Source organism: Tursiops truncatus, chromosome 15 (genome assembly GCF_011762595.2).
Source record: "Tursiops truncatus isolate mTurTru1 chromosome 15, mTurTru1.mat.Y, whole genome shotgun sequence".
Classification (NCBI taxonomy): Eukaryota; Metazoa; Chordata; class Mammalia; order Artiodactyla; family Delphinidae; genus Tursiops; species Tursiops truncatus.
In genome coordinates this window covers 59,752,875-59,897,053 of record NC_047048.1, presented here as the reverse complement: position 1 = coordinate 59,897,053, position 144,179 = coordinate 59,752,875, and the positions used below count along the sequence as shown (strand labels likewise).

Here is a 144,179-nt window from a genome sequence, read left to right as displayed (position 1 = left end):
AAATCTACCTAGGGAGACAAAAGACCTGTATGCAGAAACTATAAGACACTGATGTAAAGATGATACAAACAGATGGAGAGATACACCATGTTCTTGGATTGGAAGAATCAACATTGTGAAAATGACCATACTACCCAAAGCAATCTACAGATTCAATGCAATCTCTATCAAATTACCAATGGCATTTTGTACAGAACTAGAACAAAAAATCTTAAAATTTGTATGGAGACACAAAAGACACCGAACAGCCAAAGCATTCTTGAGGGAAAAAAACAGAGCTGGAGGGCTTCCCTGGTGGCGCAGTGGTTGAGAGTCCGCCTGCCAATGCAGGGGACGTGGGTTCATGCCCCGGTCTGGGAAGATCCCACATGCCGCGGAGCGGCTGGGCCCATGAGCCATGGCCGCTGAGCCTGCGTGTCCGGAGCCTGTGCTCCACAACGGGAGAAGCCACAACAGTGAGAGGCTTGTGTACTGCACAAAAAAAAAAAAAAAAAAAAAAAAAACAGAGCTGGAGGAATCAGACTCCCTGACTTCACACTATACTACAAAGCTACAGTAATCAAGACAATGTGGGGCTTCCCTGGTAGCGCAGTGGTTGAGAGTCCGCCTGCCGATGCAGGGGATGCGGGTTCGTGCCCTGGTCCGGGAAGATCCCACATGCCGCAGAGCGAATGGGCCCATGAGCCATGGCCACTGAGCCTGTGTGTCCGGAGCCTGTGCTCCGCAATGGGAGAGGCCAAAACAGTGAGAGGCCCGCGTACCGCAAAAAAAAAAAAAAAAAAGACAATATGGTACTGGCACCAAAACAGAAATATAGATCAATGGAACAGGATAGAAAGCCCAGAGATAAACCCACGTACCTATGGTCAACTAATCTATGACAAAGGAGGCAAGGATATACAATGGAGAAAAGACAGTCTCTTCAATAAGTGGTGCCAGGACAACTGGAAAGCTACATGTAAAAGAATGGAATTAGAACACTCCCTAATACCATACACAAAAATAAACTCATAATGGATTAGGGACCTAACTGTAAGACCGGACACTATAAAACTCTTAGAGGAAAACATAGGAAGAACACTCTTTGACATAAATCACAGCAAGATCTTTTTTGATCCACCTCCTAGAATAATGGAAATAAAAACAAAAATAAACAAATGGGATCTGATGAAACTTAAAAGCTTTTGCAAAGCAAAGGAAACTACAAACAAGACGAAAAGACAACCCTCAGAATGGGAGAAAATATTTGCAAATGGAGAAAGGATTAATCTCCAAAATATATAAACAGCTCATGCAGCTCAATATTAAAAAAACAAACAACCCAATCCAAAAATGGCCAGAAGACCTAAATAGACATTTCTCCAAAGAAGACATACAGGTGGCCAAGAAGCACATGAAAAGCTGCCCAACATTACTAATTATTAGAGAAATGCAAATCAAAACTACAATGAGGTATCACCTCACACCAGTTAGAATGGACATCAAAAGAAAATCTACAAACAACAAATGCTGGAGAGGGTGTGGAGAAAAGGGAACCCTCTTTTTTTTTTTTTTTTTTTTGAAGAGGGAACCCTCTTGCACTGCTGGTGGGGATGTAAATTGATACAGCCACTATGGAGAACAGTATGGAGGTTCCTTAAAAAACTAAAAATAGAATTACCATATGACCCAGCAATCCCACTCCTGGGCATATACCCAGAGAAAACCACAATTCAAAAAGACACATGCACCCCAATGTTCACTGCAGCCCTGTTTACAATAGCCAGGTCAAGGAAGCAACCTAAATGCCCATCAACAGACGAATGGATAAAGAAGATGTGGTACATGTTTATGATGGAATATTACTCAGCCATAAAAAGGAACAAAACTGGGTCATTTGTAGAGACATGGATGGATCTAGAGACTGCCATACAGAGTGAACTAAGTCAGAAAGAGAAAAACAAATATCGTATATTAACACATATATGTGCAACCTAGAAAAATGGTACAGATGAACCGGTTTGCAGGGCAGAAAGAGAGACACAGATATAGAAAACAAACGTATGGACACCAAGGGGGGAAAGTGGTGGCAGGGGGTGGTGGTGGTGGTGGTGTGATGCACTGGGAGATTGAGACTGACATGTATACACTAATATGTATAAAATGTATAACTAATAAGCACCTGCTGTATAAAAAAATAAAATTCAAAAAAAAATGGATGAAAATTAAAAATGAAATTCTATAAGGTCACCTATAACCCCACCATAAATAACTATTATTAACATTTTAGTGTATAACCCCTTTCATATCATATACATGTAAACACATATACTTTTAAAATAAATGGTCATATTATTCATATAAAAAAACCTATAGGAAAATCAAACCAGTTTATTCAACATATAAAATGCAAGTAGAGCAGCCTTTAGATTAAAAGGGATTTAGAGATTTATCAAACAAATATAAAATGTGGACCTTTTCTGGATCCTGATTTGAACAATTTAACTGTTTAAAAAATGAGAGATTAGGGGATATATGAATGCTGACTATTTGTCACTATTAAGGAATTATTGTTAATCTTTTTAAGTGTGATAATAGTATTGTGGTTATGAAATTCTTTTAATCCTTATATTTTAAAGTTACACATTGAAGTAGTTTTGGATGAAATGAGATGACACCTAGGATTTGCTTCAAAGTAATCTTGTATAGGCAGAAGTATCCAGTATAGAGATGAGTAGGTAGAAGTGAGATGAAATAAGATTTTCCATATTTTGATCCCTAGAAAACCAGGTGACAGTTCATGGAAGTTCATTATACTATTCTACTTTTATGTATGACTGAAAAACTTTAAAAAATCTTTTTGTGATGGAAAATATACAGACATTCTATGTCATGGTCCTTGAACGAGAGATTCACTACTGCTTCCAAAGCAACTGTCCTAAGTTCTCCTAGAGAACAGTACCAACAGGGAGCCTACATTTAGTTACTTAAGCAATCATATCTCTTGGGCTTCAAGAGGGATGACTTTCTACAAACAAAGATTAGGCCAGAGCCCCTTTTGGACAGAGTCCAGAATAAGAGACAATATCAATACTGACAAATTTAGGGATTCAGGAGATTATTTTCCAGACAGGGCAGAATTAGATCCAATTAAACCAGCCAACAACCAATTGACTGTTTTAAATCACCTGTCATCTATAAAGAGCAAATAGCACACTATGTTGCAAAAACAACATACCATATTAAGAATCTATTCTCACCTCTCAGTTTCTTATCAAAGCACCAACAGAAAGGAGTGAACATTTAATGAACAAGTCTAATAAATGGAATAGATGAGATCTTTAAGAATCTCCTGACACAAAAAAAGCCTAACAGTTCTCACATTCCCCAGGTGATCACTTACAGCAGAGATCAGCAAACTTACGCCGCAAGCCAAATCCAGTTTGCAACCTCGTTTTGTATAGCCCTTGAGCTAAAAATGGTTTTTATATTTTTAAAGGGTTGAAACACACATACACAGAGAACATGTGACAGAGACCACCTGCACAGCCTAAAATAACACATAGCAAACTTTTTTATAGAAAAAGTTTGCTGACCCCTGATTACAGTGACAGCCCCTAAAATAATCCAGTATGTTAGTTCCCAGAAGTTCAGTGTAGTGGGTCTACCTATTGTAACAAATCAACAATCAAACAATTCACATTTTAGCTGCTCTCCCCAGCCCCACCTGGTGCTTCCAAGTCTGTGCCTTCAGAGCACCTCTTCTGTCAGTCTCAAAGCAGAAAGGCTCAACCTGGGTTGTATTCTTCACCTTCTTCTCCGGCAGGTTAATGGTGTCAAAATGAGGCAAAGGAAGCGCCTTGAATTTGGGCACCTAATAGAAAAGAAAATGTAAGATTTAAGATAAGGTCTTTCTAGTCAGAAAGCAACAACTACTCCAGAATATTTGGATGAATCTAAAAAATAGGAAAGGCCAGTTTTCAAAGCAGCTTGGTGTAGCAGAAAGAGTATTGGGTTCAAAAGGAAATCAAGGTTTTCCTCCCAATATTGCCAATGACCAGCAGCATGATCATGGGCAAGTCACTTAAGCTCCCTGTGCCAGAATGGCACTTAAATAGCCTTATGAAGTATAAATAGGGCAAGTAATTTAATGGCACTTTAAATTACTTGCCCTATGTATACTTCATAAGGCTCTTAGAGGGATCAAAGGAAGTCAGTGATTTATAGTTAAAAGTGCAACATAAAAGATTACCTTTGAGGGATCAAAGAATAGTACTATGCTACTTGGAGAAATGGAAACACCTACCTCCCCTTTCTGCAGTTCTTTTATTTTCTTCTCCTTCTGTAACTGACGTTCTTTGTCTCGAGAATCAAAAGAGAAAGGGCATATTTCCACAGTTCTCCCCACTGGGATTTGGGGCTTAAAAGGCATTCCAAAATATGGCACAGGTTGAGCTCTTATCACTACTGGCTCCTCCTCTTCCTAAAGAAAAAAAATGCAGTTTAGAAACAAGATTCCTCGCTCTCTCTCACCTCCTCTGAATGTGGAGTCAGAAGACATTATATGAGAGAAGTCATTAATTAAGGCAAGTTACTCAACCTCTCAGGTGTCTTAGCTTCCTTTTCTATCAAAGAGGAGTATCTACCAACTCTCAGGGGTGAAACCAGTGTGAAAGCATTTGATAAACTAACATAATTACTCTTAAAGGATCTAAAATTTTTCACAGGAAGGTTGTAAAAACTAAATGAGATCAAACAGTTTGAATAAAATGAAGAACAGAAGAAAAGTACTAACCAAGCATATACCTTGGCCTCTTCTTTGACCCAGACTTCAGACTCCACTAAAACATGTGACTGGGAGTATTCCCAGTTGCCAAACCCAGAATAGGACCAAGTAAGTTGATTGGATTCAAGCTGGTAACATAAGATTACTGTGTATTTTAGTTTCAAATGAACCTATAAAAAGGCTTATGCCTGAGATCTGCTGTAAAATTATCCTAACTCTGGATATTTATAGATAAAATGGGGGATGTAACAAGAAACTAGCCTGATCAATGACAGTTTATATATTCCAACTTCATGAACCATCACCACACAGTCACCTTTGCAACCCTTGGATTAATGGAGATAGTTAAGGACAGGGTGGATGTAACTGCTTAGTATGAATTTTAAAAGTCCCTCACTGAATGGTGACAATAGCTGGGGCAAAATAGAGTATAGGTCTTGGGAACTTTTGATCCACATTACAACAGGGTGATTTCCAATGCAACAGAAACAAACATAGCTCCAATAAGTTACAACCAGTTACCACTGAAAGCCAAAAGATTCATACCCTTACTAACTACTTTGTTCTTGGAAGAGCAAAAACAGATGATCAATCATTCATACCCATTGTTAAGACAACTCCAGACAAGAGTGATGGCCTTTGTATTCCACTAAGTTTAAGAAAGAATAATGCTTAGATTGATTATGTAGAAGGAGTAGAAACCCCCATCCCAGGGAATCACCTCATCTTCTCTGGTGGGCATTCTGATTCTGTTCTTCAGAGCAAAGGCCGGTGACTTGGGGACAGTGATTGGAAGTACTTTCTTTTCAGGAACACCCTGGAAGGAGTAAGCAACTCAATTAGATATCCTAGAACAATCTCTACTAGGCTGTGTGATGAGATCAATCCCTTTCTTAGAAGTTCACATATCAGGAATCAAAAAAAGCTAGTTATTTCAGTATGTTGTTAACTTATCCAACTAAGACTGGTATGTATTAATGCTCCAAAGGTGGATTAACATGACAGAAGAACAGCAAATAACAAAAACATAGTTTGAGTTGCATATTCAACAAAAATAGGATTCATCAGAATCTTTTTTGGTATTTATGAAAAACACTACAAAATAAACTGTCAATATTTTATTGTTTCTCTCCCATTTTATACCCCAATCCCTTAAAAACAAAATCAAAAAGGACTTCCAAATGTTATCTAGGAAAAGAATAGATACTGTCCATTCTCTTAAACCTATTCCACATACATCTCTAAAATAAGAACTTATATTTTAAAATATTAACCTCAAAAGGCAAATGGAAAAAAGTACGGGGCAAGGGTTAGCTTAATTTCCTTTTGCCAAATAACTGGACAAAGAACAAGCAGTTTACAAAGATATACAAGAGGCTCAATCTCAATAATTTTTAAAAATATAAAGTAAAATAAAGTGTTTTTCACCTACAAGACTGAGTAATAATTAAAAGACTGGTTAATACCAGTGTTGACAGGTGAAGAGAAATGGGCACTCCTATACAGTTGGGTAAGGTACAGAGCACAAATTGGTACAAACTTTAGGAATTAGCTACTAAATCTTTAAATGGTCATACTCTTTCACCCAATATTACATCTCTAGTATTTGATCTCTAGTTTAGTTTTTAGGTATATTTCAATACAGCATTTTTAAATTTAAATGAATAAAAAAATTGCAAATAACCCTATTACCTATCAAAAAAGAACTGGCTAAATCCTTTCTTAAATTGTGGTACATAACTAATTGTGGTACATGACTAATAAGAATCTACTGTATAGCACAGGGAACTCTACTCAATACTCTGTAATGACCTATATGGGAAAAGAATCTAAAAAAAGAGTGGCTATATGTATAACTGATTCTCTTTGCTGTATAGCAGAAACTAACACAACACTGTAAATCAACTATACTCCAATAAAAAATAATTTTAAAAAATTGTGGTACATCCACACAATAGAATACTATAGTCATCAAAAAGAAGAAAATAAATCTTTATTACTGACAGAACAGTATTCATAATGTTGAGGGGGGAGGGACAAGTTGCTGAAACAAAAAATACTATTATTAAATATTATTTCTGTGTGTTTTTAAGATGTCTTTTAAGAAAAACAAATATATGATATCACTTATATGTGGGATCTAATTTTTTTTAAATGATATAAACGAACTTATTTACAAAACAGACTCACAGATCTTGAAAACAAACTTATGATTATCAAAGGGTGGTGGGGACAGGGATAAATTAGGAGCTGGGGATTAACACACACACACTACTATATATAACATCAATAATCAACAAGGACCTACTGTATAGCACAGAGAACTCTAAATATTCTGTTAATAACCTATATAGGAAAAGAATCTGAAAAAGAATGAATCTATGTATATGTATAACAGAATCACTTTGCTGTACACCTGAAACTAACACAACACTGTAAATCAACTATACTCCAAAAAAATTTATTTAAATAAATTAACTGAATTGAATTAAATTTTTAAAAGATACTTGCGCATATACTAAAAAAATAAAATAAAATGTATATATAATTAATCTAAGCATAGAAAATAAAATATGGAAAGAACACCAAGCTGTTAACTCTCACATATCTTTGAGGGTAGATTAAAAGAGGGATTTAATTTCTATATTCCTTAATTCTAATACATTCAACTTCTCCAAAGATTTTTTCCCCCTTTGTGATTCCAAAACACTGCCAACATCTCAAATCTTTTCAGACTGAATTATGTATACCATACTATGCACATCATTCAAAACTAACATAATTCTAACTCTCATAGAGTTTACACTATCATGAATCTGGCAATTAACCCTAACTGCAAAATGGTATCTCTAGGGCTACCGTCCTGCATGAAGTGTATGACCAGATCAATTTTAAAAAATCGGGCTTCCCTGGTGGCGCAGTAGTTGGGGGTCCGCCTGACGATGCGGGGTACGTGGGTTCGTGCCCCGGTCCGGGAGGATCCCACATGCTGCGGAGCGGCTGGGCCCGTGAGCCATGGCTGCTGAGCCTGCGTGTCTGGAGCCTGTGCTCCGCACAGGGAGAGGCCACAACAGTGAGAGGCCTGCGTACCGCAAAAAAAAAAAAAATCAAAACAACCTTGAGACATCCTCAGTAACTCCTTATTTCTTATACCCACATCCATATGCTGGCCCCATCAGCTCTCTATTCTGCTTCCTCTCTAACTCTTCACTGTCATTACACAGGCCACATCATCTATTGCCTGTACCATTCCACTAGCCTTCTAACAGTCCTTCAGCTTCTCTCATTCCACCAGTCCATCTTCTTATACAGTCAGAAGATTTGATGTTACTTCCTAACTTAAAATTCTTTAATGGCTCCTACTGCCTACCTACAAAAGTATAACATATTCCTTGGCATGAAGTACAAGGTGTTTCATAATTTGGAACCCTGCCTGACTTTCCAGGCATATCTCTTGCCCCTCTTTAGGCATCACCCTCCATCCACAATGAACTACTAACAGCTACCAAAATTTAACACAGGTTCTCATCACAATGCAATACCTTTGCTTATGCTCTCTCAGAAATGCTCTGGCTGCTTGGAAGCATCTAACCCTTCTTCTCAAGCCTCCACTAAAGCATCGCCTCTCTGATAAAACCCTTCAATAGATCACTCCACTCCTCCAGACCTACTGACCCCACTCTCCCCTGTATATAGTCTATCATGGTACATATGAAACTTCATTGCACTTGTTTATTTAGGTATTCATCTCCTCCTGCTAACCTATGAGTGCTTTGAGAGTGGGGACTGTTATTCCATCAACCCCTAATACCTAACACAGACCTTGGCAAGCATAAGGCATTCAGGAAATGTTTGTTGAATGAATACAGTAAGCATGAATAACAGAATTTATACCTTGGACTTGAAGACTCTTGGACTCTAATTTATACCCTGGGAGACTTCTTAATCCCAACAATGCTGCAACTGCTCCAAACATGTTTGGAGTATCTTTCTTGGAGTGGCCTTCAAAGCCAGTTTTAGGGCCATGCAAGGCAATTGCTCAATCTTTACTTTTAATTAAGCAAAACTGTTTCCAGCTCTATTATTTTAGACTACTCAGAAGTTTTAGTTCCCAATGACTTTAGACCAGCCCCTAAGAGCAAATTAATCTTTAAAATATGAAGACTTGCCATCGTTGAAGAGATCCAAAACACTGTGCCACAGGATCCAAGACCAGTGGCTTTTCCAAAATGCTTTCTATAATATCAATCTTTGGAAAGAATTAATAAACTCTCAAGGTGACCACTGTAAAGGGAATGCTCATTCTGCTGTGAAAGTTCTCATATATTTTCTAAAGAAAACCAGAATCACTAGTATAGTAAAATTTAATACAGCAGAACTTGTAATCAGAATGACAAAAGTCTATGAAATGGGTTTCCAAATAATGCTTGCCAGAAAACGACAACAAAAATCTGTTGTTCTACAACATCCTGGACACCTGTGGACACCAGCCTGTAGCTCGAACACAGTCAAGGATACGCGGTAATAGGAAGTACACTGAGCAAGGAGTCAAGAGGTCTGTTTTAGCCCGGCTCTGATTCGAGTCTGTACAACCTGTATAACATGAGATAGCCTTTTAGTCCTTGATTTTTTTCCTTTCATAAAATATAGTAATTGAAATAAATATCTGAGGACTCAGTTTTAAAATAATGCCACTTTTCCTATTTTTCCCCTCTCTCTGCATTCTCCCAACAGAGAGATGTGCATTTTAAAAGAAATCTCTAATAAGTAAGCCATGAAAGAGATATTTACGAGTAGGATCAATCCTCATAATTACTTGGGGGAGAAGGAAAGGTGATTTATGAAAATCAACCTTGCAGCAACTATTTATCCACACCCCATCTCCACTGCAATCAAAGCCAATAGGGGGCTCAATCGGAAATAAAGAAAAAGACACTGGGTTTCTAGAGACAGAGAAGGCTTCTTGTTTTATTATTTTAAGGTTTTTTAGTTATAAGCTCCTTGAGGGCAGCGACATTGCCAATTGCATTCCTTTGCATTCTCCACAGCACCTACAAGAAGTAGTAATTGTTCAATGAACATATGTTGATTAGCATTACTGTCCTTATTTGTTTACATGTCAATCTGTTCTCCCAGACTGTGAAAGCTTTGAGGACAGAGGCTGTGCCTAATTCCATTCGATTTCCCAGTGTCTAACACAGGCTGGTGCACTTCAGCTTGTACTGCTGCTCATGCAGTTATCCAATATAGCAATGCCCATGCTGTGATGCTTAGGTGCTGGGGAAACAGGAGTGAACAGTACAGATATACATGGTCCCTGCTATCAGTGAGTTCACATTCTAGTGGAGGAAAGAGACAATGAAAAAGTAACAAATCAAGTATTTCCTGATTTTCACAAGTGCTCTGAAGAAACCCAACAGAATGTGGAGCTGAAGGATAATGGGGGAAACTCTGAAAGGAAGCTGAGGGAAAGTATCTCTAAAGAGGTGATACATGGTTAGAAGTGGGCATTGTGGGTGGACAGATGACACATTTTGGAAACGCAGCCCAGGATGGGGGATGGGATGTTAGGGGTGAGCACTTCTCCCTAAGGCAGGATATGCCCCCAAGTGCCCTGGGACAAGTTCTCAGGCCTGTCCCAGAGCAATTAGGAGATTACCATGAAGCAATGTTATATCTCAAGGAGTATGAAAAAAAAAAATTTTTTTAAAGCCTGCTGGTCTCCCCAAGTCCCTAAAATGTTGCTGCTAAAATTACTCACTGGAGAGCACAAGAAACACCACAAGGACGCATGGAAAGAGAGCTTCAGCACCAGGGGACACGGATGGGGACAACAGTGTCAGACAGATAGCTGCATTCTGACTCTGGGAGGCAGGCTCTTCTGCTGCCTGAGGGTCCAACACTAGAAGTTAAGACACCTAACCTCAGTTCTGCCACCAACTTTTAAAAACGTTTCTATGGGCAAGCCACATTCTTCTTTCAAAGCCTCCCTTTCTAAAAAATGAAGAAGAGTGGAAGGGAATAAATACATCTTTGCCTCCTTTTCTGGTTTGCTTCTCTAGAATCCAAAAGTTGAAGTGATGTCACTGGAAATTTCAGTAGGGAGAGAGCTGCAAAGAGCCAGCATCAAACTCAGATACTGCCATTTGCCAAAATAAACAATGATAACAGCATTGTGGGGTAGAATAAGTGTTTAAGGAGATGACAGGTTCAAATCCTGGTTCTGCATACTAGACACCTCTCAGCATCTCTTTCCTCATCTGAAAAGTAGGGTTAAAAATAGAACATTGTATAACTGATTCACTTTGTTATAAAGCAGAAACTAACACACCATTGTAAAGCAATTATACTCCAATAAAGATGTTAAAAAAAAGAACATTATCTCTTAAGAGTTGTTATGAGAAATAAATAAGATAATCTGCACAAAACACTCAGTACAACATAAGCATGCAATAGTTATTACTATTAACAACATGACTGCTTACTGTGTGTCAGACACTAAGGTCTTCATCAGGGCTGTCTTTAATCTATGCTGCACCTAACAAAGCAAAACTCCAGGGGTGGAGCCCAGGAATCTGTTTATATAATAAAATCCCAGAGGATTCTGAGAACCAGTTGGATTTGGCAATCACTTCCCTACCATTCAGTAGCATCTAACATACTTACCTAGTGTTTTGCTCATCTGTTTATCCAGAATTCTCAACAAGGCCTTACCTGGTACAATGCTACTCTAAGATCTCACTTAACTCCTAATGAACTCTAGTCACCCTTCCCCACTTACCACTTCACCCCAACATTTCCAAAGTACAACAAACTGCCAAATCAATTTCCTAAATCAGTGTTTCTAAAAATGGAGTTCAGGTAATACCAGTGGTATGGAAAAGGATGTAGACCATGTTTTTTTAAAAAATAATCACATATTTTCCTAAGAACCTTTTAGTTTAAAAGGTACCTTCTATTTTAACACAAGAGCATGGACCCTGGAACCATATTCAGATCCCAGCTCTGCCACTGGCTAGTTTGTGATCTTGGGCAAGTTATCTGACCTCTACAAAACAGACTGATAATAGTATCTACAGTGTTTACTTCATAGGGTTGTTATGAGAATTAAGTAAGTTATCATATAAAGAGCTTAGAATAAAACTTGGCACATAAGCTTTATAGAAGTATTAGCTATTATTGTTGTTATTCATGGCCAAAAGTACTGATTTTCCATTTACATAATGATTTAAATGTTCCCCTTAAAATTACTTTTAAAATGAGCTGATGATTTTAAGAATATATAAAGTCAATTAAAGTCAATATTGGTATAGGAGATACAAAGAATACAGTAAAAATCGAGAGGGTGATAGGTAAATTAAATAAAAAACAAAAAAAACTTGTAGCAGGGGGAAAAGCCAGGAGCTTGGAGAAAAAGATGTTATTAAAAGTAAGGTGCCAAATGCACGTTACAGAAGCCTCATGGAGGTCATTTCTCTTTTCTGGGCCTTGGGTTTCTGATGTGTAAAGTGAAAACTCTGAGCCCTTCTGGGTCTAGGATTCTGAGGTCTGCATACAAACTACAGTTCCCTTGTTGTATTCAGAACAATTTCCTCACCAGGTAATGACAAAGAAGGCACAACTCTTGGAGACTAATCACTTGAGTGGGCAGAGGTTTCTTAAAAGTTTGCATAACAGGGCTTCCCTGGTGGCGCAGTGGTTGGGTGTCCGCCTGCTGATGCAGGGGACGCAGGTTCGTGCCTCGGTCTCGGAGGATCCCACATGTTGCGGAGTGGCTGGGCCCATGAGCCATGGCCTCTGAGCCTGCGCGTCCAGAGCCTGTGCTCCGCAGCGGGAGAGGCCACAGCAGTGACAGGCCCGTGTACCGCCAAAAAAAAAAAAAAAAAAAAAAAAAAAGTTTCTGTAACAGAGTCTGGCCTATCATACGTATGCATCACAGAAAAAAAGAAAAAAGAAAGAAAAAGAGAAAAAGAAAAGCGTTGTGAATAGAAAAGAGGTCTCATGTGCAGAAAGCTCTCAAACTGAAAGAAGATATCGGTGAGGGAAGAGAGGAAGAATCATTTGTAAGCATCACCATGCTTTTTTTAAAGCCTGGAAAATATAACTTCGGATTGCTTCTGACTTAGTGCTAAGAAAATAAACAAAACTAAATAGCCAGTCAAAGGTAATACAGTTGTCCCTCAGTATCCTGAGGGAATTGGTTCCAGGACCCCCAAAGATACCAAAATTCGAAGATGCTCAAGTCCTTTACATTGGTGTAGTATTTACATATAACCTATGCACATCCTCCTGTATACGTTAAGTCATCTCTAGATTACTTATAACACCTAATACAATGTAAATGTTATGTAAATAGCTGCCTGAGTGCAGCAAATTCAAGTTTTGCTTTTTGGAACTTTCTAGTTTTTTTCCTGAATATTTTCAATCCATGGTTAGTTAAATCTGCAGATACATAACCTATGGATAAGGAGGGCCAACTGTATATTGGTGCACACTTTTCACTTAAAACTGTGGGGACCCTAAAGGATAAGCAAAAAGAAAGAGGACGGGAAAACAGTTCTTAGTACCTGGACATAAGGTGATTCAAACTGGAAGGAGGATGATTCCCCATCTGCCTGGAAATATACCTGAAAACCATCTTTGCACTTATGCAGGTGCTGAACTCCATTACTTCTTCTCTGACTGTGGCATCTCTTCTTGATTGTATATTTTCTCTCAAATCATGACTGTGAGCCCATCATCAAACTACAACCCACTTCTCTAATCTAGGTTCCAGGTGCTCCTCTGGATATACTTCTTTTCTCCAGCTTAAATGACCCATTTACAGTTCCCAGTAGCCACCCCATGCTTTCCACCTTTGGACTTTTTTTATGTTACTCCCACTGCCTGGAATGCTTGGCCAGTCCATTTCATTTGCATTTCTACAAGTCCAAATTCCACCATAGAGTGGAGAGGCAATATAATGAAGTGTAAGGTCACAAACTCTGGACCCAGAGTGCCTGAATTCTTATACTTGTTCCACTACTTACCAGCTGAGTACCCTAGGAATGCTACTTAAACTCTCTGTCACTCAAGTGCCTCATCTGAAACTGGTGAGAATTAGAGTACACAACCTGAAGGGGTTCTGATCAAAATGAATGGGTTAATATACAAAAAGGGCTTGGAGCACATAGTGCCTGGCACATAGTGAAAGTGTCAGCTATTATGACAGTAACGACAGGAAGATGACGATGATGAGGACGACTACTATACATTGCCAAGGCTCAGATCAAATGCTTCCTCCTCCACAAAGCATTCCCTGAACCTTCTATCTGGAAGAAATCATTAACTCCTTTGAATACTTATAGCACTTTTAACTGTCACCTCTCTTAGAGCACTTCTGTCACTCTTTATATTATTTATACCTATACTGTATCCCTTACTGGACTTTAAGTTTCCTGAGAGCAAAATCCACCTCTGACATGTCTCTTTATCACCCACAGCTCCTATTATGATGCCCTGATCATGTATCTACTCAAACATTTGTGAATGGGTGGATCTGTGGTCATGAGCAGGGCACTTCTGCCAGCTCGCCGAGCCTCCCCACTCTTACCACAACATCTTCCAAGATCTTAGTAGGGCAGGGCCTAGAATGAAATTCAAAGTGTTCATCCTCCAATTTCTTCTTTGACTCTCGCTCCTGGATCCTCTTCTCAGTTTCCAAATCAAAGCCAATAGGCTGAGTGGATGGCTTCACAGGCGGTTTCTTAGGCAAGATGGGTCCACCTTCAAGAATTCTGTGATCAAGTTCCTGTGCTTTGAATTTGTATCTGTAAGGTGAGAGTTTAAGTGACAACCACAAAAAATATTTTAATAAAATGAAAACTACATAAACAACAAAGTAAGCCAAAACCAGAAAAATAATACTCATTAAGATTACCCATCATGCACAACAAAATTTCAACTCTCTTCATAGCCACTGTCTCTACCTCTAGAGCAAAGAATAAATGAGACAGTCTAATATTCCCACCACTTTAAAGATTGCGGTTTCTCTGCAAGAGGAAACTCCCCCTTCTAAAAAGAAGTAAAAGAAGGGGACTTCCCTGGTGGTCCAGTGGTTAATGCAGGGGGTCCCAATGCAGGGGGTCCAGGTTCGATCCCTGATCATGGAACTAGATCCCGCATGCCACAACTAAAAGAGCCCTCATGCTGCAACTAAGACGTGGCGCAGCCAAATAAATAAATAAATAATTTTTTTAGAAAAAGAAAGTACAAGAAGGAAGAAAGAAGAATACAGGAGACAAACTCTAGCACTAATCACATTAAGTTCCAGTTCCCTTGGGTAGCCATAAAAAGGTGAGATCTACCTAAATTAACCTCAGAGGACACTCCTTATTGGAATCATAAGTAAGTTCTCCCACTGCAACCTCCACAATAGTGTTTTACCAGTTTACACTTCAGGACAGCTCCATATTCCCACTTTCAATCCTTTCATCACAGTGGCAAGGCAGAGCCTGTAGCTCAAATGCCATAATTCCCAAGGCAAGAAAAATAGTTAACTGTCCCCCTTACAGAACTGAAAAGAAAGTAGGCACGTTCTTGGAACTCCTCCTCAAACACTGGCAGTGAAACTTACTGCTGCAGTTTCTCGAGCTCCTCAGCCTCCTGTTCTGCTGCACTTTTGTAGGTCACAGGTCTTGCACGCTGTTTGGTTTGCAGCACAGGAGTCTGTGGGTCTCTGCATATCTTGGCCACAGATTTGGAGGGTAACAGAGCTGTAAACCAAGATCACAGACATTCACTTAGCTCTCCAAGACCCCGTATACCTGTAGGTGCTGACTCAGCTAGGCAGCCCAGAGATGCCAAACCAGAGTGGCTGGCCCTCTACACTCAGCTCAGCTCATGTCAGTCAATCTGATAAACATTCAGTCCTTTCTCCCCTGTCACTCTTTACTGAAGGGTATGATGAAGGCAGCCCTTGGGTAAACTCTGCTATCGTCTTCTGAATCTGAAATCCATTTATGTCTGATGGATTCCTTCTCACTACACAGGCCTGTACTGACTTTCTATTGACAGTGCTAACTATTTTGCTTGTTATTGACAAATAAGATTTTCACTTATTCCAGCTTTAAAATAAGGCCTTTCTAAAGACCAAGTAATAACTCCCAATATTATGTATTCCCTAAAAGTGTCTACATCAAAACATCAAGACCACCTCTCACAGAAAGTCAAATGGAAAAAGTAAGAAAAAACTATGTCAAAGCATCAATATTAAGATCATCATCACCACTCATAGAAAATAATGATTTATCTGGCCAGGAGCAACCTTGTCAATTTTCATAATTACACAGAATGAATCCTCTAATTTAGACCTTATTACCTAACAGTGGGAGATGGAAACCAAATCTACTTATTTTAGAAATAATCCAGCCTTCAAGTATACATATAACTATTTTTGAGCTATAACGGTACAAAGTTTTAAATAAAAATTGCAGAAAATAATTTTTCTATTTGCCAGGACCAAGATTCTAAGAGCAATGTATATAAGACTCTAACAGTCATGTATTATTTGGAAAGTCATGGTTAATATTTACATTTCCATTAGAATAAAGAAAGACATTTCATTATTTTCATAATATAAAATCTGACAAATGGTTACTAGAACATAATAACAATATTAGGAAATGCTGTCCTTAAAGGAATTCATCTGGCTACCTAACATAGCACTAAACAGTGCCTATGCAAAGGCAGAAAAAATTTAGAAACCTTCAAAGTCAAAACAAACGGATTCTGCTTTATCCAGAATACTACCCTACACTCTTGACAACTATTGTATACCACACCTCCTCTCCTGAAACTTCTTTAGCTTCTTTTCGTAGGAATTATTTTCATAAAGATAGATGCTATTAGATTAGATTACTCTTATCTGTTCACCACCAAATCTACAAACTCAACAGCACAAAAATATACAATGGAGAAAAGACAGCCTCTTCATGGTACTGGCACAAAAACAGAAATATAGATCAAACTCAGCAGCACCTGCACCCACTGCTCTCTTCCACCCTCCTTTCAAAGAACAATCACTCCACTTGTGTTAAGTATCCCTCTCCTACCTGCCTGCACAGGGACTTAATCATCGGTTATCTCTTTTCTCTCCTCTATCTTCATCTTCTTTCCCTGCTAAGGACTTCTCAGCATACAGACCTGCTCTCCCTATCTCGCACCTCCCTTGATTCTTACATCTCCCTCCACATGCACAGCACTTACCATAATTTGTAATGACCTATTTGTTTATCTGTCTCACTGAATTAGAAACTTGATATTGAGTAGCACCAAGTCCGTTTTGCTCACTTCTATACTCCCTACACCACACAGAGTGTCTGCTTTGTAGTGGTAAAACATTTATTGAATTGCTGAACAAAAAGCACACAACCTTAAGTGAATGGAATGCTTTCATTTTCTGTAGGTGAGTAAATGCACACTGACACATGGTAAAGATAGCCTTGATGTGTAATGACATCTCAGGTTAACTTAATTCCCCTTGGCCAATTATTGATCAGGAGGATCGAGGTGGTTGATGGGTATAAGTGGACAGATAGCTGGGTGGTTTGAGAAATGCTCAACTATGTATACATTTGTTGTCTGCATACAGGCACATGCCATGCTTTAGTTCAAAAGTGAGGATTTCAACTAAAGGCAAATTTGCACCTAAGATGTAAGGAAAGGGAATTCTAGGGGAGGCTCCAGCCAGGTATGATACTGGAAAGAAACTTACTAATATCATCCTTCTTGCTCCTCAAGTGATATCTGTTAGGGGTTCGTTTATGGAAGGCTTCGACCTGCTGTGCAAGGGGCACATACGTAGAAGCCGTCTCACCAAATGTTCTTTTCTTTCCCTGGGACAGGTTGAAAGGCATAACAATGGTGCATCCCTTAGTCACTCGGGCCTGAAAAGAAAGAAGTTGTTCCCCAAATGAAGTGTTATGGAAGAGCTCAGATCTACCACAAGCCACAGACTCAGTACAGAGGATCAAAAGAAAAAGGGTCGGGGCTTCCCCTGGTGGCGCAGTCGTTGAGAGTCCGCCTGCCGATGCAGGGGACACGGGTTCATGCCCCGGTCTGGGAAGATCCCACATGCCGCGGAGCGGCTAGGTCCGTGAGCCATGGCCGCTGAGCCTGCACGTCCAGAGCCTGTGCTCCACAACGGGAGAGGCCACAACAGTGAGAGGCCCGTGTACCGCAAAAAAAACAAAAAAAGAAAGAAAGAAAAAGGGCCTGTGTAAAGCCAAGATTATTATTCTTCTTAAGTTGTCAGTCCTTGAGCAAGGGTTATAAACAGTCTATTCCCATCTTTTAAAAAGGGGAAGAGGGGAATTCCCTGACGGCCCAGTGGTTAGGACTCTGTGCTTCCACTGCCGGAGGCGCAGGTTCAATACCTGGTTGGGGAACTAAGATCCCACAAGCCACACAGCGTGGCCAAAAAAATTAAAAAATAACAATAAAATGAAAAGGGGGAGAAAGCATCTAGAACTTAACAAATTATCTGTTCTGGAAGAGTACATAAGGTGATTTTTCCCAAGCATGTTAATGTTTTGAAGCAATCAAGAGCAAGTTTTCTTAGAAGTGAAAAAAGCTGCAAAGGTATCCCATCCCCAGTCCCATTTAAAAATTTTTAATTGGGCTTCTGGACCTGAATCAGGTCAGGCAGCTGCCTGAATCAAATTCTCTCCACACATCCTACCAAAAACTGACTGATGAAGAAGCCTACTCTTTGGGTCATTAATTTTGATAAAATTGGTCTCTGATTGGAAACAAAACTCTTCAAGGACTTACGTCCCAAAGGAAGAAGCACAACCCCAGGATTTAAGATTGCAAAGGACTGACTTCAGCAAGTCATGATGGTGACTGCAAATGCAAGGAGAATTTCTTAGTGCTAGGATTTTTATTTAGGATTGTTACTGTTTTTGTTAGCGCTCTGGTAACAAAACTGGATTTGAGTGGTCTGCCCCAATCCCATTTTCCCCATAAACCCTGTTATATTTTGCACACAATTTTGCAGACACAAGATTTTTTCAAAAATTTTGTTATAGCACAAGCTGTAACAAGCCTGTACCTACAATTTGCCACACATAATTCTATGTGTTTTGTGTACATTCTCAATTCAGTTTTCACAGCAACTTGATAAGATGCTTCCCAGAGACATAGAGTGATTTGTCCAAGATTACACAGCTAACAGGGGCAAAGTGAGGATTCAGACCTATCTTAACTCAAAAACATATGCTCCTCTCAATTATATTATTGTAACTAAGTGACCACAAATATTACACCAGAATCCTCACTGAATTATTAACAAGAATATTAATTTAGTCTATCAACTTACAGGAGACGGAGGATGCTTTCGCAGTTCAGATGTAAAGTTCACTTCCTTATACTCCTCCTGGTTCTTAGGATGTTGTTTGATTCGCTCATCTGTGAGGAAGTGGAAGTCAACTGATTTGGTTACCTGGCTCACTGATTTCTTCACAGGGAGCCCTGAGTGAGGAGCAGAGTAAAACACACAGATAACACTAAGAATAGAGAACATAAAGTAAGTCCCCTTTTATCCAGTCCTTTTGGTATTTCTATTACCATGGATCTAACTTTGTTTACTCTCTACATATAAGCCAACACTTGAAACAGTCCTCAGGGACACCAATATATGTGCCTTATTCATTTAGTACTATTGGGTTTGAGGCCTTTCGGTCAGAGGCAAACTGTTATAAGGTAGCACAGGGGAGAAGAATCCCACCTCCCAGTTGTGGTCATAGCTCTGGAGACAGAGAAACTGGAATACTTTTGATAGGAAAAGCTATGAATTGACTTTAAAAGCACTTAACTAAGCATCTCTAAGAGGGATACCCTATAAACTCCAGAGATGCTTTTCAACCCAGTAAGCAGAGCTTCACAGCTTTGACTCCACCAATGATAATTATGCTAAAGCAAAGCAGAACTCTGATCCCTTCAGCTCTCTCAGGTATACTTTCCTCCATAACTACAACTGGATTCACTCAGCTGTCTTTTCCTCTGACTAGGATAAAATGGGAAGACAACAAAAAGCTGGTCTGCCCAATTGCTCTATCTTCTGTCTCAATCCTAGTTCCTTCTTATTCTAATACAAAGAAAAAGAATTAGGAGAAAAAAGGAGGGAGGAATTAACTCCACTTAGAGAAATGAGGTAAGGACTCATGGAAAAAGGCCTCAAAAGATGGGTGTGACTTCTTCAGTTAGAGATGGAGAGGAACAGCATGCTCTAAGAAAGGACCAACATATGTAAAATGTTCTAGGGAATGATCACTGGGATATGAATGGTACCCATGTCCAGGTTTCTAAATAAACACATCTTTTAATGCTGACTACTGACCAAGAAAGACTTTTGTGCTTTAGAGACTTCAAAAACCCTACCAAGATTATGAGAAGCACCCCCTCATAAATCAGACTCAATCAGAACCAAGCTGACCTGCTCCTGCAAGAGCAAATTTTTTGAATTCTTCATTCTTCTTCCGCATCTCTACCACCTCTTGCTGCATTTTCATTCTCTTCTCCAACTCTTGCTCCTCAGTACTTTTTAGAATCTTCTGCCTAAAAGGCAAATCAGTAAAGGAGATGAGAGAGGAGAGGAGAGGAGAAAGTGACTCAGTGGTTAAAAAAATCTAAAGGCATTATATAGATTAGATTTTTAACCTGTGATAAAATAACCATCAAAACCAAAAAGTATTACCTAATAAATTGATATTAACTTAGATAACACTATGAAAAAAAGATACAAAATTTATTCCAAAATATTGAAAAAGTTTCTGAAAAAACAGCTAAAATAGACTATAGAAGATATTATAAAATATCCACAAATTTGACTATATAATGATTAACTTTTATGCCACAAGAAAAACTAAAATACCAGTAGTAATATTTTCAACAAACATGGCAAGAGGTTAATATACATAAAATATATACTGTGATAGAGAGAACAGACTTAGGAGTAAAGCCATCCAGAATGCAAATCCCAACCCTGTTGTTTCATTTTCTGCCTATGTGATCTTGAGAAAACTATTTAACCTCTGTGAGCCTCAGTTTTCTCCAATGTAAAATGGGTAATATGGATACTTGTTCTCACAGGATACTTGTGACTATTAAATCAGATAATGTTTCTGAAATACTGGACACATAGCAAAAGTTCAATTTAAAGTAGCCATTCTTAAAACAACAATAACAATAAAATAAAGTAGCCATTCTTAGTAATGAGAACATCACTAAGACCACTTATAGATAAACAGAAAAGGAAAACAGATGATTCACCCAAGAGGAACTTTGGAAAAGATGCTTACAATAATAGTTATACAATCTTGTCAGCAAACACATAAAAATTAAAATAATCTGATGCCATCAACATATCAGTTAAATTTGAAACAATTTTTAAAGTAAAAAAAATTCAATGCAGATGAGACTACAAGGAAATAAAAATATTCATTCAAAGTTGATAGCACTGTAAATTCACACATTCATTTTGGAAATAAAATTAGCAATAAATATCAATAGCCAGAAAACTGACCATAATCTTAGATCAAGGAATTTCTCTTTCCTTATCCTGAGGAGACTAGTCAAAGAAAAGGATCTGCCTGTAAAGATGTTCATTGATTCCTTAAAATAGTGAAAAATCGGAAACAGCATTTTCAACCGGAAATAGTTAAATATAATCTGATAGAATGCTAACAATCTATCAAAAAAAGGGTAAATGTGAAGATTTTGTAGCAGTACAGAAAATAAAATAGTCTCATAGCAAGTGAATAAAGCAGAGCCCAAAGATTGCTTATACACTGATTGTAAAAATATGTATTTTACTTGAGTAAAGTCTAGAAGGGAGCTTGGCAAAATAAAAACTGTTCAATTTAGGTAGTAAGAACCTTCACTAACTTTTTCCTTCTATATTTCTTTTACGTTTGTTTTAATAGTTAATTTTTTTCAATCTGTAACACTCAAGCACCCACAAGGACATAAAACAATTTACCTTACCATGGTTACGGCTTTCAGAGTTTCCCAAGCTCCATGTGCATCAAACAGACTGTAGATGTACCCATTTGTAATTTTTTTTTTTTTTGTGGTACACAGGCCTCTCACTGTTGTGGCCTCTCCCGTCGCAGAGCACAGGCTCTGGACGCGCAGCCACGGCTCATGGGCCCAGCCGCTCCGCGGTATGTGGGATCTTCCCGGACCGGGGCACGAACCCGTGTCCCCTGCATTGGCAGGCAGACTCTCAACAACTGCGCCACCAGGGAAGCCCCCCCATTTGTAATTTTACTCTACTGACTCTAAAGCTGAAATTCAGGATAGAATCATACCTTACAGGTGGGATACAAGGCACAGTATGTCTGCCCTTGGCTTTCTCTGGGGAAGACTCATTCTTTTCAGAAGTATCTTGATGAGCACTGCCTTCTTCCTCTTCCTCTGGCTTCTTTTTATTGTGAGAACTTGAGTTGAAAAGAACAAAAAATATCCTCTCAATTCCCTACAGCATATCCTGCTCTACCCTCCTCCCCAGATCTACCACACATGACTTAAATTTTCTCATTCTTTAGGACAAAAACCATGTTTCAACAGCAAGATTCTTCCAATAGTATCATCAGATCATATATTCCAATGGCTACAATGGGTAAACTTTGAGAATGCCAATAGAAGTCAGGGTAAGAGCTGTCTGGTGATGGTTCAGGAGGGTAGGAAGAGATTCCAACTGCTCATCATCAAATGAACAAATGCCAGACAGCTAGTTGTCTCCTCAATATTTATTCTACTTTATTTCTTATTAACAGAACCCCAATTTTGCTTGGGGCAGCAATGTATGAAGGCAAAAGTATTGTACTTGCTTCAACGGTCTCTACTGCAACTAGAGGGGATCTAATTTACAGTTCAGTCAACTGAGGCATAACATAAGCGTTTCTGGAAAATACTTCACTTTCCTGATATGGGTGCTGCCCCTCTTTCTTTGCCAGACCCTTCTTCTTCTCTCAAACATGGATATGATACCTAGAGATATAGTAGCTATCTTCAGATAATGAGGCAACAAGCGCTAAGAAGAAGCTAAGAAACACAGAGCAGCCATCTTGAGCAACAAGTATGAAAAAAACCCCTAAGACTCAAAGAGATGTCATTGAACCAAAGCAAACTACTTTCAGACTTCTGTGAAGCAAATAAATCATTATTCTTTAAACCTCTCTAGTTAAATAGAGAGGTCTTATTACCTTCAGCAAAATACATTCCTAACTGATAAAAATAAGAACAAGCACCACGTATTCTGCTTGCCATTACCATAGGAGCAAACGGAGTAAAAATCTATGTCAGCAGACAGAAGCTGTGGCTACTTACACTCTCATTTTTTTGGAGGGTGGAATTTCATTGACGATTACAGGAGTAGCACATCTCTTGGCTTTCATTTGTACATGGTGTTTTTCTTTCTGTTCCAAATTCTTCTGAGCAGAGAGTCTAAGAGATCTTCTATGGTAGAAGAATTGACAAAACTTATTTGTAATGAATACATCTACTATATGTGCAAATACTCCTCAGAAATGTGAAAATATGTCAAACTACAAAGGGCTATAAAAAGTGGTATTATTTCTGCTCTAAAAAAAAAAGTGGCATTATTTCTGCTCTAAAAATCTAATACCTTCTCGTCTTACTGATCGTTTTTGAAAATTCACCATAAAATGTTGGTACTTAAGTGCATTGGTGTTTGTAAATTAGACCTCAATAGAGCTGATTTAATTTTGTAAAAGAGCACTGGCAATCACCTAGTACAACTCCCTCCTTTTGGAAGTATGAGTAAAAGTAAAAGAAGATGAGGTGACTTGACCCTGTTACACAGCTAATTGCTGTCAGACTTAAAATTAGAAATCAGATCTCCTGGAAATTTACTACCAAGTGTTTATTTTCTCCACTTTCTTTTAGCCATGGCCTCCTATTTTTGTTAAAATATATAACACATAACAAAAAGTACACAAAACAAAAATTAAGTTAAGTGATTACAAAGTGAAGACTCATGAAATCACCACATAGACTAAGAAACAAAACACTGGCAGCAGATGCTATCTTGACTTTTACAGTAATGACTACTTTTTCTTTATCATTTTACCATACAAACATGCATTCCATAAACATGGTCTGTTAGTTTGGAAAGGAAACAAAAAACGTTATGTAATAATCAGACTACTGCAAGCATTTTTTCTGTCTTGGTTTATTTTACTCAACATTATGTTTGTGAGGTTCAACCACACTGACTCACGTAGTTCGAATTCACTGACTTTCAGTGCTGTGTAACATTCATTGTAGGAACATACCATTATTTACCCAGCTTACTGTTGATTCTCACATAATGTCTCTTGATGTACACATTGCTGTTGGGTATGTTAAGTTGTAAGATTGCTAGGTCACCGATAGACATTGGTTTATCAACTAAAGTTATTTTCCAAGGTGCTTGTACCAATTTATGCTTACACTGACTAATTTACAAAGTCTACACTGCTCTACATTCTCCAAAACAGTTAGTATTGTCGGATGACTTAATTTTAATCATATAAATTGGTATAGAGTAGAAACTCATTGTGGTTTTAATTTGCTTTTCCCAGTGAGACTGAGCACCTTTTCACATGTTAACTGGCCATTTGGCCATCCTCTTTCATAAAGTGCTAGTTAAGTCTCCTGGTTGTTTTCTACTGCATTGTCAATCCTTTTCTAATTGATTAGTAGGAATTCTTTATATTCTGTGAATATGAGGCCCTTTGTAGGTTTTCAGTGTTACAAACATCTCCTCCCAATCTGAGGCTTGGCTTTTCACTCTCCTTATGGTATCATCTGATTAGACAAATATGCTCAAATACAACAACCTCCTTCCCTAAAAGCATGTCAGTGTTTTCCTGTGTGGATTCTATTTAAGAAATCTTTCCCTATTCCAAGGTCATGAAGATATTCTCCTATATTTCCTTACATGAGCTTCAGCTTTCACATTTAGATCTACAAGCCACCTTGTACTTTCTGTTTTCTATGGAGTGAGGTAGGGGCTAATTCCCATTTTGTTTTATGTGGCTATCCATTGTCCAATCATTGTTTATTGAAAGGGGAAAAATAAAAACAGCCTCTCCCCAAAGGTCTGCAGTACCACATTTGTCATATATTGTGTCCATATATGAGAGAGTAAGCTTTTATTTGATTCCATTGGTCTCATTTATCCTTGGGTAATACCACAAAGTCTTTATAATATTGCTATCTACTAGACACTTCAAAAGTATTTTGACTATTCTTGGACCTTTGCATTTCTGTATAAATTTTAGCATCAATTTATCAATGTCCAAACTGAAAACCTTTGGGATTTTTGTAGAGATTGCGTTGAATCTATACATCAGATAAGGAGATTTGACATATTTACATTACTGAGTCTCTCAAACCATGAACATGGTTATGTCCTGCCATTTATTTAGATCTTGTTTAATTTCTCTCAAGTCTTAAGATGTATTAGTATATATTCAAATTGTTATTAGATTGCATAGAGTAACTAATTTTTAAATCTTTATCATAAAGAATTTAAAACTTAGTAAAAAGTGAAGAGAATAATATAATGAACCACCAGGTACTACTCATCATTCAGCTTTAAAAATTTCAACTTATAGCCAATCACACTGTCAATTTTCCCTCCATCCACGCCTGCCTAGCTTTTGAAGCAAATCCCAAATTTCAGATCTTTCACCTGCAAATATTTTCATATCAATCTCTAAAAGTACTCATAAAAACAATTACATGGAGTAATACAGTGTGCATTTATCATGCAAATCTTCTTGCATATTATTACAAAAGGTACACAATATATAAAAATATGACTACTTGAAGGCACTGAAAAGTGACCAAAAGCAGGCAGAAAAAAGAGAAACATTTATCCATGAAAAGCAACTACAAAGGTTAAGAGTTATGAGTTAGTAGCTTTTTTGCCTGAGGGCACACCCCAAATGCGGCAGCTCCAGCAGCAGAAAACTCTAATCTCATTGGCCGTAGATAACGGAAGATAGAATTCAGGCCAGTACAGCAGCTGGAAATAGGAGGAAAGTCCCGGTAGTGAAAGAGCTACAGAAAAGGTATCACCCAAAGTCTGAGCCAAAACTCTGCACAAATTCCTATGTATTACTATATATGCTAACTATGCATGTTTAGAGGAGACTGGGGGGCCCAGTGAAAAAGCAGAAACTGGTGAGGTGTCCATCCTTAAAAGACATAAATGCACTAGGTAAGACACTGGTGAGTTCACTGGTTTTTATTTGATTCAGTGCACTCCCCAATGTGTATATAGTAGAATGGCACACAGCTAAAGTCTTACTAGCTTTAGGTATCAGAAGACAAACATTAGGGCTGGCAAAACAACTGGAAATTTAGAGGCAAAATGAGAAGCAAGAGAACCAGAGAGGATGAACACTTAAGCCTCAGTATAAACTCTACTCGGTCTTGGCTGACCACTAACATTTTCAGGCACAGGGGAGACTCCAGGGAGCCAGACTAAAAAAACAACTGTATATGCAGATATATGAATGGCCAGTAATCAAATGAAAATGTGATCAACATCATCAGTCATCAGAAAAATAAAAATTAAAAACACAATGAGGGACTTCCCTGGTGGTTCAGTGGTTAAGAATCTGCCTGCCAATGCAGGGGACACGGGTTCCAGCCTTGGTCCAGGAAGATCCCACATGCCGCGGAGCAACTAAGCCCATGTGCCACAACTACTGAGCCTGTGCTCTAGAGCCTACGAGCCACAACTACTGAGCCTGCATTCCACAACTACTGAGCCCACGCGCCTAGAGCCCATGCTCCACAACAAGAGAAGCCACCGCAATGAGAAGCCCGCACACCACAACGGAGAGTAGCCCCTGCTCATTGCAACTACAGAAAGCCTGAGCACAGCAACAAAGACCCAAAAAATAAATAAGTTTATTTTAAAAAAAATACAATGAAATATCATTAAAGAGACTGACAATACCAAGTGTTGGCCAGGATATGGAGCAACTGATACTCTCATATACTGCTAATGGGAATGTAAAATGGTACAGTCACTTTGGAAAAATTCTGTTTCTTATAAACATACACTTAGCAGTACGTCCAGCAATTTCACTCCTAGGTATTCACCCAAGAGAAACACGTCCTCACAAAAATCTATACGCAAACTACTCATAGCACCTTTATTTATAATAACCCCAAACTGGAAACAATTCATATGTCCTCAACTGGTTAATGGATAAACTGTGGTATATCCATCCAACAGAATTTATTATCAGCAATAAAAAGGAACAAAATATTAATATATGCAATGACATGAATGAATCTCAAAAGCACATGCTAAGTGAAAGAACTCAGATATAGAAGAGTACACACTATACAATTCCATTTATAAAAATATCTAGAACAGGCAAAGTTAATCTATGGTGACAGAAATCAGAACAGTGGCTGCCTCTGGGTGGGAGGTGGGAAAGTGAGAAGGCAGAAAGAACAGTAAAAGTTGAATTTAAAGGGAGAGGAATAAGGGAATGTTCTGAGGTGATGGAATTTGTTCTATGTTGGTATCGTGGTTGCATTATAGACTTGTCAAAACTAATCAGACTGTGCCCTCAAGAGCTGTACATTTTACTATATGTAAATTATACCCCAATAAAATTACTTAATTTTTTTAAAATGGACAGAGTTTCATTAAAAATTAGAAGGAAAGAAGGCAACGTACATGAAGACATGGCCATTTTGGACCACTACTTAAATTCAATATACAATGATATTATAAAGTCAAGAGAAGAACTGCTGAATGTCTTTAGGGAGAAGTTGCTAAGGGATGAGACTATAAAAATTAAAACATATATGTGGGGCTTCCCTGGTGGCGCAGTGGTTAAGAATCTGCCTGCCAATGCAGGAGACACGGGTTCAAGCCCTGGTCCGGGAAGATCCCACATGCTGCGGAGCAACTAAGCCCGTGCACCACAACTACTAAGCCTGCACTCTAGAGCCTTCGAGCCACAGCTACTGAAGCCCACATGCCTAGAGCCCGTGCTCCGCAACAAGAGAAGCCACCGCAATGAGAAGCCCATGCACTGCAAAAAAGAGTAGCCCCGCTCGCCACAACTAGAGAAAGCCCATGCACAGCAACAAAGACCCAACACAGCCAAAAATAAATAAATAAATAAATTTATTTTAAAAATATATGTGGTAAAGCAACACCTGCATGGAAAAATTATTATTATAGACTAAGGCCTTATTGACTTTTAACTATTCTGAGTCAAAGGAGTTTTAGCCATCTTTTAGCTTATCCATCAAAATCATGTGAGAAGAAAATAGTAGGAAATTTGTATGATTATCTATACCTTCCTATTCCATCTGCTCTTCTTTTCTAGATTAGGCATCCCTAGACTAAGATAAATCTGAGATCTAAGATAAATGGCACTAATGTTTTACCTCTTTATGCATTTTCATAATGCAGTCTCATTTACAAACTACTACCACATGTTATCCTATTTGGCCAGTTCTTGCAATAAGCCTGAGAGAGACGGTTATTCTCAGTAAACTAAGGTTTTGAGTAGTAGAGATACCTGCCTTTAAAACAAATGAAACAAAAACAATTCAGATCTTCTGATTCTGTGAACAGCTGGCTTTCTGTCATACCATCATTTCCCAAAAGCATTCAAAAATTCATTCAGAATGTGGGGCAATTTTAGTAATATACATATTCAAAATGCAGAAGCCAAGACACTAGCACTATCTTGGACTCTGAAGGAATCTATAGGATACTGGGTCCCTTTTCCATAGGGACTTAACAATCTAAACATGGAACAGAAACCACAGAATCAACCTGTAGCAATCTCTTAAATTTCCTGTGATAGCTGGTTGAATCTCACAGAATTTTTCAATTAAAAGGGGCTTCTTCACCAGAAAAGATTAAAATAAGCATGTATGATACCATCTTCAAAAGGTGATCCCCTTACACCAGCATGAGGGTTTGTAAAGGGTAATTTCATTACTTCTGAGCAATTGTATTATAAATACTCTGCCATTCCTCAATATTGTTGACATCAAAGTATAAAGCATTAAATAGTTCTGGAATTTATTTATTTATTTTTAAATATTTATTTGTTTATTTGGCTGCACCGGGTCTTGGTTGCGGCACTTGGGATCTTCATTGCAGCATACGGTTCTTTTAGTTGTGGTATATGGAATCTTTAGTTGTGGCATACGAACTCTTAGTTGCAGCATGTGGGATCTAGTGCCCTGGCCAGGAAACCAACCCGGGACCCCTGCATAGAGAGCGTGGAATCTTAGCCACTGGACCACCAAGGAAGTCCCCAGTCCTCGAATTTAAACTCTGTGGGTGAGTGGTAATTATTAGATGGTGAAAGTTTTTTTGGCCATGTTGTGCGGCTGGTGGAATCTAAGTTCCCCGACCAGGGATTGAACCCAGGCCATAGCAGTGAAAGTGCTGAGTCCTAACCACTGGACCACCAGGAACTCCCAAGTGAAAGTTTTTAAAAATCTAATTCAAATAATCTTTTGATTAGTGCCATCTGAAGGCAACTAATATTAAGACTAACAGCTTTGTTTTGGTTAAAAAGAGGATACTGATACAACATTCAAAGACATTGGATTTTCAGAGGTTCCTAGTGCCAAGAGTACAGCTTACCCCACCCATCCATCCACCCCTTCACTCAAGACTTTATTCAGCTTTGCTCCTGCAAGACACTGTTAGGTACTAGGGATACATGACACTTGCCCTTATGAAGTTTATTTACAACCTATACACAAGAAAAAAAAAAAAACCTGCCACATATCCATACAAATAAATGTAAATGGCAACCCATGTTGACAGCGCAAATAGCAAGGACTTTGGAACCAAAGTGATCAGTCTGAATCCTGTCTCTGAAATAAATCTGCCTTGGGCAAGCAACTTAGTACATCTGAGCCCTTATCTATAAATTAAGCATGTTACCTACAACTCATAAATGTTATGAAGATTAAATAAGGTAACATGAAGAGTCTAATGTAGTATGGAACACATAGTAGGTGCTCCAGTAACTCTTCGTTGAACGTTATTAATATAACCACCACTTCGAACACCAAAACAGTCTTACCTCTGAGGCTGAGCTAGAATATTTCTTGATGTGGTTCCTTTGACTTTCAGAGAAGAACAAGCATTTGTTGGAATGGACTCTTCCACCAGGTTTTCTTTTTCTGCCTCTTTGTTATAAGTGTTGTCAACTGCAAGAGAGCAAAAACTAGTCAGTACTCAAATCCCAAGGAAATGAGTTGGAGATGAGAGATACATGTGTATATATATGACTTAATACAGAATTCTAGATTGCAAATTGTGTGTGTATGTGTGTGTGTATCCCTCCTAAGCAGTGAAATCTTATGCAGAAGAGCAATTTATAAAAGCTACTTTGGTTGAAGCAGAAATGAAGTATCCAGGGCCCTGCCTATTTGCCAGCCTAAGGCATCACCTCAGAAAAAAGTATCCCAAACACATTCTTATGACATTTTTTTTTAACATCTTCTCATGACATTTTAAAAAGATAAAATTCTGAAAGCTTCTACAGAGAAAAAGAAATCACCTAAGGAAGGAAAATAGGATAAGCTGAATTCCTCATCAGTAACACAGGACGATAAAAGATAACAGAATAATGCCTTCAGAAAAGTCAAGAAAAAATCTTTTAATCTGCAATTCTATATTAAAAGTAGCAAGGAAAAAGCAACAAGTTACATACAAGGAAATTCCCATAAGGCTATCAGCTGACTTTTCAGCAGAAACTGCAGGCCAGAAGGAAGTGGCACGATATATTTAAAGTGATGAAAGGGAAAAACCTACAACCAAGAATACTTTACCCAGCAAGGCTCTCATTCAGATTTGATGGACACATCAAAAGTTTTACAGACAAGCAAAAGCTAAAAGAATTCAGCACTGCCAAAAGCAGCTTTATAAGAAATGTTAAAGGGACTTCACTAATTGAAAAAGAAAAGACCACAACTAGAAACATGAACATTACAAAAGGAAATATCTCATTGGTAAAGGCAAATATACAGTAAAAGTAGTAAATCAACCACATACAAAGCTAATAGGAAGGTTAAAAGACAAAAGTAGTAAAATCATCTGTATCTACAATAAGCAGTTAAGGGATACACAAAACAATTAGATGTAAAATATGATGTCAAAACAGTAATCATACAGGGAGGAGAGTACAAATGCAGGGTTGTTAAAATGCATTTGAAATTATGAGATCAGCAACTTAAAATAGAGACATACAGATTGATAAATATAAACCTCACAGTAATCACAAACCAAAAATCTATAATAGATACACACACACACAAAAAGAGAAGGAATCCAAATATAACACTAAAGACAGTCATCAAACCACAAGGGAAGAGAACAAAAAAAGAACAAAGGAACAAAACCTGACATACAAAAACAACCCCAAAACAATTAACAAAATGGCGATAAGTAGATACATATCAATAATTACTTTACATGCAGATGGACTAAATGTTCCAATCAAAAGACACAAAGTGGCTGAATGGATACAAAAACAAGACCCATATATATGCTGCCTACAAGAGACTCACTTCAGATCTAAAGACACACTCAGACTGAAGGTGAGGGGATGGAAAAGAGTATTCCATGCAAATAGAAATCAAAAGAAAACGGGGTGTCAATAATGATATCAGACAAAATAGACTTTAAAACAAAGAATGTTAAGAGACAAAGAAGTACACTACATAATGATCAAGGAATCAATCCAAGAAGAAGATATAGCAATTATAAATATATATGCACCCAACAGAGAACCACCTAGATACAGAAAGCAAATATTTACAGACAGAAAGGGAGAAATTGACAGTAACACAATAACAGTAGGGGACTTTTAACACCCCACTTATATCAATGAACAGATCATCCAGACAGAAAACCAGTAAGGAAACACTGGCCTTAAATGACATATTAGACCATATATAGAGAGAGAAAACATTCTGTCCAAAAGCAGCAAAATACATATTCTTTCCAAGTGCACATGGAACATTCTCCAGGATAGATTACATGCTAGGCCACAAAACAAGCCTCGGTAACTTTAAGAAAACTGAAATCATATTAAGCATCTTTTCTGACCATAACACTATGAGACTAGAAGTCAACTATAAGAAAAAAACTGCAAGAAACAAAAACACATGGAGTCTAAACAATATGCTACTAAACAACCAATGGATCACTGAGGAAATCAAAGAAGAAATCAAAATATACCTGGAAACAAATGAAGACAAAAACACAATAATCCAAAAATCTATGGGATGCAGGAAAAGCGTTCTAAGAGGGAAGTTTATTGCAATAGAAGCTTACCTCAGGAAACAAGAAAAATCTCAAACAACCTAAGCTTACACCTAAAGAAACTAGAAAAAGAAGAACAAACAAAACACAAAGTTAGTAGAAGGAAAGAAATCATAAAGATCAGAGCAGAAAGAAATGAATAAGCGGAAATAAGTGAAATAGAGACTAAAAAAATAGAAAAGATCAATGAAACTAAGTGTTGGTTCTTTGAGAAGATAAATAAAAGTGATAAACCTTTAGCCAGACTCTTCAAGAAAAAAGAGAGAGGGCCAAAATCAATAAAATCAGAAATGAAAAAGGAGAAGTTACAACTCACACCACAGAAATACAAAGGATCATAGGAGATTACTACAACCATCTATATGCCAATAAAATGGACAACCTAGAAGAAATGGACAAATTCCTAGAAATGTAAAATCTCCTAAGACTGAACAAGGAAGAAATAGAAAATACGAAGAAACCAATTACTAGCAATGAAATTGAATCCATAATTTTAAAAAAACTCCCAACAAACAAAAGTCCAGAACCAGATGGCTTCACAGGTGAATTCTGCCAAACATTTAGAAGAGGTAACACCTATCCTTCTCAAGCTAGTCCAAAAAACTGCAGAGGAAGGAATGCTTCCAAACTCATTCTATGAGGCCAGCATCACCCTGGTACCAAAACCAGACAAAGGTATCATAAAAAAGGCCAATATCACTGATGAACATAGATGCAAAAATCCTCAACAAAATGTTAGCAAACCAAATCCAACAATATATTAAAAGGATCATACACCATGATCAAGTGGGATACCATATCTTCTTTATCCATACCACATACCACTATAAGGAGAAATAAACAAATCCACAATTATAGTCTAAAATTTCAATACCTCTCTCTCTAATTGATAGAACAAGTTGACAGAAAAATCAGTAAGATTATAACAGCCACAAATAATATATAAGCAAATGAGCATGGCTGTATTCCAATAAGACTTCATTTACAAAAATACGTTGTGGTCAAATTATCATGAAGATGTAACAATTACAAACATATACATACCTAACAACAGAGACCCAGATACCCGAAGCAAAAACTGACGAAACTCAAGGGAGAAATAGCCAATTCGGCAATAATAGTTGAAGACTTCAATATCCCTACTTTCAATAATGGACAGAGCCATCAGATAGATAATCAATAAGGAAACAGAAGACTTGAGCAACACTATCAACCAACTTGACCCAACTGACATTTATGTAACTCTCCACCCAATGACGGCAGAATACACATTTTTTTTTTAAGTACACCCAAGTACATTTACCAAGACAGACCATATTCTGGGCCATGAAACAAGTCTCAATACATTTAAAAGAGTTCAAGTCATACAAGTATGTCCTTTCACCACAGTAGAAATCCCCCAAGAAATCAATAACAGATAAGATTTTTGGAGCACCCCCACCCCAAATATTTGGAAATTAAATAACACACAGGTAACTAGCAACTAGTAGATAAATTAAGTCCTGGAGATCTAAATGCATAGCATAAATGTTATAATCAACAATACTGTATTATGAACTTCAAAGTTGATGAGACTAGATCTTAATTGTTCTCATCACAAAAGAAATGATAATTATGTGATATGATAGAGGTATTAATTACATTGCACTATATAAATGCATCAAATCAACACTCTGTACATCTTAAACTTACACGATGTTATAAGTCAATTATATTGCAATTAAAAAAAACACATAGGTCGGGACTTCCCTGGTGGTCCAGTGGTTAAGAATCCGCCTTCCAATGCAGTGGACGTGGGTTTGATCCCTGGTCTGGGAACTAAGATCCCATGTGCCGCTGGGCAACTAAGCCCACACGCCGCAACTACTGAGCCCACGTGCTCTGGTGCCCATGCAGCACAACTAGAGAGCCTGTGCACCACAACTAGAGAAGCCCGTGCAGCCAAAATAAAAAAACAAACAAAAAAACCACACAGGTCAAAGATCTCAAAAGGGAAATTAAAAGTATTTTGAATGGAATGAAAATAAAAACATAGCATTTCAAATTTATGGGATGTGGCTAAAGAGGTACTCAGGGGATATTTACAGCAGTAAACACATTAACAAAGAAGAAAGATTTCAAATCAATGGCTTCAGCTGCCACCTTAAGAAACATTATATATATATTGAACCCCAAAGTAAATAGAAGGGAAATAATAAAGAACAGAATGGAAATCAATGAAATAAAAACCAGAAAAACAATAGGAATAAACAAAAACAAAACCAATGAAGCCAAAAGCTGGTTCTTTGAGAAGATTATTAACACTGATAAATCTTTAGCCAGACTGATTAGGAAAATAGAGAGAGATGACACAAATTACCAATATCAGAAATGAAAGAGGTGATATCACTACAGAATTTATAAGTATCAAAAGGATAATAAGGAAACATTATGAACAACTTTTTGCCTATAAATTCAACAACTTGGATGACACAGACAAATTACTTGAAAAACAAACTACCAAAGCTTATTCAAGAAGAAACAGATAATCGATATCTGTTAAAGAAATTAAATTTTTAGTTAAAAACCTTCCTGCAAAGAAAACTCCAGACCCAGATGGCTTCACTGGTGAATTCTACCAAACATTTAAGAAAGATGTAATATCTATTTTACACAAATTCTTCCAGAGAAATGAAGAGAAGGGAATATTTATAGAGTAAGGCCAACATTACTCTATCAAATCAAACAAAGGCATCATAAGGAAAACTACAGATCATTATTCCTCATGAACATAGATGAAAAATTTTTAACAAAAAAATGTAGCAAACTGAACCTAAAATATATATAAAAAGAAAAATACCATCCTGACCAACTGGGGGTTCATCCCAGAAATGAAAGGTTGGCTTAAAATTGGAAAAACAGCATAACTGAGCATAGTTAAAGAATAAAAGAAAAAAGAAAAAAATTCATGTAAACTTCTTAATAAATGCAGAAAAAGCATATGAGAAAATCTAGCTTCCATTACTATAAAAATTATCAGCAAAATAGGAATAGAAGGGAAATTCCTCAACCTGATAAAGGGCATCTATGAAAAAACTACAGTTAACATCATACTTAATGGTGAAAGCCTGAATGTTTTTGCCGTAAGATCAGGAATAAAACAAGCATGTCTACTTCTCTACTCCTATTCAGCATCCTACTAAAGGTGCAGTATGCAAGAAAGAAAAAAACAAAAGGCAGATAACATAATCACCTTTGTAGAAATCTGATGGAATCTACAAAAAAGATACAAACACTACTGAGTTTAGAAGATTGTAGGATATAACATCGACATGGAAAAGATATTTGAGCTGGAACTTGAATGATAAGTAAGGACTTCTCAGTTAGATTAAAGGTATTCAAGGCAGAGTGAATAGCACGGAGACAGGTAAGAATGTGTGCTAACAAAGAACAAAAAGACTGTGGGGCCCAAGGGGTATACATGCATGGAAGCAGTGTACATGGTCTTTGCCACATGATGGGTCATGCAGAGGTCTCTTGCTCTGGGGCTTACTGCTGATATAACAGTCTTAACCTGAAAGTGGTCCAGACAAACTAGGTACATCACATCCTCTTTCAATTCAAGAAGAGCACAAAGACCATCAAAGCAACAGAAAATCTGCCACACTTCTAAGCACCTCAAGTGAAACGTGCACATAGTTCTAACCTCTTATGCAAGAAAGATGGATGTAAAAGTTCAGGATCCTTGTCCAGATCCCAAATTCAATAGATATCACTTGTACTCATGAATGAACTATTTAAAAGTCGGCCTGGGGGCTTCCCTGGTGGCGCAGTGGTTGAGAATCTGCCTGCTAATGCAGGGGACACGGGTTCGAGCCCTGGTCTGGGAGGATCCCACATGCCATGGAGCAACTAGGCCCGTGAGCCACAACTACTGAGCCTGCGCGTCTGGAGCCTGTGCTCCGCAACAAGAGAGGCCGCAACGGTGAGAGGCCCGCGCACCTGCAATGAAGAGTGGTCCCCGCTTGCCACAACTAGAGAAAGCCCTCACACAGAAACGAAGACCCAACATAGCAAAAATAAATAAATTAATTAATAAACTCCTACCCCCAACAACAACAACAACAAAAAGAGTACATGTGAATTCCAGAGTTTACTTATGAGGAGGTTCTATTAAAAATAAAAAAGTCAGCCTAGCAACTCAGACTCTGCAAACTACACAAGTTCACTGAAAACAGCTATTTCCTGATATGGCCCTCTAGTTATTGGTATGACTGAGGCTAGTTTCAGATTTACCCATAAGATTAATTTTCAAATGTTCTAAATTGATTGTGGTGATGACTGCACAACTATGCTGTGAATATATGAAAAAACATTGAAATGTACATTTTAAGCAGGTGAATTGTATGATATGTGAATTATATCTAAATATAGCTACTATTTCAAAACAAGAATCATTTTTGAGGATTTAAAGAATACTTTTTTGTTTTAATCAAATAGACAGTATCTTGCAGATTTAGTAACTATTAGTTTAAGTGTCAATCATCTTTTAAAATCAGATACATGACTCAAAGAATTCTTGTACAGTTAGCAAGCAGTACATTCTTCCCTCCTGCTGTTTTGTTTCCCAGCCAGACCGAGGTTAGGTTACATTAAATCTAGTCATAAAAACAAAATAGTTATACATCTGGCAATAAAATTCTATGTTAGCTTAATTTCCAAAAGACTGGGAAAAAAAAAAAGAAGAATGCAGCACATCATTAGTTTCACGTTTCACCATGAAATGAATAAATGAATTAACACATTTCACCAATTAAAATCCAAGGGATACATCATTTAGGTAATTTCCCCAGATCCCTCAGGTTCCTAATATACTGTTCGACCATTCTGCCAAGCAGCTTTTTTCTAAGATGTTCTTTCTTACCTGGTCTCAAAGGTGTGACATCTTGCTGAAGATTAGCTGTTCTCAGAGGAGTTTTGCTCTGAAAAAGCCCTCCTGTACCATTCTTCCCAGGAAACTTATTCTCCAAATTGGCCTTCTCTTCTGTGAAAAGGTAAAATCACCATCGTGTAAACAATCAGCAAAGAATGCAAAATAAATTAGTGCCATACACCTAATATGGGGCCTAAATAAAGCCTTCTACCAGTATACTTCTAACTCATTTGCAAGTACCAGCAAAGTCCTAGTGATCAAAAAGGAATAAGTACATATTATATGTCAGAGATAGCGACTGCAAAAACTATCACTAAAACACTGGCAACACTGAACAATGTATTATAGAAAAGAAGTGCAGACTCTGCATTGTGAATAGCTCCTTATCTTTGCTTGATACACATTCAGGACCACACAAGCATAAACTGGTCTTATCTACCACCTAAATACAGCATGTTCCTCTTAAAGAAAACTGTATCCAGCAAGACCTGCAAGGCTTACAAGGGACATCTGATAGTCTAATTGTGTTGAGGTTCTTCCTCAACTAGGAGAGTGTGGGGTGTATGAGTATGGAACAGAGTTAGGCTCTCTTAAGGAATTTTATCTTAGGTTCTGCTGTGCCCAAAAGCCAGTGCAAAACAGTGAAAAGTGTGTTCTACCAACAGCCTACTGATAGAAATTTTAGGAATGTAGCGAGCCTCAGCAATAACTCTGTGAATGTACACTCTGATTGCAAAACTGTGTAAAAAGATTTGATTATTTGGAAGAAAATTAGAAAGTAATATATTAGAACTAAGGTGATTTTGAAAAAAAGAGTGGGATTCATTTTTTCTTCTAAACTGTATCTAATAGTATTGTTATATTAATATTTCCTTTCTTGTTTTCAAGAAAAACTTGGAAAAAGAGATAGACAACTCAGCTATTTCCTCAGGGTTTCTGTGGGCCAAGGGCATGGGGAAGACTTCTGTATGGCAGCTGGCCGTCTTATCCACCCTTCCTCCTACACCACGCCCAAAAGACCCCTCCTCTCAGGATACCCACTGGATTTTATTAGAATCCTTTTCCAAGAGAATGGCATATGCCATCACATTTGGACACTGCATTATAAGTGTTAAGTACAGCTGCAATGGACTAATTTCTATCCCCCATCACATACTGATTTCTCTTAATGAGGAGGATAAGGACATGAGATAGAAGAAAATGAAGGAGCCCCAGCAAATACTAGCCTCACATATCACTGGGCTCAGATATTACTCCAATGTAATATAAAAACAAAACCACATCCTTATTTGTTAACCTGGTGTCAAAGTTTGTGTCATATCACCTGCCCCAACATCAGGCAATCCTATCTCTATTTGGAGATTGGGTTCTGAGTAGCATAATCCCTCCATTTAAAAATGAACTGGGGGGAATTTCCTAGAGGTCCCGTGGTTAGGACTCCCTGCTTCCACTGCAGGGGGCACAGGTTCGATCCCTGGTCGGGGAACTAAGATCCCTCAAGCTGTGTGGTGGGGCCAAAAACTAAAACAAAAAGAACTGGGGAGAAGCAGCAAGAGGGAGATGAGTATAGTTATAAAAGGGCAACACAGGATCCTTGTGATGTTAGAACTGTTTGATATCTTGACTGTGGCAGATCAACAAACCTACACAGGTGATAAAATTGCACAGAATTTAATACACATAAATAAAAATAAATACAAATCAAACTGAGGAAATCTGAGTAAGACTGTCAACATCCCATTTCAGTTGTAATATTATACTCTATGCCCAGTGACAGTGGAGCAAGTTTTTATGTGACTGCCATCACTACAGACATGTCCTAGAACTTCACTCAACTTTGTTTCATCTAGATTTTACCATATGTCCCTAAAGCTTAAATATTTGTCATTCTTAACTGGAAAACATTGATTTCTACTGAGAGTCTATTCCCAAAATACTGGGCATCTCGATTATTTCTATCATATCGTGGATGACAAAGTATCTTGGTGCAGAAAAGAATTTATATTTTTTAAATTTATTTATTTTTATAAATTTATTTATTTTTGGCTGCGTTGGTTCTTCGTTGTTCCGCGCAGGCTTTCTCTAGTTGCGGCGAGCAGGGGCTACTCTTCGTTGCAGTGTGCAGGCTTCTCAATGCAGTGGCTTCTCTTGTTGCGGAGCATGGGCTCTAGGCACACAGGCTTCAGTAACTGTGGCACGCAGGCTCAGTAGTTGTGGCGCACAGGCTTAGTTGCTCCACAGCATGTGGGATCTTCCCGGACCAGGGCTAAAACCCATGTCCCCTGCATTGGCAGGCGGATTCTTAACCACTGCACCACCAGGGAAGCGCAGGAATTTATATTTTGGTTACCTACAAACCCTTCTATTTTTGAAAGGTCTCCAGCACAAAGCAAGTCACTAACCCTTAAAACAGCAGATACTTACCAAACCAGGAATCTATGTTTTGGGTATCTTCCTCATCATTCAAAGATGTAAAATTGATGAAGTCTGTTGGAGCATCATAGGAATAGGAGGTTGTAACTTGTGACATTTTTCCCACCCTTGGTGCAGAACAGCAGGTTTGCCCAGTGTTTGTTTCTCAATAGGTCACCTCCTAAGGAAAGAAATAGTTCAGAAATTTGGTGGCACATTTATCTAAGGTACTGACTGCCTAACAATTACTTTGCTTTTATGATCACATTTTGCAATTCTGAAAATCACCTGGGCAATATGCCTTACTTTTCAAATCACACTAATAGTTAACTTCGCTTTTTCAGTAACTTGAAGACACTCCTTGAGGTAAATATATTGGAATTAGAAAGAGGTCAAATTTGATGAATACCTACAACATGCCATGTACTGCGCTAGGTGTTTTACATTCATTATCTTATTTTCCTCAATCTACCGTTTTCTCATTTCCAGTCTCCTCCACATCCAGTGTGCTTTCTCTCTGCCCTGAATAACCCAATTTCTGAAACACACCATTAAATTTTATACCTACCGACCAAAATCTTACTCATCATTCAAATCCAGTCCAATTCTCTGTAAAATCTTTCCCAGTTTCCACCTATCATACCTAATCGTTGCCTCTCCAAAGCCATAGTGCTTTTATACCATCTAATTTTATATTAGTTAACTATGCAAATGTCTCTCCTAGTAGATGCTAAGTTCCTGTAGATAAGGATGAATTTTACTCACTTGTGTATACCTCATCCATCAAGGTGCTTAGAACAGTGTCTCATACATAGTAAAAACTCAATATAGTTTTGCCAAGTACAGGTTTTTTCTTTAGAAATACTTTCATAAAAATACTATTCCTGGGCATGAAGAGAAAGACTTCAAAAATTACATAAAAGAAAAAAAAAGTATATAAACGGCACAACATGCAGATTAGGTAAAAGAAACATGTCAAAGATATGGGTCCATCCTTACTTCAGCATACTTTGTACAGAAGTACTGTACTGTGTCCTCTGTCTGTGGAAACCTGTGTAGGTTTAAAGTCAGCCCCCACTCCAGCCTTGTATGGTTAAGAAAATAGCTGGAAGTAATCTGAAAAATAGCTGAAAGGCCACACTCACTGGTAAATAATTTCCCTATGAAACCCAATGAGCCATTTGTCTTCATCCATGAAATGACATGTACTTAAAAGTATTCTGTATCTTGGAAGAGAAGTAGATATCAGTAACAACTTGCATACACATTTATTAAACTAAGTACCTTTCTGTAAGCCCTTATTTTAGAAATACATGCTCATTTTAAAAAATTGGATCACAAAAATAGTTTTCATAAAAATCAACAGTGCCACACTGCTCCAGACACACATACGATACCTCTCTCAATCTCTCTCTCTCTCTCCACACACACACACGCACACATTTTGTTTTTTCAAATGGGATCATTGACATTTTGAATCTGCTTCACATATCGTGAGCATATTCCTTGTCAATAAATATAGATATATCAGCAACCACAATTTACTTATCCCTTATTTTAGGATTTTCCCAATATTTTCACTTTAAAGATACTACTAGAAGAATAACCATGTAGCTAAATTTCTGTACATATTCTTAATTCTTCCCTTAAGACAAATTCTTTTTTTTATTTATTTATTTATGTTTTGTGTTTTTGTGGGTTTTTTTGTTTTGTTTTGTTTTGTTTTTGCGGTACGCGGGCCTCTCACCATTGTGGCCTCTCCCGCTGCGGAGCACAGGCTCCGGACGCACAGGCCCAGCGGCCACGGCCCACGGGCCCAGCCACTCAGTGGCATGTGGGACCCTCCTGGACCACAGCATGAACCCGTGTCCCCTGCATTGGCAGGCGGACTCTCAACCACTGCGCCACCAGGGAAGCCCATGTGGGGGTTTTTGGCTGCATTTGGTCTTTGTTGCTGTGGGTGGGTTTTCTCTAGTTGCGGCGAGTGGGGGCTACTCTTCGTTGCGGTGCGCGGGCTTCTCCTTGCGGTGGCTTCTCTAGTTGCAGAGCACGGGCTCTAGGTGCACGGGCTTCAGTAGTTGCAGCACGCAGGCCCCAGAGCGCGCGGGCTTCAGTGGTTGCAGCGCATGGGCTCAGTAGCTGTGGCACACAGGCTCTAGGGCACACGGGCTTCAGTAGTTGTGGCACGCAGGCTCAGTAGTTGTGGTGCACGGGCTTAGTTGCTCCTTGGCATGTGGGATCTTCCCAGACCAGGGATCAAACCCATGTCCCTTGCATTGGTAGGTGGGTTCTTAACCACTGCACCACCAAGGGAAGTCCCAAGACAAATTCTTAAAGATGGAATTGCTGGCTCTTGACACATACTGTGAAAACATTCCTCAGAAGAGTAATACCCACTAGCATTACCAGAGAGGTGTGCCCGTTCTCTTCTGGGCACTAACAGCCCTCAGTGCTCATTTTCTCTATTTTATACCACTATACCTAGGCTGTGAGATAACTCATGAGATTAATTCCACCCAACCTCATTGCTGCTCAGTGGTTTAGCCATCATTTCATTAGCTTCTCTCAGTGGACTTGGGTAATTCAGAAGGAATTTGTTCTGACAGATATTTAGTTTATATAGTGACATCAACCTATACACCAGAGAACCTCATTCTCCCATGGTCTCTCTTATGAACTCACTGAAGCCACAACTCCACAGATACCTTTATAACAATGTGCCGACTGAGGAACTTAATGTAGAAATATGACATTTTGGAATTGGGAGGAATTTTAAATAACACCTAACTTTTTAAGTTTATAGATAAAGATTAATTAAAGCGAAACGGGGTCCTCCAAGATCACACAACACTACTAATGATTATGGTAAAAACAGTTCCCAAAGATGATTATACATGCCAGACACCATGAGGTACTAAACTGTACTATTTTAATAACCCTCAACAATCCTCTAAAGCATCAATTATTATTTCCATCCTAGAAGAGGAAGCTGAAGGTAAGGGAGATTAAAAGACTTCCCAATATCATACAGTTATATAAAAGCAGAATTAGATCTAGAACTGAGGCCCCTGACTTCAGCACAGTGTTTTTCCTATATCGTTCTGCCCTCTCACCCTATGAATTAGAGAAGCAAGTTAATGCAGTTATAGTCTCTGTTTGCATAGAAAATAGTACGGTATTTCTTTCCAAGTAGATCCATTCTTCATAGTCTTTTGCCCTGAATAGAGGATTCTTTATTATCCTCCTTCTAAGTTTTCATTCTCCCCTATTTCTACTTTCATTATTCAGTTTAACTCAATAAGCTATTTATTAGCAGTCCACTCATATTACACACTTGCTGGAGGTCATAAATGTGGGCTTGATAATATCGGAGCTCCTTTCTCACTAATATTCAAGGATGAGACAATATGTCTCATACAAAAGGTAGATCTAGTCTCAGACACAAAGGAATTAAAACCTAGACAGGAGTTCTATTAGACTCAATAAATAAGACAGCATAAATATTTAAATTATATAGTATAAACCATAAGTATAAAGAAAATTAGAGGGACTTCTCTGATGGTGCAGTGGTTAAGAATCTGCCTGCCAATGCAGGGGACATGGGTTCTAGCCCTGGTCTGGGAAGATCCCACTGCCATGGAGCAACTAAGCCCACGCGCCACAACTACTGAGCCTGGGTGCCGCAACTACTGAAGCCTGCGCGCCTAGAGCCTGGGCTCCACAACAAGAGAAGCTACAGCAATGAGAAGCCTGTGCACCGCAACGAAGAGTAGCCCCCTCTCACTGCAACTAGAGAAAACCCACGTGCAGCAATGAAGACCCAACGTAGCCAAAAATAAATAAATTAGTTAAAAAGAAAAAAGGATGAAAATTAGAGATGACGTGGCTTAAGTCAAGTTATGATTAAATACTTTTCATTGAACAGCATCAAAACAGTAAGAAGTGCACTGTAACAGAAGTCACCTCCTTGATTGCCAAGCTTCCAAGCTTGGAGTAGCCATGGGACAGTTCTGGCCAATGAGAACGATGAGAATCTGCTGAGGGATTCATAGGAAAACTCGTACTTACCTGATACAGCTACAGCCCTTGCTCCTGCCCTCTTCCTTCAGCTTTCTTCTTGCCTTGAAGGCAGATGTAATGGCTAGAGCTATAGCAGCCATCATATACACAGGAGTAAATGATCAAGAGAATAACATACAATGGCCCTCATGTCACTGAGCTATTGTTCACTGATGATCAAATATCAGCAACCACCTACCTCTAGACAATAAAACTCTTTTCATATAGGCTGTTAAAGTCACATTTTCTTTCACTTAAAGCCAAAAACAATCCCAACATAGAAATCCAGAATTCTAGCCCTCTCCCTGGCATTACTTGATATATATGATAATGGGCAAGTCACTCCACCTTTCTGCCTACCTACTTCCCGTAAACAAGTGAGAAGGTATTTTGAGTGCTATGAAATACACTACCGTATGATATTATCACTGCCTTTTGACCTACTGATACCTTTCCTCTCCTTGACCACATTTCTATTCAAAGGACATTGTTGAAAGATTCTCCAGCAATTGACAGTGGTTAAAATTCCCCTGCTGCAAGGAGGAAGTTTTCCAGTTCTTGTGAACAAACATGCTGGAACACATGGGAAAATCTTGGATTCCCATGATCTTAATGCCTAACCCAGGTCACTGGGAAGACTTCCCAGGCAGGAATGTAATGAAGACAACCAAAGCTGGGGGAGGGAAGAGGCAGGAATGTAATATGCAGCAACCCCACTTAGCCTCCTAAAAACTATGATTCCACCAAAGCATGCTGCTGAAAACCACCTGGAAAGTATTCAAATTTAAACCCTCACATCCTTTTTTCCTTTTTTTAATTATGGAGCTACACTGCTAGCCCCTGTGGAGGGCAATTTACATTTTTCTTTTTGATACATCTTGCCAAATGTAGAAATTTATCTTACAGATATGTATTCATACATATGTAAATATAAGAAAATTCACATAGCAGTGTTCATAAAAGCCAAAAAACTGAAAACCCCAATTCCACCAATAGATTAGTTGAATAAATTATGGCACAACCATATATTGAAATATTAAGTAACTTTAATATTAGATAACTTTACATATGTGATTTGTACAAAATGAGCTCCAAGAGCTACTAAGTGAGAAAAGCAAAATGCACAAGTGTGTGCTCCCATTCAGGTTATAAAAGAGGGAAAGGGGCAGGGTTTCCCTGGTGGCACAGTGGTTAAGAATCCACCTGCCAATGCAGGGGACAGTGGTTCGATCCCTGGTCCAAGAAGATCCCACATGCCGCGGAGCAACTAAGCCCATGTGCCACAACTACTGAGCCTGCGCATCTGGAGCCTGTGCTCCGCAACAAGAGAGGCCGCAATAGTGAGAGGCCCACGCACCGCGATGAAGAGTGGCCCCTGCTTGCCACAACTGGAGAAAGCCCTCGCACAGAAACAAAGACCCAACACAGCCATAAATAAATAAATAAATATAAATAAATAAAGAAATAAATAAAAATAAAATGTTCCTGTGTATTGACCTAAAAAAATAATAGCTATTAATTACTGAGTCCTTATGACAAGCCAAACAGTGTTTTCATATATTAACTCACTAAATCCTCACAATAATCCTATAAAGTAGGTACTGTTATTATCTTAATTTCACAGATGAGGAAAATGAGGCACAGAAAGATTTACTATTTGTTCATGGTCATGAAGCTAAGAAGTAGCAGAGCCAGGATTCAAACCCAGACAGGCCCTAAAGGGAGTGTCCTTATCCACTGCCTCTCATATTTATTTAAAAACAGATATTTATGTAGATCAATATCAAATGTCAAGGAGCGAGAGACAAAACCATTTACAGATAATAATAACTTCCAAATACTGATTGTCTACCTCAGGCCAAGCACTTTACGAGGCACTTCACATAAATCATCTCATTTAAACTGCATTAACAATGTATAAGGTAGATATAGTCATCACCATCTTACAAATAAGGAACTGGCTCAACTATTCCAGGATCCTGGTGATCCAGGATCACCAACTAGTATGTAGCAATATTGAGTTTTAAGACCAGGTTAACAGGATTCCAAAATCTGGGGTCACTATAATATACAGGGTTTTCCTATAAATATTCCTTCAAAAATGAGGCAAGTAGGGACTTCCCTGGCAGTCCAGTGGTTAAGACTCTGTGCTTCCACTGCAGGTGGCACGGGTTCAATCCCTAGTCGGGGAACTAAGATCCCATATGCTGCACAGTGCAGCCAAAACACAAAAATGAGGTACGTAACCAAATCTTACTAACCTGTTAGACAAATACAGAAATAAACTCTGCTCTATAGAAGAATTAAGTATTCCTGACAAGTTGTGCAAAAAGAACACTTTGGTAAATTAAAAACCCTATTCTAAGTATACCAGGAAAACTCTGAGCTGAATCTTCTCATAAACTAAAATATCACCCCTTAATTTCTCTTTTTCTAAGTTTGTACTCTTGCATATAAATTTTTGCTGTAAACAAGATGGAGGTTAGTTTGAAGCTCTCAGTGGATATTCCAGAGTAGACGATTCACGCATCTGAAGGAGGGACGTCCTCTGAGGTCTAGGACTGCATTTGATCGGTGGGGGTTAAAAGGCGAAGGGGGCTGAAACCTAAATATACCTTTTCTTTATTTAGATGAAATTTTAAAACCAAAATACTATTTTTTAAAACAACCTCTTGCTGGAGAGGGTGTGAGGAAAGGGAACCCTCCTGCACTATTGGTGGGAATGTAAATTGATACAGCCACTATGGAGAACAGTATGGAGGTTCCTTAAAAAACGAAAAATAGAACTACCATATGACCCAGCAATCCCATTGCTGGGCATATACCCTGAGAAAACCATAATTCAAAAAGAGTCATGGGGCTTCCCTGGTGGCGCAGTGTTTGAGAGTCCGCCTGCCGATGCTAGGGGACACGGGTTCGTGCCCCGGTCCGGGAAGATCCCACGTGCCGCGTAGCAGCTGGGCCCATGAGCCATGGCCGCTGAGCCTGCGCGTCCGGAGCCTGTGCTCCGCAACGGGAGAGGCCACAACAGTGAGAGGCCCACGTACCACAAAAAACAAACAACAACAAAAAAAAGAGTCATGTACCACAATGTTCATTGCTGCACTATTTACAATAGCCAGGACATGAAAGTGTCCATCGACAGATGAATGGATAAAGAAGATGGGGCACATATATACAATGGAATATTACTCAGCCATAAAAAGAAATGAAATTGAGTTATTTGTAGTGAGGTGGCTGTACCTAGAGTCTATCATACAGAGTGAAGTAAGTCAGAAAGAGAAAAACAAATACCGTACGCTAGCGCCCTTATATGGAATCTAAAAAAAACACTACGGATGAACCTAGTGGAAGGGCAGGAATAAAGATGCAGATGTAGAGAACGGACTTGAGGACACAGGCTGGGAAGGGGAAGCTGGGACGAAGTGAGAGAGCAGCACTGACATATACACACTACCAAAATGTAAAATGGATAGCTAGTGGGAAGCTGCTCCATAGCAGAGGGAGATCAGCTCGGTGCTTTGTGACGACCTAGAGGGGTGGGATAGGGAGGGTGGGAGGGAGGCTCAAGAGGGAGGCTCAAGAGGGAGGGGATTAGGGAATATATGTATACTGAGAGCTGATTCACTTTGTCGTACAAGAAACTAACATAATATTGTAAAGCAATTACACTCCAATAAAGATATTAAAAAATAAACGACCTCTTTTTCAAAAAGCTTCTTTTGAGCTATCTTTTGGTCTAATACAGCCCCTTGCCCCCACCCCCCGACCAAAAGAGGGGAACAAACAGATAAATACATATCCATTGAGAAGTCTGATTCTCCTCAATAAAGAGTGATGGCTCAAGTACATGAACAAAACCAAAAGTAACTACTGGGTTATGCTAGCGTCACTACGCTGCCTCTCCCACAAATAATAAATATTAGGATGTGAAACCTTCAAAAATTAAAGGACTGGGCTTCCCTGGTGGCACAGTGGTTGAGTCCGCCTGCCGAGGCAGGGTACATGGGTTTGTGCCCCGGTCCGGGAAGATCCCACATGCCGCGGAGCGGCTGGGCCCGCGAGCCATGGCCGCTGAGCCTGCGCGTCCGGAGCCTGTGCTCCGCAACGGGAGAGGCCACAACCGTGAGAGGCCCGCATACCGCCAAAAAAAAAAAAAAATTAAAGGACTAGTGGGAAATGGAACAGGCCAAGGCCAAAGCTAACTGTTTAAATGAGAGCCCCAAGCAAGGTGGAACTGGATGCCTTCCTGCACCGCTTAATCAAGACTGAATTTCTGTCAACAGGTTTCACTGAAAAAAAAAAAAAAAAAAGGGCACATGCGTCAACCACATTCCCCCACACAAATCAAGCTGCCAAGCAAGAGAATCGGCTTCACATTTCAAAATTATCTGAATCCACCACAACTTCAGACTCTTGCAAAACTAGAAACATTCTGAGTGAAGAAATAGCTCTTCCTGACCAATAATCCTATGATAGACAGGTAAAGGTTTCTCCCATATGTTATGAACTAGTTAGGTTCCTTTTAAAACTGCTTATCAAGTGCCATCCATTACATCACATGGCTAATTTTTGTTTCCAAAAAACAAAGATTTAAAAGATATATATAATCCTTTCCCTTAAGGAACTCACAGTAATTTTGACACAGGGTGATCTTTGCTGTGGAAGTGCAGAGAAGGGGAATAGATGAAGGAGGGTCAGAGAAGGCTTCCTGGTGGAAGTGATACATAAAAGATACAGATAGACCTGCAGAGTTCTACAGGCTAAAGATGAATATTGACTTTTTCTAGGGGAAGAAATAAATGGAAAGGGAAAACAAATAGGGGGAAGTATACAATTGAGGAAGATTGCAAAAGAAGCAAAGTAACCTATTTCCACATTCATCTGAAACTTACCTCCAAGGGTCCCTGTCTCTCTTCACTATCAAACCAAAAATAACCAGCCATGACAAGCTCTGTAAATCAAAAGGTGCAGGTTCACAGCGGGTGGAGGAAAGCTGTAAAAGGCTGCATTCTAAGTAAGGTTGAGAGAGACTAGCAGCTCCTGAGCAAAACGAAGACTTTGGTGTGATAAATGATCTCAAGTACCTCACTATACAAGCTTGTGAACTGTGTATTGCCTAATTCTATTGGAGGCAAAATCATGAGTTAAATAAATGGTAATGTAACAGAATAAACAGAGTAAGGCAAGATCTCATTAGAAGTGTAGTTAGTTAAAATGGTCCCATCCCAGGCAGTGCCATTTCCCTAGGGACACCCTCTCCTATTTTCACAAGGGATAAGAGATCCTGTTACACTACCACAAGTTAGAGTTGAGTTATTGTCATCTTAACCAGGGAGAAAACACCTACATTTCTTTTTCTTGTACATAAGGATTAGCAGGAGACAGTAAATGGCAACATAATACAGACAGCAATTTTAAATGTTCATCAAAGTCACAAACTAAGTCTGAAGGAAGTTAATGGACTTTGTGTTTCCACATTTGCTTGCTAACTTCTATGATGAAATCGGATCTATTTACAGAAACAGATCTATGAAGCTTCCAAAATTGGGTCATTTTAAAATCCAGTGACAATCTCTCACTGTCCAAGCACTTAGAAGTCAGCACAGGACACATGGACACTTGTTCTAATTCATCACTGTCCAGAAATCTCAAGCAAATACATTTTTCTACCATTTTCCTCCCAAACTTGTGAGTTTCTTATCGCTGTTTTTGAAGGATTACAAATTCAGTTCCGCTTTTTTTATTCATCCACAGAACTCTATAAACCATAATCCACTCTTACATGACTAACAGGACCTGGATAGAAATCAAAGATGCCATTTACCTCTAGGCCAAATAACAACACAGATCTTTTTAATACCAAAGTTTGCTGATGTTCCAAAAGTAAGAAGCTGAAAGAGTTTGTAAGGGTTGACAGTGGGGCTACAGGAGGTTACAATCCTAGTCAAATCTCAATCATTCAGTCTTGTAGAGATTTATATCCCTCAAAAGGTATCTGATTTGGAAAGCAGACAGACAGAGACACACACACATACACACACACCCTAAAAAAGTGATAATCAATGAGGTGGCAGGGAGTGAGGTAGACAATGAGAAGGTTGGAAGGTTTTTAACTATAAACCTTTTTATATTATTTTGATTTTTGCACCATTTGTGCAAAAAATGTGCCTGTGTGAACATACACTGCTGGTGGATGTGTAAATCAGCACAATTTTCCTATAAAGCAATTTGGTGCTACGTACCAAAGTCTTAAAAATATACATTCTTTGGGACTTCCCTGGCAGCCCAGCGGTTAAGACTCCACGTTTCCAATGCAGGGGGCACAGGTTCAATCCCTGGTTGGGAAACTAAGATCCCACATGTCACACGGCCATAAATAAATAAATAAATTTTAAAAATTAAGAAAATAAAAATATGCATTCTAAAAAAAAATATATATATATATATATATATGCATTCTTTTTGACCAATGGTTCCACTGGGTAAAATACTATGGTAGAACGATATAATGGAATAATATATAGCCATTAAAATTATGTTATACAAAATTTTAATGAAATGAAAAAATTTTCATAACCTAATCATTAAATGAAAAAAAATGAAGGTTATTAGAGTATGGTTTCTTAAAACCAAATACAGATACCCTCCAAAATTTGGAAAGAAATCTATCAAAATGCTAGCCATAGTTTATCTGAGAGGTAGGATATTGGGTGACATTATTTTCTTTTGCTTTTACATATTAAATAAATTTTCTTCCAAAATAAGTGTTACTTTCTAAAGATAAGCTAGTTATTTAAAGAATTTTGAAGCTAATATATTAATGTCCCCCTTATTCCTTTTTAATGTAATACTGTGGATACAGCTTTACCTGTGGTTTAATCCGTCTGTCAGTCCACCTGTCTACAGGCTTGACTCAAAGTTGCAATATACTCTTTCACCTCTCTTCTGAAATCTTGAAGTCTAGAAAGTACTTCTTATCAAGAACCTGGAAGAAGCAGAAAGGTGATGAAACAGGTTCAAGTTCTTTGTAGTAAAAAAGGTTAACAGAGAACAGAAGGAGCTATTAAAACCCCAACCCCCCAACCCGGGGTCCCCAACCCCCGGGCCACGTACCAGTACCAGTCCGCACAGCAGGAGGTAAGCGGCAGGCGAGCAATTGAAACTTCATTTGCCGCTCCCTGTCGCTTGCATTACCAACTGAACCATGCCCCCCACCCCCCACCCCCATCCAAACCCGTCCGTGGAAAAACTGTCTTCCACAAAACCAGGCCCTGGTGCCAAAAAGGTTGGGGACCGCTGCTATAAAATACCAAGGATACCCACTCTTAAAACCAAAGAGTGCTCTGAGAGCTAAGGTCTAAAGAGCATGGATCCCCCCAAATGCCAGACTTCTTAAAAGATTGTTGTTTCATTAGTGTAAAAATGTTCTTCAAGTTTTTTAGTGTACATGTGCTGTTTCCCAGTATCTTTGTGGTTACATACTCCCACTTTAAAGCAATCTTTCTGAAACCTGCAACTTAGGAACACTGACATCAAGGGGTTGCAGTGCGCACTTCTATCCTATTCAAACATCAGGACAAAGAGTAGGCACACTCAAAATATGAAAAAACTTCTACTACCTTTTTAAATTTAATAAAGTAGAAATAGGGACTTCCCTGGTGGTCCAGTGTGTAAGACTCCACGCTCCCAATGCAGGGGGCTGGGGTTTGGAACTAAATCCCGCATGTGTGCCACACCTAAGAAGTCCACATGCCACAACCAAGACCCAGCACAGCCAAAATAAATAAATAATAAATATTAAAAAAAATCTTAGCTTTAAAAAAAATTAATTAAAAAGTAGAAATAGCATTTTATAAATTTTCTAAATTATGCTCCTACATACAATTTTATACCTTTCTCACTAATACAATGACAATAATGTATAATACAATTTATAATACAATAATGATAATACAATTTTATACCTTTCTCACTAATCTTTAATTTCCCCCTATAATCAAGTTTCTCTATGCAAACAAACAAAAACAGAACCCCTCCCAGTTATCTGTACTTTTTTCACAAAGTACCCTAGCTGCTGATCGGTCTCAGACACAGATCTATTCACAGAATTGATTGTCCTGTTCCCTGGTGGCGCAGTCGTTAAGGATCTGCCTGCCAATGCAGGGGACACGGGTTCGAGCCCTGTTCCAGGAAGATCCCACATGCCGTGGAGCCACTAAGCCCGAGCGCCACAACTACTGAGCCTGCACTCTAGAGCCCAGAAGCCACAACTATGGAAGCCCGTGCGCCTAGAGCCCGTGCTCTGCAACAAGAGAAGCCACCGCAATGAGAAGCCAGCGCACCACAACGAAGAGTCATCCCCCGCTCTCCGCAACTAGAGAAAAGCCTGTGCGCAGCAACAAAGACCCAACGCAGACAAAAATAAATAAATAAATTTATAAAAAAAAGAATTGATTGGCCTGTTCAATCTCCCTGTAGTAAATTCTGCTTCCTACCTTTACCCATATGGCAAAGAAAATTCAGTTTGCCAAAGGACATTTAAATCTCTCCTCCTTTCTTCCCAAGCAATTCAAAAAGAATTAGGGGGCTTCCTTGGTGGTGCAGTGGTTGAGAATCTGCCTGCTAATGCAGGGGACACGGGTTCGAGCCCTGGTCTGGGAAGATCCCACATGCCACGGAGCAACTAGGCCCGTGAGCCACAACTACTGAGCCTGCGCGTCTGGAGCCTGTGCTCCACAACAAGAGATGCCGTGACAGTGAGAGGCCCGCGCACCGCGATGAAGAGTGGCCCCCGCTCGCCGCAAGTAGAGGAAGCCCTCGCACAGAAACGAAGACCCAACACACCCAAAAATAAACCCAACCAAATATTAAAAAAAAAAAAAAAAAGAATTAGGGAAGAGACCCAGGAAAGGTTGAGGAAAAAATACATATAGAAAATATAGGTGGATTCTGAACCTCTCCTGATACCTGAACAAGAAATGAAGGATCTTCCCACATAATCCTGTCTCCTGTTGAAGCTTAATTGCAGCTGCAGGATAAACTAACTTTATTAAGGTTGGAATACACAGACTTAAGCGTAAGGTGGGCCAAAATAACTATTTTCTTTAAATGATTTGAAAGTTTAAACAAATTTACCAATCTAATTCAATATATCCAGTTTTTCATACCTGAAATTTTGTAGTCAATTTAGATAATGCCTTCTTGTCTTTCCAATTCAACAGATATTGAATGGGTGATTTCCAGGCACCAAGACTGTTCGGGTTCCTGTCTAACTAAACTCTCCTTATCAAGAACGGTTTCTGTCCCACCTGCTTCACAAAGCCACCCTTGCCTGTTTTAAGCCTCACTGATCTCCCTCACCTCTAAACTGCCAGGGTGCTTACAATACAAAACAATAGAGCACTCAGATGCTTTCTTGTCTTGTTCTAATTGTCACTTGTCAATTTGAATCAGACTTTTGGCCTCAAGCATACCAGAAACCATTCATCTGTATACACACAGTATCTAATACTGAGCACACAGTACAACCTCAAAGGTCAATTAATTAGCTAAGTGAGCTGGGAGCCACAATAATTTTGATCCCAAGAGTGCCAACTTAATACTGAATTGACACACCCACAGTACAACTCCAAAACAACGTAAGTTTGATTTAGAGGTGGCTTGACAGGGGGTGATACACCGAGGCCACAACACAAAAATATCCTCAGTATTGCAGCAAACAGTTTGAATTTTGACATCTGATGAGTGAGACAAATTGAAAGGCCACAGAATGTCAACAAGGTAAGGCTGAACCAGGGAGAACTCCAAGTGATGGTCTTAAAGCAAAATCAGCAGAGCACTCAGATGCTGTCTTGTCCTAAGCAGGACTGATAGGGAGGAAGTCCTTGGTACCTAAGTACTAGGAAACTGTAGGTGAGAAAAAGAAACCATGTATCAAGAAACCAGGGAGAAAAACAATCCTACAATATTACAGCCTGGTTCACTTTTCCTTCCCTCTCCAATCTATAAGTGTTTTAGGACAGGAAATTAGAAAAGCAGTAATACCTACTGATAACACACAAAGGGAGAGGGCTGGGCAGATAGGGATAAAACAGAATGAATTTTAAATCCCCAAATAGAAAGACAACTCCAAGTGGAATTAAACTTGTCCTCAATTATGTTCTCACCTCATTTACCTTTCTATCTTGCACAACAGTTTTGAAATGTAGTTGTTTGTGGCCACATCTTTTTCCTCCACCAAATGCCACACGTCTTGAGGGCGGGTGGGGCTACTGTATCACCCATTTCGAGAAATGTATCTAGATTACGGGCTTCAGTCTCCCTCCTATAAAGGAGGGCTAAGACTAGCACCGACTTCACTGGATTGGGGCGAAAATTAAATGAGAAAACGCAGAGTGCTTGGTCCGGTAAACGCTTATTTCATGTGTGCTGGGTAATAATATAATTGTCGTTACCGTTATCCTTAGCCCACAGCCTCCCCCCACTCCTCCTTCCACTTATTTCCCACGCCGGCCTCCGCCTCTACCTGTAGACACAGCCCGCTAGTCCCGGTCCGGCCGGGGAAATCCTGTCATGAAGGGAAGGGTGGCCGGAAGCCCGGCTCCTGCTCTGCGGGTCAGGTCGGCGCCCCAGCAGCACACCGTCCCAGAAGCTGAGCCCTCGAGGAGGAGGAGACCTCCAGTCACTTGGAAATCAGGGAGAAGGCTGCCCGGCACCCCAGCTGCTCCCCTTTTCTCCCCTCGGCTCACCTCGCCTCAGCGCTGACAACCGACCGCCAGGAAGACCCGCCGCGGGACTCATTCAGTACCGTTGAAAATTTGAACCCAGATTCTCCAGTCAAACGCACCAATCAGAGTGCCGGGAACCAGCTATCCCAGCCTTCCGATTGGCCCTAGAGATCGTAGGGAGGCCGGAAGTCAGGATGAGAGACAAGAAAACAACCGGCCCCGGAGACTCCTGGGAAATGTAGTGCGATTGCGTGAGCCGGCTGCAACAACTCGAAAGAGGAAATTACCACAAGGCCCAGAACGGTCGGCTACACACTGTTTGGGAAAGGTGGTACTACCCACTGAAGAGAGAGGGAGTCTATTTAGGTAACAGGCGCGCGTCCTGAACTTCCCCAAAACTTTCACGGAAGGAAATTCTTCATTAGTTTATAATTCTCCCTGTAGTTGTGCATCGTGCCTTTGATTTTTCTTAGGAATTCACTTCGTTTTAACATCGAGTCCCCTGCAAGCAACATAGTCTCGCCCCCAGATTCTCTGCCAATCGTGAAGGAGTCTCTCAAACTCTTTATCCAGTCCACGCCCCAATATTACTGGCTAAAGCCGGCGGCTTTTTGGAGGTTTGGTCTTTCACTTTTAATGCCGTCTGCATCCTTGGCTCTATTACCCTCGTATTGTAGAAGAGAAAACAAATGCTCACAGAAGTTGAGTAAACTTATCTAAGATCACATTTTTTAAGTAGAGGAGATGGGATTTGAGTTAAGAACGTCTGATCCTATATATCATCAATAGTCAATTAGAAGATAATAGCAACAAAAAGAACAAAAAGATCAACGTTCATAATAACGAAAAAGGCAACAAAGTTTTAAAAAATAAGCCTAAGACCTTTACGGGAAATTTTAAAACTTCGTTGAATAACTATAAAAATAATTAAATAAGCTATAGACCTTATTAATGGATGGGGAGATCTAATATTGTAAATTCTCCATATTAAAAGTTCAAGGCAATTCCGATGAAAATCGCAATAGGTTTTGTCATGGAATTTGCCAAGTTGATTTTAAAATTCACATGGAAGGAAAAAAGCACAAGAAGTGGCATCTGAATTTTGAAAAATAATAGGGGGCAATCGCCATAACAGATCTCACAAATATTAACATACTACGAAATTATAGTAATTTAAAAAGTATCGTCAGTTGAGTCTATGGGGATACAATCAGCAAAATCCAGACAAGAAAACTCTACAGGACAAAAGATCTAGTATCTTCAAAAAATAAATAGAAAAAACAAAAACAAACAAACAAAAAAAACCAGCAAGAGTTGGGTCTTTTTGTTTGTCTTTGTTTTTCAATATTCCTTATTTTTAGAGATACACATGGAAATGATGAGGATGAAATGACTCTAGAATTTGCTTCAAAATAATCTGGAATATGCCAGGAAGGGAAGTAGATGGGAGTATAGATGAAACAAGATTCACCACAAATTGATAATTGCTAAAACTGAGTGACAGGTTCAATATACATATATACATACACATACATATATGCGTTTGAAATTTTCCACAATTTTTTAAAGCAGGGTATTGGCATAGAAAATTTTTTTAACAACAAAAGATCAGTAGAAGAATTTAAGGGTTCAGACACAGGTGCATGTATATCAGAATTTAGTAAATGCTGAGTAGAATTTCAAATCAGATGGAAACAAATAATGGAGTTAGGACATTTGCTTTTCATTTGGGGAAAATATTATGTTAGATTTTTATCCAACACTGTTTACAAATTTCAGATGAATTAAAACCCTAAAGATATTTAAAAATTAAAAATTTTAGGGACTTCCCTGGTGGTCCAGTGGGTAGGACTCCACGCTCCCAATGCAGGGGGCCAGGGTTTCATCCCTGGTCAGGGAACTAGATCCCAAATGCATGCCGCGACTAAGGAACCTGCATGCCACAACTGTGACCCCACATGCCGCAACCGGGAGATCCCACATGCCACAATTGAGGATTCTGCATGCCACAATGAAGTTCCCGCGTGCCGCAACTAAGACCCAGTGCAGCCAAAATAAATAGACTTTTTTAAATTAAAAATTTTAAGTTAAAATATATGTTTATGACATCGTGTAGGAAATTTTTAAGTAAGACATAAGGGGAAAACTAAGACATAAAGAAAAAGACTGACCAAACCAAAATTTTAAAATTCTGTTTGACAAAAGAAAAACAAACAAAACTGAAGGATAAAATATTTCCAACACATGTAACAAAGTATTAGAACCTAAAATGTAAACAACAACAAAAACTCCTAAGAATCAGTGAGAAAAGGACAAAAGCTCAATAGGGGGAAAAATGGGGAAAATAGGCAATTCTTAGAAGAAGAAACAAAACGGGCCATTAAAGACATGAAAAGGTGCTTGGCCTCAGTAGTAATACTGAAATTAAATTTTAAACTTAATTTAAACAAAGAAGTACCATTTTTCACCTATCAAACTGACCAAAATTAAAAGTTTGATGGTATCAAAGATTTACAAGGTAACTCAGAAGGTTGGGGAAAAGGATGGGTTCAGCTGCTTTAAAGGGCAACTTGGCAACACATATTTAAAATGTCAAACATGTGTGCCCTGTAACCTAGCACTTCTATTTCTAGGTTTAGTTCCAAGAGACACACTTATCAACTTTCACACAGAGAAACAGAGGCACAGTCACTGCAGCATTTACTGAGCACCTACAATGTGCCAGTCGCTGTGCTAAATGTGGGGATATAGCAGTGAAAAGACAGACAAAATCTCTGTCTTCAAGGAGCTGACGTTCTAGTGGAGAAGACAGACACTAAACAAGGTGAATAAATAAATAAGTAAATAATATCTCATAATAAGAGATGATAAATGCAAAGCCATGACAAGAAGCGGAGGAAGGGAGGGCTGGACAGGGACAAAGGGAGGGCAGGGTCTGCCTAGGCTGTGGCTGCCCACCGACCTCAAGGTACGTGCAGGGCCACTGGTAGGGGTGGAGGTAAAGGTACTTGCTTTATATTAGGAGGGAAGCGATATCAAAGCTGTGCTGTGTCCAGGGCCTGCTAGGCAGAAAGTGCTCAGTGAGTGAATGAGTGTATGAGGCAATGCCAGGAGCCCAGGATGTGTGCAAGAACTTCCCAAGTCCTTCCAGATTAACAAGAGGTAATAAGCCTGGCCCAAAAGATTCCTCTCTTGTCATTCCTTCTGCATCCATTGTAGTGTAGGCTGGGTCTCAAGTTCCCATTATTTACGAATGGGAGACTTCAAGGTCTGAAATCACCAAAGAAGAATTTTAGACCTGAAGGAAGCGCAGACATATCTGGTAGACCCTATCCACAATTTCAGTCATTACTCTTTTGTTGATTTATTTTATATATTTATTTATTTATTTTCTTTATTGTTTTTTTGGCTGTGTCGGGTCTCAGTTGCAGCATGCGGGATCTTTCGTTGCTGAGTGCGGACTTCTCTCTAGTTGTGGCGTGCGGGTCTTTCTCTCTTTAGTTGTGGCGAGCCAGCTCCAGAGCGCGTGGGCTCTGTAGTTTGTGGCATGCAGGCCCTCTCGTTGAGGAGCGCGAGCTCGGTACTTGTGGCGGATGGGCTTAGTTGCCCCGTGGCATGTGGGATCCTAGTTTCCGGATCAGGGATCGAACCCACGTCCCCTGCATTGGAAGGTGGATTCTTTACCACTGGACCACGAAGGAAGTCCCTCATTACTCTTTTGGCCTTATCCATGTGAAAGGGGTTTGCAATTATAAATAGGGTAGCTCAGGGACGTTTGAACAAAGACCTGAAGGAGGTGAAGGAGTAAGTCATGCAGATATCTGAAGGAAGAATGTTCCAGGCAGAGGGAACAGCAAGTGCAAAGGCAGGAGCAGAGAGGCATGTTTTAGAAATAGCTAGGAAGTCAGGGTGACTGGATCAAATGGACAAGGAGGAGAGTATCAGAAGATGAGGCCAGAGATATTCTGGGGCAGGATGCAGACCAACTGGGCCTTAGTAAGGAAGCTGATTTTTACTCTGAATAAGGTGGGAGTCCTGGGAGGGTTTTGAGCATTGATTTACTCTCTACTTATAACGGGATAACTCTGGCTGCTGTGCTGAAAACAGAGGGAAGGGGAACAAGAGTGGAAATAGGGAAATCAATTAGTAGGCTGCTGCATTGTAGTTGTGAAAAATTGGAAACCACCTAATGGTCCATTAGTAGAGGGGGGTTGTTCAATAAACTGTCTATAGGATGGAATACTAAGCATCAGTTCAAGAAGAGCTTGGGGGCTTCCCTGGTGGCACGGTGGTTAAGAATCCGCCTGCCAATACAGGGGACACGTGTTCGAGCCCTGGTCCGGGAAGATCCCACATGCCATGAGCAGCTAAGCCTGTGCACCACAACTACCAAAGCCTGCGCGCCTAGAGCCCATGATCCACAACAAGAGAAGACACCACAATGAGAAGCCCGCGCACTGCAACGAAGAGTAGCCCCCATTCACCGCAACTAGAGAAAAGCCTGCGCGCAGCAACGAAGACCCAATGCAGCCAAAGATAAATAAATAAATTTTTTTAAAAAAACGAGTTTGATAGATCTGGACTGATATGGAGATAATCTTTGAGACACATTCTGGAGTTAAAACACAAAGTGCTGATTGATTAGGGGTGTTTTTTTTTCATTATGAAACCATTATGGGTTTTTTTTTCTGAACTTTAAGAACTATATTTTCTTACTGAAGTATAGTTGATCATAATGTTTTCTAAAAATATGCAAAACAGTGTACCACGTTTCCCATGGGTGTGATTAAGTATTGACAGCTAGCACTTACCGGGCACTTACCATAGGCCAGGCTCTGTTTGGAGTACTGTGCACAGAGTTAACTCATTTCATCCTGACAATAACCCTGTGAGGTAGGTAATGTTATCTATCCATTTTATAGATTGAGGAAGTTGAGACTCAGAGTGCTTAGAAAACTTCTCCAAGGTCACATAGTTTGTATGCAACAGAGCCAAGATTTGAACCCAAATAGGCCAGCTCTAGAGGCCAAACCCTTAACCACTGCCCTATATTACCTCTCCTAAACATGGATGTGTATATAGAGAGAAAGGTATGGAAGAATTCACAACAACCTGACAAGAGTGGGAATTTCAGAGGGAAGGAGCTAAACAGGACTCGTGGACAGAAAGGATAGATAATTGGATCTTTATCTTTAATTTTTTTAAAAGAATATATCCACGTGTTACTTGTGTGCTTTGAATTTATTATTTCTTATTATAGAAGGGGAGAGGAGTCTGCAAAGGAGAGAGGAGGGGGAGACAAGCTCTATATTTAAAAAGTGAGAGGGAAAGACCCAACATCTACTCCTGCCCTTTCCAAATCTTCTTCACTCCGTGTCTGTCACTCCCTCCACCATCCAACCTGTGGTCACCAGGCCAGAAATCTGGACCTGCCTTCCAGCTCACTGGAGACCTCCTGCTTCATGGAGAACAGACAACAGCTGGTCACTGGCTCTGGGTAGCGACGTAACCCTCAGACACCTCCAGGCAAGGTGGCTGTGATCACCTAAGGACACCCCCTGGAGAAGGTTGCAAGTGTGAGCCATTGGTGACAGTCATCAAAAAGATCTGTCTTCTGCAGTTCCCCTCCAACCAAACACAGGGATCTCTGTGGGTGTCCTGGTCTCTTCCTTCCTAGCTGATGTGTAATCCATTTTGGAGGAAGGATTACAGACACCTTAGCACACAGTGATTAAAAGCGATGAATTATAGAAAACAACCCAAGTATCCACCAACTGATGAGTAGATAAAATGTGGTAAATCCATACAATGGAATAGTATTCTTTAATAAAAGGAATAAAATACCGATACATACAACGTGGGTGAACCTGAAACATTATACTAAGTGAAAGAAGCCAGACTCAAAAGGACAAATGTTGTATGATTCCATTCGTATGAAATTTCCAGAATAGGCAAATCCATAGAGACAGAAATTAGATTAGTGGTTGCCAGGGGCTGGGGGCTGGGGGGATAGAGAGGAACTACTGATGCAGGGGTTTTTTTCAATAAGCTCACGTAAGGTAAGTGGTAGCCAGACTCAAGAGGTGCCTTTGTCTTCTTCTGGGAGTTGGAAGAGGGGAATCACTTGAAATTCCATCCTCTCCATTTGCAGTGGGCCCTGGCCTAGGTCAAACTACTTTAATATGGGATTTAATATGGGAGACTTTTCTATGTTAAAAATTTTTTAAATTACAAATATTATACACGATTATGACAGAGTGAGAATATATGTTAGGTGCTGTATATTTATTACTTTATTTAATCATTGCAACACCCTTACCAGGTAGGTGCTATTATTTTCAATTTCCAGATGAAAAAAGCCGAGGCTCAAAAGAGGTGACATAGGGCTTCCCTGGTGGCGCAGTGGTTGAGAGTCCGCCTGCCGATGCAGGGCACATGGGTTCGTGCCCTGGTCAGGGAGGATCCCACATGCCGCGGAGCGGCTGGGCCCGTGAGCCATGGCCGCTGAGCCTGCGCGTCCGCAGCCTGTGCTCCACAACGGGAGAGGCCACAACAGTGAGAGGCCCGCGTACTGCAAGAAAAAAAAAAAAAAAAAGAGGTGACATAACTTACTCAAGGTCACACAGCAGAGTTAAGACTTGCAGTCAGATCCATATGAGTTTATAAATATTTATGAAGTAAAAAGTGAAAATGCCCTAAGCCTCCCCCCCTACCCCATTGTCAATCCCACTCCTCAGTTTAAAAATTAGTGTTAAAAGATGAGTGTGAATCTTTCAAAGGCTTTTAATGCAAATACAAACCCTCATATATCTATATCTATAAACGCATGCATTTTTGTATTTTACATATGTGTGTGTTTATATATTTAAAAATTTTTCATTTCAAAAGTATTGCCTACTTGTTTGTAATATTTGGCAAATATAGAAAATAATAAAGAACCAAAAAAATAACTATAACCTAGCCTTTAGAAGCAACCTCTCCACTCTTCGCATTTAAGTGTATTTCCTTCTAGTTTTTTAAATCTCATAAACTGATTTTATTAGATATTGAGTAGATACAAATATAAATGTATGTATATGTAAAATGAATGAAAGGCATAAAGAATAGTAAGGCAACACATTCTGTACACATACGTACGATTTAATTTAACAAGAAGAACATTTCTATTCTCTTTCAAGCTCCCAACTTTATCCTGTTCCCTGGTTCATCCTGTACCCTCCCCTGTGAAGGTGCAATGGCTGTCTTGAATGTTGTGTTGATTATTCCCTTATACTTCTTTATAATTTTACCACATAGGTATATTTCCCTGTATGAATTATCTACTTATTGCTGCAGAACAGATTACCTCCAAACTTAGCAGCTTACCATGACAAGCGTTATTATCTCATACAGTTTCTGAGGGTCAGGAATTCAGTTTAAGAGAGTGGTTCTGGCTCAGGGTCTCAAATAAGGTTTGTAGTCAACCGTTGGCTGAGTCATCTGAAGGCTCGGTGGGGCGGGAGGATCTAGTTTCTCATTACACATGGGCCTCTCCATACTGTTACTCTCCATGGCTGTTCACAACATGGCAGCTGGCTACTTCCAGAGTGAGTGATGAGACAGAGAGATAGAAGAGAGAGAGAGAAAGAGAGGCATGCCATCATCTCTGCCATTTGTTATCAATCACACAGAACATTGTGAGAGGGGACTACACAAATGTGTGAATGCCAGGAGGCAGGGATCTTTGGGGGCCTTCTTGGAGGTGGCTGGCTACCACAAGCCCTACACAGTGTGTCAATTAATTTTGCCTGTTTTCAAACTATATATAAATGGAATCATACTGCATTATTCTTTTGCAATGTTTTTCATGCAATGTGTTTCTAAGATTCTTTCAAGCTGTGTATAGCTAAATCTGCTTATTTTTTCACTGTGTCATATTACTATGTAAAAACATACTACTATTTGGTTAATCATTTGCTATAATTAACAGTTGGGTAGTTTCCATATTTTTGCTAAAAGAAGTAGTATTGCTATAAACATCCTTATACCTGCATCTCACACGTGTTAAGAGTTATTTTAGAGCATATATCAAAAAATAGAATTGCTGGGTCATAGGTTGTAGGCATCTTCAATTCTACTTGGTAACAATACAATTTTTTCCAAAGTTATTCCATATTCTTGAATCACACTTGATTTTATCAGATTTTCTTGGCCGAGGTGAGGGAGTTGCTGGCGAGGCAGTAGTGCCGTCAGCAGAGTAGAAGGACTTGAGCTCACCTCCTCTCACGAAAACACCAAAATCACAACTGACTGCTGAATAACCATCTACCAAAAAAAGGCAGATTTTCTCATTTTTGCCAATCTTGTGGGTGTGAAATGATATCTCACTGAGGTTTTAATCTGCATTTTTCCTGATAACTGGTGAGGTTGAGCATCTACCTCAATCTCTGGTTTATTGACCACTCTATTTCCATTCCTCTTTAGCATCTGCACAAGGGCTTTCTCCATTTTTCTTTTGTCTTTATCATATTGATTTCCCAGCCTTTTTTCCTATACATGGTATTTAGAGTTGAGATCATGTCACACATCTAATTTTGTATACTTTTATTTTCACTTCACATTACACCATAAGCATCTCCTCGTCATCTAAATCTCAGCAAATGTGTTTTTAAACAATGCTTTCCAATTTAAAAAAATAGTCATGTTTAGATAATATAGAAATTATAAAAAGGAAAATAAAATCATCCATAATTTGATTATGTAGCAATAACCACCTTTTTGCATCCTGGCATAATTCTTTCTACTATATGTTGCACGTAATGTACATTTTTTAGTAAATTAGAATAATTCTCAGTATAGCTTTGTAACCCTTTTTTTTTTTACAAAGTGTTATGTTTCGAGTATTTTTCCCCATCATTAAATATGTGTGAATTTAACCCATTTAAAGTATCACCCTATTTACTGAATTCTCAGTTTTAATTTTTCTTTCCTGTGTTATAAATAACCTAGTATAAACATCTCTGTGGATAAAATTTGGTTGCATTTCACTTCTTTTCTTAAATTCAATTCCAATCAAAGATTATTTTTCAATGGTCTTTCCAGAGCCATTTTTAAGGCTCTTGATAAATATTGCAAAGTTCCCTTCCCCAAAGGCTCTATCTTCCCCCAATATAAATCTCTTCATGTCCTTTCTGTTCAAAAAGCCTGGTTGGCTCCTCCAGTGCCTATTTAGTGTCCTGCACATGCAGATACATGTTTACATTCAGTCTCCTTTGCTACCATTCCCTCTTAGCCATCCCATCTGGACTCTCCTGTTAACTCTCCATGCCTTTGCTGAGGCAGCACCTTCCACCTTAAATACCCCTCACACCTCTGCTCTCTCCTGGCCTCCCAAAGCACATCAGAGACTTCCATAATAAAAATTTCCAGGGCTTCCCTGGTGGCGCAGTGGTTAAGAATCTGCCTGCCAATGCAAGGGACACAGGTTCGAACCCTGGCCCGGGAAGATCCCACATGCTGCGGAGCAACTAAGCCCGTGTGCCACAACTACTGAGACTGAGCTCTAGAGCCCGCGAGCCACAACTATTGAGGCCACGTGCCACAACAACTGAAGGCTGCACGCCTAGAGCCCGTGCTCCGCAACAAGAGAAGCCACGACAATGAGAAGCCCGTGCACCGCAACGAAGAGTAGCCCTGGCTCACCGCAACTAGAGAAAGCCCATGCACAGCAGCGAAGACCCAACACAGCCATAAATAAATAAATTTATTTTTTTTTAAAATTTCCACATTGAAGTGATTGTGACACCACAGGTTTTAAAAATGGAAATCAGATCATGTCCTGTACCAGTTTAAAACCTTCCCATGGGGACTTCCCTCGTGGCACAGTGGTTAGGAATCCGCCTGCCAGTACAGGGGACACGGGTTCGAGCCCTGGCCTGGGAGGATCCCACATGCCACGAAGCAACTAAGCCCATGAGCCACAACTACTGAGCCTGCACTCTAGAGCCCGCGAGCCACAACAACTGAGCCCGCGCGCCACAACTACTGAAGCCCACACACCTGGAGCCCGTGCTCTGCAACAAGAGAAGCCACCGCAATGAGAAGCCCGCGCACGGCAATGAAGAGTACAGCTCCTGCTCGCCGCAACTAGAGAAAGCCTGCCTGCAGCAATGAAGACCCAACGCAGCCAAAAATAAAAATAATTAAATAGAATAAATTAAAAAAAAACACCTTTCCATGGAACATAAAAAATTCAGAAATTGACACAAATACACTTGGGAATATAGATTATGGTAATGGAGACATTTCAAGTGAGCTGGAAAAGATGATGATATTGGGATAATTGGGTAGTTATTTAGAAAAAATTTATGGATTCCTGCCTCACATCTTACACTGAAGGGAATTTATGATGGAACATAGATTGAAATGTAAAATATGAAACCAAGTAGAAGAAAACAGAATTATTTTTATGATATCAAACAGAGGTCTTCATAAGAATGACATAGAACCTGGAAACCACAAAGGAAAAAGACATACATTAAAATACATAGAAGGGCTTCCCTGGTGGCGCAGTGGTTGGGAGTCTGCCTGCCGATGCAGGGGACACGGGTTCGTGCCCCGGTCCGGGAAGATCCCACATGCCGCAGAGCGGCTGGGCCCGTGAGCCATGGCCGCTGAGCCTGCACGTCCGGAGCCTGTGCTCCGCAACGGGAGAGGCCACGGCAGTGAGAAGCCCACGTACCGCAAAAAAAAAAAAAAAAAAAAAACATAGAAAATAAAAGTTTTTCCATAATAATAAATAATAAGCTGGAAAACTATTTATGACTTATATGTAGGAAAAAAAAGGATAAACATTCTACAAATCAATGAGAAAAAAGTTCAACAGAAAGACCAACTGCAAAAAGGGCAAATGAAATGCATAGAGAATTCATCAGAACAAGACATTCTCCCCCAAAAAGACTCATAAATATGAAAAATTGCTCAACTTCACTCTTAATAAAAAGAAATCAAAATAAGAGTGTCTCTCAGTTTTTATCTGATTGGTGAGGATAAAAAGGTTTGATAACACACTGTGTAGCTCAGGATGTGAGGAAATAGGCAGTCTCATACTTTACTGATGGGAGGACAAACTGGTACAGCTGCTATGTAGAGCACATTGCCAATATGCATTAAAACGAAACAAAAAACAAATTCATGTACTCAGTTACTGGTAATTCCACTTTCAGGAATTTACTTAACAGATAAACTCCCACATATGCAAAATAACAAATGGATAAGTTATAGCTTTATTTATAATAAGATAGGACTGGAAACTACCTAAGTGTTCCCAAATAGGGGATTGGGCAAGTAAATTATGGCATATCTTTATAAAGTTGTGTGTTAATTTAAAAAATGAAGGCCGACTATAAACATAGAGCTCAGCAAAAAAAAAGCAAGATGTAGAAGTGTCTATAGCAAGCGACTGGTTGTGTAAAAACATTTATACACATATAAATTTGCTTGTGAATACAGTGACCGTCTCTGAAAGACTACAGAGGAAAGGACTTAAGAGTGATGACCTCTGTGAGGGGAACTAGGGATTGGAAAGCAGGTGTGGGAAGAGGACTTAATTCTATGCTCTTTGGTGTATTTTTAATATCCTATTTTTAATCAATTAAATTACCACAAAATAAAACACCTTTGAATGTTTAGAATCAAGTCTAACTCACTTCCATGGTCAACTTTTCAACCTCCTCTCAACCCACATTTGCCCTCCCTCAGTCACACTGCTTCTCCTTCAGTTTCTGGGAAATGCCAAGATCTTACTGCCTAGGGACACTTTGCTCAAGCCAGTCCCTCTGCCAAGGTTGATGTTCTCTAAACTCTTCCGATGAGTTGGCATCTTCCTACACTTCAGGTCTTGGGTCCTGTGTCGTCTCTTCAAAGAGGCCGTCTCTGGCACCCTACACAAACAATTGAAACAGTTGAAAAAATGCCTCTTCCTCACTGGGCAGGGAGGACAAGGCTTACGTCTCTCACCACCCACTCTAAAGGAGCACCTCTTCCTTCACCCTCTTTATGACAATACCCTGATTTGCTTTCTTAAGAGCACTAGTCACTATTTGAAATTACCGTGTTCGTTTTCTTAGTTGTTTACTGTCTCTCTCCATCTCAAGGGTTTAAGTCTCTATGAAAGCACGGGCCATGTCTTGTCTTGTTCCTAACTCTAACTTCAGCAATCCAAACAATAAACATTTGCTGAGAGAAATTATGCAGCATATACTAGGGACTTCACAAATAACAACTTTTTTAATCATCACAATAACTCAATGAGGGAGGTTGGTTTTTACTCATTTTACAGTTAAGGATAATTGAGGCACCCAGCAGTTGAGTAACTTGCCCAACCAGCAAAGCTGGAATCCCAGACACAAGGTTCTTAGACACAACGCGATGCTTTTTCGATATATAAACTGACGGGTGGATGAAACTGGCTAAATGAATGAATGAATGGAAATGTGAATGTAAACGTTGATTTTTTTTTTCTTGCGTCTCCGGGTTCCCCAGCTCCACCGCAAGGGGGCGCTCCCGTCCAGTTCTTGACGCCAGTCCTCAAGGCGCGCACTCCCCTTGCGTCTCGGGCTCGCGCGCGCTGCCGCGGCACCGGAAGTGACTGAGCTTGCAAGTTCTCCCGGTCTCTTCAGGGGAAACTGAGGCCGACTCGTTCGGAAGAGACAGCGCGAGCCTTCAGCCAGGTAGGCCGGCCCAGGTCCACGGCGCGGAACTTGGCCGCGAAGAGCGCTCGCGTCCGAAAACGACCTGGCCCATGAAGGGGGTATGTGGCCCCCCACGGTTCGCGGGGCTCGCAGGTGAGAGCGCCGCCTCCCCTGTGCGTGGCAGGCGCTGCGCCCAATGGGAGCCCTCGCCGTCCTGCTTGCGTGCTACCTGGGCTCGCTGATTGGCTACGCCGGGGCGGGCCGCCGGGGGCGAGACCCCTCCTCCCAGAAAGGTCTAGGGGGCGCCCCCGAGGGAGAGTAGTTGCCTAGCAACGGGGCGGTGGCCGGGCGGGTACCCGGCCTAAAGCGCGGAGGAAGCTGCGAGGCCGCAGCCCACCGACCCCGGGCTCCGGAGAGGTGCAGCTCCCGGCCCCCAAGCCCTCCCGGGGGCGCCAGGAAGCCGCCTGTCCCCAGGAAAACGTGGTCTCAGCTGTGGGGGGTCTCGAGCTGGCCTCGACCCCTCTCTCTGACACGAGAAGAGGCCCGGCGCCTCACCCTCGCCCGGTCTTTGTGTAGGGCGCCGGCGGCCATTGTGTCCGTGCGGGGAATGGAGGACCCGGCAATCCCGCACCGCCACCGCCAAGTCCAGGGCCTTTGGGGAATTCAGAGAAAACCAGCGGCGTTTCTGGGGGGTCCCCGGCTTTCAGCCTCCCAGAAAGGCCCGGGGATGGCCTTTCCAAAGTCAGAGCGCAGATCCGAGGCAGTTTTTCCCTCTCTCCGCCCCTCATCGAAACCTTGAGCCCCATTGAGAAGTCCCTTCAGGGTTTCTTCGGAAACCTCACCTTGGGCTGGTACTTAAATAGAAAAAAACAAAAACTAAACCTCACACCAGCCATCTCCGAGAGAGTTCTCCTGGCTCCCAGTAGGAGGCGGAGAGCCAAGGGGCGTGCAAGAGCGAGGGGGCTGGGCTCCCGGGTGGCAGGAGGCCGCGGCTGCTGAGCGGCCGCCCTCGATCTGGGCGATGGAGGAGGAAGCAAGCGAGGGGGCCGGTTCTTGAGCTTCGTAATTCCTGTGTCGCCTTCTGAGCTCTCAGTCCGCCGGGCCGCATGATCCCTCCAGCCGGAGCTGCTTTTTTTGCCAGCCGCCGCGAGGCCGGTTGAGTTACCGGCATCCCGGCTGCCACCTCCTAGCCCGACCTATGATACAAAAGATTTTCCGGGGGCTGCACCTGCCTGCCGTTGCCCGAGACATTTGAATGTAGGTGGTGCGGGGGTGGGGTTGGGGGGCAGACTGCCCATTGGGGTGACTTTCTGAGGAAGACATTTTGGGGAAAATGGGATGGTTGAGGTAAAAAAAAAAAAAAAGCCGGTGTGATGATTCAGAGCCCACTGGTGCTTTCAATTTGACTTCATTCAAGTCCCTTGGAAGCTAGACCCAGACCTTCATAAGAGCCGCAAAGAACCCAGGGCTGGTACCTGGAGAGGGAATGGGATGTTGTAGGGTAAATGGCATGCATATTAATTTTTTTTTCCTGAAGCTCTTTCTCTCCCTTCAGAACCTTATCTTGGCTTTGGATCTCAGAAGAGAACCACTAAGCAGAGACCAGACTCAGTGAGTGAGCAGGTGTTTTGGACAATGGACTGGTGGAGCCCATCCCTATTATAAAAATGTCTCAGAGCAATCGGGAGCTGGTGGTTGACTTTCTCTCCTACAAGCTTTCCCAGAAAGGATACAGCTGGAGTCAGTTTAGCGATGTGGACGAGAACAGAACTGAGGCCCCAGAAGGGACTGAATCAGACATGGAAACACCCAGTGCCATCAATGGCAACCCATCCTGGCACCTGGCAGACAGCCCTGCGGTGAATGTAGCCACTGGCCACAGCAGCAGCTTGGATGCCCGGGAGGTGATCCCCATGGCAGCGGTGAAGCAAGCGCTGAGGGAGGCAGGCGATGAGTTTGAACTGAGGTACCGGCGGGCATTCAGCGACCTGACATCCCAGCTCCACATCACCCCAGGGACGGCATATCAGAGCTTTGAGCAGGTAGTGAACGAACTCTTCCGGGATGGGGTGAACTGGGGTCGCATTGTGGCCTTTTTCTCCTTCGGTGGGGCACTGTGCGTGGAAAGCGTAGACAAGGAGATGCAGGTATTGGTGAGTCGGATTGCAGCTTGGATGGCCACTTACCTGAATGACCACCTAGAGCCTTGGATCCAGGAGAACGGCGGCTGGGTAAGGACCACGCCCCTTGTGTGTCCCTTTTCCTTGGCCTCTGGTCAGATTCCCAACAGCCTTTCCCCTATGTGTCTTTCTCTTATTCTGGGTGATTATTGGAGACGTTGTTTGTTAAGGAGACCTGACTGGCCTCATTGCACCACAAGAGGTTAACTGTTCTGAAATACAGGTGACCTAGTTCTGCAAGGACCAGACATCTTCATTCTGGTCATCCTCATGACCCTACTCTTTCATACTTGTGTTCTAGTTTCTCTGCAGAGGAAAACATAGCCTGTGTGTTCATTTGGCCCCAAACCTTTGAGAGTGGGAAGTTAGTCCAGTGTTCCCCTCACCCTGACATAATGGCTCACCGTGCTAAGGGGTGATGAGTGTAATGCCTGCAGAAGATAGTGAGTATCAGTGACCCACAAGCCCCTTCAATCTTACTCCCCTGGGATGTCAATCCTGGCCCGGGCTTCCCTCCCCCAAATCAAGTTCCCTTTATTTCAGAGTTTGCATGACCAGACTTTGCATCCCCCTGGCTTGGATGGCTGAGGATTGTCTGATTTTAGGGTGTTAGCTGTGCCAGTGGGCCAGTTGTGTTTGTGCTGCGCCCCTATGTTCATTGGCTCTAAAGTGTGCAACTTTCTGTGTGGTTGGCCAGTTTGCGGAGCTCTTGCTGTGTCACTCATTAAGCCCAGGGACTTTGCACCTCACTGCCTGGGGTCGGTTGGGGAGCTCCAGCTGTTACGCCTGTTGCTTTCCGGCCGGGGCCCTGGGGCCTCTTCACTGAGCACTGTTTGCTGGCAAAGCAAGAACCTGGTCTGTGGGGCTCCTTGGAACATTGAGATTCAGTGACAGACTTCAGAAACAAACTGACACAGGTGTGAGTTCCAGCCCTGTCACATAACTAGCCGTGTGACCTTGGACAGGACAGTTTACCTTGAGCCTCAGCTTCTTCCACTAAAAAAATGCGGCAAGCCCTCCTTGCCTTGCAGTCCTTGGAGCTAATGTGAGCACAGTGATGGACACCAGCAAGTTTGCTGTAGTAGTCGTCGTCGGTCCCAGATATACTTTCTGGGCCCAGCAGTTGTGCCTCGTTCCTTTGCCAGGGAGGGGAATTCCCTTGCCCATCACCAAGTCAGGGTGAGCTAGTGGTGAGAGATTCTTTACTGGCGGTCATTGTAGGCAGTTTTTGCTTTTCTGCAGTGAACTCAGTTCTATCTCCTTGCTTATCTCCCTGCCTCGGGGAGGGGCAGGGCTTATGAGAGGTATTTTGTCCCCTCAGAAAACCCAGAAAATCAAGCAGCCTGTGGAAAATAAGTCATTGATTGAAGGAGCTGAGGTGGAAAGGGCCATGCATCGTGGACTCAGGAATGTTAAGAATGCAATTATCCAGAGGCTGGGCCTAGGGTGTGGTAGGCACTTCAGTTTACCACAGAGCAAGGGACCTCCTGGAACCCCACCCCCTGTCTTATTTCCCATTTCTTTGCAACTTCATCAACTCTTCCCACTGCCAGTTCTTGTAAAAGGCAAAGGGGTCAAGTCAGTAGAGGTCAGAAGACTGGGGTGGGGTTGCGGAAGGTAAAGGTGGAGGGCTTTCTTTAGCTAAGGCTGGCAGACTTGAAAGCTTTTCTGTAAATGAACTCCCTGGAGAGATAAATGATTAAATAGTTCCTATTGGTTTGTGGGATGACCTCTCTTATTCCCCCCTGCTTTGATTCTCTTTGGGGGCAAATATTTGTTTAACTTATTACAGGAGGGACAGGATTCCAGCATTTCTGACACACCTTCTGAGGCATCTCCAAGTAGAGACTTGGGCCATTTGCCCACTTTGCCTGACCGTTGTCTTTGGCCGGTGGTCCTAATACAGGTGGGTTGTTGCCAGCTATTAACAAAAGGCAATATGGGAAAGGTTCCTGGCCTGCCAGACAGCCTCTGAGAGGGCTGCCTGGACCAGAGAATTGCTAGTCACCTGGTATTGCACGTAGAAAGAGGTTTTAGACACAGCAGCACTGGGCAAGTTCGTTAGATCACCACTGGATTGAAATTCCATCTTCTGTCTCTTTGCTCAAGAAAGAGGTTTTAGACACAGCAGCACTGGGCAAGTTCGTTAGATCACCACTGGATTGAAATTCCATCTTCTGTCTCTTTGCTCAAGAATTATCAGAGCCCGTTGGACAGCATACCGTATGTTACTTCCTCTTGGTGAACAGAGGGGATGTGTGCAGAAGAGCCAGTTATGTCAGAACCATTTCTGGGCACGCATTCTCCCTGAGGCCAGGAGGTAAAGAACATGTGACATGGGATCCTTTGGGTAGAGGGTACCCGCCCACTTCCCTCTCAGGGACCATCCTGTTTGACTTACGGACTGGCTACTGCAATGGCATCTCATAACCTTCCTGGAGGCTGTGGCTGGGGGATCCATGAGTGTAAGAGTTACGGGCCATTCCACCCTGGGATATGCTCTAAATTTAGCATCCCTACAGGAAAGGAAAAGGAAATGAGCCTTTAGAGAGTACATTTTATGCATGAGGCATTATGTTAGGTATTTTACTTATGCAACCAAAATTCACTGAGCATCTACTATGAGGAAGGCATGTGCTAGGTGCTGGCCATAAGCAAAACATGGTACTTTCTTTCATGGAAATGACATGCTATTTCATATACTCCACACAATAATCTTCTAAGGTAGGTGGGTTTATTCCCAGTTTACATATGAAGCTGCTGGTAGCTAAGTGACTGGCCCCAGGTATTCCTCAGCCAGTTAAGTGACTGAGTGAGAATTTACACCTAGGTGGGCCTGACTCCAAAGCCTAAACTCTTTGCCTGCATTTCAGATTGTCCTAGGAGTAATAATGTGAGCCAAAGGTGCTGTTGGGCCAAGCAAAACATGCCTGTGGAGGTGCTCACTCGAGTCTGATGCTGGCCTTGTTCAGGAGTTGCAGGAAGAACAGCACCTTTGTTGGCAGTAGCGGGCTGCCAAAGGCATGTGTGTAGCCTCCTCACATTTTGGCACTGGTAAAACTCAAGTGGGTATCAGGGTTTTGCCCGGTGAGAGTGGGCTTCTTTTTTTTTTTTTTTGCGGTACGCGGGCCTCTCACTGTTGTGGCCTCTCCCATTGCGGAGCACAGGCTGCGGATGCGCAGGCCCAGCGGCCACGGCTCACGGGCCCAGCCGCTCCGCGACATGCAGGATCCTCCCAGACCGGGGCACGAACCCGTGTCCCCTGCATCGGCAGGCGGACCTTCAACCACGGCGCCACCAGAGAAGTCCTGAGAGTGGGCTTCTTGTTAATTTTTCATTGTTAAAACTTTCTCAAGCCCTACCAGTAGGTAAGAATTGTGTGCATAAAGGGAGAATATGGCTTGCTCCAGGTATGTCTACTTAATTGTGGGTGATGCTCCAAGTACTGGAATTCCACACATATAACCACACCACCGCCTACCTGGAGTCACCTGCCAAGATGCTGAACCTGTTTATCTCTCTTGTGCATCCATCTCTCCCACCTGTAAAATGAAATAAAGATAGACAGCTGCCATAGCTTGACTCTAGTAAAGGATCTAGAACAAAGGCTCTCCTTGGCCTTAACTGCAGGATGGAGGTGCCTCTTTTAAGGAATGGGCTACCTGCCTACGAAAACTGAACTTTGCCCCCAGAGTTTCTTGAGAAACAAAGCCAGCCGCTGAGATGTTCACTAGAATGATAGGGACAGAGTGTTTCTGGGGCTTTCCAATGGGAATGTGGACAGCTATGTGGTGGGGACCCAAGTGGGCCAGGCCATTTTGTTATCACTGTCCCTGGGAAACCCCTTAGCTTGATGGAAACACCATTGTTGAAAGCAATGAACAGTTGTTGGGGCGGGGGTGGCGGAGAAACCATAATTTGGCCTTTCCCAGGCTGCATAGCTCTGTGGTCTTCTAGTTTCTGTAGGTTTCTTCTTGCCTGTTCTGTCTTCTTTGGCACTAATGTATGCTTCGCTGAAGCACCTCAGCGACTTTTGCAGATCTCAGCAGCTGTTCGCAGTTCTGTGGTTTTCTTGGGGAAACCCCATTAGAAACCCCAAACGTGGAAATTTTTAGTAATCTCTCATTCAGGTCCCAAAGTGAGGTAGCAGTGTCTCAGGGGCTCCCCCTCAAAACACCCGGTTCTTCTGGATGTACATTTGAAGTTGCCCTTAAAACGCCATCACCATCACAGGGTTTTCCAGGCTTCCTGAGACTGATTTCCCCAGTAGCCCCACAGAGCCCTTAAGCTTCTGGTAGAAAATACCCAAATATTTTTTCAGGGGTCCCCAACAGAACCTAGAGGGTTTTCTTGGCTTTTGTGTGGGTAGTCACCAGATTTGTTTGGGCTACAGGAAGCAGCAGTTGTTACTTGTCCCTTCCCCAGCAGGTATCTGTCCTGAGGCCAGTGGCTTGGGCGTCCTCCCTGGTTTTTCCAGTGCCCTCAGCCTTCCATTACAGGGCTTTATTTTAGCAGCGATGGTTTTGTCTGGGTTTAGCATGGATAGGTTTAGGGGTAATTCCCAGTGAGCTGCTCTTCTACAGAAACATAATCTCCTACTACCTAATGAGCAGGGCTCTGTCCCCACCCCCAACCTTCAACCTAATTCCATGGAGTTCCTCCCCAAGGACTCCCTCTCTTTTCTTTGAAGGAGCCACTCTGCTCCTGGATCCGCTTCTCTTCTGTCTCTCCAGCCGACAGTCTGTCTTCCCCGTTCCCAGTTGGCAGATCTAAGTCAGACAATCCCACTGGGTCTTTTTGTTTAGCATGGGGAAGAGAAGACCCAGGAGACCACGGTCACTGGTTTCAAATATCTGCAGGAAGAGGGGCTAAGACTTTTTTATTGGTATAGTACCCAGCAGAACTTGGATAGGTAAATCACAGTGGTAGAGTTTAAATTAGTATAAAGAAGACATCTAACACTACCATACCTCTACCAGGTTTAGGAACTTCCTGAGGGTGGAGTCCACATCTTGTCCATACTTGTTTAATCAGCACTGAGCAGAGGTCTTAGGCGTAGCAGGTACCTAATGAAAGAGAAGAGAAGCCGCCTAAATTTCTGAAGAAACAGACACTTATCAAACCAGAATAATAGTAATAGGAATTGCCCTTTATCTAATCATTCATTCTTTTTTTTGGCTGCATTGGGTCTTCATTGCTGCGCGTGGGCTTTCTCTAGCTGTGGAGAGCAGGGGCTACTCTTCATTGGATGTGCGGGCTTCTCATTGTGGTGGCTCCTCTTGTTGCGGGGCACAGGCTTTAGGTGTGCGGGCTTCAGTAGTTGTGGCTCGCGGGCTCTAGAGCACAGGCTCAATAGTTGTGGCACACGGGCTTACTTGCTCTGTGGCACGTGGGATCTTCCTGGACCAGGGCTTGAACCCGTGTCCCCTGTATTGGCAGGCGGATTCTCAACCACTCCGCCACCAGGGAAGTCCCTAAACATTCATTCATTGATTCAGATAATATTAATTGAGCTCCTGCTGTGTGTCAGGCTGTCCTAGGCACTAGCAGTACAGCATTAAATAAAATTAAGTTTGCATTGTGGAGCTTACATTCTAGTGGGGAGAAACAGACAACGTGTAATTACATACATACATAACATATATCAGGTGATACTAAGTGCTATGAAGAAAATAAAGCACATTGAGGCATAAGGCATGCCTAGCAAAAGGAGGTAAGGCTGCAATTTTAAAAGAGTGCATAGAGAACGCATCACCAAAAGGTAATATTTGAGCCAAGGCCTGAAGAAGGTAAGGTGGTGGTCGATGTGGGTACCTGTAGAAAGAGTGTTATAAGCAGAGGGATGGACTCAGGAGGGAGTGTGCTTGGCATGCTCAAGGATGAGCAAGAAGGCCAGTGTAGCTGGAGAAGAAACAGTAAGAGAGTGGTAGGAGGTGAGAGGGGAGAGTGGTTGGGATTGAGGGGGGAGAGGTAGCCAGGGGCCCAATCACATGGCCCTTTACAGGTGATGGTGAGGACTTGGCTTTGGTAGAATGAGAGAGGCCAGGAGAAGATTAGGAGCAGGGGTGAAATGATCTGAATTCTGCAAGGGTGGCAGCCAGGAGCCCAGTGAAGAGGCTGGTGAAAGCTGTCAAGTGAGAAAGAAGAGTGGCTTGGATCAGGAGGTAGAGGTGGAAATGGTGAAAAGGGACCAAGACCAGGCTTGCACATGGCATATTGATGGGTCTGGCCACCTTGAAAGCCACATTTTTTAACCACTTGGAGATCATAGAATCAGGGCTAAATAAGCTAGATGTTCTGGGATAGTCTCTTCAAATGTGGTGTGCTGAATGGTCCTCCTCCACTCTAGCACTAATTCTGTGTGGATAACTGCACCATGTCTGGGTTGAGGTCCCACATCACCCATGTCTAGCTCTGTGACTTTGGGCAAGCTCCTTGAACTCTCTGAACCTTGGGGCAAATATTACCTGCCTCACAAGGCCATGGCGAAGACCTAACGAGATCTGCCTGAGATGCATAGAGCCTGGCACAGGTTGGTATCATAATTCTGATCATCTTTGCCACAGAACTCGTGTTGGAGACCCATTCACAGAATCTACAGCGTCTATTCTCCCTTGTTTGGACTCCGTAGTGACCTTTGGGCATAGCCTTAGGGCAGGCAGGCCGTAGCAGTGTTCCTGTCCTGCCAGGAGCTCCGTAGTGTTCCTTTGCATGTTGGTCAAGCACTGGTCTTAGTCAGGATCCCAGTTCTAGTCTCAAATCTGCCTTGACTCACTGTCTCACTTTGGCCAAGTCATTTTACCCCTAGGCCCCAGTTTCCCCATCTGTAAGATGGAGGGTTGAAGCTGAGTATAGGAATCCTGCTTCTCACTGGCCCTAGGCCTTGTGGATTCCATCATTATGGCATATTTCACGATAGTTATGCTTTAGGGTGGCTCTTTCCTATCAACAGCTGCAGCACTTTAATTGCTAAAAATTAACTAATCCCAGTGTTAATGTAGGGTAGTTTATCACTGACCCCACAATATTTCCACTCCACATTTATGTAGCACTTTACAGCTTAGAAAGCACTTTCATATCCACCTTGCCTTTAAAAATTTTTTTAATTTTTTTATTATTATTATTTTTAATGGAGTGAGTTCTGCTCATTATTTCCCTGAGGGACTGTGGTTCCAGTGTTCCCAGATACTTCGTATTTTTTTGGCCCTGCAGCATGCAGGATCTTAGTTCCCTGATGAGGGATCGAACCTGTGCCCCTGCAAGTGGGAGTCCTAACCACCGACTGCCAGGGAATTCCCCCCACCTTGCCTTTCTGATGCTTATAAACCAACCACCCAGGGAGGTGAGCAGAGAGAAATCAGGCTGAGAAAGATGAAGTGACTTGCCCAAGGTTACATCAGGAGGAAGATGCAGGGTTTGGGCTTTCACATCTGGACTAGACCACTTATGTCATTTGTGACCTTGGGCAAGTCTTTTAACTTGTAAATGGCTATAATAATAGCGCTTTGCACTGAAGATTCAGTGAGTTAATTCATGTCAAAAGGCTCTCAGAATAGTGACTGTCAGTATCAGCAGCAACCAGCAGCCGCAACCAAGGGCTCCTTCAGTCACATCATCTGGCTTCCCGTTTATTACATATTGATTTTTGTAAATAGTGTTTTTGCAGAAAGAAACTGCCTTTGGGACCTTCTGCTACTTGGTTTCATCCCTGATGAGACTCTCAGGCCAAGCCGGAGCCTTAAGGCTAGCTCCAAGCTACAGGGCTTTTTGGGCAGACTCCAGAGCTCCCCTCGGAACTAGAGGTTTTTCTCTCACTCTTCAGGAAATGCCATTGCAATGACTTCCATGGACTGCTTCCTGTCCCACCCCAGCAGTCGGATTCTTGCTGGCTAGAGTGTGGAAATTGGAAAGTAATATCCCTAAAGGCTCCCCCCCTCACACAAACTCCTTTTTTTGGCCATGTCTCTCCCTTTCCTCTTGTCAGTTACTTTCTTCGCTTCCTCCCCCTTCACCCTTCACCTAGCTTCTCTCTCCAGCCTGTGATCATCCCTTTAAGGTTTAGAAAATGCATTTCCACTGAGTTCTGTCAGAGTTTTACACCCACCCCACACTGGGGGTTGGTCAGAACTCCTGGGTTCTCTCCTGGCTCCACACTAAGTAGCAGTTTTAGTCTTGGACTCCCCCTAGAGGGACATTAAACCTGTCACTTGCAGTGCCTTGTGTCATCCATTAACCCTGGGTTCCCCCTGGGTCCCCACCCCACACCCCGCACAGGCCTGGGACTCCTAAGAGAGGTCTTAGAGGTTGGCACGTAGAAATCCTGCCTCTTGGAGACCGATGACAGAGGGAAGAGTGAAGTGGAGCCTGCCACTCCCTCCCCGAGGTCACCTTTCAGGAGGAAGCTAGAAGGTTGAAAACCTTGTTGGACAATCATCTGAGGAATGGGAGCTAGCCTGGGAGGGGATTGGAACGCACTCAACTATGCCTCAGATCCTTTGTTCCGCTCTTGAAAGGGAAACATTCCCCTCCCTCCTCCCTGGCCACACACGTGCCTTTGTTCCCCTGAGTCAGGCGGGGCCAGGAACACTGTGTCCTTCCAAGCAGCCTGACTTGCCTCCCCAGAGACTGGCCTCCTGGTCATCGGGACTGAGATTTTTGCTCAGGAGCCCCCAGCCTCATGTCCTTTCCATAGAAGAGTCTTTCTCCCAGAGGCTGAGAACTTGCCTACAAACAGCTGCCCAGGGATTTCCCTAGAATTCTTCCATGGGATACCCGTGTCCCAGGATTACACAGTCCCTCCCTCTTATTCCACTTGGTGATTAATATTATTGTTAACGTTACTATTAACAGCACCTAACATTTATCAAGTGCTTATTCTATGCCAGGCGTTGTTCAAAATGCTTTATATGTATTAATTTATTCCATTCGCAGAGCAACACTCTGAAGTTGCTACCATTATTATCCCTATTTTACAAATGAGGAAACTGAGGTACAGAGATGTTAAGCAACTTATGAAGGGTAGCATGCTTAGTAAGTGGCAAAGCCTGTGAGGGTAGCTTCCAAGCTCCCACTTTTAAACACTACACCTTGCCCCCTCCCCTGACTGTACCAGTGTCTAAATGATTGTTGGCATTTATTCAGTGCTCACTATGTGACAGGGCTTTCACCAATTTCATCTCTGTGTTACTGTCCAACAATCTCAGCATTATAGGACAATGAGATTTGGGGGGACCCAGTTAGTGGGAAGCAGAGTCAGGATTTGAAACCAAGTCTGTCTTAGTCCAAGCCTGTGTTCTTTATCTCTAAGCCATCTTAAAAAACCCTACAAGGTAGGTGGTGTCATCTTCATTTTATAGTTGAGAAGACTGAGACTCAGAGAAAAGTGACATGCTCAGGGCCACACAGGCTAGTGCCAGGACGACCCGGGCTTCAAACCTGAGGTGCTTGTCGTCACAACACTTCATTGCCTTAGTGGTCTGTAGCCTGATGATAATTGCTTTTATATGCATGATAACACTTTATAACTCACCAGACTTCTTTGTATACATGATTTCACAGTGAGGTGGGTATGTTCAGTCCCATTTCAGGGAGGAAACTAAGGCAAGGGGCCTTAGTCCCACAGTAAATGGCTTAGAATTCTAGCTTTTAACTCAGTGTTATCAATGTTGCCTGCCTTCCCTAAAGCGGGATTCATTGCTTGGAGCTGTCTTCAGAGTTTTGTTTCATTTGTTAAATCAGCAAATACTGGTGAATACTTTATTTGCGCTAAGGGCTGGGGATACTGTGGGTACTGCAATGAGGGGAACCGGGTCCCATCCCTCAGTGGTCTGTTTCCATGCCCTACACCTTGGGCCTTGCTGGTGTCTTTCTGCCATCTGAGTCAGGCTGTGTGCATCACCCATCCGTCCCCTCAGCTCCCAGACACTCCAGGCAAGGGTCATGGTAGTATGTATTGATCACTTTCTACATACCCATAGATAAAACTCTGCACTCAGATTTGAAACTTAGCTTAATTTCTTTTTTTTTTTTTTTTTTTTTTTTTTTGCGGTACGCAGGCCTCTCACTGTGAAACTTAGCTTAATTTCTTGCTGGTGGCGTAGCACTAGACAAATCAGCTTTAAATTCTCATCCATAAATCTGAGAGAATAGTACCAGCCTACCAGAGTAAGCGAGGCTCAAATGAGAAAGTGAAATGCAAAAGTGTTTTTTTAGTAATAATGACAGGTGCTATGTGTTGAGTGCTTGCTCTGTACCAGGTGCTATGTTTATGCCCCTGACATAATCATCGTGTTTGGTCCTCACAACTGCTTTGGTGTGGAGATGGAGAATCCAGAGCTTCAAGAGGCTTTATAACATGTCCACAGTACCACACCTTGTAAGAGGCAGAGCTGGGTCTTGCACCCAGCTGTATCTCATGCCAAAGCCTACCCTCAAGTCACGGCATCATTGCTTCTTTGCAGGCCTGGACTGGCTTACTTTACCCTGAGTACCTGGCACAGGACCTGGGGTTGGGCAAGGGCTCAGCCAGGATCTGCTCAATGAACATGAAGGGTTGTTATTATTAGATGCAGGTTAGGCTACAAAAATGTCTCTGTCCTTAAGGAAGCAAACTCATTTAAAGCAGTAGGAATAGACTCGCAACCCTTGGTGAATGGCTCCAGGCAAACTGTGCCAAATCTGTATTGTAGACTCCAGAAATGGAAGAGGACAGACCCCCTGGCTGCATCCCACAGGTGCCCTGGACCCCTGCCAAACCAGCCCACTTCCACAATTAGCTAGCTACTCAATTGGTGGCTTGGTCCAGGGACCTCCACCCTCAGCCTGCATCACCCCATGCACCTTCTCCCTCACCAACTGCATTACCAGCCCAAACCCTAGTGTCAGGAAGGAGAAAGGTCACCACTAGAGGCTTGAATAATAGCTTTCTCAGCAGTGTGCCTTTGTGCAGTTCACACCGAGTCCTCAGTTTTCTCATCTGTAAAATGAAGGTAGTAATCATCCCTTAATGAAGATAGTGGTAGTAATCTCTTTGTCATAGGCTTGCCAGGGTCACTCTTCCCCTAGATCTGATCAGGGCTGTCTTAGCATTTAGGTCTCAACTCAAATATCACCTCTCCTAAAGAGTAAAGAGGCCACCTTTGTTTACCTCTTTACTGCCTGACTCCTCTTGTAAAAGTTAAGCTCCCGGAGTGTAGGGGGTTTGTTTCAAGTTTCCTTCATCCCCAGCATCTAGCAGAGTGCTTGGCACATGGGATCCACTCAGTGAATACTTGCTGAATGAGTGAGTGATTCTGTAGCCTACCTAGCACAGTGCCTGAATACAGTATGCTCAGTCGGTGTCAGGCATCATTACTACCTACTAGGAAAATTTGGACCGTGAAGGCTTTCAGTAGGTGAAACGAATGTGGCAAGGGCAGCCTTGATAGGTATGAAAGATCCACACAGAGCTGGAGGGTGGAATGTGTATGATGAAGCATTTGGGAGACAGTGAAGAGGCAGTCTGGCGGAAGAGGGTCTGGGCTGTCAGTAAAGCTGGTCAGGGAGAAGGGAATGGTGACTGATGGTGGAGGCCCCTGGGCAGAGGGATGGAGATAGTTGCTGGTAGAGGTGGGCCCAATGGGGAGAGGCCCAACACCAGAGCCATGCAGCCAGGTCTCTAGTTATCGCTGGCAGAGAGAATCCCTTGCCAGCCAGGGCTCAGCAGGGAGAAAAAAGCCAGATGCACCTGCGACCTGTGGATCAGGTAGGCTGCCATGGTTGTTATTTTGGGGCTCCAGGCCAGGTGCAGATTCAAAGGCTTGATTGAAGCCTTTTGGCAACTCTGGTCTCAGCAGGGGAAACATCATCTGTCTCCTGCCACCTGTGGCATCAATGCCAGGAAGGTACCCTGGGCAGGCCCAAAGGAACCCAGCTTTCTTGCTGCCCTCATGGAGTAAGAAATACCCCCCAGGCGAGGCCACTCCTTCCCTGCCCCACAGCTCCCTTTCCGAAGGGCTAAGGTGGCAATAAGGTACCTCCTGTCCAAGAGGCCCCCATAGTTCCGGCCCATGGAAGGCAGGGGTGGGGCATTGGGAGCCGTTGACAGCTGGGCCCAGCTAGGGGGAGGGGTCAGTTTGGGAGCAGGTGCAGATTTCAGGGAGGGCGGGGCCTGAAGGGAAGTAGGGATCTTGGTAAACTGCAGAATTTCCCTCCCCATCCCCCATCCCCAGACACAGCTGGCTTCTCCAGGAACCTGATGACCTAGTTACAATGCTTAGAAATTGTTAGCTTAGCTTGCAGTTCAGGGCTGTGCCAGTCTCTCCTCTCTGAGTCTTCTTGGGTCCAAAAGGTACCCTGGCATTCCCCTGTGGGGCTTCCATGTGCAGGACACACACCACATCACATGTACGGGCTTCTTGTCCAAGAGAGGAAAGAAGCAGTCATGCTTTTTCCCTTCTTCCCTGGTGTGCCCCACCCCTCCCCAACCCAGGGAAAAGACTCCCCTGCCCCCATCCCCTCCTTCCTTCTGTCTCTCTTGTGGGGGGTTGGTGGTGGCAAATGAAGGTCACAGACTCCTCCCCTGGAGGTTCAGCAGAGAGGGAGAGACTCCTGTTGCCCTAGGGGTAGCTTGAGCTTACTTAACCTTTCCCTCTCTGTCTGATGTTCAGACCTGATAAAAGTGGGGGAGGAAAAATCTGTTGGGGGCTCTGGAGGTCCTAGCCCTCCCAGGAAGCAGCTGCTCTTGGTATTCTTGATGTTTCCATCTCCAGTGCCTCCCTGGGAGAAATTCCATCACTGTTCAGAGCCAGATACAAAATTTGACAAACCAGTGCTGAATCCTACTTGCTCTATAGTTATCCTTGGACAAATTGCTTAATCTGTCGCAGCCTTAGTTTCCTCATCTGTTAAAAGATGAAAATAATGCCGTACTTTTCTTGAAAGACTCTTGATCATAAAAATAAGTGGTAAGATACATGGAACATTTATCATGGAGTCTGGCATATGTAATTACTCAGTATGACAGCTACTATTACAGCTGTTATTAGCAGATTGCCTTCACAGGTGATCAAGAAGCTGTGATCACTATCGGAGCTACACTCCAAGAGCAGACTTTTAGGCTGACAGAGTATATGTATATCCTTCGAACCAAGAACTTGGAGATTTTAAGACTCCTAAAGCTGGGGGTTGTAGCTCATAACCTTGTCCCCCACCTCCTCCACAAGGGCCCCAAATCATGCTGTACACAGTGGGGGTTTGGCCATTGTTGCTGGCTGGGCATTTGGTGATGGGGCATATTTTCTTTGGCACTTTGCCAAGTGCCTCCAGGAAGGCAGGGATCTCCCCTGCTTTATTCACTGCTGTATCCCTAGATCCTGCCATAGAACCTGGAACACAGAAGACATTCAATCATTATTTGTTGACTGAGTGGAAGACTTAATGAGTTGAATATTTAAAGAGCATAGGAGCATGCCTAGCATATAGTAGGTGCTTGACATGCATCTGAGTGATTAAACAAGGTGCTGTGGGGACTCTGGAGTTTTCCAGGATGGCCCCACTCCTTGTTTGCTGTGTGGCTGTAAGTCTGTTGCCTCATCTGCTGAAGAAAGATAACACCCGCCTTGCCTCCCTCATGGGCTATCTTGAGAGGCCCAAGGAGATGATAGATGAAAAAGCACTTTGAGAACTATAAATGTTTGGTCTTGTTGCTGCTCCTTGACTGAGGTCAAAACCCTGTGTCTCTCATTCTTTCATTCATTCTTTCACTCATTAATTCTTTCAACCAACAAGCACTTTTTGAGTGGAAGCAATATCGTAGCTCTCTCACTTACCTAGCTTCATGAATTTGGACAGGTTACTTTACTTCTTTAAGCCTGAACATCTATAAAATGGAAATAATCATTTCATAGGATTGTTGGGAGAAAGACTAATTAAGCAAGGTGCTCTGAGCTTACTGAAGGTAGAAACTGAATCTCATTCACTGCCATCAGCTACTCTTGTGCCTGGCACTTGGTGGCTGAGTGTGTAGTGTCCAAGTTAGTGAACATTCATAATGATGAGCGGTGTATGTAAAGTGCCCCAGCACAGAGCCTGGTATGGAGTAAAAGCTGGTTCCTTTACCAAATGCTGGATCTTTCCTTTTCCTCTCACTGTGAGGTTTGGTCATTCCTTAATTCATCCATTGGTTGCCCTCTGCAGTCTAATTACTTGGCAAGGCCAGATCTATGAGTAAGGGTCAAATGGGAAGTAGAGATGACTATTAACTCCTCACCCCCGGATGTCCTCGCCCACCTCTAGGCTCCACAGACTGCTGAGTGGGAGCTCTGACTGGCCAGAATCAGTGCTGCTTAAATATAAAAACTGGGAGGCACAGTGGGCCTCACCCCACACTCACCTCTGATTCAAAACAAGAACAACCACCTCTTGTTCTACCCACTCTCCGTCTGCTACTCAGTAAGAAAAATTTCCCTTTGCTCACAGCACCCACATTCATATGGAACCCTAGGGGTTACCATATCAAGGAAGTCTCCAGGGAGTCACTCAGAAATGGCCCTTTGGGCAGGGTCCCCTGGGACTGGGTCCAGCAGCAGGTGCAGGCAAGAGGCCCCAGGCTGGTGGCTAAGTGATGAAACTGAGAGGTGTGTAGAGCCAGACAAGAAGTCAGCCCAGAGGAAACTGCCTGCCTGTCCATGCAGGTGTCCAGGCACCTGGGAGCAGTTTCTGGGTCTGATTTAGTGGTGGAAGGTAGGGTTCCAAATTAGCAGACCACGATTCAGTGAGGGGAACCCATAGGACTCCAGAGCAAAGCCTGCAGTTGGCACCCAGGTCAGTTTCCTTTGAGCCCTTCTCAGACCCCTTCAGGGTAAAAGAGGTGCTTCCTCTAGGCTCCACAGCACCTACTACTGGAAGATCTCCAGGAACAATGGAATAACAACCATAGCTCCCTTTATGGGGCCTCTGCTGTGTTTGGGGCACTGTGCTGTGAGCTTCTGAAGAGAATGGGATCATTTCATTATTGGAAGTATGGCCTCTGGAGTGGGACAGAGCTGAGTTTGAATCTGGCTCCATCACATACCAGCCGTTTGATCTTGGGCTCATTCCTCCCCCTTTCTGAGCCTCAGTTCCCCTATCTCAAAAATGGAGATGGTAATACCTGCCTGGTAGGGTTTTTGTAAGGATGAAATGAGATCATACATGTCGAGCTTGGCACAGATGGTATAGTAATTTTAATAATAGCTAACATTTATAGAGCACTTACCCTTAAGTATTTCATATGTGTTAATTCATTGAATTCTCAAAACAGTACCATTGAGGTAGGCATTCTTACTATAATTCTCATTTTACAGAGGAGAAAAGTGAAGCATAGGGAAGTTAAGGAATTTGTACAAAGATGCTAGGTTGGTAAGTGGTGTAAAGTCGTGATTTGAACCTTAGTCTGGCTCTAAAGCCCACAGTGCTCTACTTGTGAATAAAGAGGGCCTAGTAAATGTTGCTGCTGTTACTCTTATACCCAGCATTGTAGCTGTCTGTGGTTTTTGGTCTATCTGCTGACTTCTGAGCTCAGTGAAGGCAAGAAACCCATCTTAATCACCTTGTATCCCCAGAGACCAACATAGTACTCATAGTACTCATTAATATTTGCCTAATGGCTGAGAATATTCCCTCTCTTCATTAATCAGTCAGTAGCTCTTTATCGACCATTTCCTGTAGGCTAGATTTGAGCTAAATCCTGGGAGGAATGCAAAGTACAACTCTGCCTCTGTAAACGGAAGATTGGGTGTGGGGGGGTGGGTGGGGAGAGCATTCCGGAGCACTGTGTCATGGCAGAAACTTCCACACAGGAGGCAGAAACAATACAGGTGGCTTGGGGATGTTTTCCAAGCTGGGATTCCCACCCCTCCCTGATGGGGCCACTCCCTCCATCTCCTGCAGAACGAGGTGACACAGATTCCTTGCTTCTGCCTGGGGTAGAAACTGCTCCTTCTCTTTGCTCTCTCTTTATTGAGGAGGATGCATCTTTCTTGTTCTGGCAGCCAGTTCGTGGGAGCCTAGAATAATGACAGGAGGAAAAGTCAGCTATTTGGAGCTAAGAAGGGACCTTAAAAAATCACTTCTGCCCCAACATTGCAGACAGAGTGGTCTTTTGAAAACCAGTTCAGATCTTGGCACATTCTTGCTTACAACCCTCCACCCAATTGGAATAAAACCCAGTCCTTACCTAGGCCTCTATGGCCTGCATGATCTGGTACTGGCTGCCTCTCCATCCTTCAGCACTCCCCCTTCCCTCTCTGCACTCATGGCTCAGGGGCTCCTGCTGTTCCTGGTTCCTGGCTCACTTGCCCCTGCCTGAGGGTCTGTGTAGTTGCTGTTCCCTCTGCCTGGAGTGCTCTGCCCCTGGTGTTTGCCTTGCTGGTTCTTTCAGTTGACTCAGCTCACAGGTCACCTCCTCTGAGAGGTTCTCTTTGACCTTTGGTCTAAAGTAGCCAAGGTACTTCTAAATCACTCTCTAGTCGTTTACTTTCTTGTATTTTTGTCACAGCACCAACCTATATCTGAAATTTTCTTTTTGTTTGTTTATTTGGTTTTTGTCACTCTTCTACTAGAATGTAAGCCCCATGATTATAAGGACTTTAGGTGGCTCATCATTTTATCTCTAATACCTAAAACTGTTCCTTATAGGTAGTAAACATTCAGTGAATGATTTTGGAATGAATGATTGAACAAATGAATAAACCTAAGACGTTGTTTTTATTTTACACATGAGAAAACTGAGTCAGCCCAGAGAAGCTAGTAAGAATTGTGAGTGTTCTTTCAACTTACCTTTTGAATGCTAAGTGCCATGTACTATACTTAGTGATTCACATGCATTATTTTTGTCACTTATCTTTGCTATAATGAATTGTTTCGGACATCATTTTTGTACACCATTGTAGCATTTAAAAGAGAACTGGACCAACTCATTTTATTGGAGCCTCACTTTGTTTTACAAAGAGTTGGAGGCAACTTAGGAAAATTCATATGATCAAAAGGATAAAATAGCAGGGGAAATCAAGGGAAAGGAAAGTATGGATAAGAAGATGATAAGATGGGGCTTCCCTGATGGCGCAGTGGTTGAGAGTCCACCTGCCGATGCTAGGGGACATGGGTTTGTGCCCAGGTCCGGGAAGATCCCACATGCCGCGGAGCGACTGGGCCCGTGAGCCATGGCCGCTGAGCCTGTGCATCCAGAGCCTGTGCTCTGCAATGGGAGAGGCCACAGCAGTGAGAGGCCCTCGTACCACAAAAAAAAAAAAAAAAAAAAAAAAAGAAGATGATAAGATGGATAAGCTTAATTCACAGAAGCAGATAGCATGGAAGTTCCGTTGAACTGAGCAGAGTTTTTCTATCATTCTTTATGATTGATAAGTAAATTATGCCCAGATTCGTGAAAATGATGGAGTTTTAAAAAGCCAGTCACACACATGACCTTGGGATTGTCCCAGACTGCATGTGATAGTCCAGGATTTGTTGGCTCCCTCACTGCCTCATACCTGGGCTCCTGGGCTGAGACAGCATGATGATCTTTCTCCTCCTTCACCAGAGGGGCCAGTGCAGCAGGGAGGAGTCCCCCCAACCCTTTCGGGACCCAGCCAACTTTGTTTCAAAGAGAGCCTTTTGGGAGCTTCCCTGGTGGCACAGTGGTTAAGAATCCACCTGCCAATGCAGGGGACACAGGTTCGAACCCTGGTCCAGGAAGATCCCACATGCTGCAGAGCAACTAAGCTGGTACACCACAACTACTGAGCCCGCACGCCTAGAGCCTGTGTCCCACAACAAGAGAAGCCACCGCAATGAGAAGCCTGCGCTCCGCAACGAAGAGTAGCCCACGCTCGCTGCTACTAGAGAAAGCCCACGTGCACCAACAAAGACCCAATGCAGCCAAAAATAAATAAATAAATAAACTGATTTAAATAAAAAAGAGAGCCTTTTTTCCAGATTTATTAATTGAGATATCTCCATTTGAAGACCCAGTTCTATCCTTGAAATACTTCCAGTTGAATTAGAAAAGACGTAATGCACATGAAAAGAGATCTTGTGAAAGCCAACAATAAATGCTAAATGCCAAATAAGAGCAGCACTTCACAGGAGAGGTGACTTTTGTGCTGGGACTTACCGCAGAGTGAGGGAAAAGAGGAGCTGGTGCTCCATGTGAGCTAAGTTGTGCAGGCTGGCATGGACTCTCAAGAAGAGACAGATAGGAGTGGTAGTCCATTTTGGAGTGTGTGTGAAAGGGTCACTTATTAGGTGATAAAGCCAGAAAGGTCAGCTGGAGCCAGATTTGTGGGAGCCTCAAGTGCCAGGGAGAGAGTCCGAGGCCCTCTTCGGCAGTCCTGGTATCCCAATATATATATCCCATTGCCAGGTACAGATGCCCATCCTGGCCACCTTCTGGTCCACTGATTCCCAGGTAGCAATGCCAGCACCTGGCATGAGAGCCAGGACCTAGAACTGACAGTGAGCAGAGGAGTAAGTGTGGGGTCCTTGTCAGTTTCGCCGGTGGCTGTCCCAGGTGCATTCATTCATTTGTTGATTCAGCAGATGTTTATTGAGCACCACCACATGCCAGGCCCTGTGCTGAGTGCTGGGGGTGCTGTGATGAACTAGACAGTCAAGGACACTGCTTTCACATATGTGAGCTGGGGAGGCAGCTAGCCTGAGAAACAAGATGATTTCAGATAGAGGGTTAAATAATTTAAAGAACATGAAACTGAGTAATGCAGTATCTAGGGAACCAACTTTATACGAGGAGATCAAGAAGGCCTCTCTGAGGAGGTGACTTTTGACCTGAGAGTAGATTAAGGAGCAAGCCGGCCTGGGAAGATTTGAAGCAAAGATTTTGCAAACAGAAAAGCAAGGCAGATTGAACTTGGCTCGTCCAGACTTTGGGCCCACGCAGATACTCGGCTCTGACACTGGTGGGCCCACTGTGGGCCTTGCTTCCCCTTTGTGTTATGGGTCTTTCACTCCTCCCTCCCAGGGATCCAAAGGGAGTTACGGCGACTACCACTTACTGAGCACCTTTCCCAAATCAGGCACTCTACATCCATTTTCTCGTTTATTCTCCCACCCAGCCTGTGTGATGAGTAGGCTGTCGGCTCCAGTTTCTTTTCCATGAGGAAATTGAGATTGAGAGAAATGAAGTTCCATGCCTAGGGTCCTGCAGCTTGGACACACTGGATCCTGAATTCAGACCCACATTGGTCTGGCTCCGAAAGCCAGGCTTTTTTCCAGTGCTCCACCCTCAAATAAGCGAAGCATTGTTAGTTCAGGATGTGCAGAAAGCTGCTGAGCAAAAGGAGAGTTAGGGCAGCATCTTGGAATGAGGGTCTTGAAGGACACCTACTGTCCTCTCATCTGATAGGACTCTTTTTGCTAAACTTCAGGAGGATGCTCCCAGAGCCCGAGGTTACTATTGGCCTTTTCCAGAGGCATGTTCGGGCTTAGCCAGCTGAGTATCCCCCAGTTTCCTGCTTTTACCATCTCAGCTGCTGGTCAGGAGGTTTAGGAAGGTGACATCATCTAGCTGAATCAGCTGCTGCTTCTAGACACATTAACGGGAACTGAAAGTCATTGCCCCTTCCTTCCTGCTCTGCAAGTCTCTTCAGAACGAGGCTGGGGTACAGACATTCCACCTGTCTGCAGGGTCTTAGCTGGAACAGTGCTCCCCACTTTTAAGGAACTAGAAGGTGCATTCTCCTGGACAAAGGTGTCCTCAAGGCTTCTCAAGCTAAAAGGAACAGTACCCTTGAGGGGTAGGATTCACAGGAGGGCCTCCATCCCTCTCCTCCACCTTCATTTATCCCTGTGACTTTGACGAGAATTCCTGACCCTTCTGATCTCCTTTGCCCAAGTCCAAGGCTCAGCTCCAGCACTGTAGGATGGGCAAACAAATGTTATTTGTGGACTTTGACCTTAAGGCATGTAGAGTCGGGTCAAGGGGACAAAAAGACAGCTTATATTTTAGAGCAGAGCATCCACCACACTATGATCTATTGGATATCCTCCCTTGACCCAATGACTGAAAAGGAAAAAAATAAAGAAAAAGAAAAGTAATAAGATGGCTCAGGGCCAGGTGACTAGGACAATAGACAGCTTACTTGCTCTGTGACTTTGCCTCTCTCAGCTTCACTGTTTTCATGTGTAAAATGGAAGTCACCAAGGTATGTGGCTCCTTTGATCATTGGAATATTACACAGCACATGTACAGCATTCAGCAGTGCATGCAGCACCCAGGGAGTACTCAGTGAATGGTAGCCCTGTAGATAGGTTCTCAAAAGAAGGCCATTGAGTAAGGGGAACTGAGCTTTGGAGTCTGGATAGGCTGTGGATGGATGCTGGCTGGAAGCAGACTATTCAGATGAGAAGAGGACAGACTTTGGATGCTGACAGTCTGCTGTGGAGTCTTGACAGGTGACTTTACCTCTTAGAGCCTCTGTTTTCTTCTCTGTAAAACTTGGGTACTGCTAGAACCTGCTTCACAGGACTGTTGAGGGGGTTAGTGAGGTGCTATCTTGATAATGGAAGCTGCTGAGGGAGTCCCCAGCATGTGCTGTTGTTGTTTCTCATTTGGCAGGAGAACTAGCCTGGTTAACGGCTAGAAGTGGGGGGACTTCTCTGGTGGTCCAGTGGTTAAGAATCTGCCTTCCAATGAAGGGCACGCGGGTTTGATCCCTGGTCGGGGAACTAAGATCCCACATGCTGCAGGACAGCTAAGCCTGCGCACCACAACTACTGAGCCCGCACACCACAACGAAAGATCCCGCATGCCATGCCACAACTAAGACCCAGCGCAGCCAAAATTTTAAAAGTTTAAAAAAAAAAAAAAAAAAAAGCTAGAAGTGGGATGTGAGAGGGCAGAGCTATTTTTTTTTTAAACATCTTTATTGGAGTGTAATTGCTTTACAATGTTGTGTTAGTTTCTGCTGTATAACAAAGTAAATCAGCTATACGTATGCATATATCCACATATCCCCTCCCTCTTGCATCTCCCTCCCACCCTCCCTATCCCACCCCTCTAGGTCGTCCTAGAGCACCTAGCACCCAAAGCACCGAGCTGATCGCCCCCGTGCTATGCGGCTGTTTCCCACTAGCTATCTGTTTTATATTTGGTGGTGTATATATGTCATTGCCACTCTCTCACTTCGTCCCAGCTTACCCTTTCCCCTCCCTATGTCCTCAAGTGCATTCTCTGCATCTGCGTTCTTATTCCTGTCCTGCCCCTAGGTTCTTCAGAACCATTTTTCTTTTTTAGATTCCATATATATGTATTAGCATACGGTATTTGTTTTTCTCTTTCTGACTTACTTCACTCTGTATGACAGACTCTAGGTCCATCCACCTCACTACAAATAACTCAATTTCGTTTCTTTTTATGTCTGAGTAATATTCCATCGTATATATGTGCCACATCTTCTTTATCCATTCATCTGTCGATGGACACTTAGGTTGCTTCCATGTCCTGGCTGTTGTAAATACTGCTGCAGTGAACATTGTGGTACATGACTCTTTTTGAATTATGGTTTTCTCAGGGTATATGCCCAGTAGTGGGATTGCTGGGTCGTATGGTAGTTCTATTTTTAGTTTTTTAAGGAATCTCCATACTGTTATCCATAGTGGCTGTATCAATTTACATTCCCACCAACAGTGCAAGAGGGTTTCCTTTGTCTCCACACCCTCTCCAGCATTTATTGTTTGTAGATTTTTTGATGATGGCCATTCTGACCAGTGTGAGGTGATAGATACCTCATTGTAGTTTTGATTTGCATTTCTCTGATGATTAGTGATGTTGAGCATCCTTTCATGTGTTTGTTGGCAATCTGTATATCTTCTTTGGAGAAATGTCTATTTAGGTCTTCTGCCCAATTTTGGATTAGGTTGTTTGTTTTTTTGATATTGAGCTGCATGAGCTGCTTGTAAATATTGGAGATTAATCCTTTGTCAGTTACTTCGTTAGCAAATATTTTCTCCCATTCCAAGGGTTGTCTTTTAGTCTTGTGTATGGTTTCCTTTGCTGTGCAAAAGCTTTTAAGTTTCACTAAGTCCCATTTGTTTATTTTTGTTTTTATTTCCATTTCTCTAGGAGGTGGGTCAAAAGGATCTTGCTGTGATTTATGTCATAGAGTGTTCTGCCTATGTTTTCCTCTAAGAGTTTGATAGTGTCTGGCCTTACATTTAGGTCTTTAATCCATTTTGAGTTTATTTTTGTGTACGGTGTTAGGGAGTGTTCTAATTTCATTCTTTTACATGTAGCTGTCCAGTTTTCCCAGCACCACTTATTGAAGAGGCTGTCTTTTTTCCACTGTATATTCTTACCTCCTTTATCAAAGGTATGGTGACCATATGTGCGTGGGTTTATCTCTGGGCTTTCAATCCGGTTCCATTGATCTATATTTCTGTTTTTGTGCCAGTACCATCCTGTCTTGATTACTGTAGCTTTGTAGTATAGTCTGAAGTCAGGGTGCCTGATTCCTCCAGCTCTGTTTTTCTTTCTCAAGATTGCTTTGGCTGAGGGCAGAACTATTGCTCATTCCCTCTCTCACCTGGACAACTCTACAGCCACCTCCATGCTTCTTCCCTTGCACACCGCCCCCCCCTCCCAATCTGTTAGCCATATAGCAACCAGTGATTCTTCTAAAGTAGAGGTCAGATCCTGTCATTCTTCAGTTCAGAACCCTCCAGTGACTCTTCATTCATGAGAATAAAAACCAACGTGTATACAGTGCAGGGACGGTCCCCTAGAAATAAGTGTCCTAGGCTCATTCCTAATCAGAAGCAGCCCTGTTCCAGTACCTTTGTCCCTGTGTGTGTGTGCATGTGTACAGGCACAAGTGGATGACACAGTGGTAATGCTATACATCCAGGACATTTCATAATAGGGAAGGATGTTGACCACTGCTTTGGGGTACCAAAGGTCATCTGGGCTGAGAAAGCTAAGGGCACTCAGGCAGGTCTTCCTCCCTTCTGAATCTGAGTCATTTCCTGAGAGATGTTGGTCATTCATTTATTTGTTCATTAACAAATAGTTATTGAGTACCTGCCATGTGTTAGACACTGAGCTATAGGTTGGGTATACAGTGTAAACTAACCAGAGTCCCTGTATTCACTATATGAGCAAAGGTGGGAGCAAGAGACCAGTAAGAAGCTGGGCAGGTGATGATGGTGGTTTGTACGAGGGTAGAGATGTGGCCAAAGTGGTGAGCAGTGGTCAGAGCATAGATACAATTTGAAGGTCAGGGCCACTGGATCTGCTAATGATTGGATAAGGGGTATGTGAGAGAAAAAGGAGTCCAGGTTTTTGGCCTGCGCAACAGGAAGGAACTTGCTGCCGTTTAATGAGAAGGGGAAGACGTCACGGCCAGTAGTTTCCTGCGAGGGCTCCTGCATGCAAGTCCTAGTTTGTTCACTCTTTGACTTTTTTTTTGGGCAAGTGTTTAAGTATACCAAGCCAAGGTCTCCTTGAATGTAAACCTGCTCTCTAGGCCATAGGCAGTCTGGTGCTGTGAAAATTAAATGGAGGTAATTTGTGTGAAGGGCTTTTAGGACAGTGCCTGGCATGTAGTAGGTCTCTGATCATTACTATTGTGGAAGACAGGGAAGCCCAAGACCAAGCAGGCATCAGCTCCCACCCCACCTCCACCACCCTCTCAAGGAAGCAGCTCAGACACCATCTGTCCAGCAGAGAAAAGCTGTAGGGAGACAGCTTTTGGGGGGCATTAGATAGATGAGCCCTTCCCAAGAAACCTAATCTCATTCTCAGCAGGTGCTAATCCCAGCAGCCTCCCTTGGTATCTGAGCCCAGCCCACCCAGTTCCTTCCCCGCCTCCACGCTGAGTCCCAGACCCTCTTCCCACTTCTCACCATCTCTAAGCTGCCACCAGCACACTTTCTTACCAGATGGAGGGGCTCCTAAAGGAGGAGACTGCCATCCATCTGACTGGGCCCAGTCCCTTACATGTGCAGGTCATCAGGGGCTTCAGGTGCCACCTGTCCAGAGTGCCCTGCCCCCACAGGTGCCAGTTCCTGGGCGTGGTGCTTGATCCAGGCAGATCTAGGCTGGAGCCAGCTGGAGCCAGAGACTCCCACTGTGCCCCAGCTGCTGCCTGCCCTCCCACCCACAGGCTGAGAAACAGGCTTAACTCTTTGGACACCACACATGTAGCCAGAGTTAGTGGTTGCAGTTCTGGCTCCCAGTATGCACTGTTCCAGTATAACTTTTTTTTTTTTTTAAGAAATTTATCATAAATACAACAGAGAATATCTTATGTGTATGTGAAGTTTCAAGACTAGGAAAATAATCACCTGTAAACTCATAACTCAGTTTATGAATACCTTAGAGCCCCCTGTGTGTCCTCTCCAATTACAGCCACACCCTACCCATTCTCCTGAGATTTGTGTCTGTCGTTCCCTTGCCTTTAAAAAAATGTTTTAGTGTGTGTGTGTGTATGCTTCTGCATGCTTTTAAATTTCATTTAAATATCATACTGTGTGTATTCATCTGCAGTTTTCTTTTTTCATTGAACATTGTGAGATCCCTCGATGTTATGTGTATAGTTGTAGTTCATTCATTTTCATATCCCTTTGTATGATTATGTCTCAGATTATGCATCCATTCTACTGTCAGTGATTATTTGGGTTGTTCCCTTGTTTTTGCTATTTCAAACAATGTGGTTTTGAACATTCTGTGTGTGTCTCCCTCGCATGCACACGTTCAAGAGTCTCTCCTGGGCAGTGGTTCCGAGACTTCAGCTGCTTATCAGAATCACCTGGAGGGCTTGTTAAACCACAGATTGCTGGGCTCCACCACCACAGTGCTTGATTCTGTATGTCTGGGGTTGGGGCCCTGAGAATTTGCATTTCTAACAACTTCCCAGGTGATACCGCTACTGCTGGTCCAGGAACCACACTGTGGGAAACATTACTGTAGGGTATATACTCAGGAGTGGAATTGCTTGATGGAAGGTAATGCCCAAATGTTTCCCTATGTGTTTGTAAGAATTTATGCTGGAAACAGCAGCATTTGAATTTCCATTGCTTTACATCTTAATACTTGATATGGTCAGACTTTAAAATTTTTATATAGCTGGTGGGTGTGAGATGGTATCTTGGGGTTTTAATTTGCATTTCTCAGTGGAGTTGAGAATCTTTCCTTACATCTGTTGACCGTGTTTCTTCTTTTGTAAAATACCTGTAAAAGTCTTTGCTCTGTTTTCTTTTCATATGCCTTTTTCTTATGGATTTTTAGAAATTCTTTATGTATTCTGAATACTAATCTTTTTTATATATAAATTTATTTATTTTGGGCTGTGTTGGGTCTTCGTTGCTGCACGTGGGCTTTCTCTAGTTGCGGCGAACAGGGGCTACACTTTGTTGCGGTTTGCGGGCATCTCGTTGTGGTGGCTTCTCGTTTCGGAGCACGGGCTCTAGGCGCACAGGCTTCAGTAGTTGTGGTGCATGGGCTCAGTAGTTGTGGCTCATGGGCTCTAGAGTGCAGGCTCAGTGGTTGTGGCACACGGGCTTAGTTGCTCAGCGGCATGTGGGATCTTCCCGGACCAGGGATCGAACCCGTATCCCCTGCATTGGCAGGCGGATTCTTAACCTCTGCGCCACCAGGGAAGTCCGTATTCTGAATACTAATCTTTTGTCTGCACGTGTTATGAATATAGGCTCGCAGTTTGCCTTTTCACTTTATATATGATGTCTTCTGATAACTAGAATTTCTTAATTTTAATGTAGTTGAATCTTTTCTTCCATGATTTACACCCTTTATGTTATGTTGAAGAAATACTTCCTTAATCTGTAGTCCTAAAGACATTTGTCTATATTTTCTTCTAAAAGTTTTAAAGTTTTACCTCTCACGTTTAAGTTCTTAATAGATCTGGAATTGACTCTCGTGTCATCTTAGTATTTTTGTTGGTGGAATACCCTTATTTCGATAGGTTTTAAACATCTACAGATCTGAATTATTTATAAATAACTTTAAAACTTGTACCTGGAGCTTATTATATACACTGCATTAATATTTCATATTGAACAAAGGTGCCTTCTTTGGGAAAGAGTTTTGATCACATTTAAACCCCTTCCAAGACTTTTGTTGGATTTTTCAAATTTAGATATGATAATGGTATTGTGATTGTGGATTTTTTTTTCTCTTTTAGAAATACATGCTAAACTATGTCTAGAATTTGCTTCAGAATAATACAGAGAGGTGAGGGAGAGTTGAAACACATGAAATCAGATTGATACTGAGTTGATAATTGTTGAAGCTGAGTGACGGTGGTTCATTTTATCATTCTGTCTACCTTTGTACATGTTGAAATATTCTCATAATAAAAAGTTAAAAATATCCAAGGACTATTTCCAGGGTTACTTATGAGGTAAAGCATCTTTTATTATATTTTATTAGCCAGGTATATATCTTACAGAGCCAGCTGGGTCTCCATTTACTTCCAGGAGTCCCTGATAGAGTGTTTTTAGCATGCAGGCAGATTGTTAAGGAAAACGGAGGAGAAGGAGTAGTAGGGGCCTTAAGGGAAGAAAGGTGGGGCTTCCCTGGTGGCACAGTGGTTTAGAATCCGCCTGCCAATGCAGGGAACACGGGTTCAAGCCCTGGTCCGGGAAGATCCCACATGCCGCGGGGCAACTAAGCCACCCGCGTGCCACAACTACTGAGCCCATGTGCCACAACTACTGAGCCCGCATTGCCACAACTACTGAAGCCCGTGCGCCTAGAGCCCGTGCTCCGCAACAAGAGAAGCCACCACAATGAGAAGCCCGTGCGCTGCAACGAATAGTAGCCCCTGCTCACTCACTGCAATTAGAGAAAGCCCGAGCGCAGCAACTAAGACCCAACGCAGCCAAAAATAAATAAATAAAATTTAAAAAAAAAGATCCAATGCCTTCTTTAAAAAAAAAAAAAGAAAGAAAGAAAGGTGGGAAGAGGGCTCCCTCCAGGACTAGGTTCCCTCCTTCCCCTTTTTTCTTCTGAGACTATCAGGGATAATTTTTACTTTAACCTGAACCTTCTTTCCCTGTTACTCTACCTGGACAGACTTAACCCAGAGGATAGAGGGACCTCATCATGGATCCTGGTCCTCTCCTAGGGCCAAAGGATCAGAGATGTTGGCAACCCTAGTGCAGTTGGTCACACAGCAGTGATGTTATTTTGCTGTCACAGGATGCAAATACCAGAGTCGTCTTTTTTTTTTCTGATAGTATGATAACTGGCCAAAGGGTCTGTCTTTGGGGAGTCCCAGCTGCTTCTCGTGGGAGAATTATTCTCTCTCTCTCTTCTCTCCTCTCTCAAACCACTCCCCCTTTAACTTTTTATTAGTTTTCTTGGAATAGATAGTATATTCATGGGGTTCAAATTTTGAAAGGAATAAATGTCTCCCTCCCACTTTTTTCTCCTAGCCACCCAGTTCCCTTCCTGGGAGAATGGACTCTGTAGACATAAGCAAACACATATGTTTCCCCTGGTTTTTATACAGATGGTTGTGTGCTATAAATACTATTTGGTACCTTGATTTTCTCACTTAACAGTGTCTCTTAGAGATCACTCTGTATCAGTCCATCAAGAGCTTTCTCATTCTTAATAGCTACGGAGTATTCCATACATGGTACCGTCCTCTATTTAACCAGTTTCCAGTGGTAAACACTTTTTTGCAGTCTTTTGCCATTAGGATACTCAATGAAGAGCCCGATATATTTGTCATTTGGCCCATGTATGACTACAGGGTATCTGTGGAGGATAAATCCCTAGATGTGGAATTGCAGGGTCAAAGGGCATGTGCACTTGTGATTTTGATAGATGTCACCAACCTGGGCTGGTAGCAGCAAGTGCCAGTTTACAGGAGCATCTTTCCTCCCCTCACCCCTTCCACTGGGCAGGGTTTGATTCAGCACATTTATTGAGTGCTTTCCAGTGCCAGGCTCTGGATACAAAGATAACACTTTCATGTATCAAGTGAAGTTGTTACTGTGTGCCAGACACAAGCATGTTATCTGGTAATAAAGCCACCGAAGGAGGAAGGTTTTTAGATGAGAAAATTGAAGCTCAGGAAGTTTAAATAGTGTGCTGTGGTCACTCACCCAAGCTAGTAAGTTGCGGAGCTGGGATTTAAACCCAGGTTTGAATCCTCTAACCCCTGTGCTCTGTGCTTTTAAAGAACACCCTGGCTGCCTCTTGGAAGGAGTAACACATGGTCTTAGAGTCTAACACAGATGAGGAATCAGACTCACAGTAACTGGCCAAAAGAACACATAGCCAGGAAGCTATGGAGTCCCCAGGGGGGAACCACATATGTCTGATCTGAGGCCTCTGGTCTGTACTGAGCTGCCTCCCTTCCTTCTATAGAAAGAGTTTCCAAATCTAATCAGGATTCTGTCAAGAGGACTTTCTCCATCCAGAGCTCCAGTTGCTATAGAGAGCCATAAGTCGTACTGGTTCTTGGTGTGCAATCTATTGGCCGTCAGAGGGGCCCATAGACATAACCCCATTTATTGAGTACCTGTTATGTGCAAGGTGCTATAAGGTGCACTAATGTCGTATTTTTAACCCTCACAATAATCCTGCTTGGGAAACATATTATTGTCCCCGTTGTCCAGATTAGTGAACTGAGAGTAAGACAGGTCAAATGCTAATAAGGACAGAATCCAAATACAATCTGTTAGACTCAGACACACTCACTCGCTCCCTCTGGTGTCCATTGATTTCCCTTGGCTCTCTCTGCCTCTTCCATTTTTCTGTATTGCTTGGTGCCCTCTCCAGATGGTGAATCTGGCTTCTCCACCTCACACTGACTGCATTAGAGGAGAGGGCCTACAGCTTCCATTTACCTCATACTCCCCACCCCTGTGCCCACTATTCAGCACAGGGTAGCAAAGAGTGTGCTGCAGTGTGATGCCCGAGGATTGGTTGGTGATCATTGGCGATGGCCCCCACTGATATTACTTCAGAAAGAACCCATCTCCCAATGGTATAACAGGTGCTCTTTGCACACCTGTCATGTGCTCACTGCTCCCATGGGAGAGAAGAGATGTATAAAGTACGGGCCTAGCTCTCAACAACTTAGGTCATGAGACTGCAAGTACCAAAGTCAATGGAAACGACTACAGGATTAGAAGAGTTCAGAAGAGGGAGGAAGCGTAACATAATTAGAATCATAGCAAACGTTTATTGAGCCCGATGGAGTAGGTCTTATGCCCATTTTATAAACAAGGACCCTGAGACTCAGAGTTTAAGTGATCAGCCCAGAGTGCACCGCAAATAAGTGTCAGATTTAGGACTCTGAGTCCCTCCATGGCCTCTCAGGGAGAGCACTGTGGGCTCTATGCTGGGTGGCCTGGAGACATTGACTAAGGTTTGTCCAGTGCTGCTTTGTGTTCATATATTATCTCATTGAGCCTCTGTTTATGCCAGGAGGTGTAGAGGAGGTCTTCCTCTTACCATGGAAGCTACTGAGGTCTTCTGACTCCAAATCCCAAGTCCTGTCCACCATCCGTGCCACCTCCACATTTCTGTAGTGGGAGAACACAGGCTCTGCGATCAGACAGAAGGGGGTTAGAAGGGGGTTCTAACCCCCTTCCTCCATTTTGTGTCTCTAGGATCTTAAGATTTGCAGTTTGAGGCAATTGCAGGTGAAGAACATGCCCTTTGGGAGGCAGGCATACTCTAAGGGGTGAATGACATAAGGGAGGCATAATAATGCCAAAGTTCCTATAGTGCTTTTTTCAATGAACTTTCAAGTCTTTGGTTTACATATGCAGAAAGTGATGTGCCCCCAGAGGTAAAGTGACTTACCCAAGACCACACAGTGAGTTAATAAACAGCAACACTGGGATTAGAACTCGGGTCTCTTGTCACCTAAGAGAGTTTACTTCTTCCCTATACAATACTGATGCCCCGCAGGGGTACGGGGGTGCTGGAGGAAGGCCTAGGGTTGGGATCATAGCACTCTGGAGCTGGAGAGAGAGCCTTAGAGATCCTCTGGTCCATCCTCCACACTTGACAGATGAGAAGAGTGAGGCCAGGGTGATTAACTGACATGTCCAGAGCCAGACATGTCTCTGTCACCACAGAGCGGTGGTGACTAAGGTCCCAGGTCCTTTTCATACTATCTTGCAAAACTGGATTCCAAATTGCTTTTTTTCTATGCAAATCTAAACCTCACTCCAAATGCCAGCAGTTTACAATTAGAACAGCTGTTTAGTTTGGGGAGTTTTTTCCCAAATAGAATCTCATTCTCATTTTCTCTCTCTCTCTCAATTCTTATTAAGGATGATATACTAGAAGGGGGAGCAGGGGGAAGTTCAGTGGAAGACCTTGATAGAAAAAAGGTAAAAATTTGATAGATTCTCTGAAGTCTAGGGAGGTCCTCAAAGCCAGGAAATAATTTAGAGGCCAGCCCCCAAACTATCCCAGCCAGCTCACCGCTGGTCCCGCCCAACTCACAATAGGTCTTCAGAAGACCCAGCCTTCCCTTGGCAGCTGCATCTGGTGAACACCAACGGAAATCCCTGGTATTTTTCTTTGCATGCGACCAACCGTGGAGATGTAGGTCAGGCGTTGCTGGCCTGGCAGTTACAACAGCTCTATCTCTACCCCTGCACCTGCAGCCATGTTTGCTAAGCCCTGTGGGGATGGGAAAAGAATGTTCCCCTCCAAACAGGGATCAAATCCTCAAGGGCCTATGTAGGCGGAGCTGACTGGAATTAGGAGGGTGCTGGAAGAGAACATCTGGAATGTGGGGACTAGGAGGGTGTCTCTGTCTCTTTCCCCCTTAATGTCTAATGCCTGCTGTGGTTAGTAGTAGCAGGGTTGGTGGTCCTCTGCTCAGCACAACTTAGCATCATCATCACTGATGGAGGAGACTGACTGGGAAGGTCTCAGCTTCACGCTGGGCTCAGCTGGGCCCCTAGGCCTGCACCTGAACCCCCATGCCTGTCTGGTGTTTACGGGATTGAAGCTGCCACCCTTTGGGACCTAGCCTGTTTTCATTTCTGCTCTCAGCTGTCTGGTGTCCGCAGACCTCACCTACAGGTTTATGCATGCCCGTCCCCCACGATGCAGCCCCACAAGGGTCCTTCTGCCTGGCATACTCCACTTTGGCCTTTGTTCTCTTCAGCAGAGCTGCCAGTTCTGTGCCTGGCCAAGGGGAGAGCTTTCTTGTCCCCTCAGGTAGGCTCTGTTGGTCCATCCTAGCTGTACCCGTCCCAAGATTCAATCTCTCTGCCTGCACTCTGGGGGGCGGGGCTGTGGTTCCAAGGCAGGGAAGGGGCACCTGTGTGGCTGCTCTGGACTGGCCTCTAATGGGCTGGCTTATTTTGTCCTGAGCTTTCTCCTGCCCTAGACTTCATGTATCTCCTTTGTAAAGATGTGGGACCAAGATCAGTACCTGTACTATTGATCTTTAAGGTAACTTATAGTTGATATGCAGATAAACATTTAAGATTTTTAGTAGTGTTTTTATTTTATGTTGATTTCCGTCTGTGGCAAATGATACTGGTTTTCTGTTTATAGTAGTATTCATAATAATATAAGTTGCCTTTTCATTTCATTTATTCATTTAGCACATACTTACTGAGTGTCTGCTCTGTGCCAATCACCGTTCTAGCTACTGGGGATATCTGCCTTCATGGAGTTTACATTCTAAAAAGACAGGGAGGGCTTCCCTGGTGGCACAGTGGTTGGGAGTCCGCCTGCCGATGCAGGGGACGCGGGTTCGTGCCCCAGTCGGGGGGGATCCCACATGCCGCGGAGTGGCTGGGCCCGTGGGCCGTGGCCGCTGGTTCTGCGTGTCCGGAGCCTGTGCTCCACAATGGGAGAGGCCACGACAGTGAGAGGCCCGCGTACCACACACAAAAAAAAGACTGGGAATGATGGTGGGGGTGGAGGGTGGCTAGGTATCTGTTGGTATTTGTTTGTTTTAATAAAGAGTGATTGGGAAAGGCTTCTCTGAGGAGGAGCCATGGGATGAGAGATCTGTATGACCTGAAGGAGTAAACCATGTAACAGTCTGTGGTAAGGACATTGTAGACAGAGGGTACAGGTACAGAGACCCCAAGGTGAGAAGGGTGTTTTTGGCATGTTTGAGGAAGAGGACAGGAGACCAGGGTGGCTAGAACAGAGTGGCAGAGGAGAGAGTGGTAGAAGACAGAGGTTTGTGTGAGCCGTGGTGAGACACTGTGGCTCTTCCTCTGGGTGAGATGGGAAGGCGGGGGGAGTGGTTTGACCAGACAGGCTCGGGTCCAACTGCTTTTATTTATTTTTATTTATTTATTTATTTATTTTAAGTTATTTATTTATTTTTGGCTGCGTTGGGTCTTTGTTGCTGCGCGCGGATTTTCTCTAGTTGCAGTGAGCAGGGGCCACTCTTCCTTGCGGTGCATAGGCTTCTCATTGTGGTGGCTTCTCTTGTTGTGGAGCGCAGGCTCTAGGCACGTGGGCTTCAGTAGTTGTGGTACGTGGGCTCAGTAGTTGTGGCTTGCAGGCTCTAGAGCACAGGCTCAGTAGTTGTGGTGCACGGGCTTAGTTGCTCTGCGGCCTGTGGGATCTTCCCGGACCAGGGCTCGAACCCGTGTCCCCTGCATTGGCTTATGTATTCTTAACCACTGTGCCACCATGGAAGCCCTAATTTTTTTTTAATTTTTATTTTTTGGCCACGCTATGTGGCACGCGGGATCCTAGTTCCCCAACCAGGGATTGAACCTGTGCCCCCTCCACTGGGAGCATGGAATCTTAACCACCGGACCACCGGGGGAAGTCCCCCGACTGCTTTTAGAAGGACCCTTCTGGCTGCTGTGTGAGGGACCAGAGAGGGAAGTAAGAAGCTGGGAGATCAGTAAGGAGGTTGTTATAACAATACAGGCAGAAGATAATGTTGGCTTGGACAGTGGAGGTGGTGAGAAGTGGTGGGATTTTGGATAAATTCTGAGTATGTATCCAGCGGAATTTGCTGACAGATCAGAGCTAGAGAGGACTTAAGGATCTTGACTCTAAGGTGTTCCAGGCTTCAGTACCTGGACGGATGAAGCTGCTACCATTCAGTAAAAGGGGGAAAGATGCAGAAAGAACAAGTTGGGGGATGGGTTAAAAATTTTCAATACATTTAAGTGTTTAAAAAGTGAGTCAGTTGATAGAAAAATGTTAATAATAATCATGACACATGGATAAGGCCAAAACAGTGACAGCTAAAATTGTGGATAGAGTGGGCCAGATGTGTCTGTGCTTCCTTCCAGTTCTAAAATTCTGCTTTGGTGATTTCAGACCTCTAAGTCTCCCACTCATGAAGAATGGGAACTTGACACTCAGCCTAGAATGTAATGGATGCAGAAGGAATGCCAGGAGAGGAATCCCTTAGGCTAGGCTTACATGTTGTTAATTTGGAAGGACTTGGAAAGTTCTTGCACACATCCTGGCCTCCTAGCATTGCCTCATTCACTCACTCACTGAGCACTTTCTGCCTAGCAGGCCCTGGACACACATAGGACAGCTCTAATGCCCCTTCCCTCCCCATAGAAATCAAGCTATCCCCACCCCTACCCTGGGCCTGGCTACTCCATGATCCTGCACATGGCTGGAGGTCAGGTGAGCAAATGGCTTTGATAGCAGAAATGGTTTTGTCTCTTTCTTCATGTCACAGGGTTCCCATAGTTATCAAGCTGGAAAAAAATCCCCTGCCTTTTGTAGATGAGAAACAAGGCCAGAGAAGAAAGCAACTCCCATAGTCCACATCCATTCCATTAGCAAATCCTTTCAGCTCTACTTTTTAAAAAATTTTATTTATTTATTTAATTTTGGCTGTGTTGGGTCTTTGTTGCTGCACGCAGGCTTTCTCTAGTTGTGGTGAGCGGGGGGCTACTCTTCGTTGTGTTGCGCAGACTTCTCATTGAGGTGGCTTCTCTTGTTGCGGAGCATGGGCTCTAGGCGTGTGGGCTTCAGTAGTTGTGGCTCACGGGCTCTAGAGCACAGGCTCAGTAGTTGTGGCGCACGGACTTAGTTGCTCCGCAGCATGTGGTATCTTGCCGGACCAGGGCTCCAACCTGTGTCCCCTGCATTGGCAGGTGGATTCTTAACCACTGTGCCACCAGGGAAGTCCTCAGCTCTACTTTTAAAAATAAATTCTGAATCTGACTGCTTCTCTCCAGCTTCCCTGGCACCATCCTGGTTAGGCCACCCTCATATTTTTCCCAGATGACTGCATCAGCTCCTCACCAGACCTCTTGCTTCCACCCTTACCCCTGGAGATCTCCACCCAGCAACCAGAGGGAGTCTGTTAAAATCATGGAGATCTCCACCCAGCAACCAGAGGGATTCTGTTAAAATCAAAGTCAGATCATGTCCCTCCCCTGCTCAGAACCCTGCAGTGTTCCCATGTCACTCGAAGGACAGGCTCAAGTTTTTAAATGGCCTTACAGGCCCTGCACAATCTGGCCCTTGGCTACTGCCAGACCCTACGCTATCATTCTCCCCTCATTCACTACTCAGCTTCAGCCACACTGACGTCTTTCCTGTTCCTGGAGCACCCCAGGTGTGTTCCTGCCTCAGGGCCTGGCACTTGCTCTTCCCTCTGCCTTTCCTCAGATCCTTGCAGTGCGGTTCCTCACTTCATTCAGGGCTCTGATCAAATGTCACCTCTTAAAAGAAGCTTTCCTTGCCCAGGGTTTTTTTTTTTTTTTTTTGCGGTACGCGGGCCTCTCACTGTTGTGGCCTCTCCTGTTGCGGAGCACAGGCTCCAGACGCGCAGGCTCAGCGGCCATGGCTCACGGGCCCAGCCGCTCCGCGGCATGTGGGATCTTCCCGGACCGGGGCACGAACCCGCGTCCCCTGCATCGGCAGGCGGACTCCCAACCACTGCGCCACCAGGGAAGCCCCTGACCAGGGTTTTAATTCTGCCATCTTCCGTGTTTCTCGCTAACCCCTTTCTCTCATTTAGTTTTCTCTAGCACTTATCACCATCTGACATTTGTTTGTTGCCTGTCTCTTCCCATTAAATGATAAACTTATGCAGGTAGGAATTTTCTTCTAATTTAGTCACTGCTTTATCCCCAGCACTTAACGTGGTGCCTGGCATTTAGTGGGCTCTTAATAAAGATTTATGGAATGAATGAGTGTCCAGAGCTAAGCAGGGAATCCTCCTACAACCCACAGGTCAGCCCAGAAAGGAGTCATGGTCTGTCTTTAAAAACGCAGCTAACAACTTCGCCAAAGCTTTTTGGCATGGCTTTTGTTTCCAAGATAATGACTAGGTGGAGGGAGGGACTCTGCAAGGACTGGCCTTGCAGGGGCTGAGTTGGGGGGCAGTGGGGAAGCACAGAGCAGCCATCCGCATACCTCTGTCCTTCCCACCCTCAAGGCACCCGGGGGGAACCAAGAGATATGCCTCTGCCCTGACCTCAGGGTCATCTCTGATGCAAGGCCCAAGATTCTCAGTAAGTAGTGGGCAGTGGGTGGGTGAAAGGGGAAGGAAGGAAGAGCTTAGTCACATCCTTCTGCATCTGTCCTATTGCGCTGGCAGATTTAATGAGCTGTGGAGTCAGACACCCTCACTTGGTAACCAGAGATCTCAGGCAAAGTCTCCTCACCTCTCTGAGCCTTAGTTTCCTCGTTGGTAAAATGGGGACAAGACCTACTTGGAAGATTTTGAGAATTCAAGCAGAGGCTGAGTCAGTATGAGCTGTTTTGGGGGTTTTGGGGGGGTTTGTTTGTTTGTAGCTATAAATAATGAGAATACCACATGAGAAGCACAAATGGGGCCATTCATTTTTAGCTATAAAAAAATAACGCTAACATTTATTGAGCACCTTCCATGGACCATTTAATTCTTGCTGCTAAGCCTGTGATGTAAGGACAGTGTTCTCACTTTGTAGACAGGCCCCTGGGCTTGGAAAGGTAAAGTCTTGCCCCAGGTCCCACAAGTAGGCAGTCACAGAGCTAGGGTTGGAACCTGTACTTTTGTGCTCCAGGGCTCAAGAAGCCTTGCGGGGGAGTCCCTTCACCTCGTCAGGTCTCAGTTTTCCATCTGTTTAGGGTAGGGGTTGAACTAGACATCTCTGTGAACCACAGGTCATGCCACATCAGGTGGGACAGTGAGTTGCTTCTGGGCTTGCCTGGTGATGGTGGTGGTGACCTTCTGCAGTTTGTTGGTGCTGTGGGCACTGACCGTGAACAGCAAACCTCCAGGTGGCCCCTCCTCAGCGTCATGGCTACAAGAGTACTTCAGCTCTCCTGGCACCATCTCAGGCATCTTGCTGTTCTCTACCTTGTGGGGGCTGGTGGACCGGGCTGAAGATGAAACGGGGAGACTAGAAGGAACCAGAATGAAGGAAATGCACCCTGAGGGCGCCTTCAGCTCTGAGGTTTTGGTTACAGGGGTGTGTGTGTGACCATTTGTATGTGGTGGGGGCTGTAGGGATTTACTCCTGTTGCCAAATCCTCCAGAGCCGTTGCCTTCTGCTGTGGAATTCCAAACATTTCCCATCAGATAAAGGTGGCTGAAAATACCCGGGACTTGTCTGGACTAGTTGGAGGCGGTGCTGGGGTGAGGAGGTTGAAGCCACTGGGGTACAGCCCGGCGAGGTCTGGCCCTCTGTGGAGCTGGCCTTGATCACAGACATGCCCATTGCCCTTTTCCCCAGGAATCTGCAGGTTTGAGGGCAAGGCTCAGCAGGCTTTAAAGTGGAGGCAACAAGTTCTTCTACTCCAGAATGTTGCCTCCCACCTTCCGCACTAAGTTATTGGATCTTTTGGATACCCCTGAGAGAGAACACAGGTAGTCACTTATTTGCCCATGTGTGAATTATTTTCATCCTCCTCATGCTGCAGCACTGGTAAGAGTGATTTGAGATGATCCCCTTCATTTTGCAGATGAGGAAAGTCCCAGGCTTTCCCAGCATCCCAGACAGAGGAATGGACTCACCCCAAGCAAGCCAGTGACAGAGCTGGGACACAAAACCCACACCTGCTGATGCTCAGCCCATTGCTCTTTTCCCCACAGCATGCAGCATTGATCAGCACCAGATGAGGGAATGGGGGCAGCTCTGGGCAGAAAGGAGGAGGGAGTGGCTGCTTTGGACCATGGAGTATTTAGAGGCATAGACCCCAGAAAGAAGCAGAATTTTAGGGAGGGGGTTGACCCCAGAGACCAAGCCCCTGTTCCTTTTGTAGATTGCTACCCTAGTCCCTCCTGCCTGTTGCCTCAACACAATGCAGAAGATGCCTTTTCCAGAACTTTCTCATGAGCCTGGGAGAACTTGGTGTCTGGGGAGCCCCAGGTACCCTGCCCAATCACCTGGTGTCTTGGGGCCTCCTCCTAGTTTTGCCAGGCAATGAGGGTGGGGATGAAGAGAGAGGGAACTGGCCTTCTTCCCTTCCCACCAGTCAGCCGTACTCATCAGGACCTTCTCTGGGCCCAGCACTGGGCTAGGCCTGGGGGACAGAGCTCATGGTCAGAAATGAGCAGCTCAGCAAACTGGTGAGAGAGCCGAAGGAGACTTGGAAGGGGAGAGCAGGAGGCCTCCTTGAGGAAGTGGCCTGTAGGTTAAGACCTAAGAGATAAGCAGGAGAGAGTTCAGCATAGGGACCAACATGAGCAAAGGTCCTGAGGCCGAACAGAACATGGCATGTGAGCAATAAGCAGCTTGGCCCTCGACAAAGCTAAGGAAACCCTGCAGACCATGGAGAAAGGTCTAAGACTCGGGCTGAGCCTTGGTCTAATAATAAGAGCAGTATAATAGCTGGCATTTACTTAAAGTCTACTATGTGTCACATATAGTTCTAAGCCCTTTATATGTATTACTATTGAAGTTTCACAATGTTCTTGTGAAATAAGTACATTTTTAATTCCCATGTTATAGATGAGGTCCAAAGCTAAACATCTTAGTCTAATTGCAAGACTTTTTGGGTACCTGCCTATTCGTTGCTCTGGCAGCCCAGTTTGGTGGAGAAAAAGAAGTTAATTTGTCACCAGCCTTGGCCTCATCTGGATAGCACTGCCATTTTACAAATGAGGAAGCTGATACTCAGAGAGCAGCAGGACCTGGTCCAGGGCCTTCGGCAAGGCTGGCATAGCTTCCTCTGCCAGCTCATGTTGCCTTCTTGGGTAGCCCTTGGGACAGAGTTGGAGGAGAGCAGCAGAGGAGAGAGAACCAGAACTAAGGCCCAGCAATGGCGGGAGGTAGAGGGAAAGAGGCAAAAGTTTTCCAGGAGAGCTGATCAATGGGAAAAGTTTTCCAAAAGAGCTGTCCAAAGATGAAATGCTCCACATAGGAGGGAGGGAACCCCTGCTCACAGTGTGTAAGCAGAGAATGCCCTGGAGATACTCCATGAGTATGGACCATCTGGAATGAAACAGACCTACTATGTGATCTGGATGTTCCACCTTTCTTTTTGTTTATTTCCTTTCAGTTTTATTGAAATATATTTGGCATACAGTACTGTATAAGTTTAAAAGGTTTATAGCATAAAGATTTGATTTACATACATCATAAAGTGATTACCACAGTAAGTTTAGTGAACATGTCATCTTGTATAGGTACAAAATCAAATAGAAAAAAAATTTTTTTTCTTATGATGAGTACTCTTAGGATTTATTCTCTTAAAAACTTTAATATATAACATACAGCAGTATTAATTACATTTATCATGTTGTACATTACATCCCTAGTACTAATTTATCTTATAATTGGAAGTTTGTACCTTTTGACCACCTTCTTCCTTTCCCCTCCCCTCACCTTCCCCCGGCCCCTGCCTCTGGTAACCACAAATCTGATCTCTTTTTCTATGAGTTTGTTTATTTTTTAAGTACAATTGACCTACAACACTATATTAGTTCCTGCTATACAACGAAGTGATTCGGTGTTTCTATACAATTCAAGCTGATCACCACAGTAAGTCTAGTTAAGATAAGTCACCATACAAAGATACTACATAGTTATTGACTATATTCCCCATGCTGTACATTTCATACCCGAGACTCATTTATTTTGCAACTGGAAATTTATATCTCTTAATCTCCCTCACCTATTTCTTTCCTCCCCCAGCCCCCTCCCCTCTGTCAGACACCTGTTTGTTCTGTGTATCTGTAACTCTATTTATGTTTTGTTATGTTTGTTCATTTGTTTTCTTTTGATTGAGATTCCACATATAAGTGAAATCATATAGAATTTGCCTTTCTGTGTGACTTATTTCACTAAGCATAATGCCCTCTAGGTCCCTCCATGTTGTCACAAATGGCAAGATTTCATTCATTTTTATGGCTGATATTCCGTTGCGTGTGTGTGTGTGTGTGTGTGTGTGTGTGTATCATCTTCTTTATCCATTCATCTGTTGATGGGCACTTCGGTTGCTTCCATATCTTGGCTATTGCAAATAATGCTTCAGTGAACATAGGGGTGCATATATCTTTTCTAATTAGTGTTTTTGTTTTCTTCAGATAAATATGCAGGGAGTGGTATTGCTGGATCATATGGTAGTTCTAGTTTTAATTTTCTAAGGAATCTCCATACTGTTTTCCATAGTGGCTGCACCAGTTTACATTCCCACCAGCAGTGCGTGAGGGTTCCCTTTTCTCCACGTCTCCACCAACACTTGTTATTTGTTGCCTTTTCAATAATAGCCATTCTGACAGGTGTGAAGTGATATCTCATTGTGGTTTTGGTTTGCATTTCCCAGTGTTTTGTGATGTTGAGCATCTCTTCATGTGCCTGTTGGCCATCTGTATGTCTTCCTTGGAAAAATGTCTGTTCAGATCCTCTGCCCATTTTGTAATCTGGTTATATGTTTTTTTGAGTTGGATGAATTCTTTGTATATTTTGGATATTAACTGATTATCGGCTATATCATTTGCAGATATCATCTCCCATTCAATAGGTGGCCTTTTAGTTTTGTTGATAGTTTCCTTCACCATGAGAAAGCTTTTTAGTTTAATGTACTCCCATTTGTTTATTTCTGCTTTTGTTTCCCTTGCCTCAGGGGACATATCAAAAAAACATTACAAATCAAAGAACATACCACCTATGTTTTCTTCTAGGAGTTTTATGTTTTCAGGTCTTACATTTAAGTCTTTAATCCATTTTGAATTTATTTTTGTGCATGGTGTGAGAAAATCATCCAGTTTGATTCTTTTGTATGTAGTTGTCCAGTTTTCCCAGCGGCATTTGTTGCAGAGGCTGCCTTTCCCTGTTGTATCTTCTCGCCTCCTTTGTTGTAGATTAATTGCCCATATAAGTGTGGGTTCATTTCTGGTCTCTCTGTTCTGTTCCATTGGTCTACGTGTCTGTTTCTGTGTTGGTACCATACTGTTTTGATTACTGTAGCTTTGTAGTATAGTTTGAAATCAGGGAGCATTATACCTCCAGCTTTGTTCTTCTTTCTCAAGATTGTTTTGGCTATTGGGGGTCTTTTGTGTTTCCATACAAATTTTATAATTATTTGTTCTCTTCTCCACCTACCTCTTTCCTGAAATAACCAAGTGAAAAAAATGCCATTAGTATTTTGATAGAGATTGCACTGAATCTGTAGATTTGCACTCCACCTTTCTGAACCTCATCTGGGAAGTGGGGATGAGTTAGGGGTGAGCTTGAGCATCACATGGAAGGTTGGATGGGTATCTTGTAAGGTCACTTTTGAGTCTCTGACTCTGTTTCAAGGGTGAGCCTTGGTCCTTCTCACCCTGGACACTGGGAGAGGAATGAAAGGCTGTGGCCATCTACTCATGAAAGAATAGGGAGTTAGTTACCAAGGAAGAGATGAGAGAGGATTGAGATGAGGGGAGTGCCCAGACTGCCAGGGAATGAATGCTTATGAGCAGGTAGCAGCTGCCCAGGAGCCATTAAACATTTGGGCTCTGGAGCCAGACTGCCTGAATTCAAATCCCTACTCTGCAATTTATAACTGTATGGCCTTGGGAGGTCACTTGACCTCTCCGTGCCTGTTTCCTCATCTGTAACTTGGAGAGTAATGATAGCACTTACTTCATGGGGTTATTATGAGGATTAAGTGAATTTGCATACATGACGAAGCTCTTAGCACCTTGCCTGGTGCATGGTAAGTGCTCGGTAAAGAGCAGCCATCACTCCCTGGGAAGGTGGTCGAAAGCCCCAAAATGAGCATCTGTGCCCCCAGTAAATGCTTTTCTGAATTATCTCTCTCTGCCTCCAAGACTAGCACTCCACTTCTGAGCTGAGGAGGTGGAGAGCCCACGCTCGCACTGCTGGGCGCGATAGCTTTCTCAATTCCCCAGCGGAGGTGTTATCTCCTCCTGGCACAACCACTTCCTTTTCTGAGAAGTAAGCACATCTGTCAGGCTTAGCTTCTTAGAACTAATGGTGGGGGAGGAGGCGGGGGAGGAGAGGCTGGCAGCTGACAGGGGCAGACTTAGAGAAAGATTAACATGAAGTTTGCTGTGAGGATGCTCCAAATATTACCTACAGCCCGGATGGCTTGGGCCCCCCATGCCACCCTCCTCAGCCAGTAACGCCAGGGTCACCTTGCTTTACCAAATGCTTTCATCCCCTGGTCTCACCATCACTGCCTCACCTCATCACTGAGGTCAAAGCAGGAGAAACTAAGGCTCAGAAGTAGAGCTGCCTGCTGTGCCACCCACAGCTGGGCTGGCTAGACTGAGGTGTCGGCTCAGCAATCTGACAACCCATCTCTTTGCCCTGCCCCACTGAGCCGCCTCTGAGTTGCCCACATCCAGGCCCGTGTTCCCCAGGGTAGAGGAGAGAGGCTGTGTTCCTCTCACATTGCTGAAGCCAACAGCTCCCCCAAGAAAGCCAGGGGAAGTGGATTCCAACCACAAACCTCACTTCTTCCGAGTCTCCGCCTGCTGCTCCCTGCCAAGAGAGTGATAAGACCTCTTCGTTTGCCCCACCACCCACCTTCCTGCCATCTCCTTGGGATCTCCTAGCAAGGCCTCATTTGTCTATTCAGCCGGCATTTATCAGCCTCTCCTCCAGGGAAACTGAGGCCAGGAACAGAAAGTGACTCACGGCCTGCCCATGCTGGGCTGTGGTGAGGCCGGGTAAGGTACAGTCTTGATGTCCCTGGCACTTTCCCTGGGCTGCTAGGAGCCCCTTCCTCTTCTCCACCTACCTCTTTCCTGAAATAACCAAGCAGGAAGGAAGCAGTGGGCCTGGGCCCTCCAGAGTCACCCTAAAGGAAGGAAGGGCCCGTCTGGCAGAGGTGCTTGTTCTCCACTGAAGCCAGGACGGAAGGGTTTCACTTTCTCTCCTGGCCTTCGTCACATCCTTTTCCTGTGGCACCCAGTTCCCCTCAGCTGGCTAGGGGCCAGAACTCATTCATTCAGCTGGTGGCCTCAGGCCACCTTCTTCCTCCTAGAGGGACTCAGGGCTATAGGCCTGGCCCAGAATATGAACTGGCTTCTCTACTTATCCACTTGGGACAGGTCTCTCAGTATCTCTGAGCCTCGGCTTACCTGGGCTTAAAGTGAGGACCTCCTTCAGTAACAGAAGTGCACGAACCTGGCCCATGATGGGGCATTGAGGCGAATTATCCTTTTGAAAGTGAGCAGAGTGCTGTGTAGAGGATAGGAGCAAAGGCACTGGAGCCAGATTGTTGGTGCAGGCAACCCAGCCATGTCACCAGGTCACTGTGTGACCTTGGGCAAGTCACAGATCGTCTGTGGGCCTCAGGTCCGTCAGCTGTATGCTGGGTTAATAGTAGTACCTGCTGGCCGGCAGAGCATAGAGACAGTTAAATAAACTAATCCACAGAAAGGGCCAAGAAGAGTGTCTTGCAAGATAAGTGCTTGGGAAAAGTCACCCACTGCTGCCGCCACTGAAGAGGCTAGTTCTCTGTGGGTGGAGACAGCAGGGACCCAAGATGGCAGGATTGGACATGAGAATGAGCAGGAGGCCAGAACTCAGACAAATCCCAGTCCTACCACTTCCTAGATAGAGCTTGCGGGGAAACGCTGAAGCCTCCATCTTCACGTCTGCAGAATGAGGCTCTGACAAATGTTCTGAGGATTAACTGAAAGTAGTCATTCATTTGTTCATCTCAAATAGGTTCATTTAGAACGGCACCTGCTATGTTCCAGGTACAGCACCAGGTTCTTTAGGTATAAGTGACAAAAACTACACGCAGTCTAGTGGGGGAGACAGGACAAAAAACAATCACTCAAGTGAATGTGATTGTGCAGTCCCTCAAGTGAATGTGATTGTGATTGTGCAGGGAGTATGGCCTCCTTGGAGTAAAGTGCTTTAGCTCAGTCCCTGGCACAGGTAACACATTCAGCTGTGTGATAAAGGTCAGCTGCCATAATAACAGATACTTTATTGTCATTTAAAAAGTGAGGACACTGTGGGCTGGAGAATCGAAGTAACCTGCTCAGAGTCACACTGCTAGGAAGAAGCATGGAGACGTGGGAGGTGAGAGAGGAGAAGGGTGGGGAGTGGAGGACTGACCGGATTCAAGCAGGAACTGCACTCCAGCCCCTGGCAGGGCGGGTGGTCCGCTGGCACTTGGGCCACTGCCCCAGGGGCACTGCTGTGCCAGCCTTTCTCCTGACTTCTCCAGGGTTGCAGGGGGCCGCAGGATAACCTGCATTGTGCAGTTGGCTGTCTCTGGGCAGAGATCTAGCTGAAGCCAGTCTGTGCCTGTCTGGATGGACCCCTGGCTTCAGACATGGGTCCTTGGTCCCTGCCTGCACTGAGCCCCCAGACTGATGGGTGAGACCGACATACAGAAGGCCTCAACCTAGGGACCCCCCTGCCTCTCCTTCCCGCCTCAGGGCCTTTGCACTTGTTGCTTCTGGTGGAACATGCTCTTTTTCACCCGAGATTTTTAGTCCTCTCTTGGCCACTGCCACCTAGTCATTCAGGTCTCAGTTTAAACCTCGCTTCCCCAGAGAGGCCTTTTCTGGCCACTCCACCTACATCAGTCCCCTGGTATTCTTTATCACCTGCCCGGGACTTACTGTCTTCAAAACCTCATCATATCTGAAATTGTCTTGCTTCTTTATTCTCTCTGCTTCCTACTAGGACAGTGTTTCTCAACCTTTTTCTCTCTTCACCACTTCCCACGAAGGAGTCCTTTTAGACATGTTTGTCCTAATTGCCCTGCCATGACTTTGAATACCACAGCTGTACTGTGATCTCTTTCTGTGCTATGCCCCCCGCCCCCCCAACCAATGGAGAATGCATGGACTAGAATGTAAGCTCCGGAAAAGTGGGGACCTCATTTGTCTTGTTCACTGCTGTGTCTCCAGTACTGGGCCTGGAGCATGGTAGACACTCAGTAGTTAACGGTGTGAACGAAGGTCCAAAAACTCTGGGAGCACAAAGGAGACATTCCTCGTGAAGTTGAAGAGAGATAAATAGGGAAGTCTTCTCAGAAGACAGGACTCCAAAGTGGAGTCGTGTAAGCTGAGTAGGGTTGGCTGACTGAGGAAGGGAGGTGTGGGGAGGGTGACCAGTTAAAGACACGATGCTGGCAAAGGCACAGGGGCATGAAACGCTCCGGAGTGTGGGGCTGGGCCAATCCACGCATGTGGCCAGGACTGTTGGAGGGAGGACCTTGAAAATGGCCCCCGCCTTAGCTTCTCCTGGGGACCCTGGTTCTTGTCTCGCCACTCTGAAGGGCCCCGATGCTAGAGGGTTGAGTCCAAGCTCTACCACAAACAGGCTATTTGAAACTGTAGAGTGCGCAAATGGGTTGGCCTTGTTGACTTTGGGGTCTGCCAGCCTAGGAGTCCACGGTTCTCCCATGGAGGTCATTAGCCACTGCCTGTCCCCAGTGGTCCTGAAAACCCCACATGGATCCCATGGTAGTGGTCATAGCTACAAAGAGAAACTTGCCCCACTTTTGCCCTAACCCACACTGAGGATAGGTCTCCTGAAAGCCTCTGTGACATCAGAGACCTCCCTACAGCCCACTCTTACGTCTGACCCCCTGTCCACCACGTCAGCTCTGGCTCGCAGCAGTGGGGGCTTATCTCTGCTTTTCCAGACCAGGGCAGCTCCGCAATCCTGTTTATTTATCCAGAGCAGGCGCCCGCTGAGAAAATGGCTGTGTTTGTTTCCAAGTGTGTAGTGTGAACCGTGGGCTAAATATACCCACACCACTGCCTCCCCGGCACCCGCCCTGGAACAGCACGCCCCGTTTTGCTCTTGCTCTCTCTGCAAAAGCAATCCCCAGAATCCTCTCTCCCCCCTCCCTAGGAGAAGGAGCTTCTGAAATGGAGATGAAGGTTGTCCAACCGCGAATGCATGGGGTGGGGGTGGGGCTGGGCAGCTCAGAGCCTTGTCTCTGTGGCACCGACAGGAGAATGTTCCCGCCACCCTAGAATAACTGTTCCTGGACAGTGAGTGCTTTGTGCCTTGCAGCAGGGCCTGTTTATTCCAGCTCAGCCTCAGAGTTGAAAATTTCCTGTGGCTGCCAGCCCTCTACTTCAGGAAAGTTCCCATCGAGGGAGCCAGGCCTCTCCCACTTTGGCTGCAACCCAATGTCCCTGGTTTCTTGTGGGACATTTGGTCCCTTGGGATAACCCAAAGCCTTCTGGCCATGGCCTCCCTCTCCCATGCTCCCCACAGCCCGGGACTCTCCCTCATCACAGATCAATCTTTTTTGTGACTTCACCTGGCCCTACTTCACTTGGGACCAGAAAAATTTTAATTCCTGTAAGAATTTTCTGGTCTGCCAACACTCATGGAGGCTAACCAGGATGAAGGCCAAAGAGTAAGGACGCTGGCTGCTGCCACTGCCACTGCCCCTGCCCTTCTCTCCCCAGAGCCAGGGCTCCACCTCCACTGCAGCCCCCCACATAGGGAAGTGTCCTACTGTAGCAGCACTTGGGTTGGGGCCAGGCAGTCCTGAGTTTTGATCCTAGCTCTGCCACCTGTTAGCTGGGTGACCCCAGGCAAGGTCTTTCCGACTCTATACCTCAGTTGTTTCACCTGTGAAATGGGGCTCAGGTCGCTACATCTGGGGATTCTGATGAAGGAGAAGTGGGATGACAATGTCTGGCACTTAGAAGACATGTAAGACCTTTGTTCTACTCATGTATTTATTGAGCACCAACTATGTGCCAGACACTGTTCTGGGTATTTAGAAACAAGACAGGCTCTCTGCCTCATCAAGCCATGACTACTGCAGGAGACAAATCAAAACAAAGACCAAGGGTAGGCTCTGCTTCTGAAAAGTGCTGAGAAGGAAAATAAAGCAAGGTAAGGGGGTAGGTAGAGATCAGGGTGGTGGGTACCATTTTAGACAGGGTGGCCAGGGAAGGCATCTCTGAGGAGATCACATTTGAGCAGAGTTAGGAGTGAAATGAGGGAGCCTGGGGTCAAGTGCTCCAGGCAGCAAGGGCAGCAGGTCCCGAGCTCAGCGGATGTTCGAGGAACAGCAAGGAGGCCAGTGCGACTAGAATGCAGTGTGCGGTGGGGAGGGGCCGAGTCCTACCAGACCTCGCTGGCCGTGGTGAGGACTTGATTCTGTGTGTGATGGGGAGCCTTGGAGAGCTTGAGATGGTGGAGTGACATGGTCTGAATGGTGGGGTTTTCCCCACCTGCCTGCCTTCCCCTCCCAATGCCTTTTCCCCAGTAGATGGTGAGCTTTCTGGAAGGGCTCTGGCTCATGCATCACTGCTGCCTCCCTAATGGTTTAATAAATGTTACGGATTCTTTGAGTCAAGGTGGCAGCTCAGTGTGCATGGCCCTCTGCTAGGTACCAGGGACATGAACAGACATGACGCTGGCTTTCTAAGTGCAAGGGAAAGCTGTTGGTGTGCCACGATCTGACCTATGTTTTAAAAAATCTTCTTGGCATGGAGTTAAGGGGACGTCATCAAGACTGGAAGTAGGGCCCAGCAGATATCACAGTGAGCAAACTGGCCGGGTGGGACCTGGGGCCAACCAGAAATGGCAGGCGCTGTCTGAGGGAGCCGCCTGGTGGCTCAGCCAGTCGGGCCCAGGTAGAGGTGTGGGCCCATGATGTGAGTTCTTGGTGGAGAGGCAAGAACACAGTCTCTGGAACCAGCCAGTGATCTGTGCCCTCTCTAGGCACACAAAGCACACTGATTTCTAGGCACCAGGCACCAGGTTTGGATTCTGGTTCCACCAGAGAGTTGGGTGACCTGATCAAGTCCCTCAGTGCTCAGAGGCCAGGCTTCCTGGTCTGTCAGTGGGGAGAGACAGCATTGCTGAGAGGATTAAAGGACAGATAGGGTGCGAAGCACACTCATTAAAGGGTGCTCCAAGCTCCCCTCTCCCTGTGCCACAGGCTGACTCCACCCCAGGCCTGGTCATTTAACCCACTGCCCCTCCTTCCCTGTATCACGTGCTTCCCTCCTGACTAGCTTCAGGGAGAGAGCTATTGCTCACCTCCTCCTGGGCCCAGGGTCACACCCCCTGGGGTGGGGGACAGGGCCTCATAGACCCCATCCCAGTCCTGCATTGTTGTTACCCTCTCTACTCTGCCCTGCTCTGCCCACCCATCAGCCTGCCCTGGTCAGAGGCTCCCTCCAGATCTGCTCTGCTCCTGAATCACTCTGGGAATTTAGCCCTGGCTCCTTTCTCTCCCTCCCTCCCTCTGTTGCAGCAGTGGAAAGGCTGAGGCCTGGTGGTTCTGCACCACCCTTGGGCTCAACTCCAGGCTTCTCCGAGGCTTCCAGACCACACGTGGTCTAGCTCTCGCTCACCCCTGCACGCTCATCTCCCTTCTTCTCTCCACCCTGCTCCAGACCCCTGACCTCCTGTCAGTTCCCTGCCCATCTCTTTCCCAACTCAGGTTCTGAAGTATTACTTCCTAGCTGTCTGACCTTGGACAAAACTCTTTCCCCACTCTGCACCTGTTTTCTCAGCAATAAAATGGGTTGGCTATCCCAAACTGAGGGTCAGGAAGAAGGACAGCCCTTAACCCTTTATCTGGCCCAGAGTGGTCATGGACGGCTACAGTTTTTCATTTCACCAAGGCCATCGCATGCAGATGGTCCCCCTTTGTCCCAGCCACATTACTGTTGAGGACTCGAACAGCATGTTCCCTTCTCTTCTGTCTCCCTGCAGGACACTTTCGTGGAACTCTATGGGAACAATGCAGCAGCCGAGAGCCGGAAGGGCCAGGAGCGCTTCAACCGCTGGTTCCTGACGGGCATGACTGTGGCTGGCGTGCTTCTGCTGGGCTCGCTCTTCAGTCGGAAATGACCAGACACCGACTACCCACTCACCCGCCCACCGCCATCCTGCCCTCACCACAGCCCTCCGTCCAGCCACCGTCGCCACCTGGAGAACCACTACATGCAGCCCACGGCCACCCACACATCACAGGGTTGGGCCTAGACCTGGTCCCCTCATTTAGTTTTCTAGAATTTACCATGCTTCTGTGAAAGCCGCCTTCCCCGACACCTCAGTTCTCCCGGCCTCAAAACCCACAAAATTTCCCCAGATTCTGTCCCGTGGAAGCTGACAGGTTTGGGGGGATTGTGACTGGGGGCTGCAGTGCCCTGCCTGATTGGTGGAACCCCTTGCCCCCTTAGCCTCACTGAGGATGCTTTCCTGCCAGGGAGCTGGAAAATTTTCTGACCCTTTTCCCCAGAAAGAGAGACTAGATTGCCTTCATTTTGATGTTTGTGGCCTCGGAATTGATCATTTCCTGTCTCTCCCTCCTCCCGGACCTGGGCTCCCCTTCCATTTATCCCCACCCTCCAAGAGCCGCTTAGGGGCCACTTCTGACTAATTAGGGATTCAGGCTGCTTGGGATACAGAAACAAGGACCAGGACCCCCTCCCCACCTCTGGCCTGGCCAAAGTCCCTACCCTCAATCCCAGTGTCCTAGAGGCCTCTGGCTAGAGGCCAGCCCCACCTGGGATGGGGGAGCTGTAGCTGCAGGAGGCACCCCATGCCCAAGCTTGGGTGGCCCTTGCAGTTGAGCACCACCCCAGTTCCCTTCCCCTTCCCCGGCTCCCATGACCACGACTGAGGGACCGACTGGGCCCAAGATAGGTGCCCCAGAGCTGTTTATGGCCTCAGCTGCCTCGCTTCCTGCAAGGAGATCGTCCTGTGGCACCTTTGCCTTGGGCTGCTGCCCATGGGGTTCAGGGGCCTCTGCCCAGAGGTGAGGGGGAGCCACGGGGAACAGCTGTGGGAGCCCTGGGGTCTTCCCTACCTCAGGCAGGAAGGGCAGAAAAGAGAGCCTTGTGCGTGGGGTGGAGGTAGGGCTGGCTGGAGGGGCCAGTCCTGTCTGGCCTGATCGATTTGTGCCCCACCCCCGTTCAGCCTGGGCAGCCGGGCTGCCAAGGTCAGGGTGGCCTGGCCAGGAGCTCTTCAGGCCTCCCTCTCTCCTCTGCTCCACCCATGGCCTGTCTCATCCCTGGGGATCCTGGCCTAGCCCTGGCCACCCCGGGCTCTCTGCTGTACATATTTGAGACTAATTTTTATTCCTTGTGAAGATGATATACTATTTTTGTTAAGCGTGTCTGTATTTATGTGTGAGGAGCTGCTGGCTTGCTGTGCGTGTGCACGTGGAGAGCTGGTGCCCAGAGATTGAACGGCCTGATGCTCCCTCCCCTGCCGTGGTCCGGGGAAGCCAGCCGGGGGTCCTGGCTCCTGAGGGGCACCTGTCCCTCCCCCAACCCCCACCCCACACTTGTTCCAGCTCTTTGAAATTGTGTGAAAGTGAAATTCAGTAATAAACTGTGTTGACTTGGTGAGCAAAGGGCCTGGGCTCTTGTGTGCTCTGGGACAGGGAAAGGAGGGGATGCTTGGCTGGCAGGGGGGCTGCAGGAGAGCTGGGTACCGGTGCTGGCTCTGCTGCTCTCTGGGGAGGACGTTGGACAAGTCTCTTCCTCCCTCTGGGCCTGAATTTCTCCACCTGTACACTGGGTTTTTATTGAGCACCTGCTGTGTGCTGGGCATTGGGGCTGTGTATTAACAGGACAGACACAGTCCCAGCCCTCAGGAGCTGACATTCTAGTGGGAGAAACAGTCAAATGGCCACTTGGCAAGTGTTTACTGAGCCCTGCTCTGTGCAGGCACAGTCCTAGGCACTGGGGATCCTGCAGGGAACAAAGCCCTTGCCTTTATGGAGCTTCCATTCTGGTCGGGGAGACAGCCAGACGAATCCAAGGATGGCTGGCTGTTGCAGGGCAAAAGTGGAAACAGGATGACCCTGAGGAAGTATGGCAAGACATGAAGGACTTAGTGGGGAAGGAGGTAAGAAGGGGTCAGACTTGAGATACCATTTTAAAGATAATCCCACAAGATCAGCTGATGTATTGGAGAGAGCTCTAGGAAGAAAGAGGAACCAAGGGTGATTTTGAGGTTTTGAAATAATGGTATTATTATAATCACAAAATGAAGCACACATCTGAGGCCAGTGCAACACAAGAGGCTCATAGTGAGTGCTCTAACAGCATTTAATACGGAACCTGAGCCTGTCTGGGAGTCAGGGAGGGCTTCCTGGAGGAAGTGCTATCACAGCCAGGGCCTGAAGAATCTATAAGAGCTATCCAAAAGAAGCAGGGAGGCAAGAAGAGTGGTCCTGGTGAAGAAGAAGCAAATGCACAGGATGAGCAAGAGTTTTCTCCGGGTTGAAGAACAGTTGCTGTGTCTGGAGGCTCCTGGGTCAATATGATGCCAGACAGGTGGAATGAGGGGACTGTACTTGGTCCTGAGGGCAGTGAGAGCCAGAGAGAGGTTGTCAGGGAGTGCTACACCACTTAGAGCCCCCAAAGCACCCTCTGGCTGCTATGTGGAGAAGGTTCTGGAGGGGGAGCAGAGTGGAGAAGCCATGGTTTGGTTAACACTCCAGTTCTGAGAGTGGACAGGCCAGGGGTGTATCCTGGGTCGCCATTCCTGGTCTTTGGGCAAGTTACCTAGCCTCTCTATGCCCTAGTTTTCCCATCTATGAAATGGGTAAGATAGCAGTACCCATCTCAAGCGATTGTGGTTAAAATTGAGTAAGATAACCTAACGAAGACTGGAAGTTGAGGGGGGAGGCATCAATGACCTCGCCATCAAGCAGACCCCCAAGAGGAAGAAGGAGGTGCTCCACACGGAGCTCCACGTGGCTGTACCCGGAGGTCGGGGAAGGGCCTGGGAAAGGGAGCAGGACTCCAGAGGCAGGAGCTCCGGCCGGGGGGCGGGCCTGGAGGCGGGGGACCTGCCTCGGGTGCTCCTCCCTGCCCGCTTCCAGGAGCGAGCTTGACTGCCCCCTGGTGGCCGGGGGCTGCCAGCTGAAAGCCGCTCCAACCCCAGATGCCCTTGCGCGTGCCCACGACCTGTGTCTCCCGCCTGACCAGCTTTCCGTGGCGTCCTCCATCCTCTGTCCTGCTCACCAGAAGGACGTCTACACTACCACCCCTTAGGTACCGGATTCACAGCTTGCCACGGCTCTCTCAGGGCTCAAGGTCACCATTCTCCAAAGCCTGCAGGCTCCCGCCACCTCTAGGCCCATGACGCTGGCCCCCATCCCTTACCCTAGCCACTCAAGTCCCCTCCCCAGTTTCTTGAGATCCTTCCAGAAACGTCTTTTCACATAATACATAAATATAAATATATTCTGATCCTTTTTTTTTTTCAAAAATGGTAACAGATACACTGTGCCTTGCTTTTCCCACCTATAGTGTATCTTATAGAAGTTTCCATGTTCATACACGAATCTCCCACTGTTGTGCAGCTTCAACAGTTAACTCATGGCAGATTCATTCTTTTTTCTAGCCATGTAATATTCCACATTTTTTTAACCAGACCTTGAACTCAGTTTAAGATTCCAACCTTAAACATGCCATGGCACACACACAAAATACTGGAAATGCACACTGAGGAAAAGCTGGAAGTGGTTTTGGACTGTCTGTATGGGTCCTAGGGAAAAATTCATTCCATTTCTATATATTTTTATGATGAGAGATGAAATACAACATATTTCATCAGATATGAAGAATTAACTTTGATTAATATATCTAAATACACTATTTAAATTTTTTTCCTTGAGACACTTGATCTTGTTCCTATGAACACAACTTTTTTATATGAGGTTTTATGATCAAAATGGTTTACACAGTTCCTGATCAAAGTTTATTAACAATGATCTCTTCAAATTCTTGGTAGTCAGCATTGACAAGACTTTGTAACCTCAAGTAGGTGACAAAAGAAAATGTTAAGCCATTCCAGAACTTACAGTTGAAATTATATTTTAATGTTTTAATAGTTTTTCCCTTTCTTTAATTGACAAGTACAGTGTTGTAATCAAGTGGATTTCGAATCCAAATGAACTTTTTCATTTTGGGTATTTTAAAGTAATTGTGAGTTCCAGAGCACAGGAAATGACCTAGAGCTTTCAAACTCTTTTTCTTTTTTTTTTGAGAAAATTATATAACTGTTATTAAAACGGAACAAGGCTGTATAGCACAAAGGAAGAGAGGGGAGGCAGGAAGGCAAGGAAAGGAAAGCACATTCTAGGCCAATTTACTTATGAACATGCAAGCCAAAGTTCTAAGTATAATATTAACAAATGGAATCTAACAACATATAAAAAGAATAATAGTTCATGACCTAGTAGGGTTTATTCCAGGTAAACAAGATTGACTCAATATAGGAAATCTTTCGATGTAATTCATTGTACCGTAACATTCACAAAGAAAATCCTTACGGTATTTCAGTAGATGTTAAAATAGTATTTTGTAAAATTCACACCTATTTATGATTTTTAAAAAACCTTTTAGCAAGCCAAGGGTTTAAAGTTAGCTTTCACCCTTCTGAATTCCATAAAAGTTTAAGGTAATGATTGTGTGCATTGCTTGTGCAATTTTTAAAAATTAACAAGTTTTTCACGAAAATCAGCAACTTATATCATGATCAAATTCATTACATAATATCCAGCTCTCCATTTTTCTATCTCCACCATCACAGCCTTTGTCATGAGGTAAAAAAAAAAAAAAAACCAAGAACTTTTTCTTAATATATAGACAATAATAGAAACAAACATATATGATCCCTACAAGTTTGTGCTCTTTGATGTTTAATAAATATCCGTGCACTAATGTTAGAATTCAGGGCATATGGAGTATTAATTCCCTCCTAAATTATATGGAGTATAATTCCCTCCTAAATTATTATCCCATTTCAGTAGGTTCACACGTGGATAATTAGCTTGAATAATTTCATGATAACCTTGCGAATTCTTATGACTTTAAATGGTCTTACTACAGAATTTTAAGAAGTCAGTCTTAAAGTTTGAGGAAGTCAAACACTAAGGTACCGAGAATAGGGACATAAAGAAAACGGTCTTCTACGAATGAAATTTTAAAATATATAACATAATGTAGCGGCCTGGCCTGCTACATTTGTCTTACACGTTTTACATGGTTCGTAAATTTGTTACTGAGTGGGAAATGACCAGTGCCCGCATCAGCTTGGCTTAAGTTGCACTGGTGTGAAAAATACTGCCCCCAAACCCCAACCCCCTACACCCCACCAAGCAAAACAACTGTGTTCTGTCCAATTGCACTGTAAAAACAATAACAATAAAAACAATGGTAAGGCCCTTATTTGCAAACTATTTATGTGGTGGGGCATCCCCCAGCAGCTAGTTGGCCATCCTTTTTAGGAACATCAGTCTCTCCTAGGCTTCGTGCCAAGCTCCCTGGGCACCTGGAAAGCAAAACTTCTCCAGTGGCTCCATGGACTTTGTAGAGGGTCCTTGTGGAGGGTGGGTGGCCCTCCTAGATGGGTGGCCACATGCTGTGCAGGTGATCACTGCAGTTAGGTATCCAGGAAGGAAGAGCCCAAACTTGGCCATGCTTAGCTCATCCTGGTGGAACAGTGGGGGCCGCAGGAGAGACAGGCTGTGTAGTGGTTAGTAGCTGGACTCTGAAACCAGACTTCCAGGGCTAGCTGGGTGCCCTGGGACAAGTGACTTAACCTCTCTGTGCCTGAGTTTCTTCACCTGTAGAATGGGAATGATAACTATACCTACCTGATGGGTGGTTATGCAGATTTAATGCTAATTTTATGCTTGTAAAGTGCTTAAGAAGGGTTTCTGGCACCATAAATATTACACAAACTTCATCAGTCTATGCTGTCAGACCTCCCACCCCTCACCACCAGTACTCTGGGGACGCCTGAGGTGGCTAGTCTGGGGGCTATTTCTAACCTTATTATGGATACCCCCCAAATGCAAAGCCTAAAATAAGGATTCAGGTATAAGTAGTTTAAAAGGTGATCCCAGGGTAGTGGGGACAGTGAGTCAGGGAAGGACAGGAAGTCAACAGAGGATGCAATGATGAGTAACCTGCCAACTCAGACAATGGGGCTCCTTCCCAGGGGATCCTTGAAAGACCCGTGGAACATTCTAGGGGAAAGAACACGAGGTATTTATACACTAACTCCCATCCCTCATCAGCTGAGGGCTGCTCCTAGGTCATTTCTCCTCAGTATTTGGCACTTCCTTCCTGCCAAGCATAAACCTATGGTCAAGGAGGCACAGGCACCTGTTTCTTTTTTTTTTTTTTTTGCGGTACGCGGGCCTCTCACTGTTGTGGCCTTTCCCGTTGCGGAGCACAGGCTCCGGACGCGCAGGCTCAGCGGCCATGGCTCACGGGCCCAGCCGCTCTGCGGCATGTGGGATCTTCCCTGACCGGGGCACGAACCCGTGTCCCCTGCATCGGCAGGCGGACTCTCAACCACTGCGCCACCAGGGAAGCCCAGGCACCTGTTTCTTGAGTGAGAACTGTCCACCAAAGCTGCACCTGACCTTCGAGGGTGTTCTGAAGGCACATGGTGGGGGTACCATCACATCTACCACAACTTATGAAACTTAGTAGCATATCAGTTGGGAAATTCTGCTTGAGGGAGGAACAGTTGGTGGTTAGCCACTTTGCTAATCCAAACAATATGCAATAAAGAACCTCACTGATCCATCATTTTGCACACACGTGTGTGTATCCACAGGATATTCGTAGAAGTAGAATTGCTGGGCCATTTGTCATTTGGAAGGGGATGCCCAAAACCGGAATCCTGTGAAACTGCCTGTCTCCTGCACACTTGCCAACATCCATGTTAACACTCTTTGACCTCTGACAATCTGGCTGATGAAAAAATAGTATCCCATACTTTAAAATTTCATTTTCAAACCTCTAATTGAGATTGGCATCTTTCAATAAGTTGAAAGCCATCTGTACCCCTAATAAGTTAATGAATCTACACAATGACCAACGAAGGCTGCCAATGGCACACAAGGACAGTGAGGCAGCATGTGCCTCCTGGCAAAAGAACACCCATGAAATACGCTTGCCAGGGAGGGATAAACTGGGAGATTGGGATTGACATATACACACTACTAAATATAAAACAAATAACTAATAATAACCTACTGTGTAGCACAGGGAACTCTACTCAGTACTCTGTAATGGTCTATAAGGGAAAAGAATCTAAAAAAGGGTGGACCTATGTATATCTATAACTGATTCACTTTGCTGTCCACCTGAAATTAACAACACTGTAAATCAATTATACTCCAATAAAAATTTTTTAAAAAAAGAAAAAGAAAGAAAGTCGGTCCCAAAAGGGTACATACAGTATGATTCCATTTATGGAACAATCTTGACAGGACAAAATTAGAAAAGAAGACGAAATGAGTAGTTGCCAGAGTTAGCAGGGGCTTGGGAGGGAGAGAAGTGGGCGTGGCTAGAAAGGAATCTTTGTGGCGATGGAAATGTTCTGTACCTGACTGCGTCCATGTCCATATCGTGGTTGTGATTTTTTATTTTATAAGACATTACCGTTGGGAGAAGCTAGGTGAAGGGTAGATGGGATCCCTCTGTATTATTTCTTAGAGCTGCATGTGAACCTACAATTATCCCAAAATAAAAAGTTTAATTTAAAAAAAAAAAAAGAAATACTCTTGCCAAAAAGTCAAATCTGCATCTGACCAAAGCCTCTAAATGTGACCACCATTGATGGAAAATGCAGGGGACAGAAGGACACAATAAATGATACATGGGAATGCAATCAGTAAAATGCAAACTGGGGGAAACTCCTCAGGACAGATGACCCCCCTCTGTACTTCCATGTCTGGGAAGATGGCTAAGTAAAACTAAAATCCCTGGACATTGTATATGCAACAAGCATAAGAAAACTGAAAGGTAAAGAGAAGGCAGGCTGCACGGGGACCTCAGGACCTGAGGAACAACACGGTGGTGAGTTCCCTAGTTTTTCCTCTCTGCCTCAGAGACCCCAGACTTGGGGCCAAAGAAGCTGGAGTGGGCTACCCAAAAAAGCCAATGGGCACAGAACAGAAAAAACAGCCCCAACCAAAGCCGGCTCTCTCTATTCAAAGGATTAGGAAAGGATCATCCTAGCAGGACAGAAAAGTTTTAGACAATAACAGCTCTACTCCAGCCAAATACCACTAAAAAAACTATGAAGACTATGGCCAGCCACATCAGCAAAGGCTGAGTGGGGAGCCTAGGCTTCCACCCTGATTCAAGGTGCCCTGACCCCACTCCCACCAATGTGGGGTGTTGCGAGATTAGGCCAAGGGAGCCAGGACTTTCATCTCTGCTGGCCAGTTAATGAGCCCTCTCCTGCTACACCTTCTCCCCACAATGTCAGTGGAGACCACATTGGGAGCCTGGAATTCCACCCCTACCTGGCAATAATGAAAGTGGGTAAAGAGACATAAAGAAAGGTAAGCTTTCTACACTTCACTCAAATGGGGAAAATGATAACATCAGTAGACTGTGACAAATTATGTATATGTAATGTAATACCCACAGTAACCACTAAAAAAGCTGTACTTGAAAACACTATAGATAAATTAAAATGGAGTTCTAGAAAACAATCTTCAAATAACCCACAGGAAGGCAGAAAAAAGAAAACAGGGAAATGAGTAACAAAGAGAACACACAGAAAGAAAATTAGGAGATATGTCTTAACGTATCAATAGTTATATTAAGTGTAACGGTCTAAATATACCAATTAAAAGACAAATATTGGCAGAGTAAATTTACAAAACCAACTATATGTTGTCTATAAGAAATCCTTTTAAAATATATAGGCAGGGACTTCCCTGGTGGCGCAGTGGTTAAGAATCCGCCTGCCAATGCAGGGGACACGGGTTCGAGCCCTAGTCTGGGAAGATCCCACATGCCACGGAGCAACTAAACCCATGTGCCACAACTACTGAGCCTGCGCTCTGGAGTCCGCATGCCACTACTACTGAAGCCCGCCCAGAACCCATGCTCCGCGACAAGAGAAGCCACTACAATGAGAAGCCCGTGCACCGCAATGAAGAGTAGCCACTCGCCACAACTAGAGAAAGCCCGCGCGCAGCGATGAAGACCACAGCCAAAAATAAAGAAAATTAATCTTTAAAAAAAATATAGATAGATATAGGCAGGCTGAAAGAAAAAGGATAAAAAAATATATCATGCAATCAACAATCAAAGGACAGCAGCAAAACTGATGGAACTAAAAAGAGAAAGAGACAAATCACAATTAATACCCTTCTTGCAACAAGTGATAGAATAACTAGACAGAAAATGACCAAAAATATAAAGAGTTCAACAACACGATCAACCATCAGGATTCATTGACATTTATAGAACACTTAACACATTCTTTCCAAGTGCCCATTAAGTATATACCAAGATAGACGATAGTGTGGGCCATACAAAAACCTCAATAAATTTAAAAGAATTGAAATCATACAAAGTGTGTTCTCTGACCACAGTGGAATCAAACTAGAAATCAGAAACAGAAAGATAACATGAAAATGTCCACACTTGGAAACTAAACAACATAATTCTAAATAACTCATTGGTCAAAGAGGAAGTCTCAAGGGAAATAAAAAAAAAATACATTGAACTAAATGAAATGAAAATTCAAGATATTAAAATTTGTGGGACAGAGTTAAAACAGTGCCAAGCGGGAAATTTAGGCAATAAGTGTATACATCACAAAAGAGAAAAATTCTCAACTCATTAATCTAAGTTCTCACCTCAAGATGTAGAGAAAGAAGAGCAAAGTAAATTGAAAGCAAACAGAAAGAAGGAAATAAAGATAAAAGCAGAAATCAGTGCGATTTGAAGACATATGAAGAAATAAAGAACTCTGATAAAGACAACTACATAGGTAATATAAAGGGAGTACTGGGCTTCCCTGGTGGTGCAGTGGTTGAGAGTCCGCCTCCCAATGCAGGGGACACGGGTTCGTGCCCCGGTCCGGGAGGATCCCGCATGCCGCGGAGCAGCTGGGCCCGTGAGCCATGGCTGCTGGGCCTGTGCGTCTGGAGCCTGTGCTCTGCAACGGGAGAGGCCACAACGGTGAGAGGCCTGCGTACCGCAAAAAAAAAAAAAAAAAAAAAGGAGTATTAATGTATTTTTGGTTTGTAACTCTATTTCCTACATGATTTAAAACACAAATGCATAAAAAATTAGAAACCTATGTTATCAGGGCACACAATGTATAAAGATACAATTTTTGACAAATATAAAGGGAGAGGTACAGAGTGGTATAGGAGAAATTTTTATGTTATTGAAGCTAAGCTAGTAACAATTCAAACTAGGTAGTTATAAATTTAAGATATTAATGGTAATTAACTGTAACCATTAAGAAAATATCTTAAATATATACACAAAAGGAAATGAGAAGAAATAGAAGACTTTGGGACCTCCCTGGTGGTCCAGTGGTTAACACTCTGCACTCCCAATGCAGGGGGCCCGGGTTCAATCCCTGGTCGGGGAACCATGCCACAACTAAGAGCCTGCATGCCACAACTGAAAAGATCCCACATGTCGCAACAAAGATCCCACGTGCTGCAACTAAGACCCGGCACAGCCAAATAAATAAATATTAAAAAAAAAAAGAAAAGAAATAGAGGACTTAAGCAAACTACAAACCAATTAGACTTAACAAACATCTATAGGACACTTTACCAGCAACAGCAGAATACACATTCTTTAGTGCATATGAAATTTTCTCCAGGATAGACTATATGTTAGTTCGCAAATCAAGTCTCTATAAATTTAAAAGATTGAAATAATATAAATGCATCTTCTTTGACCACAGTGAAATAAAACTAGAGATCATAACAGAAGGAAAATTGGAAAATATACAAATACGTGGAAATTAAACAACACACTGTTAAATAACCAATTAATCAAAGAAGAAATCACAAAGGAAATTAGAAAATACTCAGAGACAGATGAATCATAACACACCAAAACTTATGGGATGCAGTAAAATCAGTGCAATATAAAAATTACCCTACCCCACCCCCAAATCTCCAGGCCCAAATGATTTCACTGGAGAATTCTACCAAATGGTTAAAGAAAAAGTAACACTATTTCTAGATAATATTTTCCAGAAAATAGAGGGAAGGAAACTACCCTGATACCAAAACCAGACAAAGATTCAGATGACCACCTGCAATCTAGATTTAAGGTTGATCCTCTTTCCAAGAAAATTCAAATAAATAAAAATGTTTGAGACAATCAGGGAAATCTGCATACTGAATGGATATTTGATATTAAGGAAATATTAGGATTTTTTATGTCTAGTCATAGTATTTTGGTTATGTATATTAAAACAGTCCTTAATGACATACTGAAATACTTATGACTGAAATGATATAATGCCTGGGATTTATTAAAATAATTCAGGGGCAAGGGTGGGAAAATGAGGACCATGTGCAGATAATTGTGGACTCCCGGGAGACACATGGAGGTTTATTAAACTATTCTTTTTGTATGTTTGAACTTTTCCTTAAGAACTGTTTAGGGCATTTCTATTCTTTCTCTGTAATCTCCCTGGTCATGACTTTTGTTTACTTTCTACTGCATTCTTGTTTTTTTCTTACTGATTTGTTAGATGGGTTTAAAAAAATCTTTTTTTAAAGGAAATCAGCCCTTTATCTGTCATACAGGTAAATACTTTTTAGTTCCTCATTTGTCTTCTGAGTTTCTTTCTCATTTTTTACAGAAAATTTCAATATTACAGGATAATTTGACCCAAATGTTTTGACCTCGTATATGTGTTTACCCCAAGACTATTTTGACTATGAGTTTTGAATTCAATTATTTTTATCAGAATTACACTAATCCAATACATCAAGAAAGAGTTTTCTTGGGCAAGCTGAATGAAACAAATTTAATCCCTCCATCAGTTATTTTATGACCAAAATTAAATTCTTTCTAATGTTTCCCACTTTAAATTTAATTTTACGAAATTATTTTTTCATGAAAATCACTTAGTCTCATGGGGTAAATGCCACCATGAAGATTTAATTCTTCTCTCAGTCATTTTTAGTCTATATCTGATTTCACCAGTTTCCTGCCATTGTGCGTTGTCTACTATGTCCATTATTTTTAATTGGTCCAATTTTTTCAGGTCACATTTGATTATCTAAATGTCAAAATTTTACTCCCTGTTTGAATTTTAGTCAATATCTAATTTAACATGTCAGTTTTCGTTTCTGTCAACTTGATTTTGTGTTGGTTATTTCTATACATCTGTGGTAGTTTGTATTATTATTATTATTTTTTTTTTTTGGCGGTACACGGGCCTGTCAGTGTTGCGGCTTCTCCCGTTGCGGAGCACAGGCTCCGGATGCGCAGGCTCAGCGGCCATGGCTCACGGGCCCAGCTGCTCCGTGGCATGTGGGATCTTCCTGGACAGGAGCACGAACCGGTGTCCCCTGCATCAGCAGGTGGACTCTCAACCACTGCGCCACCAGGGAAGCCCAGTTTGTATTATTTGCTCACAGTTCTGCCTTCCCTCCTCACGCTCTCCACATACCCTCTACTGGAGGACATTTCTCTACTCATTGATGTTGAACTTGACTGTGTTGGCAGTCTATATTTTCCAAAGATGACCACAATGTATTTCCCATCTCACATTCATCTCTCAACATTTTAAAAAAAATTTTATTGAAGTATAATTGACTTACAACGTGGTGTTAATTTCTGCGGTACAGCAAAGTGACTCAGTTATATATATATATATATTCTTTTTCATGTTCTTTTCATTCTGGTTTATCACAGCATATTGAATATAGTTCCCTGTGCTGTACAGTAGGACCTTGTTGTTTCATTCATCTCACATCTTACATTGACCTTGATGTCTTCCCATCAAGTAGGGGAGGTCTCTGTCCTCTCCCTCTTGAACCTGAGTGGATCTCTGTGAGAGCCTTGAGCAACAGGGTTCAGAAGTGATGTGTCTTCTGCGGCTAGATCATAAAAATACAATACACTTCCCCCTTGCTCTCTTGGAACCCACCCACCATGCTTCGAGGGAGCCCAAACTAGCCCACACAGAGAGAACACCTGGGGAATGCCACAAAGAGTTGTTCTGGTTGACGGCTCCAACTGAGGTACCAGCTGACAGCCAATGTTAACCACCAGATGTGTAAGTGAAAACACCTCCAGAAGATTCTGGCCACAGCCTTGAATGTTTCCAGCTGGCGGCGCAGACAGTCTAGAGCAGAGGCAAGCAGTTCCCAGTGTGCCCTGCCTAAATTCCTGAACTACAGAATCAGTGAGCATAAGGAAATGGCTGTTTCATGCCTTTAAGTTTTAAGGGGGGTTGTAATGTAGCAGTTGTAACCAGAGCACCACAGGACTTGCTTTGACTGGTGGAATGCGGTGCTGGTTCTGTGTGTGGTTCTGAGGCTGGGCTTTCAGAGCATCGTGGGTCCCCACTGTCTCTCTGTCCCCTCAGGAGTCTCTGACTTCTGTCATGACAAAAACATGTGCCTGCTGGTCCCAGAAAAAGGAGATACATGAATAACCCTGAACCCAACTGTTACGGGCTGAATTGTGTCTCCTGCAAATTCCTATGTTGAAGTCCTAACCCCTAATACCTCAGAATGTGAAAGCACTTGGAGATAGGGCCTTTAAAAAGGTGATAAACTTAAATGAGGTCATCAGGGAAGGCCCTAACCTGATCTGCCTGGTGTCCTTATAAGAAGAGGAAATCTGGACACACATGGAGACACCAGAGATACAAACAGAGAGGAGTGACCACATGAGGACACAGTGAGAAGGAGGCCATCTGCAAGCCAAGGAGTGAGGCATCAGAAGAAACCAATCCTACCAACACTTCAATCTTGGACTTCTAACCTCCAGAACTGTGAGAAAATACATTTCTGTTGTTTAAGCCACCCAGTCTGTGGTATTTTGCTATGGCTGCCCTAGGAAACCAAAACACCAACCCAGAGCCTGGAACTAAACCTGGCGGATCCCAGCAGAGCCTCAGCCAACCCACAAGCCCATGAAAGATAGAAATAAATGCTCAAAGTTATAAACAATCAAGTTTTGGTGTTGTTTGTTACACAGCATTATTGTAGGCGAAAAAATGACTAGTATGACATCAAATTTTCCCCAGGCCAATTTTGACAATTTTCTTTATTACCCACAACATAATTCCTCAGCAAGTTATTAATCTAAACAAAGTTTATCACCTGCATAGTTCAACATCTTCAGTTATGTCGAAACTGCTCCTGCTGCTAGCAAAGCATCAGGGCCTGGGTCAAAATAATGGGGTCAAAACATACTATCAAACATTTCTATAGCTCTTATCCCCCTTAGCCTCCCACTGGCCATGTTCATGCCAGCCCTGCCCGCAGGCCAGGAGACTCGAATGCCAGGGCTCCTTTCTGCTCCATGTCTGCATCCCCAGCATCTTTCATGCTAAGGCAGTGAAGTGGATCCCTCAGGCCAGACAGAAACTTGCACCAAGGCAGCTGTCTTTCTCAAATAAAAATTAAATGGATGTTCAAGGCTTCCCATCCTCTGGCCCCCACATACTCCCTCAGCTCCATCTTTCCCTGCTTTTCCCCAGACTTGTGTCTTCAGTAGAGGCAGCAGAGACTCCAAGGCCCTGTATGAGTCTCCCACTTCCCTGTCTCCCCTTGTTCATCTCTTCCTTATCCTGTGACAACCCACTGGCTTCCTTTATTTCCTCTTTCATGCCATGGTCCTCACTACCACAGGGCCTTTGCACATGCTTTTCTTTGCCTAAAATGCTGTTCCACCACCCCTTTCATCTAGTTTACACCCAGTCATCCTTCATATTGTAACCAAGCAGGACCCTATGAGGCCTTCCCTGAATAGATCCCCACCCATGTCCTCCACCTGCTTTTTGTCTGTAGAAAAACTTTAGTCAAAGTTTTAAGGAATAAAGTTAATCAGAGAAGTGAGAAAATGCAGAAAGAAAGGAAAACAGTCAAGCAAGACAAAATAATAATACTTTAGCCATTAAACAAAGTCAAGGACCTTTAGTTCTTCCTCGAGGACTATAGATAACATTCTGAGCCATGTCCTTTGAGCTGTTTTGCAGATACTGAAACCCCCACCAGGTGGGAGAAGTTAACTGTAGGCTGCCCGCAAGCATGTAGATACCAGTCCACTTGGAACAAGGCGGCTGATGATGCTGACTCCTGATTACCTCCCCACCAACCAGTCAGAACAATGTCCATGAGCTGATCACACCCTGCTCCTTGAATACTATAAGACTCCTCACTACCCCCTCCAGGGCAGGACACACATTCTTGAGGGCGTTAGCCCACTGGGGCCCCCTTTGCCTGGCAAAGCAATAGAGCTATTTCTTTCCACTTCACTCAAAATTCTGTCTCTGAGGTTTAATCTGGCACCAGCGTACAGAGGATGAATTTCGGCAATATCTCAAATATGAAGACACTTCTTCAGGGAAGCCCACCCTGACTTCTCTAGATTAGGTCAGTCCAAGTACCATGTATCTCCCCTTCTTAGCACTCATCTCTTCTATAATTTATTAGGGTGACCATTACAGACTTTCAGATTCATGAGGACTGGAAATCACGACACTGGAATGAGGTCTCATTCACTCTGTCCCCAGAGTCTGGTACATAGTGGATGCACAATAAATATTTGTTGATTGAATGAATATTGTCCCAATTGCCCTGCTGAATCCCTCCATTGGCATCCAGGGTGTCCTTGGAGGTGTGCCGCTCAGATGTCTCTTCAAGAGGACCTGCTATGAAGAGGATAGGTGTATGATCACCTCCAGCTGCTGCACTTTCAGAGCTGCTGCAGTGTTCATGCCAAGGCCACAGCCCCCCTAGGAAACCAAGGACTACAAAGGACTGAGCACAGTGGGACTCTAGGGATGGGTCAATTTTGCCCAACACAGGACTCATCTAATGGGCTTTTTCTGCTCTAAGGCTCCCCATTGGCCTGGCCAAGACTTTCTCAAAGATGCTGTGCCAGTTATCAATGTATTGCCCCTCTACCCCAAATTCACCCCTCAGTGCCTGCTCTAAGATAATGAGCAGGACTCTGGGCACCACCCCCTTTACAGTGAGATGCTAAACTTCTCCAGTAGAGGGTGCTGGAGGAGACATACCAAGAGGAAAGGAGGCTTCTCTTCTTGGTTCTGGGGTATATGTGTGTGTATTCCTATATAATCTGCTTTCTGCCCCAAGACCAACCCTCTCCCACAACACACACCTTCCTACTATTCTCCAAGTCATTCTACTCCAGTCACTGTGGCCTCCTTGATGTTCCACATTCCACAAACTAAAATCCTGCCTCAGGATCTTTGCACTTGCTGTTTTGTCTTGTCATATGCCACCTCTTCTAAGAGGCTTCACCTACAACCCCCAAACCCCTTTTAGCTCTGTCCCTTTATCCTGCTGTTTTGTTCCTTCACAGCACTGATTACTGGGTAACATACTGTATATTATACTTACTTATTCCTTTTTCTGTCTCCCCCCCTACACACACACACACACACACACACATAGAGAAACACCTCCTCCATGAGGCCAGACACTTTGTGTGTCTCGTTCACTGCTGCATCCCCAGGGCCTAGATTAGTACCTGGCACACAGCAGATACTCAGTAAGTATTCTGCCTTTCCTAATCCCACCTATCATTTAAGGCTCAACCCCAACCTCTACTCCTCCAGGAAGCCCTCCCTGATAAGTGGGGCCCTGGAAAGTGGCTTACTGCCTCCCACCTACTGTCCTGCCCAATTTTAGGTATAATGTAGGCTTTATGGCAGGTAGAGACTGCGGTGGAGACTAAAGGCAGATGAGAGCAGGCCAGCTTTATTGGGGTTAAGTGGCGGGGAGGGGCCTCCATAGGCTCCGGGCCAGGGCAGAGCTGCAGCGCGAGCAGCTGGAATGCCACGTCACTTCTTCCACTCCTTCCTTTCATAGTCCCACCGGGAGGCCAGGCCTTGCACGGGGTTGCCCTTCATGTCCAGGATGCGCTGGAGCTGCTGGGCCTTCCACTCATCCATCAGGGTGATGGGTTTCTTAGGGAACACTGCAGGGAAGGAACCGGGTAGGGACAGGGGCATGCGGGACCCTGCCAGGCCCACCCCCTCCCGCTGAGCCAGGGTCTCCAGGCACAAGGTCAGGGTGCCCTGCATGAGGACCCCTCGCCACCCCTGTCCATCCGCCACCAGACTCCCCACTAAAGCTGCACTCTGGGGACCTCTGAGTCATGATCCCTGCTCTGCCTTAGGCTTGGTGTGGGAACTGGGCCAAGGTCCTTCCCCTTTCTGAGCCTCAGTTTCCTCACCTACTCTGTGACCCAAGGGTAAGAGGAGCACTGGTTTGAAGTCTTTCTGGGTCCAAATCCCAGCTCTACCACTACCTTGCTGTGTGACCTTGAACAAGTCACTTCATCTCTGACCCCCAATTTCCTTACCTGTCAAAAACAGGTCCTGTCCACCAGGGTTGTGGGGATTGAATGTGTTAGTATTTATAATGCAATTGGCAGAATGAGGGAAGATATGAAAACCCCTAATACATGATAGCTACTATAATTACTGAGTTTGCTCCCACTTATTGGGAAGGGTCCAGGATGAGACAGTTTCTTATGCTTCCTGAAGGGGTTGGGAGTGGGAGGTACGATAGGGGTGTTCACTTTAAAGCTATGGGGACCCAAAGGGTGAACTCACGGAGGCATTTTAGGTGCCTTGATGTGTGGACCTAGAAAGGCCTGGGGGACAGAGCTCCCAGCCCTGCTCACATCCTACTTCCTGGTCCATCTGCCCCTGAGGCCAGCTTAACCTGCCTGACCTTTGTCTCTGGTACTTTCTATTCCAGTGGGTGTGAAAGAAGGGAAAGATCTTTATGGACACCTATTAGTACCAAACATTGGACTAGAATAGAATTTTTCCCAAAGGTTCTCTCATTTCACCCTCATGCAAGGTAGGAATTCCCATCACACTTTTACAGAAGAAGAAACAAAGTGAGGCCTCTGGAGGTGAAGTCAATTGAGGCAGAGACTGCCAGCTCATCCCCAACATGCTCCCCTCTACTTCCAGAGCAGTGCTTCTCAAACCTCAGTGCACATCAGAATCACCCAGAGGGATATTAAAACATAGATTGCTGGGCTCCAGCCTCAGAGTGTCTGACTCAGTAGATCCAGAGTGGGGCTGAGAATTTGCATTTCTAACAAGTTCCCAAGTGAAGCTGTTGGTCCAGAGACCCCACTTTGAGAATCACTCTTCTGTAGTAATAAATCACTCTTCTGTAGTAACAAATGTAGTAATAACATGGTCGGTTGGGTACATGATCACTCAGCTAAAGACTATATTTCCCAGCTTCCCTTGTGGCTACGCATGGTCATATGATCACTTCTAGCCAATAGGATGTGAGCAGAAGTGGTGGTGCAAATTCTGGACCTTAGAGAGAGTGTGTCCTCCCTTTCCCTCTTCTTGGCTGGAATGTAGGCTTTATGGCTGGAGCTGGAGCAGCCATTTTGTATGTCAAGAAGGAAGCTGCATGTTAAGGATGGCAGAGCAACAAGACAATAGGAGTCTGATATTGTGGAATCCCCATACTCCCCCTGGCCTTTTTTGTGAGAGAGGAAAAAAACTTCTATCTTGTTTAAGCTCTTGTACATTGGAGACTCTTTGTTACAGCAGCCAAAACAATATACTGAAAAGTTCACGGTTAGTAACAGCAATCAGTAACAACATCCTTCATAACTATGTGCCAGGCACTAGGCAACAGTTTTATAATTAAATCCTCACAAGAACCCTGAGATGTGGGCACTATTATTCCCATTTTACAGATGAGAGAATTGAGGCCCAGAGAGGTCGGGTCCCTACATTGCAACCCAGGCAGCCGTGCTCTGCCCTTCCCCATACACCTCTTTGGGGGACTTTTCAAAACTCTTCAGATGAGTGCCAGCATAATTCCCTTATCAAAGCTTGGCTGGTGGCTGTGGCCACAAGGGCATGGCCGAGGGCTGCGGCCAGCTGAGACACTGCCACTCACCATAGACCCGCTGCCACCAAATCAGCAGACCTGTGAATCCAAAGAAGAAGAAGACACAGCCCATCACTGTCTTCCACTCGTTGGAGCGACGGTTCATCTCTGTGAAGGTCTCATGGAACTGGAGCCGGTACACTGGAGGCAGGTGAGGGGTGGGGGAGGAGGGGCCTCAGGTGCATCCATTCCAAGGGCCCTGGGCCAACTCTTGGCCTCAGGGACCTCCAGCCTCCCCTTCCCTGCAGCAGATGCTGTCCATTCAGCAAATTCTTATTGAGCATCTAGCATGTGCGAAGCATGGCCAGGAGCTGATGGCAAAGCTGGCTCCCAGGGGCACTTCTGGTGGGCAGCACTTGGGGTCACACGTCCCTCCTGCTTCCCAGGGTCAGGCCCCTGCTCTCCCACCCACCTCACCTGCCTCTCTCTGCTCCATCTCCCCACACCACTCAGTGATGCCCAGGACCCTCCATGCTCTCCAGCTCTTACATCCTTCCCCATGCTGTTCCTACTACCTGGCAGCCCCTCCTCTTCAGCATCCAAAGCCGACTGGAACAACGCTCCTCTGGAAGGCCCACCAGGATTCCATCTTTCTCTCTCCCTTGGGTTCCCACAGCCCCCTGAACACACCTCACCCAGCCGCATATCCCGTATTACAGCTATCTGGGCTTGCGTTGGTTCCCCCACTGGACTGGGAGCACCCTGAGGGCAGGAACCCTCAGGGGGATTCACTTCCGTGTCCCCAGCATCGCCTAGCACCAGGCTGTGCACAAACAGTTCAATGAATAAAAAGATGAATGAACAAAGGAATGAATTTCACCCCTCAGGTACGCATTCGAGTCTTTGGGTGGTTCTGGCTGTCTTGTTGGGGGCTCTCCCTGCCCACTGCTCCGTGACAGGCCAGGCCCTTCTTTGCAAAGTCGCCCCCAGCCCCACCCTGAGACCTACAGGCCACCTTCTCAGCGTGGCTCAGCTGCGTCCAGCTGCCCTTCTCCTTCTCCTTCAGGGCCTGCTGCTCTGCGTTGAGCTCCGTGCAGAAGGGCTCATCGGGCATGGGGTAGGAGCGCTGGGCATGGTAGTTGGTGTAGGGGGGCATCTTCTCCTTGCCGTGGGCTGCGGGCACAGGGAGGAACTGAGTTCAGGCTGCCCCTGGGACGTCCTGGCACTAACCGCAGTATTAGAAAGTGGGTGGCACTTACTGAGCACTTACTGTGTGCCAGGAGCCATGCTAAGGCCTTCGGGCGAGTTGACTCATTGGCTCGGCATCACTCTGAGACAGTGATATTGTTCTCTTCATCTTACAGAGGAAGAAACTGAGTAGCTAAGGGACTTGCCGAAATTCACAGAGCAAAAGGGAGCCGGGCCAGGGCTGCAATTCAGCCCCTGTGGCTTCAAATCCTGTGTCCTCTGGGAAGATCTGGGGTGAGGAGGGCACATCAGGCAAAGGCAATGGGTAGGGAAAGGTTCATTGTGATGAACCTGAGACGGCAGATGGGAAACTGCCCCACAAACTGTAAAGCATTATCCCTATGCTTGTTTTTTTTTTTTTAGAAGATGTTGGGGGTAGGAGTTTATTAATTAATTTATTTATTTTTGCTGCGTTGGGTCTTCGTTTCTGTGCAAGGGCTTTCTCTAGTTGTGGCAAGCGGGGGCCGCTCTTCATCGCGGTGCGCGGGCCTCTCACTGTATCCCTATGCTTTTAATGAGTGGTCAGGGGCACAGCTTTGGAGTTGCGGAACCCCAGTTCCACCCCGGCCCAGCTCTGACGAGCCCCTTTACCTCACTGTGTTCCACGTCCTCATCCGGAAAGTGGGGAGAGTAAAAGATCCAACTCCACACTGTTGTGGAAGCTTCAAGATAGTGCACTCGAAAGGCTTAGCACAGTGCCTGGCACACAGTAGGTACTCCACGAATTATACTGATAGACAGCGGCTGGCTTCACCTCTGGCTTACATTCTTGGAAGCTTTCCCTGATGGCTAAGCCCTCAAGGGCTCCATGCGAGTGTCCAGAACAAGGCTGGGCGCTCGAAGGGTCTCAGTAAAGCTTCTTCTGTTTATTGTCACCAGAGATGCCCTCAAGGAGGGCATTGGTACCACCTTGCCCAAATAGCATGGGAACTGCTTTGGGCAAATAGTCCTGGCTCTGGGCCTGTGTGTTTACCTGAGCAATGGAGATGACAGCATAGTATCCACTTCATGTGTTTGCTGTGAAGTCTAAATGTGTTAATCTCTGCAAAAAGTTTATCACGGCTCAGGGTACATAGTAAGGGCTCAATAAATGCTATCTGTTTTTATTCTCCAGAGGGTCAGGAAGGCCCTTCTATCTGGCTGAAGTCTCTCCTACTTTAGGCCTCTTTCTTCTGACCAGCATGGACACAAGGGTCTGGAAAGGCGGTCCAAAGTTCTGTCAGCACCCTCAGCCTCAGGACACAAAGGTCTTAGGGGCCTGAGATATGGGGGTCAGACCCTGAGAAAGCTTGGGAGGAGGGGACGGCTGTCTCTATTTCCTGGAAGAATGTGGCCCCGGACCAAGGGGTAGGATCATGGGAAATGGTTTGGGGCAGGCCCAGGGCAGCATGAAAGGGACCAGGGGCAGCCTGCAGACAGGACCCTTGCACCTGGCCTTGCAGTTAGGCGAGGGTCAGGGCGGGGTGGGTGTCCAGGTCTTACCAGTGCCTCCCGGGCTGTGGATCCCTCGCATTCCAAGTCCTCCTTTCCTCAGCACCAAGCTCCAGGCAGCTCTAAAGGACATCTGGGGGGGGGGGGGGGGGTGTGGGTGAGTCCTGCCCTCTGCCCTCTGCCCTTCCCCTCAGGATCCAGAGGAACAGCTTTTTCACAGGTGTTGCGGCTGGGGGACTGGTCCCCAGGATTCCAAGGTCACCGCCTGCCCCTTCTAATTCTGTATGATACCCCTATGGGGGTTGATGGGCATCCTAGACATTTGGACCCCCCCTCCTGGGACCTCAGTTTAGCATCTGAGAAGTGGGAGGAGGCCTAACTCTTAAAGGCAGGACCTGAACAGTTTGGGTCTGGGAGCCTGGGTTCCGGTTCCAGCCCCAGCTCATGGTGGCTAGGTTGGGAAACCTCTCTCAGCTGTTTGTCCTCTAGAGGAAACAGGGTGGGAGTCCAGGTGGGGAGGGAGCAGGTCCTGGGATAACTCTCCTCGCTACAGGGCCATCTGCCAAGGTCTCCTGCAGATGGTTTGGCCCCCACCCCTTCCCCCATAATTGGCTGCCTACGTGCCTGGAGAGCCTGCTCTGCTGGACCTGGTGGGAGAGGGAGACAGGCGAGCCCAACCCTCCATCCCCAGGGAAATCTCAGGGTCTGGCATCCCAGGGGGGCAAGGAGGGGACTTAGAGGAGGACACGGACCAAACTGGGACAGAGGGAGGAAGAGAGGCACACATCTGGGGAGAAGAAGGGGGTATCCCACTTCTGGAAATTGAAAGAGGCCCCACATCTAGGGAAAGAGAGGCACCCAATCATTAGAGAGAGGGAGGGGTGTACCATATATGGAAAGTGGGAAGGGGCTGCACATCTGGAAAGGAAGGGCTCCCCATCAGTGATAAGTGGTTGAGAGCCCCATCTATGGGGAGGGAAGGAGTAATCTACATTTGAGGAAAGAGATGGCTCCCCATATGCGGACGGAGGAAAGTTCCCCTCAACTCTGAGCTGCCAGTAGCTGCCCGCCCGCCCCACCCGCCATGCTCCTCTATAGCAGCGCCCCCACGGATGGTAAAAGCCGGAGTCCCAGCCGCGTCTCCCACCGGCCCGGATTTGGGCAGCCGGGGCTCTTCCCACCCACTCACTTACCGTGCGGCTCAGCGGAAGCCAGAACGCGACCCGGGTCTGCGGAGCAAGTAACGGAGAACAGGCTGCAGAGGGACCGGAGCGCTGGCGCCCGCCTCCGGGCCCGCCCCACAGCCTTTCCCAGGACCGCCCCCGCGTGGGAACGTCCTGCCTGGGAGAGCCTAGCCCGCGTCCCTGGGGTCTCCCGGGCTGTGCAATGACTCCCCGCCTCAACTTCCCTGCCCACCGGGGTCCTGCCTCTGGAGGCCACCAGCTGACGCAGCCCTGGGACCAGCTGGCTGTGTGCCCTGGGCTGGCCCAGCCCTGTGAGTCCGCTTGTCCCAGGAGCTGGATCTTCCTGCCTTCACACCTTTGCTCACCGCTGTTTCTTCCACCTGCAATGCTCTCTTAGGGCTTTTGAGGACCCAAGTCTTGGCAACTTTCCAGCCCAGACCCCATGCCTTCCTGCTCCAGGAAGCTACAAGCATCTAGAATCTGGGAGCTGGCCTGTGGTGTACCACCTGGCACGAATGCCCTCATACTCAATGACAGGTGAAAAAAGCCTCCCCCTGGGTTCAAATCTTAGCTGTGTGACCTTCAACAAATGGCCTAACCTCACTGAGTTCCTGTTTTCTGAAAAAGAGAGCTAATGATATCTCTTACCTTACATGATCGTTGGAAAGATTAAATATGTCAATAGAAAAATGTGCAACAGGCACATTTATTCAAGAACTATTTATTAAGACCTATTACAGCTGGCATTATTGTCTACTGTTTAACAGGTTAAATGCTTGGGGATTTAGAGACAAACAAAATCAAACAAACACGGTCCCTGCCATTTTAGGGCTTACAATCCAGTTTCAAGCAGAGAGAGGCCTGTGCAAAGGCCCAGAGGCAGAAAAACACAGGTGTGTTCACAGAACAGAGAGAGGCCATCTTGGCCAGAGTGTAATGGGCAAAGGAGAAAGCTGGAGAGAGGCTGGAGTACCAAGCAGGGCTTCATAAGCCACGGTGTGGATCTTGGATTTTATTTTAAAGCTGGGAAGCCAAAAACGGTAAGTAGGGTAGTGATGTGGTTAAATGGAGCAGAACATGCGTCCAGTAAATATGGCTTGGAATTGTTAGAATACTGATTCTGGACTGATGGGTGAAGGCTGTGAATTCTTTCGTGGCCTGGGGCCAGAACTTTCTAGGTCTGCAAGCTCTGGTCCCCTGAGGTGTGCCGAGCACCCACCCACCCATCAGGGTTCCTGTAGCCCATTGAAGCCATAGAGACCTGCTCTAGCCAGTGCCTGGAGGAAGGGGCTTAGTGCCCTGGAAGCAGATGAGTCTTAAAGAGCAGGGACTCAGGGGGAGGTGCTAGAGAGACCGTAGAGTGGGCAGGATGCATGTCACCTCCATTCTGGGAGGTGAGAAGGCAGTGTGCGAGTCTGCTGGATGTCAAGAGACCCCAGCTCCCAGGACTGGCCATGCTTACTCCTGGGGGCTGCTCCTCCCCCTTCCCCATGATCAAGGGAATTCCAGATTTGAGAGAACCCAAAGAGGACCACCTTACCCCTTGGATGCTGTCCAGGGTGTCCTGAAGATTAGCCCTAAGGACCGAAGATGAGGTAAGGCCCTCCTTCAGGCAACCTGGGGAGGACACACCTTGAGTCTTGTCAGATCTGTCCAGGGGCAGGTGGGTGCTGGCTGCACTGGGGTGAAGGCAATGTGCAGGCTTTACTGCTGCCACACTCGTGACTAAGTGGCTCCATTTCTGGGCCTCAGTTTCCCCATCCATTACAAGGGCCTCCCAAGGGAGAACTTGACCCTGGAGAACTTGACCCTCTGTTCTTCTCTACCGTCTCCCACCCCCATCTCTGTGGGAATGCCAGGCTCCAGATGTGGAGCAGTGCTGTGACAAGGAACATCTGTTTGGGAAGCCGGCCCCAGGGCTGAGGGTGATGGGGTGATGGCAGGCTCCCCGGCGGCTCAAGGTTGATATAGGGCAGCACCACTGCGTAGAGGGCGATGCCCAGCAGCGTCTTGAGGTCCGGAACCTGGAAATAGTCAGACTCTCCCATAAAGCAGGTCACTCAGGTGTCCTGGGGCCGAGGAGTAGGAGTCTTCCGTGGGAACCTTGGTGGGCACAAGGTGGGCTCCAGATGAGGCATTACACACCACTCACCGCAAGGGGCCCTACATGTGAATGTAGGCTGAGATTTCAGAAACAGCAGGAATAGGAGGTGAGAGGGATCTGTCCCTTTCAGGCGGCCCTGAGGCTCCAACCCCCCAGCAGGAACCCATACAGAAAGGAGCAGCTCTCTCTCACTTGATCAGATTCAGGGAGGCCCTGAGTTTCTGCTCAGACACAAAGACCTGAGCCACAATCTCAGCATCCTGCTGGTACGACCCCTTCCCCTCCCATTCAGGCTTCGTGCAGGACCCACCTCTGGCCTCCCAGCCCAGAGGAGATACTGAGGAAGAGCTAGGCCTCATGGAGGACACAAAGCCGAAAGTAGGAAGAGGTGTCGGACAAAGCGTTGCGGACCCGTATCCCCAGCCCCTGGGGAGCCCCTGGAGCCATTTGAACATGGGGAGGAGGCCTGGGATAGGAGGGGGCGAAGCCAAGAAGTGCGGGGACTGGGGAGGAGATATAGGGTAGTCGGAGACCGGAAGGTAGGAGTGGGCGGGGCTTATCCTTAGGGGCGGGGACTGCGTGTAAGAGTGGGCCAGGGAAGAGCAGGGCAACCGAGGCACTAAGGGGATGGGGCCAGTTGGGCGGTGGGGGGGGGGGGGGCGGGGGCCGGTAAACAGAGGGGACGTGTTAAGGACAGAGCAGAGCCCGATCCCGCCCACCAGCTGGAAAGCTGACTCCCAGCAGGGACACTGTGATTCCGGGACACTGCGGCCTTCAGGCGACGGGCAGCGCCAGCATGAAGGTGCCCGGGCGGCAGCGCAGGCTCGGAGGACGTCGTGCGAAGATCCGCAGATCCAGCAGGGATCAGTCCAGAAAGCGCTTCTGCAACTGTAGACAGGAGGGCCGGCTCAGAACCGACGCCGAACCAGGGCTACCACGGGAGCGGTCGCTAGTGGCGCGTTTCCCGGCCCTAGGAACGATCCCGTGGCGCGATCAGGAGCAGGTGGACGCCCTCGGATGGATTTCATTGGGACGGGACGAGACCGGTGGTGGCCTGGAAGATGGAAACCTCCTTCCTGCAGGTCTGTTATCTCTGCACCACCACACCTGGGGCACGAAGTGAGCGAAGCCCGCGTTGTTCAGCCGGAAGAGGAATTCCTCGCAGAGTTGCAGGGGAGACGTTTGAGGCCGACCCCTCTGGCTGTCACTCATGGCCTCTTGGGCCCCCCCCCCCCACAGGCGGCCGTTATTCTAGTTCCCGCCACCTGCCTCACTCTACTCACCTACGTCCCTCGTCTCCTCCCTCCTTCCCCGTCCTCGAGCTGCCAGTCATCTTTCCCTGGCCCCTTGTACAGTCATTGTGCCCGCACCTCTGGACTCTACGTAGTAGTCTAGCGTTCCACCATCTCCAGCCCTACCCCAGTCCCGTCAGTTATCCCTGGCCTCGCCCAGCTCGCCTAGCTGAGCCCGCCCGCCGGCCCCGCCCGTACCCTGAGGCTCCTCCTCAATCGCTCAGCCCGCGGCCGGCCGCTTGCCCAGTTAGTCCTTCCCGCACTGCCTTCGCAAGACTCGTTAAACCCTCTTCCTGGCTCTAGCCTTGCTCTTTCAGTCATTCTGTGGTGCCGCCCACTCCCGAGCCCCGCCCTTACTGTCAGCCTGCTCGCCACAGCACGCCCCAGCCGAGCCCCCACCCTGTCAGCAAGCCCCGCCCCCGCAGGGCACAGCTCACTTTCCCTAGATCCTCCCCGAGGCCCTGCCCATTCTGTCACTCCCCTCAGGCCCGCGCCTGCTCCGGCCTCGCCCCGACTGTCACGCAGGCCCTCCCTGTCCGTCCCCAGGGCCCCGCCCCCTCCAACCCGCTCAGGCCCCGCCCCCACCACGTGGTCAGTGAGGGCGCAAGCCGGAGCCCCCACGT

At 44.3% G+C, this 144,179-nt stretch overlaps 3 protein-coding genes across 17 annotated transcripts in view; 1 reads left to right on the top strand and 2 right to left on the bottom strand.

Moving 5' to 3' along the window:
- The window catches only part of TPX2 (TPX2 microtubule nucleation factor), a 58,044-nt gene extending 3,615 nt beyond the window's left edge, over positions 1-54,429 (bottom strand). Inside the window, exons 1-15 of one of the 4 annotated variants that reach the window (XM_073792849.1) lie at positions 54,291-54,429; positions 50,411-50,527; positions 39,493-39,661; positions 37,060-37,179; positions 29,911-30,037; positions 23,138-23,266; positions 22,117-22,245; positions 20,241-20,362; positions 19,125-19,276; positions 17,520-17,691; positions 15,381-15,519; positions 14,358-14,574; positions 5,487-5,582; positions 4,286-4,462; positions 3,707-3,853 (exon numbers count right to left, since the gene is read on the bottom strand). In XM_073792849.1, the coding sequence (XP_073648950.1) occupies positions 3,707-3,853; positions 4,286-4,462; positions 5,487-5,582; positions 14,358-14,574; positions 15,381-15,519; positions 17,520-17,691; positions 19,125-19,276; positions 20,241-20,362; positions 22,117-22,245; positions 23,138-23,266; positions 29,911-30,037; positions 37,060-37,179; positions 39,493-39,598 (1,833 nt within the window). In that variant the 5' untranslated portion in view covers positions 39,599-39,661; positions 50,411-50,527; positions 54,291-54,429. Of the gene's footprint in view, positions 1-3,706; positions 3,854-4,285; positions 4,463-5,486; positions 5,583-14,357; positions 14,575-15,380; positions 15,520-17,519; positions 17,692-19,124; positions 19,277-20,240; positions 20,363-22,116; positions 22,246-23,137; positions 23,267-29,910; positions 30,038-37,059; positions 37,180-39,492; positions 39,662-49,784; positions 49,804-50,410; positions 50,528-54,067; positions 54,250-54,290 lie in introns of those variants that run through there. The other 3 variants (XM_019950906.3, XM_019950905.3, XM_073792848.1) reach the window with 3 other exon arrangements.
- Positions 54,430-66,850: 12,421 nt separating this feature from the next.
- On the top strand, positions 66,851-118,807 carry BCL2L1 (BCL2 like 1). 7 transcript variants are annotated; one of them, XM_019950828.3, is made up of 3 exons: positions 66,851-66,979; positions 68,496-69,171; positions 117,160-118,807. In XM_019950828.3, the coding sequence occupies exons 2-3, from the start codon at positions 68,608-68,610 to the stop codon at positions 117,295-117,297; spliced, it is 702 nt and encodes a 233-aa protein (XP_019806387.1). In that variant the 5' UTR covers positions 66,851-66,979; positions 68,496-68,607; the 3' UTR covers positions 117,298-118,807. The 7 variants fall into 7 exon arrangements, with proteins under 7 accessions (XP_019806387.1, XP_004314185.1, XP_019806385.1 ...); XM_004314137.4 differs by having other exon boundaries at positions 66,947-67,093; XM_019950826.3 differs by lacking the exon at positions 66,851-66,979 and adding an exon at positions 67,070-67,093 and having other exon boundaries at positions 68,478-69,171.
- An 11,097-nt stretch (positions 118,808-129,904) lies between these two features.
- COX4I2 (cytochrome c oxidase subunit 4I2) lies at positions 129,905-143,882 on the bottom strand. Of its 6 annotated transcripts, none has more exons than XM_073792844.1 (7): positions 143,372-143,733; positions 141,701-143,152; positions 140,170-140,205; positions 139,028-139,109; positions 137,306-137,470; positions 136,367-136,498; positions 129,982-133,104 (listed from the first exon to the last, which is right to left on the bottom strand). In XM_073792844.1, exons 2-7 carry the CDS (start codon positions 141,923-141,925, stop codon positions 132,911-132,913), a joined length of 834 nt encoding a protein of 277 aa, XP_073648945.1. In that variant the 5' UTR covers positions 141,926-143,152; positions 143,372-143,733; the 3' UTR covers positions 129,982-132,910. The 6 variants fall into 6 exon arrangements, with proteins under 6 accessions (XP_033696298.1, XP_073648945.1, XP_033696296.1 ...); XM_033840405.2 differs by having other exon boundaries at positions 143,548-143,733; XM_033840404.2 differs by having other exon boundaries at positions 141,701-143,733.
- Positions 143,883-144,179: the final 297 nt, after the last annotated feature.

Bases quoted from the DNA above. Each gene is read 5' to 3' on its own strand.
- BCL2L1 (XM_019950828.3), top strand. From the start codon at position 68,608: ATGTCTCAGAGCAATCGGGAGCTGGTGGTTGACTTTCTCTCCTACAAG. The intron at 69,172-117,159 runs GTAAGGACCACG...GTCTCCCTGCAG, and splicing joins TCCAGGAGAACGGCGGCTGG to GACACTTTCGTGGAACTCTA.
- COX4I2 (XM_033840404.2), bottom strand. From the start codon at position 141,925: ATGGATGGGGAAACTGAGGCCCAGAAATGGAGCCACTTAGTCACGAGT. The intron at 136,499-137,305 runs GTAGGTCTCAGG...ACCTGCCTCCAG, and splicing joins CCACGCTGAGAAGGTGGCCT to TGTACCGGCTCCAGTTCCAT. The intron at 133,105-136,366 runs GTGAGTGGCAGT...TCCTCTTCATAG, and splicing joins TTGGTGGCAGCGGGTCTATG to CAGGTCCTCTTGAAGAGACA.